Raw genomic sequence first — 120492 nt, 5'->3', positions numbered from 1 at the left:
AACAGTGTACTCTTAAATAACCCATGAGTCAAACAGGAGGTTTTAAGAGAAATAAAAAAATATATTCAATTGAATGAAAACAAAAATATAGCATGACAAAATCTGTGGGACACAGGTAAAGCAGTGCTGAAAGTGAAATTTATAGCACCAAATACATGCATTAGAAAAGGAGAAAAGTCTCACATCAATAATCTAAGCTCCCACATCAAAATCTAGAAAAATAAAGGAAAAATAAATTCAAAGCAAGCAGAAGAAAGAAAATAAAGAAAAAAGCAGAAAATCATGAAATTAGAAACAAAAATGATAGAGAAAATCCACAAAACAAAGAGCTGGTTCTTGGTAAAGATAATAAGGTTGACAAGACTCTAACAAGATCGAGAAAGAAAAAAAAAGTGAAAATACAAATTGCCAATATTAGGGGTGAAACAGAGGATATCACTACAGACCCTGCAGACATCAAAAAGACAATAAGGGAATACTACGAACACCTCTACACACATGCATTTGAAAACTTAGACAAAATGGACCACTCTCTCAAAGAACACAAACTACCAAACTCATTCCTAAAGGGTATTATGCTAAGTAAAATAAGTCAGACAGAGAAAGACAAACACCATATGATTCCACTCACATATGGAATCTAAAAAACAAAACAAATGAACAAACAAAACAAAACAGAAACAGATTCACAGATACAGGAAATAAACCGATGGTCACCATAGCAGGGAGAGGTTGGGGGCAGTTGAAATAGGTCAAGGGGATTAAGAGGTACAAATTTCCAGTTATAAAGTAAATGTCATGGGGATGTAACGTACAGCATAGAAAATATAGTCAATAATATGGTAATAACTTTGCATGGTGACAGATGGTCACTAGGACTTAGCATGAGGATCATTTTGTATCGTATATAAATATTGAATCACTATGATGTAAACCTGAAACTAATAGGATATTGTATGTCAATTGTACTTCAATACAAAACAAAATAAGAGCCAGCTCTGATAGTCTACTGCTTAAAGTTCGGCATGCTCCACTTCAGCGGCCCAGGTTCAGTTCCTGGGCGCAGAACCACACCATCTGTATGTCAGTAGCCATGCTGCAGCAGCAGCTAACACAGAAGAACTAGCAAGACCTCCAACTAGAATATACAACTATGTACTGGGGCTTTGGGGAGGAGGGAAAAACGAAGAAGAAGAATATTGGCAACAGATGTTGGCTCAGGGTGAATCTTTCCCAGCAAAAAAAAAAAAACCCAAAAACAATAAACCCTTTTAAAAAATAATAAAATAACAGTGACTTCAAAAAAAGTGCAAAATAGATAATTTGAATAAAACTATAACTATTAAGAAATTGAATTCATAATTTATAAACGCCCAAGAGGTACTCTCCAAGCCCACATGGTTTACTGGAGAATTCTACTAAATGTTTAAAGTAAAATTAACATGAATTCTACACAATCTTTTCCAGAAAATAGAAGAAAAGGGAAGACTTTCTGATTCATTTTATGAAGCTAGTATCACTCTGATAACAAAAACAAAGACAGTACAAAAAAAGAGAAAACTAAAGAACAATATTCCTCACGAATATGCATGTAAAAATTCTTAACAAAATATAAGTAAACAGAATTCAGCAATATATAAAACATATATATACTTATATATGCTTATGTGAGTACTATAAATATGTATAATATTATAATATAAATATATACAATATTATATATATTTATAAATATATATATATAAAATGAATCATTAATGTCAGGAGTGCAAGTGTGATTCAATACTTTAAAATCAAAATCACTCAATGTAATCCAACATATTAACAAGCTAAAGAAAAAAAAAATCACATAATCTTAACAATCTATGAAGAAAATGCGTTTGACCAACTTCAATACCTGTTTACCATAAAAGCTTTCAGAATATAGGAATAGAAAGAAACTCCCTCAACCTGATAAAGTGCTCCTACAGGAAACCTACAGCTAACATTATACTTAGGGTGAAAGACTGAATACTTTTCTGCTACAAGACAGGAATCTCCAATCTCACCACTCTTATTTGGTTCTGTGTCGGAAGTTGTAAACAGTACAATAAGGCAAGAAAATGAAATAAAAGGCATATAGTTTACAAAGAAAGAGATAAAACTAGCCCTATTCGCAGATGGCATGATTGTCTAAGTAGAAAATCCCAAGGATTCTACAAAAAACACCTCTTGGACCATCTATAAAAAGAATAATTGAGCTCAGCAAAGTCATAGGATAGAAAATAACTATTAAAAAACTCTCAGTGAACACATAGACAGTGAAATTAAAAATGCAATACCATTTACGATGCCCCCAAAATGAAATACTTAGGTATCAATCTAACCAAACATGTACAGGACTTGTATGCTGAAAAATACACAATGCTGATGAAAAAAATCAAACCTCTAAATAAATGGAGAAATAGACTTTGTTCATGAATTGGAAGATTCAGTATAATAAAGATGCCAATTCTCCTCAAATTGATATACAGGTTTAATGCACTGCCTGTCAAAACCCCAGCAAGATTTTTTTTATAGAAATAGACAAGAGTATTTGAAAATCTATATGGAAGTCAAAGGAGCTAGAAGTGCTACATAATTTTGAAAAAGAAGAATAAAATGGGAGAATTCAGTCCACTGTATTTCAAGACTTTTTATATAGTTATAGTAATCAAGACTATACCAAGATGGCATTGGTGGACAGACAGACACATAGATCAATGGAACAGAACAGAGAACCCCAAAATAAATCCCCACAAATAATGCCCAACTGATTTTTGACAAAGGTACAAAAGCAATTCAATGGAGGAAAGATACCTTTTCAACAAATGGTACTGGAACAACTGGACATCCATAGGCAAAAAAATAAGCCTTGACCGAAGTCTTTACCTTACACAAAAATTAACACAAAATGGATCACAGACTTAAATGCAAAACAGAAGTCTATAAACTCAAAAAAAATAAAATAAAATAAAATAAGAGAAACTCTTGGGGATCTGAGGCTAGGCAGAGTTCCTAGACTTGACACCAAAACATGGTCCATATAAGGAAAAATTTCTAAGTTGGATCTTATGAAAACATAAAAATTTTGCTCTGCAAAAGACTCTGTTTAGAGGATAAAAAGACAAGTGACAGACTGGAAGAAGATATTTGCAAACCACATAACTGACAAAGGGCTAATATCAAGCAAATAAAAAATATTCTCAGAACTTAGCAGTTAAAAAATAAAACCATCCAATTAGAAAATAGGCAAAAGATATGAGGAGATACTTCACCAAAGAGAATATATAGTTGGCATCATTAGCCGTTAGAGAAGTGCAAATATCACTAATACACCTATCAGAAGAGTCAAAATACGAAATAGTGAAATATCAAATGCTGGTGAGAATGCAGAGAATGAGGGATCACTTATTCATTGCTGGTGGGAATGTAAAATGATACAGTCACTCTGGAAAATAGATTGACAGTTAAAAAAAAAAAAACTAAACACGCAACCCAACAATTGCACTCCAGAGCATTTATCCCAGAGAAATGAAGACTTATGTCCACACAAAAACCTGTACATGAATGTTTATAGCAGCTTTATCTGTTATAGCCAAAGACTGGAAGTAACCCAGATGTTCTTCAGTGGGTGAATGGTTAAACAAACCAGCACCTCCATAAGCAACGAATGCTTCTCGGTAACAAAAGGAACAAACTACTGATAGACACACCATGCTCATGAATCTCTAAAGAGTCATGCTGAGTGAAAAAAGCCAATCCCCAAAGGTTACAAACTTTATTATTCCTTTTATATAACATTCCTAAAATAACAATACCAGAGAAAAGGAGAACATATTACCTGTTGCCAGGAGTTAAAGAGTGGGTGAGGACAGAAGGGAAATTGGAATAGCTAGAAAAGGGCAACCTGAGGGATCCTTTGGTGATGTTCTGTCTCATGACTGAATCAATGCCAACATCCTGGTTGTGATACTGTATTATAGTTTTGCAAGATGTTACCATTAAGAGAAACTCAGGCAAAGGGTATATGGGAGCTCCCTGTATTATTTCTTACTGTTACATGTGAATTTACATTTAACACAAAATAACAAATTTAATTACAACAAGTCAGGGGCTGGCTCCATGGCCGAGTGGTTAAGTTCACGCGCTCCACTGCAGCAGCCCAGGGTTCAGATCCCGGGCGCGGACATGGCACCGTTCGTCAGGCCACGTTGAGGCAGCATCCCACATCCCACAACTAGAAGGACCTGCAACTAAGATATACAACTATGTACCGGGTGGGTTTGGGAAATAAAGCAGAAAAAAAAAAAAAAGAAGGAAGATTGGCAACAGTTGTTAGCCTAGGTGCCAATCTTTAAAAAAAAAAAAAGAAAGTCAGTTCCATTTATAATAGTGCCAGAACACAAAGTGCTTAAGGGTAAATTTAATGAAAGATAGGAAAGACTTCTCCTCTGAAAACTACCAAATGTTACTTAGAGAAATTAAAGAATACCTAAATAAATGGAGAAATATATCATGTTCATGGACAGGAAGAGTTAATATTGTTAAGACATCAATTCTTCTGGTTGATTCATAAATTCAATGCAACCTCAATCAAAATACAAGCTGATTCTAAAATGTATATAGAAATTCAAAGAAACAGAATAGCCAAAACAATCTTGAAAATTAACAATCACGTTCCAGGACTGATTTTAAGACTAACTATAAAGCTCCTGTAATCAAGACAATGTACCATTAGAGCTAAAATGGATGTATAGAGTAATGAAACATAATAGCATGTCCAGAAATGGATCCACACATACATGGTCAATTGACTTCTGAAAAAGGTACCTGCATAATTTAATGGAAAGCGAGAGTATTTGGTGATGGAAAGATTCTACGTCTTGATTGTAGTGGTAATTACACGGGTACATAAATTTGTCAAAACCCATTAAACTGTACACTTAAAGTGCATGCGTCTGATTGTATGTAAAGCATTGTATGTCAATGAGCCTGGGCCCCTACCTCACACCATACACAACAATTAATTTGAAATGAATTATAGATCTAAATGTAAATGCCCAACTATAAAACTTCTAGAAAAAAAATAGCAGGAGAAAATCTTTACAACTTTGGCGTATGCAGGTATTCTGAGACACAAAAATCACTAACCATAAAAGAAAAAAAAAATTGATAAATTCGACTTTCCCTAAATAAACCTTTCTCCTCTTAATTTAGTGGTTTATAATGTTGGCAGCACATATGAATCATCTGGAGAGTGTTAAAACGAAACAAAACACCTATTCCAGATTAATTGAATCAGAATATGTTTTAGAGAAAACACTGATTTAAAGTCTGTCCTTGGCTCTATTTTCAAAGCACAAACATATCTCACATGCAGTTTATGTATCCTAACATTTGATATTCTTTTCTATTTGTATATGAATGCATAAATGGAGATAGTAAGTTGCATATACATAAATTAATTTATTCAATTTGCATCCTTTATTATGCATCAGGGACTGAGTTAGATGCTAGGTTACACAAAGAACTCAGACAATCCCTGACCAGAGTTACATGGGGAGTCAGTGTTCTAGGTGGGATAAAAGTTGTGTGAATACATGGAGTAAATTGAGGACACAAAGGGATAGATTCTGCCTGGTGTGAGTGCTGGGAAGAGGAGTCAGACAAGTCTTCAGCGAGGAAGACGGGGTTTCTTTTGAGTCAATTCTTGAAAGATGATTAAGTGTGATCTAGCTGTCCTGAGACAACTAGAGTGAGCACACCTCACACACACGCTTTTGTGTCCATATAGGCAGCATATAAATTTTTCAATATCCCAAGGAGCCATGCCTACCTTGTAGCCAGGAGCTTCAGGGAGAAAATCCACTGCACCTTCAGATCATTTCTGTCTCGTATTGGGAGGTCCAGGGAGGTAGGAAGAAGCTTTTCCAACTGCCTTCTTCACATTATTCCTCTATTCTCTTTTCCAGTAGGCGAACCCCAAAAGCCATGGGTCATCCAAAGCTAGAGAAGTCAGGACAGAATTTCTGATAAGTGGCCATTTAAGTTCTTCATTAACCTTTTCCTTTCAGTTCTAGCTCTTATCCTCTGACTTGTTTTTATCCTACAAGCTTCTATCCAGCTTATCATTCAGTTTAGTCAGAATACACTGTTGTAGACCGTGTGCCCTCCTTTTGCTTTTAGAGAATAGGAGTCTGTTATATAACTCTTCTGTCTCCACAGAAATACAGATGGGGGAAAGGGGTCATTTACTTTTTTGTGTTGCTATCAGCATCTTTGAAAACATATTCCATAAATAAACTAATTTCAGGACATTGGGGTATTTGATGGGAAGAAACTTTATCTAGACAAAGAGTGAATCTTATATAAATAGCATCTGTTCTGGGAAAAAGATGATATCCACAGATACTCATTTGTACGCCCAGGGTAATCTATATGTTTATCCACTGAATCAAGCAAACATACATATAGTACAAGGCTCCTTTTCCCGTCCTGCCCCTGAGGGGAAAGGACACGTCTGATTCATTTCTGCAGACTCCCGGTCACCCCCGAGAAGCACACTCACATTGTGTTTACATCTCACAGCCTTCCCGCTACTTCACCAAACGCCTCCTGGCTTTTGCTCAGTGAGCCAGTCGGGCTCCCAGAAAATCCTTCATTCTTTCCCAACTGTGCCTCCCAAGACAGATGTTCTACATCAAGAACACCAAGTCCTGTCCTGAGGTCTTAGCCAGCAAAGACTCACGAGTGGCCCTTGCCTTTGGGAGATGATGTAATGTGTTGCGAAGATGTGTACTACAATCTCCCCCGAAACTCGGAAGACAGCGTGGACTCGCAGGGGCTGGGGCGGGGGTATGGGGCGGGCCATGCCCCTCTCTTTACACAGCCTGTGAGTCAGCCTGGGAGAATGTCTCTTGTCCCAGGCATCTCCAGGAGTGGATGCTACAGCTCCTTGGCTAATGATCTGGTTCCCAACGCCCTCTGCTTGCAGGGCTTTCTTCTTCTTAGGATAATGCTGTAGTAGTGTAAGCCAGCATCCTCGGCTGTAGTAGCTATGCTCCCGACACAGTCCCACCATCTGTTCAGAGAGCAAGGTCTCATGTGTCTACAAGATCCTCCCATAAATTGGAAGACATGTGAGAACCCAGCAGTCTGGGGAAAGTGTTCTGAGCAGCATGAAGGGCAGTCCCAAAGCCAAGCACTCCATGTGACAGAGCAGGCCTCGGGGCCTCGCTTCCTCTGTGTCCACTGACACATTTATATACACTAACAACGCATCTATGGACACTAACAACACGTTAAATCTCTGATTTCTGAGCCCACAGCCAACAGAAGTAGTCAACTCTCAGGAGATCCTGGAGCCAGCAGGGACAGGCCTAGTGACATTGCCTAGCACATGGTAGATGCTCAAAGCATGTTTGTTGAACAGAAGAATGATCAAAAGCCATCAAAAAAGACACAGTTACCAGGAAGAGAGGGCCCCCAAAACCACCCAATCTAACATGGATGCTCCCATGCCTTGAGTCTCTTAGAACAAGGAAAAGAATAAATTGCAAACTGCCTGCTCAGTACTATGTACTTATTTATTATCTCAATCTCTTATGTAGCCATCCTGTGAGGGATTAAGAACACAGTTTTACAGACAAGGAAATGGAAGCACAGAGAAGTGGAGTGGTTTGCCCCAGGTCCTTCAGCCAGTAAGGGACAAGGTCTCAGTCCCAGCTCAGATCTGCCTCGAAGACCTGTGCTCTCAACCATATTTTACTATCTCGTTTTAGGTATTACCTCAAACTGAGCTCTCCCTCTTCTCCTCCCTCGGCCGGCTCAGAGCTCCACCTGTCTCTCTACATGGTTGTAACAAACCCCTGACTGGCTTCTCTGTTTCTAGTCTCTGCCCACCATGCCTGCATCATTTTTCAGGCTCCACCTGGGTAATCTTTATCAAAACAAATGCAGATCACGCCACTCCCTGTTAGAAACCTCAGATGCCCCTCGTCATGGCACCAAGGCCCTTCCTGGGCCAATGCACCCTCCCCGTGTCATCTCTGCCTCTTCCTACCACACTGCCCACGCCATGGCCCACTACCAATTTTCTAACTGTACCTTCTGCTTCCTTCATGCCACTTCATGGCTGAGAGGCTTCTCTCCCTCCTCTCAGCCCGATAACCAGCACCACACCATCCACCCCCACTGCCCCCACCACCACCTTTCTCCCTGACCACCAAGGACCGCTTCCAAAGTCATCTTATCCGTGATGCCTTCCTGGACTCGGGTAGAACAGCCCCTGCATTGACTTCCCAGAACACAGCATATTTATTGGACATAGTGAACTTAGTTGTTTAGGTATGTTTTTTCCTTCTAATCATAAAATTATTATCTGTTAGTGATTTTTTTAAATTTGTTCCCAATTCCTAGCATAGAGCCAGATACATAGACAATTCATAGTGACCAATAAATGATAGAAAACAATCAATGCTCATGGATGTGAGTAATTAGGTTAAATGGTGGTTAGAAACACTGTGTAAGAATGCAGAGTGTGCAAATTATTTAGAATGATTAATGTTCACAAACATTCACATTTGTAAAAAGTGTTGTGCTTAAAGAGGTAAATTTCAGTTATATGGAAATCTATAGAAGACCGCATTCCCGCTCAATTCCAGATGAATGGAGACATTATTTTAAACAATCATGTACAGTTTAAATAAACTCCAGGCCCTGGTCAACAGCATTAGTTCACAGGTGATCGCTAAAGAACCAGAGAGAGAGTTCACATGTGTATACACACACGCACATATGTAAACTCTATAGCATGTACCTTTTTGGTGGTCAAGTCAGCGAGCAATCTGGATTTATTGGGATGGCCCCACAGTGCAGTCAGGCAGGCTGAGGGACATATGTGACGTGGCCTGCCTGGTCCTTTGATGTACCACCTGCACATTGTGGCTTATGGCTGTTTCCTCAGCTATAGAAAGGACACAACATTGCTTATCAAACAGGATGGTTTTAAAGCAACACAGTTAAACCCTTCGGATTATGATCTCGTTAAATTTGAATATGGTTAGGATCTAGGGTGAAGTTTACCTTTGTGCTATTCATAAAAGAGAAGGCTTAGAAAACCAAGAACCCTGTAAACCACATTGCTGGGTGGAGGGATGTGAAAATATCTAAGCAAATAAACGGTCTGTAAGCTGCTTTGAACAGTAGAAAAGTGGTGATTTGCATATAGATGAATGACATGACTGCCTCTGCCTGGAACCATTTGTCACTTCCCCCTTTTTTCTAACTAACTTTTACTTACCCTTCAAGTCGGGCCTTAACTGTCACTCCCCACGGGAAGCCTCGCCTGACCCCCAGACTAAGTGGCTCACTGCTCCTCTATACTCTTAGACAACCCTATGTTCTCCATTATTCTAATTGCTAGTTTATGATCTGTCTTCCTTGTAGGCAGCAGATTCCACAGGAACAGCGGTGACAACATCCTTAGCGCCTGGCACGGTCCCTGGCACACTGCCAAAAAATACTTAAGCAACTGTATGAATGAGTAAATGGTGTGCTAATTACAAATCACAGGTTCCTCTAAGAAACTTTTTCTGAATAAGTCAGTAAGTGGATTGAACGGTCACTCCTTTAACCATTCTCTCTCCCTCTCTCTTTCTTTCTTTCAAAAACTCTTTTTTTTTAAAGATTGGCACCTGAGCTAACAACTGTTGCCAATCTTGTTTTTTTCATTCTTCTCTCCAAAGCCCCCCAGTACATAGTTGCACATTCTAGTTGTGATGTGCCTCTGGTTGTGCTGTGTGGGACACCACCTCAGCGTGGCCTGATGAGTGGTGCCATGTCTGCGCCCAGGATCCAAACTGGAGAAACCCTGGGCCACCGAAGCGGAGTGCAGGCACTTAACCACTCAGCCACGGGGCCGGCCCCTCAAAAACGCTTTATTAAATGCCTACTTTGCATCAGACTCTGTTAGATGAAGAAGTAAACACATTTCTCTACCCAAAGCAACTCACTACATTCTGTTTGTGCATTTACAGAACCCCATAATGCTTTGCAACACTTATCTATTAACATATTGATCTCCACAACTAGGCTGTGAGCTCCTAGAGCTCAGAGTCCGCCTCATCTTACATCACCAGAACCTGGCACAATGAGCGGCACAGAGTAAGTACTACAAAATTGTGCATGGAGTGGTGAATAAAATATTCCAAATGATACAGTCCTTTGGAAATCAACTCGGCAAAATGAATTGAGTACATAAAAATACTTATAGCCTGTAATTCCAATGTTGCCTAAGTAAATCATAATCATACAAATTTAAACAAAAAAACTATATAAAAATATCCACTGGGGCTGGCCCAGTGGCATGTGGTTAAGTTCGTGCACTCTGCTTTGGTGGCCTGGGGTTTGCAGGTTCCAATCCTAGGTGCAGACATAGCACTGCTCATCAAGCCACGCTGTGGCAGCGTCCCACATAAAACAGAGGAAGATTGGCATAGATGTTAGCTCAGGGCCAATCTTCCTCACCAAAAAAAAAATCATTATTTATAATAACAGCAAAGACTGGAAACCAGCTAAATGCCTATCTGCTGAGAGAAGGTTGGTCTATGGTACACATGTCTGTCTACATGTTGGGATAATGTCCAGTCTTTATAAATGATTCTAAGAAAGAGCATAGGAAAATGATGATGAAATAATGTTAAATTAAAAAGAAGTATTGAAATTATATATGTTAAAATTTTATATATTGTATAATTACATATATATATAATTGTATATATGTAAAATTTTAAATATTTTTTTTAATTAAAGCAAGCTAATCATAGGAAACACAATACCTGAAGGAAATATATCAAAATTTCATGTGTCTGGTGAATGATCAATGGGCATTTTTCTTTAATTTCCTTATGTTTAAGTAATTTCCAAATTTTCTTAAATAAATATTTTTTCATTTTATAGTACAATATCACTAAAGACTTCCATTTCCAGACATTATGGAATAACAGGTGCCAAATTTTCTCTCCTGCCTTAAACAACTAGAGAACTGGACAAAATATAGGAAACAACAGTTTTAGGTATTGGACAACAGGTAACGGAGGCGGGTAACCCCAAGAAAAGGGAAACCAACGAGGTGAGCCCTCTGATGCCCCAGCTCACCGCCTGGAGAGAGGTTCAAGGTCACAGCACAGGGAGGGGGAGCCCACACAGAGCCTGGAGGCCTCCCCGAGCTCAGGAAGCAGAGCCCAGAGTTTAGGAGGCCAGGATTCTCAGAGCTGAGCACCAGAGAGGAGGGAGCTGCACAGAGAGAAGGAGTTTCCGTGAACCGAGGAGGATTTCTGCTGAGTCTTCCATTGAGTCCTAATCTATGCATTTGCATAAGGAAACTAAGACTAAGGAAAGAACCACTGGCAGGGAGCCTGTGGAAGAACCACCACAGCGCAGACAAAGCCTGGAAGAGTTCGTTTTCTAGACGAGAGGAAAGGCCTCCTACACCTGGGCATTTGGCAGAGTCTTCAGAGGTGTGTCGCCTCAGTAGTGGGGCCAAATGAGCTTTAGACCGAAAGTTGTTCTGAACCCACGGTAGATGGCAAACTTTATTGGAAGTCTTGAAAGGACCAAATGATTCCCAAGTAACTTAACTGCATTCCAGAACAAAGCACAATAATTTTTAAAGGACTACATGCTTTTCCAACTTCACCCAACAATATAAGATTATTTGCTAGGAGGACTCACAGGATCCTGAAAAAATATACAAAGCAAAATCGGTGAAGGGAAACAGGCACAAGCTTCCGAGGGTCTTCTCCCAGCAAATTGCGACAACACACACGAGATACTGTCTACCAGGGAAGCTCATTAGAGACTCAGTGCACAAGGTTTCTGTTGGGGGCTGGTCCCAAAATTCACATTCCCAGAAGGAAAGCAGGTGTTTGGCATAAACCTCAATGTTTGTACAAACAGTATAGGCACAGTGAGCCACTCTTACCCATTCTGGGAATGGCGGGAACCCTCCTAAAGTCCAAACTCCCAGACACCAGCCAAGAGTCAAGCAGGCCTTTCTAAGGACAATAGTCTTGGGCCTGCCGTGTTGAGTCTTGTCAGCACACCCAATGGCTCTGGCCTCCACTGATGATCTTGGTTTAAATTAATTATTACAATGGTGGCTGAAAAATGACCTCCTAATTGTCATTCCTTCTACATTTATTAACTGCTATTCTCCTATAAGAAGAGCTCGCCCTGCCCTCTCCATACCAAATCATTCTTTTATTTTCTTCTTTTAATTCAACATGTAATGGCCCATTACTGCCATCATTCTTTTTTGATGCTCAAATTGTCCCACATTTGGCCAACGTGAGCCTCCTTAAGTTGGCCCCTGTGTCCTTTTGGCACATCTCAATGAGTCTATGGGTACCTCCTTACTTCTGGCACTGTAAGATGCTGCCTGTGAACAGGGAGCCTTTCCTCCACTGGATCTAGAGTCAGTTCTTTCCCCAACGAATTTTGGTTCCTTGTAGAAGGAAGTGGCATTTAGAAAACAAAAGTTATGTGTGCTTGTTGCTACTAGAGTGCCTTTGCTTCTAGGCCCACCCAGTAGACAGAGTTAGGAAACGTGATTTTAAAAATTCATTGTCATACTAATTCCAATCCAGTAGCGCGGGGTTCTTCCTCTCTTTCTCTCAAATTACACTTGTGTTAGATTGAATAATATAAAATTTCCTTTTTGGGGGTTAAAAAGTATAGAATATCAGCAATTTCATATGGTGCAACCTGATACATCACTTCTCGCACTCTGAGGATCTCGGTTCTCACGGGCGTCCATTGACGCGCTTCCTCTCGTTCTGTGTCTTTTGTCAGAGTGGTTATTTGGATTAATCCTTATTGTCTTCTGAATATTTTTATTATCAAGTTGATATAATTAGGTTCATTTTTTCTCTTTGTGTTCAATGTCCATATTTTCCCTACCCTTACTATTTAATTTTATTTTTGGATATATAAAACATGAATACGGTCAAAAGTCAAAACGTTATTTAGAAATTACACTCAGAGAAGTCTCATTCTCTTTCCTATCCCTTTCACTCCATTTCTTTTACCACTTGTGGGTTACAATTTCATCAGTTTCTAGTTTTTTTGTGTGTGTTTCTCCTTGCACAAAAAAGAAAAAGCATACTCATATATTTTTATAATATATATAAATATTGATATGTAATTCACATATCATAAAAGTCACCATTTAAAATTATACAATTCAGTGATTTTTAGTGTAATCACAGAGTTGTGCAACTCTCGTCACTAACTTGAGAAGATTTCCATCACACCGAAAGGAAACCGATATCATTGGCAGTCATTTCTCATTCCTCCCCATCCTCATCCCCTGGAAACCACTAATATACCTTGTCCTTCATATAAATGGAATCACAAAAGGTGTGGTCTTCTGTCACATGCTTCTTTCACTTAACATGTTTTTTTTTTTTTGAGTGCAAGGAAGATTGGCCCTGAGCTAATGTCTGTTTCAGTCTTCCTCTATATTGTATGCAGGACACCGCCACAGCACAGCGTGATGAGTGGTGTGTAGGTCTGCGCCCAGGGTCTGAACCCATGAACCCTAGGTCACTGAAGCAGAGCACAAAAATTTAACCACTACGCCTTTAGGCTGGCGCCAACAGGATATTTTTAAGGCTCATCCATGTTGTAGAATGTATCAATACTTCATTCCTTTTCAATGCCAAATAATATTCCACTGTATGAATATACCACATTTTGTTTATCCATTCATCAGTTTATGAACATTTCAGATGCTTCAACATTTTCACTATTATAAATAATGCCACTGTGAACATTCGAGTATGAGTTTCTGTGTGAACATGTTTTGAATTCTCTGAAATATATATCTAAGAGTGGAATTGCTGGGTCATACAGTAACTACATGTTTAACATTTTCAGGGAAAAGTTTTCCAAAGTGGCTACACCATTTTATACTACCAACAGCAAAGAATAAGGGCTCCAGTTTTCCCACATCCTCATGAATATTTGCTATTGTCTATGGTTTATTTTAGGCACCCTAGTGGGTGTGAAGTGCTGTCTCATTGTGGTTTGGGTTTGCATTTCCCTAATGGCTAATGATGTTGAGCATCTTTTCATGAGATTATGGCCATTTGTATATATTCTTTGGAGAAATGTCTGTTCAAATCCTTTGCTCATCTTTAAATTGGGGTTGTCTTTTTATTGCTGTTGTTGGCTAATTATTCTGGATAAAATTTCTTATCAGACATGCGATGTGCAATATTTCCTCTCGGTCTGTGGAGAGTTTTCCACTTTCTTTATGTTGTCCTTTGAAGTACAAAATTTTTTATTTTGATGAACTCCAATTTATCTGTTTCACTTTTTTCATCTGTGTGTTTGGCGTTACAATCCAAGGTCATAAGATATGTTCCTATGTATTCTTCTAAGGGTTTTATAGTTTCAGCAGTCATATTTAAGTCTATTTTCCTTCTTGAGTTAATTTTTGTATATGACATGAGGTAGAGGTCCAACTTCATTCTTTTGCACGTGGATATCTATTTGTTCCAGTGTCATTTGCTAAAAAGACTATTTTTTCTCAATAGAAGCTTCTTCCAATGTTTTTAAGAGAGATTAGAGATTTCTTCAATGACAGATGAGAACAGAACCAAAGAAATACAGTTATTTACTGCTAATGTAGTGTTGCTACACCATCATGTGCTGCATAACAGCATTTCTGTCAACAATGGACTACATATATGACTGTGGTCCCGTAAGATTATAATGGAGATTAGGTGTGTAGCACACTTTGCCTTCTAGGTTTTTGTAAGTACACTCTATGATGTCCACACGAGACAAAATTGCCTAAGGAGGCATTACTCAGAACATATCCTGGTCGTTACATGATGTATGACTATATTTAGAAAATAAAAATGCAGAGCATCCAGTTAAATTTGAATTTCAGATAAACAACAAACAGTTTTTTAGCATCAGTGTGTCCCAAATATCGCATGGGACATACTCTTATTAAAAAATTATTTGTTTGTTTTCTGGAATCCAAATATAACTGGATGTCCGGTAGTTTATCTGACAACTCTATGTAATGTGTCTCCATTTTATCTAGCAGGCTGCTGAGGCCTGAAGAAGTCAGTTATACATTGCACAGAAATAACTGGAAATGTCACTATCATTGGAATGTCACCCCAGCATCTTGCATCATGCATCCAATATTGTGTGACCTTGAATGTGCTTGTCTCTCCATACTTGAGTTTCTCCTATTGCAAGATAGAATTCGTACTTGAGATAAGGAGAGCCGTTAATTGTACGTAAGACCTCTTTACACAGTGTCATAAACTTGCTAATTAAAAAAAAAACTATACTGTGATTTTGAGGTTTCTTTACATTTCCTTGACAGTTTTAGCATCAGCTCTCCTCTTTCTTCTTCATTCCATTTTGTCTTTTTTTAAGGGGAGGAAATTGAAAACTAACCAGTAGGCTTAGAGGACTGATATATTCTGTATTTGACATTTCTGCTCAGGAGGAAAATCTTTCTTTGCCCTTCAAATCTGGCAAGAAATTTTTCGACAAGGTGACCAACATTCTCCCTTCTCCACTAAGGGAGGACAGAATACCTATCAGTCTTCAAGGAAACCTGCAGCCATGCTCCTCAGATCCGGTGTGGGCTGGTATCTAAACATAGTCTGTGAACCAGGTGGGAGAGGCTGCTAGGTAGACCAGGCAGCCACATTGTAGCAAGCCGTCAAAACTGCTCTTGACGTATCAGGTTCTGTGTCAGAATTGTGGTGGAGAACTTGACCTCTACAGGTTGAAACCAGAAAGGGTCCTGTGCCTTCTTTGTAAAATCCATTGATTTAATAGATAGCACCACTGTACATCCATGAATGGTCTACTATTCTCTCCATTAAACACACATGTTCAAAGATCCATAAATTGCTGCCTGACTCTCTGTAACAGATCTGTTTGATCCTTTTGGAGGGCAAAACTTAAGTGCTACAGAAATGAGACATTTATGATTTTCTAATAGAATCTTTAAATAACAACAGGTCTGAATGTCCTTCTTCTTTTGACCATTTCTGAGGATTTCAGAGCAGATCCTGTTGTACAGAAAAGGTCTGAACATGTATTCTCTCTTAGCACTTGTTAAAATTCTTTCTTCATTGCTGTTCCCACTGGAAAAATTTCAAGAAAAAATGATTTCTCTCTGGGTTTTTACCCGATCCATTCATGTAGCATCTAAGCATAATTGTGAGATATTTGCAGGGTCTCAGGTCTCCCTGGAAAAATCCTGATAATGATTATAATAAAACCTTAGTAAATTTTAATGAAAGAGGCCAAACTAAAAACAATCCTAAGAACTCAGAATTCACAAGCCTGGGATTATTCGAAGTTTCATACATGAACATCTATCTAGTCACCTAAAAAATAAGCATATTGTTTCTTTTGATTACCTCAAAAGCGTTATGGAAATGGCTAGACTTTTAAAACTCCTTTAGAGTTTGAGATTTTTTCAAAAGGAAAAGTTCTTATTTTCTTATTATTACAAAATGTAATTTTAAATATTGGCACAGTGCAGGTGTCTCTGGTGACTAATTCTCGTTTAAATTTTGAAATTATTTCTAAGTTTAATTGCCATAACACCTATTAGAGATGCTTCCATTTTTTAAAACATCAAGTGCATTGTTCTACAAAAATTGCTTCTTACAATGAACACCCCATCTATGAAATCATTGAGAAGCCAAAGTATCACAGAATAGTGTTACTATTCTCATTTTACAATGAGACTCTGAAAAACTGTGTCATTTTCAAGGACACACAGCTGATATTTTTACCAAGGTCTTCTGTTTTGAATGCAATCACACATAACACTAGATAAAACATTATTTGTAATCAATATTGGTTTAATGAGTGTATATGGCTTAAAGTAACGTTAGCAAGATTAACAACTTTGGCACTGACAGCTTTTGTGTGGTTGATGTTAACATCAATAATAAATAAGGAGAATGTTGATTTTGAAGGAAGCCTGAGACTTCAGAAAGCAATAAAGACTTTGACCATGAGGAAGGCTCCTTTATGAAGGACACATTTACAAGAGGCATGGCCGTTGGTTGATATTCTGAATCGTTGCCAGAACGATCACATACTCAGGGGTGTGTGGATGAGGATCCATTTCTCCCAGCAGCCAGGGCTCAGACACCGCAGACTGTGGTTATCTCTGTCCTTGATGTTATAGCCTCTGGGGTCAGGAGTCCAGCTTGGAAACAGCTCCTCAATTACCCATTTACAGGAGGCTCTGGGTGTAGCATTTTGACGTGCTCAGATTTCATGATATCGTCTCTTTGATCTATAACAGTGTTTGAGCTTTGTTAAAACACAGGATTCAGTGGGGATCTCTTCGGGTTACTATAAGCCAAGCTAATTAAGTCATTCAACCCTTGATAAAAATCACCCATGATGGTAATTTGCTCTCTTCATTTAGCCGAATAAAATCAAAAGGAATTCTGGCACAATTCAGGAGCTACATCCAACATCTAAATTAAGTGCTTACCATCTCTTTCTCTCTCTTTACTCCTACTTTTAAAATGTACCCTAGAGGTTGGCAAGCTTTCAGATCAAAGTACACCAAAAAACTACTATTTCTCACTGTAGATTCTGCTTCATGTGAGCTTGAAGGTGTACAACGAAATCCAGAGCAGGGGTGGGCCCCTTGTGCAGGCTGTGTCTGGAGAATTCTAACTCGTCCCTCTGGATTCTGGCTCTCCTTTTGCCTCATCACTTGGCCACTCTGTGCTCCATTTTCTTTCCCTGCCAAAGGAAGGAGTTGGATGAAATGATAGAACTCTAGATCATTTCCCACTTCCAAATTCTGTGATTTCCAATCATTAACAGGAAAATAGCTTCCCACTTTTACTGAAGCTCTCCTCCTGTCACCGACACCCAAGGGGAGGTGGGATGTGTTTGAGTTGGGGGGAGCAGAAGGTGAGGGAGGGGGCCAGGAAGGTGAGAATAAAGCTCAAGGTCAATCAAAGCCCAGGCTGTTGTTTCCTGTCTGTCCTGAAAATGGGGATTTCCCAAGCTTCAGAGCCAGAGTCTTACTTACCACTTGTTACCCTATTATGGATAACAATCAGCATAATTAACAATGGGTGTGCACCACACAATCAAACGACTTAATGTTATTTGGCAACAAAAAGTTTTATAAAGGAACTGTTGGCTCCCTTTTGTCTCTGGTTAGGTACAGATGAAAAATAGAAAAGTGAACTAAAATGATCCTAGAAACTCTCCATTATTTTAAAAAAAAAATGAAAATAATCCCAGGCTATGTAATGACTTTGATGACATTAACTGGTAGCTGTTAGTGTTCACACGATGTTTACTGAACACTGTGAGATGAGACGGTTGTTTTCAGAACTTCCTCCTTCCAGAGTTCTGTGACTACCTAAGCCCCTTGACTGTCCCCTATGTGCAAAGGATGTGTTTTGTTTTTTTTTTTTTTAAAGATTTTATTTTTTCCTTTTTCTCCCCAAAGCCCCCCAGTACATAGTTGTATATTCTTCGTTGTGGGTCCTTCTAGTTGTAGCATGTGGGACGCTGCCTCAGCGTGGTTTGATGAGCAGTGCCATGTCCGTGCCCAGGATTCGAACCAACGAAGCACTGGGCCGCCTGCAGCGGAGCGCACAGACTTAACCACTCAGCCACGGGGCCAGCCCCACAAAGGATGTGTTTTTTGAGCACACAAAAGAGAAGGCCCTCCAGTGTCTCCCATGAGGTACTGTGTGGGAGGGAAACTCAGTCGTAGCCAAATCACCACATGCAGCGCCTCACATGACCTGGTTGAGTCAAGTAGTGTCATACCCATAAGAACATTTCTGTATTCATAGCAGAAACCAGAGGATTGACAAGACAAGGCCTGGATCAGGAGCCAGGATACCGGGTATTAATGCTAAGTGCCCCAGAGGTGCCAGAATTATTCTAGGCCCTAGGGAATCAATGGAGGAACAAGGCCAGCAGGGTCCCAGCCCTTAATAGAGTTTAGAGTTTAGCAAAGGAGGCAGATTTCAAAGGAACGGGCCCAGGCTATGATTTCCTGGCTGTGCAGATATCAGGATTTCCCAAGTTTCAGGGATAGTCAGTCTTAAAATTATGACAAGTGCAATGAGGGAGAAGCACAAGGTTGCAAAGGAAGACAGGTCAGTCGATTTTCAGTGCCACAAGACCTCAAACGCCATCCATCCTCAGGACCTCAGAGGGGGCCTTAGAACACTCAGGGTTAATAACAGGAATAATAGACCCAATAATAGACCCTCAATGATATACTAGTGACCAGGTACTTCTCAGACATTAACACATTCAGAACAGGGGTCAGACTCTGAATTCTCCAATTTTGAAAGGTTGATGATCCATAAACAAGAGTGTGGGGATGGGCTTCTATTTAGAGTTTGGGTGCAAAACATACTTCATTTGCAAGAAAAGAATGAGACCCAGGATTTCAAGTTTGTCAATGCCTTATTAAATTCTGATAATATGCTATTATTCACATGCAAAGCTGTGGTCGCTGATGGAGCCTCAGTACCATTTAATGGTGGGGTTGTTTCACTAGAGGTGAGAATAAGTTTGGGTTCTCACAGGCTCTCAGCTAGGTGGGTGGCTGGAGGCCAAGAGGCAGTACAGTGTCATGCAGCACAGAATCACGGCCTGGCTGTGCCCTCACTCCACCCCACTACCCCTGCCCACACCCTGAGGTGGGGACACAGGCCACTGGTTTGCCTTAGTGTCAAGCTCAGAGTATGGCTCCATTCTCTCTGCCTCTCTCAGTACAGCTGCTTAGGCCAGACATTGAATCACTGGGGCTTGAGTGTGGGGACTGTGTAATTTTACTAATGTCAAGACAGTTGTATAAGCCACTGGGTAAAAAGTTAAGTGCAAGTACTCAAATCCTCACTAAATAGGAATTTTCCTGGACAACCAATGAAGCAGCTCAGTAGACTAAGCAAAGATTTAGTTTTAAGAGGTATAAAAATAGAGTGTGCCATCAGCATCTGTGTCCAGTAACACTGAGGATTAGTAATGAATTAAAAGGAGAAATTCATTTGTGGGGTATTTCTTAGTATCCATGCAATGCTATTCATTAGCACAAATCCCCCTTTCCCATTTTTCTTTCTTCAACACATTTTAATAATAGGAAAAATACAAAATTAGAAAAAATATAAAAATATTTCCGGCATACTTATATTTAACATTAAGTTCTAACCAAAATTTGACTGGAACAAAAGAGAATTGGGAAACCAGGTAATATTCCAACTGTGTAAATAAGGTAGAAAGTGGGAGGCAGATAGAATAAATGGTGAGAGGAAGCACATGATTCGTGTTATTGATAAAAATGGTTGACCTTTAAAGCAAAAATTTTCAATGTCTAAAATAAGTCGTTGTCTAAGGTCAAAATCTTTTCTTTGCCTTTTAAATTACCAACAGATATTTTGGACTTCTTTTGAAGTAGGTTTTATTTTCTTAATGATTTAAAAGTTTTCTTTGAATTCCTTCCCACATAACACTTAACTTTTTGACGTGTTCATTTAAAGGTCTTTTGGATTTTACTAAATACTGGCACTGGAGAGGTGGATAGTGGAAAGAACAAAGGTGGGTGTTTTCATCATTTTTGTGCCCTTAAATCTCTGGGCAGGTCCCACTGAGGTCCCTGAGGATGCCGACCCATTAGAGCCCGCTCTCCTGCCATCTTGTAATCTTTTGATCAGTCAGGCTTCCCCGCTACTTTCTTTTAAGCAAATGAGAGAGAAACACCAATATTTCGTGTGTGCTGAATTAGAGGTAGAGTTTGACAGATAGACATGTGGGGGAGGGCGGGGAGGAACGTGCATTTCTGGAAGGAAACAACGTGAAAATTTGTGGGCATGGGGTCAAGAGGAAGGAGCAGCTTACACAGCCCAGCTTGGCTAATGCAAAGTGAAACAATGGAAGAAAAGGAAGGGGAGGTAGGTTAGGGCAAATTGCTAAGATCTCTACCACAGTCAAATGGTATGATCTCAGGCATGTCTACAGGATTCACCTGATTCGTCCACAAACTGTGAATCTGGAATTCACCTCTATTTTTTTCCAACTCACATTTTCAAATGCCACATTACGGACCTGGATGTTGTTACCACAAAGAGCCTTGAGGGGCTTGAGATACAAATTTAAGAGTCATTCAAAGCAGTGGTTGGTGAATTTAACAAAGGATAATGTGAGAGAGAGAAGACAAGAAGAGTAAGTATAAAATTTAGGGTCACACCCATGATTAGAGGAAAGAAGAAAGAAGAGGAACCATTCAGAAGATGAAAGCATTACCGTATGGAGAGGAAGGAAGAGGATCAGGATAGGACCCCCCAACAGGTTCACCTACCACAACGAATCAAGGAAGACAGAAAATGCACAGAGGAAATGGGATTTGGCACTTAAGGTATGATTGCTGATCTTTAGGAGAACACAGAAATAAGCACGATTAAAGGAATTATCCCGCAGATCCTGGCCACACTAGGAATGGCGAGGTCAGATGAACTCCAGGGCCCCTGGTTCTCAGATAAAGCATTCCAGGTAATGTGCCTGATGTCTCAAAGTAGGTAAGGTTGAAGTAGGAAAGATGGAGAAATCCAAGAGAAAAGAACTGAAGCTCCTTAGAGGAACTGAAGCACCTTGCTCGCCATTTGGACTCCTTTCACGCCACTAGCGTTAGCAGGACCAAGGAGGTGTTGGACCACACTCATCTCATGATCCATTTGTTGCCTCTCACAGAGAAGAGTGTTCACAATGATGAGGCCTGATTTAGGAAAGGTCTGAGTGTGTCTCACCCAGTGGTCCCTGGTCTAGTCCTTTCTTCAGAAACAGGGGAAACAGAAAAATAATTAGGAACAAATTGAGGTGCCAGAGAGGGAGAAGAGGGGATTGAGGAAGAAAGAGAGTAGAGGCAGGCTCTTTGCAAGGACCCTGAATCCTTGGCTGGCCATTCCCCACAGAGGTGAAGTGATGGAGCTGTCCTGGGGAGCAAGGCCTCCTGGAAGGGACCAGTGCTTTCCTCCCCACATCGTTCCTACCTAATAATAAACACATACCGGATAACACATATGTGGAAGGCTGTGGGCTGCCGGAAGCAGAGCCAGGCCTTTGGGAATCCCCTGAACCCAGGCATGAAAAACATTCTCTTCCTTAGTACCTGTAACTCTCCCACTATGACTGTTTCTCCTAAAGCCATGGGCGTCTGTTTTCAAGTTTGCTCCTTGGAGACAGAAACAGGATTACGATATATGATGTTTTTTCTCATTTACTGCTATGTGCTGTTTTAAATTTCTGTGATGGCTCTTCTATTCTTTCTTCCAAATGGCGGATCTATGTATGGCTGCCCCCCACCCCGACTCTGTGTTAATGGCTGGAGCATAGACTTACAATGGGAATATTTAGGCAATGGAATGTTCTGTAACCAGTGTTGTTTCATCTGCTATTTTTGAAAACCATCTTTCTAGAGATTTCTAACCCACTTTGCTGGTGTAATAGAATGATCAAATAGAATCTCTCTTTGAAGATTTGGAATCACATTCAGCCTCAGAGTTATCATGTAGATCATGATTGGGGTCATCACTGATCTCAGAGCCGTGGGCCGTGGGACAAGCACTGAGGACTGGAGCCAGAAGATGTAGGTTTGAAGATTGGCTCTACTTAGGCACTGTGAGATTTGGGACAAGTTGCTTAAAAAACAAACCAAAGCTACAAGTTTTAGTTTCCTTTTCTGTAAGGGAGACAAAAGAAGCAAATCTACCTACTTCACAGGATTATGTGAAGATTATAAAAATCCTCCGTGAAACCATTTGCATTGACTTAAAACACTCTGAAGCTGTAAAGATTTTATAGAACTAGAGATGTATTTCTAGGGGCATCGAGATCAGGCTAAATCTTGACAGAGATGGGACAGGGGAGTTCAAAACATTGGCTTATAAAAGAAAACCCCAAATTGAGTTTGACTTCTTGTCATGTATCTCTCTGTCCTACAAGTGGGGTGCTAGAAAAAATAAACTCAAATTTTCAACTCAAGCAGCTTTTCAGTTAGCTGCCAGTGTCCCCATTTAACAGATCAGGAAACCAAGACTTAGAAAGTTCTTGTTAGTTTGTCTGTTTTTAAAAGTCCTGTCCCAAATCTTGCAGCTAGCAAATGTAAGCATCAGGATTCACACCTGAAATTAAGGCCTGCATAGATAGGCTGCTGGAGGGTCTATTTTCACAATGGCCTAAATTACAGAGTATGCAAAGAAGGGAAATTGAGGGAGCATCAGGATCAGTGCCCCATGGCGGGACCTAGACTCAGAGGTTAGGGCCACCTCACTAGCTCCTGCCTTCAAGATCTCGTTCTGACGGGAGAAACCTGAATTGGGACATCAGTAGGGAGGGATGCTTGTGGATGCCACATGGGGTGGGCGCACTCCAGCTGCCTTCTAATTCAACCCCTTCGGCAGCTTGGGCCAAGTCCTGGGCAGAGGAAGACTGTCATAACTCAGTTCCTGAGTCAACAGAGTGATAACGTGGAGCTCTGAGAAACGGACGGGGCAAGTCTGTAAAATACTCTATGGCTGGTGGGAGAAGATCCCTTCTTGGCTGACCAAGACAAGCTATCAAGACTACGCTGGTGACCCGGTCAGTGCTGGTGATGCCTGCATGGGGGCCATCACAAGACACTGCGTAGGAAGGGGGCACGTGGGGCCTCCATTGACGACGTGGCCCGTTACAACTGCTGTTACTGCACACACACCCTTCCACTGAAGGAAGGAAATGAGTTACACATTCCTTTGCTCCCATCAGTGCCTGTGTTTGAGTAGAAGGCTTAGAATCTAAACTTTGGGTCTCTTTTTCTCATTTTTCAGCCCCTATAAATGGGATCCCTGTTTTTTTCTATCTACACCCACCTGCCCTGAGAGGTCGCATCCTAATGCAGTGAGTGCGAGCAGAGGCTTTGCTGGCAGACAGAAGCAGCCCTGACTTTTCCCACCATTATGACTTTAGAAAGTTGTTCAGCACCCGGATCCTCATTGTTAGATGAGAATAGCAAGAATACAGATGCCATTGATTGACAGGATGAGGTGCAATAAACTCAGCCACAGTTTGTAACTGCACGGTAGCTGTTGTTATTAATAGAGGAAGACGTTTCAGTTAAAAACAGGACTGAAGATGACTGTCAACCAAATCTCAAGGGACTGTAATTTTTCTATGTAAATAATGCCTAATTGTGTAAGAATTGCCATATATAATCAGTTGTCCATTCTTTCTCTTTCTCTCTCTACCAAAGCACCCAAGATTTCTGCCTCACCCACATAAGACCGTCTGTTAGCTCTCCCAAAACTTTTTTCTTTAAATATGAATTTCACATCATTGTTTATCACCCCGCCCCTTTTAACACCTCCCAAAGCCTCCTCAAAATTTCCCTACCTTTGCAGTATCGTTACTTTTTGTTTTTTGGAGTTTTTTGCAGGGACATTCACATTTTCCTGTTAGGAAATCATGAACTTTGCCAGATACATAAGAACAGATCAGTTTCCCATTCATGTTCTGCTTTCCAGGAATGCCAGGAGAATTAGTTAGATGAAGTTTGCGAGACACAGCCTGCTCTTGGAGAAACATGATATGTTACTATCAAACTTAGAACACTATACTCATATAAGGCAAGTAACTGTAGGCATCCACTTGCTTCAGATCAGCCCAGCTCTGCCGTGGGGACGACTCTTACTGACTCGGTTACCTATAGCGACTTAACTCTTCCTTAGGCACACACATTTCCACTCAACAGGAGTCAAATTTCTGATTAGCAATGTTGCCAAATTAGTAGTATTCTTGCCCTAATTGTGAATCTAACAGGTTGCTCAGAAACTCACTCAAACTTCCCTCTCCACTTTGTTCCTGCTCGCCTTGTCTTCTCTCACCATCTGTGACAGGTAGCGATTTCCTGCTCCTCTGAGCAAAGAGACTGGCTCCGTGGTGGAAATTAGACCATCGTTGAACTTCTTCCCAGCTCTTGCAGTATTTTCCTAGGCCTGACTGCCGTTTTCTGCTAAAGAACCAAATGACCATATTTCCAAATGCATTCTATAAAAATGCAATTTTGCTGTAATGAGAAACTGGGTCATTTAGTGTCAGTGGCAATTGTTAATACCTGTGAAGGCTAAAAAATAAGTTCAACATTTGGATGTGACTAGTCTTTTGCCATTCTGTTAATGACATGTGTTCATAGAAAGTGCCATAGCATTGGCACGGTTATAATTACATAGTGCAATTTTTTTGTTCGTGTCTTCTCTCTCGGGTGCTACTGTACCTGCAACTCCAGGCTAGGAGGAAAGACCTTCTGGAAACTGGCAGTGCTCAGAACAGAGGAGAGCAAGTTGACATAGGCAGTCAAAAACCATCTTCTTGCCCTTTCCTTCTGACTTGAAAAAAAAAAGGCATAATTAGCTTGTCAAATCTATTGGAAGGAAAGCATTGCTGACTCTCAAAAGGCAGGTTCTGAGAAGCTGCTGCCAACCCCAGACTCGGCCGCACAGAGGCCCCACATCCCCCATAGTGGCTGGGCAGGGGCTTCCCCTCCCGGAAAATGAGGTTTCTGTTTAGGCCTTGAATGTTATATGTTACTCTCTTTCCTCCTCTTTCTTGCTTTTTCACTCCCTTCCTGGCATGGCAAGTGATACCAATATATCTTTTTTGTTTTTTTTTTATGTCCGTTTTGTTCTTCTGATGGAGGAGATGAGAAGGCCTGAGGGGCGTGAATGATGTCCTCATTTCGTGTATTCTCATAGGTGACAGTTCACAAGTCTGGGAAGCGAGCCATTCTCGGAATTGTTCCCAAGGAGCTCTGCTTTACTCTGTTTCCTCCCGTGAGCCTCCTAACTTACTGCGCTGTGGGGAAATTTGAACTCTTGATATTATGAATATACGGAAAACATTTCCTGTTTGCTTTGTTTTATTTTGTTTGTTTTTATTCTGGGGCTGCTGTAACATCTTTTAGCAGATCATTGCATTTTCATGAAGAAAACCCAAGCTGTAGTCTTGTGATCCTTCTCTCTGTTCCTGTGCAGAAAGGAGGGGCTGGATGGTTTCCTGGCACCATCAGGGGACATCACTGACCTGGCAACAGGTCACTGTGGTGGGTTCATGGGATAGTGGAAAGGCTGTGAGAGGAGGGGGCTGCCGAGCGTAAGCACTTGGGCCCGCCCTCAAGAAAGAATTCCAATAGGACCCTATATCTCCCAAAGTGATTAAGGTGCTGATTTTTTCGACTTCAAAGCATGACAGTTCTGGCCAAGCTTTACTCAATAAAGCCATCAGAACAAGCAGAAGAAATCCTATTCTCTTGATACAATTGGAAACGTGATTCCCAAGACTGTGTGGTGGAAGGAGAAACTTTTTCAAACTGCACGTGGCTCCACTACCCAGAATCAATGCCCTTGAGGGGAAATGCCACCCTTGGGAGTGTGATGCACACATGATGGTGAGGAGGTAAAAAAACAACTATCGGGAACCATTAGAATCTGCTGCAGTGTGTGTGTGTGTGTGTATGTGTGTGTGCTTGGCCCGTGAGAAAAATTATTCCCAGCCCTCAGACTTTCCTAAAGTATGAACAATGTTAAGAGTTCCAACTTTTGATTTGGACTTGAGATTTTAAATTTAATGTGACATATTAATGAAAGCAATGTGTGGTATTTACTCAAATCATAGTTTTCTTCAGAGTAGTGCAAGATTCAGTCATGGATGAATCATGAGCGTACTCAGGACTCTGAGAGAAAAGGGGACCAAAAATCAAAATGGGGGAGAAACAAAAGGACACAACTCAGAAAAGAATGATTTCAGTTTGTGAGGCAAATGATAGTATTTGGAGAAAGTCTCAAAAGCCCTGGAACATCATAAATTCTGTGACAGCAGAGCGGTTGCATGCACTCTGCTCACCTTCATGGCACTAGGGGACACGGCAATGTGTGGAGACGTCGCTGGGGCCCTCAGGAGCCGGGCCAGGAGAGCGCCCCGGGCCTGTGTACTTGGTCACCAAGACCAGTGCTCTCCTGGTGGCTGAATGTCAAGCCATCTCATGGCACAGTGGCACTTGACACACATTTGGATGTAGGTAAGTCGTATTTTTCACGAATGTTAATTCAAGCGAATTGAGAAACATGACAGACTGAGACTAATATTTAGCGAGGTTCAATAATGTTGGTTTGATTTTAGAAGGACACACATTCTTCTATTTAAAAATTTTCTCTGAGGGCTCTAAAGGGTCAAGTGCATTTTCAATAAGGGTAAGAGCATATTCCTGAGCAAAATCAAAAAAGTTGGGGCACAAATGTGAAATTTTCCCTGAAATCCAGGTACATGGAATTATGAGGATTCCTCAGAAGCTTCTTGGGAGCAACTATTTATTGAGGGCTTGCTATGTGCCAGACCAAGGGCCTTCCAAACATTGTTGGAGGAGTGAATGAACAGTCCCACAGGGTACTTACTAATTCTTTCATTTTACCACTGAGGGTTGGGAGGTTGGAAGAAGTCATCCCATCTGAGAAATGTTGGAAATAGAATTCCAACACAAATTTCTCTGACTCTAATTTATGTAATGGAGGAGAGATTCAAAACAGAGTGCTGGGAACAATGATATATCATAAAACCCCTCTGCCTTCCACCGGCTGAGGAAGATAGCTTTTATTTTCCTCTTTGAGTCCCTAACTTCCCCCCATCAGTGTCAATCTCCTCATTCATTTTCTCACATTACTCATCTCTTTTACCCACAAAATTCTGGTTGAAATTAGTGGAATCTTCATGCTTAAGAGCTTCTAATGACACAGAGAACTGGGAATACTAACCCAACGTTCTGATCTTTTTTAAAAGCCCAGACAGAAAAGAATACTCGCCCCAGCGGTCAAAACCCAGACAACTCCAGTTTTGATGGGACAGCTCCCAAAAAGTTCAGATGCTTCCCTGAACTCATCCAAACCTTGGGCGGTCTCCTGCTTTTCCGGAGGGAACATGCTTGGTGGATGATGCACCAAGTTTGAAACACATGGAGCATGCCCTCCGTAGGGACTCTTGGGTCTTATGTGAGGTTAAGTCCCAGTTGCACATCAGGCCGCCGTGGTATTTTCTCCTCTGGAGAAATACAGGCAGGCTTTGCTGTGTTGAAAACGAAATCTCAACCACACAGAAAGCACTGGAAGTTATACTAGGTGAGGTCATCAAACTGCTGTTTATCAAGCACCTATCACGTGCCAAATACTTTCCTCAATGCTTCATCTTTGTTGTATCATTTAATCTTTCCAACAAACCTGCAAAGTAGTCTTTATCCCCACTTAACAAGTGAGGAAACTGAGGCTTGGGTTGATTAAGTAATGCACCCAGAGTCATATGACTTGTAGGTGGCAGCTAGGATTTTAACTGACTCTATCCATCTCCAAAACTTGTGCACTTAACCACTCCATGATGTCCCCTGACCAGCCCAAAGGATGTGAGCAAAGATTACATTTGTGGGTGGATTTGTACCCTGGCTTTATTTCCATTTGACTGCAGCCTCCCCTGGTCCATTCCGGAAGCAGGGAGGGAAGCAGTGGAGTTGGCAGGCACCTCTGGTTCTCATGTAGCAAACATGGGTGATGTGGCCAGGCCGCTGGGCAGAGGTCACCGGCTTCAGGCCAAGTGACAGGAATTAATGAGCTCCAAGGAAAAGCAAGCCATCAACCGGCTGGAACCTTTCAGAAGACCATCAGAAAAAGTTTGACAAGATAGACTAAAAAATTCGCAGATGACTTTAGAAATCAGAAATAAATCAGAAAGAAAAAAATCTACGTGCAAGCCAATTCCATAAATACTAGAAGCTCGTAGAATCATTAAAAGTCCCCATAACTTGGGCTCCACTGAAACTGTGGTCCCTTCACTGTAGTAATTTAAACTCAACTATTTATTTTGGCTTCTGTCCTCAATGACTTGTTCTATCGAAATGCTTTGATGAGATGTACAAAAGGAATAAAAATATGATGGAGAAGCCAGAGAGTAATATCTCGGTTTAAAACAATTGTGAACACAAACTTTAATCTTCAGCTGTGTTATCAGGGATATCTTTGACTGACTAGGGCAAAGACTTTTAAAATCTTATTTGGAAAAGCACCTTTAGTTTTCGAGTGGGTGTAAATGTACCCTAATACCTTACAGGACATATTTCCACCAAAATGCCTCTTATCCTGCCAATGAATCAATACACATTTGACATCTAAAACTCCATTTCCTGGGGGCTTCTGTAACAATCCGCGGCTTACAAGAAGCTAAGGTAAACTTCCTGCTGAGTCGGACAATATTTGTGGAACTTGGACTCCTGCTTTTCCTACACGGGAGCCCACGTGTTTCCCTCCTGCTTTACGTGGAATACCTCTGTTATCTACATAAAATTCATCTCTTGGCACTGTGCTTACCTGGATTGGATATTATCATCTTGAAGCCAATAGCAACAACAAATAATACATTAATATTTATTAAAATATTACCATGTGTCATGTATCCTCCAGCAGAACTGGGTTGAAAGCTGGGACAAGTCACACGGCCACCTGTGATACCCCCGACAAGTTACTTATCTCCCAAATCATTCGTGTTCATATCTACAAAGTGGTGATAACAACACATTGACTTGTGCAGAGGGGTCGCTGAGGTGCATTAATTTGCTGGGGCTGCCATGACAAACACCTCAGGTAGCGTGGCTTAAACAACAGAAATTCATTTCCTCACGATTCTGGAAGCCAGAAGTCCTAGATCAAGGTGTCGGCAGGGTTGCGGTCTTCTGAGGCCTTTCTCCTTGGCTTGTCGATGGCTGTCTTCTCCTTGAGTCTTCACATGGTCGTCCCTTGTGCATCTGTGTCCTAATTTCTTCTTCTAATAAGGAGACCAGTGAGATTAGATTAGGACCCACCTTAATGACCTCATTTTAAATTATCTTTTTACTGACCCCATCTCCAAATAGAGTCACATTCTTAGGTACTAGAGGTTAGGATTTCAACATATGAGTTTTAGGGGGAAACAATTTAGCCTATAACATGTGAGAAATGCCTAGAACATGGAACACTTTCAACAAATGCTGGCTCCCTTCTCTCCCCAACTTCCAAGGTTTGGCACAAAGAAGACGCAGCATGCAGGACAGGCTCTTTGAGTGGTTTGTTTAGGTTCCTTGACACAGATACTAAAATGCAAGATAATCCCATAAAAATGAGATGTCCATTGCTGCTCATCTGAACTCCTTCAGTTTAAAAACAGAGGCAAACTAGACTTCACTTTACATCGCAAAAAGAGTACGTCAAGGTACAAAGAGGAGCTTTTTCACTCCAGAGCTCTCAGCTCCCTTTGATTTAACGTCGATCAAAGTCAATCAAAAACCTGCAACGACGATGACAATGACGATGATGTGACAGGGGTGGTGATAGCAGCTAACGTTTACTGAGGACATACACACATGGAGCCCTTCAAATGCACGCTCCCATTTGATTTCTCATAACAACTTCTACAAATGGATAGCTGTGTGTGGTCTTTCAAATGAACTGGTTTTTTTTTTTAAAAGAGAACACGGGGGCCAGCATGGTGGCACAGCGGTTAAGTGTGTACATTCCGCTTCAGCGGCCCGGGGTTCACCGGTTCAGATCCCTTGTGCAGACATGGCACTGCTTAGCACGCCATGCTGTGGTAGGCATCCCACATATAAAGTAGAGGAAGATGGGGATGGATGTTAGCCCAGGGCCAGCCTTCCTCAGCGAAAAGAGGAGGATTGGCAGCAGTTAGCTCAGGGCTAATCTTCCTCAGAAAAAAAATTTTTTAAAAAAATAAAGGAGAACACATTGGGAATTTCTACATGTAAGAAAGGATAAAATCAGTGTTGATTTCATGAGAGGACTCAGCAGCCCAGATGATCCTTGTCACTCTAAGTGTAGTTTTGCTGATATTAAAGGACAAATAAACTACATCTGGATTGACTAGAGAATACTGACATCCACTTTGGAACTGGAGCACCTTCTGGAGCACAGAGATTCCTCGATGGGTGTTGACTGACCTGGAGAGCTGGAGACAGCTTGCTTGCGAGGGCTTCTCTACCTCACACACTCCTCTGCGTGCCATGAAGAGAAACAGATATTTGTGGAAGGAATGATGCACCACCCCAGCGGGCTCCCAGTTACGTTATCCTTTCAGAATCTGCAGGGCTAACGGCTCCGATGGGCTCATTGGTCAAGCAGCTCTGTCTGTGCTCCTCTTATGGATACCCAAGAGACCCCCAAGAACACACTGCTGCAGAGGGAAGGGGATCACCACTTGGCCTTGGTAATTTACTCTCAAGTGCTTTGGAGGTTTTGAGCAAGAATCTTAGTCATGTGAACATATCTGTAAAACAATTGCTGGAAAAACAGAAAGACCAAACATTGAAATTCCAAAATTTTTACTTAATGGCCCTTCTACATGCACCTCCCAGGAGAGACGGATGTAGCGGCTGCCACTGACAGTGATGGAAACACACATTTTGAAATGTTTCAAGTCATAGAGACATCTAGGCCATGGTGAGGCCTGTTGGATTCTGCTTTGCCTACTGCTGTCAGAAGAGGCAGGCTACCTTCCTGCATTTAGCTCAATGGAACCACCATCAGCAAGAGTCAAGTGTACATTGCTTTCAGTGACTCTCCCAGGCTTGTACAAAGGCATAGTGGAGAGAGATGCATGCAGTGTGCACTCGGGGAACTGCTTTCCATCAGTTCACTCTCTGGACATGCTCAGGCCTGCGGGCAGGGCTTTGAGTTTCTGGCCTGCTGTCAACCCCATTGAGCAGCAGCCTTGGCTGGGTCATACACAGAATTTTTTCTGTCTGAAGGATGACCTGGTTAGCAAAGGACAAATAGTAGAGCTCCCAAAAAATAATTAAGTCTTTGGACCCTTTTCTGCAAACACAAATCTGTGTGAGGTTTTCTGGAGCGAATGCTGTGGACTGCATTCCAAAGGCCGAGAGGCAAAACATCACCCTGGTCAGTCACCCATGTTCTCTCCATAAATAGCTCCATGCCTTTCCGAAGCCACAAGACAGTGTTCGGCAGTCCCGTGTATGGTACTAGCCGGATGGCAGCTTTAACTGACAGATGTGAATATGACAAAGACAACAGGGATGGACAGAGGGCACATTCAGTCAAACCAGTCTGTTGGACGAGTCATTTAACTAGTCCAGGCCTCAGTTGGCTCCGCTCTAAAGTTAGGCTAATAACTCTGTTCCACAAGGTTATTCGTTTAACCAGAACACATCTGTCTGCCTCGTACCATGCCAAAGGCTGGTGGTGAGGAGCAAACAGCAGAATACACGAGGGCCCATCAGAGCAGCTGCCTCATAAAAAGCCCTCCGGAAACCTTGGTTGACTAGGGGGAGGGATTGGGGAAGGAGGGAGCCTTGGGCCTGCGATCTTTAAAAATGTGGATGTTTATTCAGATTCCTGAATTATTTATTAAAAGTATTAAAAATTGCTTTCTTCTGCGGGAATAATGATTAAGCACCAGAAACAGACAACCAAGACCCTGGGAAGAGAGAATTAACGCAGGAATGGTGAGCTCTGTTCCAGCTTAGGGGACCTTGACTGAGCTGGACGTATGTGAGTGAACTCTCAGGAGAATCTAGGGCTTCGAATCCAGGTTCAAATAGGTAAAGAGCGGAGGGGAAAGGTGCCAGTGGGTTGGGAGGAAAGTGATGAAAGGGGCAAATTAATATGTTACATGGAAAAGTATAGCAGAATTCCTGGGAAAAAACTAATAGACGTGTTTATCCCGTGAGAAGCCTTAGTGATTTCAGTGGTTGGCTGGAGGGAGGGGAAAACTGAGCTAGCATTAATCACGCTCCCAAGTTCAACTCCAACTTCTAACAAAATAGACAATAGCTGGTAACGCTGCTCCTGGTCCGCACAGGCCCCCAGGGGCAAGGCCTGGCTAGAATACCCAATAAGATTTCAGATCAGGCCTGGAAACTTGTGCATTTGAGCTTATTCTGGAACACACGCTACATGTAGAAATGGATTTTTCTCAATCTAATTTTAAGAGAATTCAAACTCAATAAGAGTAACTGGGTGCCTGAGATAATCCTCTACGTTTTTTCTCAAGAGAAGCATTTTGTGCAGAGACCAGACAATGCCACTGACCATCGCTATGTCAAGCCCAAGTTTGGAAAGTAGCTTTTTTTTCTGTAATAGAAAAGCAGAAGTCCTTTTAAACTGCCGTTTACCCTCCCGTTGCCTTTCCCTCATGTTTCGTGATTTCTTTCGGCTTTATCACGTTCCTCTAAAGGGTTAATAAAGACGACCTTAGGGATTAGCGCTTCAAAACACCTCCTGAGTGGGGACCACAGGTAACAGGTCAAAACGGACACCATGCTGCCCATACAATGCCTGGTGGGTGTGTGCCCCTTAGGAAACAAGGCCACCCACAGGAAAATAAGGAATTGGCTGAACTTGGGAAAAATCACAGATGCATTTTTTCTTCCAATGATAGATGCAGTAGAAATCAAGGGGGGGCGGGTTCACTATGGGGAGAGTAGGAGAGAAGGTGAGGTGCAGACAAGACAGCAGACAGGGGAAGTAACGGCAAGCCAGAGCATCCAGTGCACCCAATTTGCGAGGAGGAGCCCCTCCACATGCTGGAGAGTCTTCCACGCCAAAGACTGATGTTCAGGATAAGTCCAATTTTAGCCCAGGAGAAATAAACCAACTACAGGGCAAAAGGTTTGAGAAGAAAAAAAGTGTTGTTCCAAGTATGTGATGTCATCCACATCCAAAATTTCTAGGTCAAACACATTGAGGAACTAATGTGGGAGAAGGAAAGCAGCCTGACCTCTCAGCGCCCAGGGCGGGGCCAGCGGCTGCCCTCGTCCTCACCACTGATGTCCTGGCCCAGCTGGCGGGCAACGGGAGGGAAGCTGAGGCCTTGCACCTCTTGATTCTTGGGCCATACAGAGTGGGGAGTCTCTAACTCATATTCCCTTTAATTAAAGGGAATACAACCTTTCGTATGATGATGATGGTGACGAAACATCTCAAAAGAGAATGGGGGCATACACAGGTTTATATCTTACCCGAGCTCTGTGGAAGGCAAGAGGGCTTAGAAGAGTAAAATCTTGTTTGCTCACGCGGCTCTGAGTAACTTAAGGGGGAAAAAGCTCAGAAAGTAATTGATTAGATGCCAATTCACATAGCTCACTTAGTCTGCTTTTTATTATCAGTATTTCTTTAAAAGGCTAATAGATCCTGTTCTTGACAAGCACGAAGCCAGAGGTGGGCTCTTATCCAGTGTTTTCATTTTTCAGCCCTCAAGAGGCAATGATTAGATCTTAATATTGAATGCACAAACCACACTCACTGTGTGAACTCTCTAAGAGGGCTCTCCACCTAGGGATAAAAAAAAGTGAAGAAGTTTATTGGAAGGATTGTAAGAGGCAGGGGGAGGAACAGTTGGGTCTCTTTGGGCCAGCCGATCAGCGATGCGTTGATTTCCTCATGACCACTCTGAATCTGCTGTCCCGGGAGGGGGAAACCTGAGAAGGCTGGACTTCAGTGATTTCATTCCCAGTCTAAGAATAGCCAAACCTGGGGCAGAGAGGAGCAAGCAAAAGTCAACCAGTGAAAGAGCATTTGCAAATTGAGCTAAGTCCTATGAATCTTACATAATAGCTGTGAGCAGAGTTTCTTTCTTCCACATCTCATAAACTATAGCTGAACTTAGGAAAACATGCCAATCAATGGATGCTCTCCATAGATTACATGAGCTACAAGGAGCCAAACACGACTGAAATGTGCTTCCAGTCATAAGTTCCTGGCAACGCTTCTCAGAAGCATTACCCGATCCAACAAGCAATGGACGCATTTTCCTCTGTACAACATGGTCAAGATCAAGTTGCCACACATCGCACCTGTGTCCACCGGGGAACTGCCCTCTCCACATACCGAAGGTGCAGCCCTCTCTTCTTCGTAGTGGGGTTGATTAGTGAGTCTCTGGGTGTGCCCTCAGGGGTTAGCTGACCACATTGCTCACCAGCCCAGCAAGTCAAAAGGGAAAAGATCTTTTCTCCAAGGAAAAAGATGTGCAAGCGCACGGATGGCCTGAAGCCTCACCTCTGGGGTTAGCTCCTGAGATAACGCCAGCTCCTTCTGACGTCAGAATCTCCCTGAGGTGCTGGAGGGGCTGGCTGAGCTGGACCTCCTTTCCAATGTTTGGTTGGTTAGAGATACATACAATGTTTCAATGTTTACAGAACAGTATTCAGAACATAGCCTCCAGTATAACTAATGTGTAGAAGTGGCAACAGAGATGAGTCCAAATATTAGAAAGGCAATGCACAAATCAGTCTCATTACGTTAAGGGCACAGAGATGTTGCCCGTCATTGCCTTCTGCGCTGAGGGTGAGCCCATTCTGTGCTCCCAGGAGCCTCGACCAACAGGTGATAACACTCAACCCAGGGGATGGTGTCGCAGGTGAGGGGGTGGAGCGCAAACCCATCTTTTCCGTCCCGTTAGGAGGGAGACGCCATGAACAGCTTTTCCCCCAGAGTACCTTACAAATATATTAGTTTTTAAAGGGGGGGTAAATAAGTTTGAGCCTTGGCAAATTTGTTACTATAACCATAGCACAGTCACTGCGAAACCCAAATATCACTGGCTTTCTTATTCTGCTTTGTCTACTCTCTTTTTCCCACGGCTCTTAATTCAGAAGTGCTCAGCCAGGGTCTCACCCTTTGTGGCCCAATGGGATGCATATTTTTGAAGGCTGATACACAGTTTGGAAAGGTACCATCACACATTCGTGTGGAGTTTAAAGAGCTGGCAGCATCAAGCCAGCTGCTAGTACTCTATATTCAAAAGGCAATATTATTTTTTCTAATTTTTTGAATTAAAACTCTTTCATAGGATAGGGTTTGTTCACTGCCTCAGTGGTGTCTGTCGTCTCCTCAGACTCTGGGCTGACACCTTCACTGCTGGACACCTGGGCACACGTTCCCAGCTGGGTGGAGCAGCCTCTAAGAGCTGCCAGATTCACAGAAAGTTCGTCATTCACAGAAAAGGAGTTAAGATGCTCCAGTGTAGCTCCTCTGAGGGGCATAGAACCTCTCAAGTTCTCTCCTGCTAACTCCTCGGTGGGCATTGAATACCAGCAACAGCACCAAAAATGGAGTGATTTCTTATACGAATGTACGTATTTATTCTTAAGGCCAAATGAAAGTCCACTAATCTCTTTTTAGACATTTTGGTAGGATGGCGTTTTTGCATGTGTGTGTGAGAGAGTGACACACAAAGCGACGGAGAGACAGGGACCCACCCCAGAGGAAGCCAGACCTTGTCCTGGCCTAATGGGAAGTCCACAGATGCAGCAAGGATCCCTGAGAAGTCACCAGTCTCTTCCAATCTTTACCATTTCACAGTTACTTCAGAAGTGGCTTTACTAGGAGTATCTCATTTAAGCCCAGAAGGAAGTTAATACACCAAGAGAAGCATTCAAGACCTTGATGCTTTTTGTTTGTAATTTCCTTGTGCTTTTTATGACCCCCAGAGCAGATAAATAAGGAGTGTTCACTAATTAGAGTCAGAAAACTCTCAACCCAAAATGTCTGGAAAGTCCTGCGTTCTGTTAGTTCTAATATGTACACATCAGTCAAGAGGATGTCTAATAGTGCAAGACAATAAAACCCCTTCATGTTTTCTGTTTTCGGGAAATCCTGCATGGTTTGCACTAGGGTCATAAAAAATTACTAATGTGTTTTCTCATGGCGCTGGGCCATAACACAAGGCCCTGTGCAGTGGTACTGTGTGCAGCCTGTAATCACAAACAAATGTATTCCACCAGCAGATGAGATGTTATATGAGAAAGTGTGAGAGGTTAGAGCTTGAGCTGGGGTGTCAGCTATGAAGCAGGTCCCTCCACAGTCAAGACCCCTGAGGCCATGCAAATAAAAATGACAGTGCCTGGGAGGTGGGGGCGTGAGGGATGCCAAGAGGGATGAGGTCACCACAATGAGCATCCAGCTTCCCTCTGAATGGGAAATAAGAAAAGGCTTCAACTCTGGTGCTATCTGGACTAAGAAAGGAGATGGGATTTGTGGGTCAGGTGAGGGGAGAGGTGGGAATTCCCATGAGGCGGAGACAGGTGACATCAGTGGGTATCTCAGAGGGGGAGATAGCCAAACACCAGCAGTCCTGGAGCCAGCCTTGTATCAGCGAGTGAAATGGGTGTCCGCTTCTATCACCACTTACTTGACAGGTCCGATGTCAGGGTTATGTGAGAGGTGGTCAACGTAATGCCGAGGTTTGCCACCCGCTCCAGGTCTGGCTTGGAAGGACGTTCAGGGCTGCTTTCAGAGACCAAGTATCATTGCGATCATTCTGTCCAGATGAAAGGAAATTCTTATAAAGAAGTTGATGTGTTTTGCTTTAGTCTCCAAAGAGGATTTTTGAGCTGTGAACAGGGATATTTCTCCAAGGGAGTTCCTGTGACAAGTAGGAGTCTTTTCCAGAATTCTCTGAGGTGAAAAAAAATTCCATAGGGGCAATACAATCAGATTACTCAGAAACAATGCATCTCCCCAGAAACAGTAGTGTGCCCTGGAAATGCACAAGATAAAAATCGTGGCTCCACCACTCCCTAACTGATTTTGAGCAAGTTATTTATGCTCTCCAAACCTTTGTTCCCTCCTCTGAAAACAGGGAGACAAACATCTGCCTTAACGATTGTTGTAAAAATAAATCTCCCACTTTAGTCACTACCTTTCTGCCAACAACTTCCAGGTCCTTTTTGTCTGGCCCCAATTTCTCTTCTGGGTTTCGTATTCATATACTCTCTCTCATGTCCCACAGGCTCTTCAAAACCAAATGTTCCAAACTGAAATCACCATCTTTGCTACCTCTAACCCCAAAGACCAGTTTTCTACTCAAAGATGCCATCACGTGTCGTCAGAAACCTTGGAAGTCTCTCTAATTTCTTCCTCTCCATCACCACTCTCAGACCAAATATATCACCAAATCTTTTGATTCCAGCTCTTTTGAAACTTTCTGGCTATCTCCATTCCTAGTTTGGGTGGCACCATTTCAAACCCAGATCTTTGCAAGAGTCTCCTGGCTCTAATGTTGGCCCATTCTCCCAACCCATTCTCTATACTCCATCCAGAGATCTTTGGAGAGAGCAGGTCTGTTTGGTTCACTCCCTGCTTAAATGGCTTCCCATTGTCCTCATGGTATTTCTTACCCTGGCTTGCCAAGGTCTGGTCCTTTCTTACCACCCCAGTGTCCTCTTTAGTCTCCACAGTTCCTGACACTATAAGTTTTCTCTAGCCATACTGAATTTTGTTCACTTTCACTCATCTCTGGGCCTTCACAGACGTTGTTCTCTCTGCCTGGAATCCACTTCCCTCCCCCTTATCTGACTAATTGCTACTCATCCTTCAGATTCCCCACTTAGATAACATCTCTCACAGGAGACTTCCTCATGCCCCCAAGGCTAGATAGGTGCCCCTCTCGTGTGCTGCCATATTACCTTGCAATCTCCATAACATAGGGACATACATAGATTTCATCGTACTGGACTTTCCTGTTCCTGTCCATTCTCTCCACTAGATAGTAAACTCTTTGATGACATTGTATCTTCAGAGGTAGATATCAGACCACTCTATATGTACCTGTAAAGGAAGGAAGGGAGAAAGGGAGGGAGGGAAGGAAAATGAGAGGGAGGAAAGGAGGGAGGAAAAAAAGGAAGGAAGGCAGGGAGGGAAGGAATAATATGACATGATAAGCACTGAGCACAGAATCAGTCACATATCAAATGTTAGTCTCCACTCTATATTGATGAACCACATATATTTACTTTTCTTAACCAGGCTCTATAATTATTTTCCCACTCAGCAAAGTGAAGTCTCTTCACATCTAGATATGTTAAAGCTCTATAGTCAGCCAGTGTCCCCAAAACTCCGCAGGCTACATCAGTTTCAGAAGCCTCCAGATTGAAGGTTTCGTTTGTCTGACAAGGTCTTTATTCCCTGTCACTTCTTTTTTTAAATCAATAGACTTTATTTCCTAGAGCAGTGTTGGATTTACAGAAAGATTGAGTGGAAGTATAGAGTTCTCATCTACCCCCTCGCTCACCACCCACACACAGTTTGCCCTGTTGTAAACATCTTGCATTGGTGTGCTACATTTGTTACAATTGATGAACTAATATTGATACATTATTATTAACTCAAGTCCATAGTCTACATTAGGGTGCACTCTTTGTATTGCACAGATTTTGGGGGTTTTGACAAACGTACAATGACATGTATCTACCAGTATGGCATCATACAGAATACTGTCACTGTCCTAAAAATCTCCTGTGTTCTATTTATTTACTGTTCTCTCTTTCCCCCTGCCCCTCCTCCAAACCCCTGGCAACCATTGATCTTTTTATTGTCTCCATAGTTTTGCCTTTTCCAGAATGTCATACTGTTGGAATCATACAGCATGTAGCCTTTTCAGATTGGCTTCTTTCACTTATAATTAGCATTTAAGTTTCCTCTATGTCTTTTCATGGTGATAGCTCTTCGTGGTGATAGCTCATTTCTTTTTATGACTGGATAATATTCTATTGTATGGATCTACCACAATTTCTTTGTCCATTCACTTACTAAAGGGCATACTGGCTGCTTCCACTTTTTGGCAATTGTGAATAAACATTTACATGAAGGTTTCTGTGTAGACATAAGTTTTCAACTTACTTGGGTAAATCCCAAGGAGCACAATTGCTGGATCACATGGTAGACTAACTAGCTTTGTAAAAAACTGCCAAACTGTCTTCTAAGGTGGTGGTACTATTTTTTATTCTCACCAACAATGAATGAGAGTTCCTGTTGTTCCATATGCTTGTCATCATTTGGTGTCGTCGGTGTTCTGAATTTTCACCACTCTATAGATATGTAGTGGGGTCTCACTGTTGCTTCAATTTGCAGTTCTCTAGACTTGTTTGTTGAGCATCTTTCATATGCTTACTTGCCATCTGTCTATCATCTTTGGTGAGCTTCAGGTTTTGGCCCACTTTTTAATTGGGTTGTTTGTTTTCTTATCATTGAGTTTTAAGAGTTCTTTGTATATTTTGGCTACAAATCCTTTATCGGACATGTGTTTCGCAAATATTTTCTCCCAGGCTGTCATCTGTCTTTCATTCTCTTAATCCCCTTCACTTTTGAATGATAGTTTTGTAGAATATAGAACTCCACGTTGGTAGGTTTTTCTTTCAACGTTTTCAATATTTCACTCTGTAGGTAAGGTGCTTTATTTCTCTAGCTCCTTTTAGCATTTTATCTGTGTCTTTGATCTTCTGTAATTTGACTATCACATGCCAAGGTGTACACTTTTTGATATTTATCTTAACTTGGTGCTCTCTGAGCTTCCCGAATCTGTGGTTGGTGTCTGTTCTTGGCCATTATTACTTCAAATATTTTACCTACTCCATTCTCCCTTTCTTCTCCTTCTGGTGTTCCAATTATGCTTGTGTTCCATCTTTTGAGATTGTCCCACAGTTCTTGGATGTTCTGTTCTTTCATTTTGTTTCCATTTTTTCCCTCTTTGCATGTCAGGTTGTGAAGTTTCAATTGACATATCTTAAAGTTCTCTGGTTCTTTCCTCATTCACGTCCAGTCTGCTGATGACTCTATTGAACTAGAGCTTCATTTCTATTAAAACTTTTTTTGCATCTAGTCTTTCTTTTCTCTCTTCCTTAGAGTTTCCATCTCTTTGCTTACTTTACCCACTTGTTTTGCATGTTGTCTATTTTTTTCCATTGCAGCCCTATATATGTTAAACATAGTTATTTTAAATTCTCTGTCTCATAATTCCAGTATCTGTGTCATAACTAAGTCTGGTTCTGATGCTTGCTTTGTTTGTTCACACTGTGTTTTCTCTTGCCTTGTAATATTTTGTTGAAAGCCTGACATGATGTAATCGGCAGTCGGCCTTTAGTGTGAGGTTTTATGATAATCTGGCTAGCAGTTGGGTTTTGCTTAACGTTTGCTGTAGCTGTAGGTGCCAGAAGATTCAAATTCCTCTTCCATCCTTGTTTTGTCTCCTCTGTTAATGTTGGGCTTCCCTAAGCACTCCTCCTTAGAGAGAGTCTGTGTCTTGCAGCTCTCTCAGCTGTAGGCCACTCTCATTAGACTGAAGCCATGTTGGTGGCGGTGGTGGGGGTAAGCAGAGTGTGGGGAGTCAGAGGAAGCATTCTATAATCTTATTAAACCTCAGTCTTTTATAGGAGCTGTTAACATCACAGGTGTTTCTTAGCTATCTCACCTTCCCACTTAGGTGAGACAGGAAGGGCAGAGGGGGTGTGTGTTGTTCGGGGGGAGATGTCTATGAAAATTAAATGTTGGGCAAAATTGTTGGGGCCTTATTTTACATTGACTACACCTATAAGCAGTGATGGGGCCATAAGTGTTGAAAAGAGGGAGAAGGACAAGTCTCTCAGGAGCCCTAACTTTGATGAAAGGCTGAAGATACAAGGATTGTGTCAAACAGAATTCTGGAGCAGAAGCATAGCAACTGGGGTGATCCAAGGTAATGTTAACTGGCTCATGTTTCCTCAGTGGGTTAAGGAAACTGGGAGACAAAACGCAGCTGAAACTAGTAAGGAAGGCTTGGATGCTATAAGGATTGGGATAGAATGAATGAGTCAACTAGACAGAATCTACAAGTAATAAAAATTATGGTCAGGGAGCTAAGCTACATCAAGGAACTGTGAGTGACCATGTGCGTCAACATAACAGAAACTGGCGTGTGTGTGAGTGACCAGGAGAAAGCAGCCCACCAGAGAACATCAAGCTTAGACATTATAGATCTGTGCTGGCTATTTCACCACCGCGGACATTTGACATGAAGAGTGAGAAGGATAGAGGGGAGAACTTTCCCCAACGGCAGAACATACTAGATATTTTAAAAGTTTTTTTGAAGCACTTCATGATCCTAAATTAGCAACTAATATACCCAATTGACACCTTCAGTCCATCTGTGAGCCCCATTCAATTCCTACCCTAACTCAGTACGCTTCATTCTTCCCTTCTGATTAACCCAGACTTGGTGATAATATCACTACTGGCCAGCCCAGTTTGCTCAAGGTCAAAAGAGCAGAAAAACAAACCAAAACAAAACAAAAATCTGGTTCCATGATTTTTCAAATTATTTGTGTTTTACAATTAAAAAATTCTGCTTCAGTCTCACTACTTCATAGTTACCTCTGATATAGAGGCAAACTCTAATATTTTTTCACATTTTAGTAAGGTAGTTTTACTTTTTAAAAACTATGCCAGAGAAACCATATGACTGAGGGAGAACAGAACAGAGTAAATGGGAGGGGACAGCTGTCTCACAATACAAGGACATGATGGATAGATTGTGTATCATACAAGGACGTGATATATACATTATACATTGTGTGAGAGCATGATGTAACATTGTATATCATTCAAGGACATGATATATACATTATACATTGTACATGGGGATGATGTATAAGGCAGTCAAAATAAAATAAAGCAAAACAACACAGCTTCTTGTCTTTTTAGGACGGTGTAAGCAGATACATGGTCTTGGAGACAACTTCCTGAGAGCCTTGAGTTTGAGCTTTACTTGAGATTTGGTTCATCTTAGAGCTGTAGGGTAAGATGTGACCATTCATTCAAAAATATTTATGAAGTGCCTACTATGTGCCACACATTGTTGTAGGCACTAGGCATATAGCCATAAAGAAAATAGACAAAAAATTCCCTGTCCACGTGGAGCCTACATTTTGTGGGTGGGAGAGAGAACACTGATAAAAAACTAAACAGGACATCGAGTCGATGATATGTGTCATGGGAAAAATGAAACAGGAGAGGGGAAGAGGGTGCTGGGATGGAGGTGCGTTTTCAATTTTAAATTGGTTGAGGAGGCCTTCTCTGATTAGGGATGTTTGAGCAAAGACCTGAAGGAGGTGTGGGCGTGAGCCATGGGGCTCCACGGAGGGAGAGCATTGCAGGCAGAGGAAACAGTTAGTATAAAATCCCCAAGTCAGGAGCATTTCTGGAATGTCGGAGAAACAGAAAGCAGGCATGTGGCTGCAGAGGTGTTAGAAGGGGATGAGTAGAAAGAGACGAAATCAGAGAAGTTGTAGAGGACAGGTCATGGAAGGCTTCGTAAGTGATTGTGAAGATTTTGTCTTTTGCTGTGAGTGAGATGGGGGACCACTGGAGAGTTTTAGCACAGAGGTGACAAGAGATGACATTGTTTTAAAGGCTCACTGCTGTGTTATGGGTAGACTTTAGGGGTACCAAGGAGAAAGCTCTGGCTTATCATCCAGGAAGGAATCATGGTGGCTTGGCTAGGGTGGACGTAGTGGAGGTGGGAGAGGGTGTCACATTCTGGATACATTTCAAAGAGCCAACAGGATTTCCTGACAGACAGGGTGTGGAGTATGAGAGGAAAGAGGAGTCAAGATTTTAGTCTGAACATCTGGAAGAAAGAGTTGCCATTACTTGAGGTGGGAAAGACTGGATCGCAGCAGGTGTGGAGGAACTATCATGATCTTGGTTTGGCCTCCAAGGTTAGGAGGTTGGAAAGATAAGGAAGAGCTAGCGAAGGACAGTGGAAAGGAACAGCCAGTGAGGTAGGAGGAAAATGGAGAGAATGTGGTGCTCCGGAGATCAAGTAAAGAAAGTGCTCTAAGGAGGAGGGGTTGATCAACTATGTCAACTGTTCAGATAATTCCAGTAAAATGAGGACTGGGAACAGACCTGTGGATTTAGCCACAGAGGATACGGGTACCCTGACAATTCCAGTCCCCATGATCACATAGAGTAATACTTTAAGCAAGAAAAGAAAAATAAGCTGCATATAATTCCAGGTCGGGAAATGAGGAAATGGGGTCATTGTTAAAAGGTTGAAGCCTGTTTGGCAAGTTCTCTGAACAGTAATGGCATGACTTTGGCTGCATCTCGTCTCCTGGCTCAACCACCGCTTATGAATTATGGTTCAAGTTTGTTAGTGAGTTCAGGGATGGGGTCTATGGCCTCATCATATAACCTTGAACCAGTGCCCAAAATGACTTAGATTTTCTCACTATGAAAACAAATATAACGGTCAGCACTAAACTAAAATATCAAAGCCTGGGAATTGCTGGCCTGAGAGAACAATGCTGGCACTGGATTTTCTGAAAAGGAAAGCCACATTCCACAACTACCTTTAAGTCTGTGAAATGGAAACTTTAAAAAATGGAGAAAAGGAAAACTGTCCATCCAAATGCAAATGGTGGATTAAGTGGCTCCTGCATAATTAGTGAGGTTCTGATAAGAATGGACATACCTCACCAGCATACTCACCTGCTGCCATTTGGAATTCAGCAAGTGTTTTACAGTGAGTCAATCACTGAACTGAATCAGTGAATGGGATTCATCAGTCGCCATTCGGTAGCTCTCCCTGACTCCTCTAACCACATGCTGATCATTACTTCCTGTTTCCTTAGCCCTACCAACTCGACTCTAAGTTCCTTGAGGATATATCATGACATGTATTTCTTTATATTCCTTACCACACTTTGTTTAGTATTAAAGCTATTATTAATGTATTAGTCAGGGTTCTCCAGGGAAACAGAACCAACAGGATATATGTACATACATAAGAGGAGATTTATCAAAGAATTGGTTCACATGATTGTAAGGGCTGAGAAGTCACATGATTTGCCCTCAACAAACTGGAGAACCAGGAAACCCAGTGATGTAACTCAGAGTCCAAAGGCCTGAGAACCTGCGAACGATTGGTGTAAACCCTTTCCTGAGTCTGTAGGCCCAGAACCAGGAGCACGCGTGTCTGAGAGCAGAAAATCGCCGTCTCAGCCCAAGCAAAGAGAGAGAATTTGCCCTTTCCCTGCCTTTTTATTCTGTTCAGGCCGTCAGCTGATTGGATAGTGGCCACCCGCATTTGTGAGGGCAATCTTCTTTACTCAGTCTACAGAAATGCCAATTCTCTTCCAGACACACCCTTGCAGACACACCAGGTAATAATGTTTTACCAGCTATCTGGGCATCCCTCAGCCTAATCAAGTCAACATATAAAATTAACCAGCATAATATATACTAATTAACAGAGTCAAACATTTGTAAAAGAAATTGAACTAACTCAAGTCAAGGGAATAAATTTAATTTAAATCTTCAAGACAAAGAGATAAGAGAAACAATCCAAATAAACCTTACCAAGCTCAGATTATTATGGTTTGTAAGATTAAATAAATTGGAGCCATATTTGTCATACATCCCCCTGCTGTTTTGGTATCTAATACCCTTATCAGCAGGCTTCTAACCAGTGATCACAGACCACTATTTGCTGTTGCCCATCACTGGTTTCTGGTGTCCCCAGGGCTACAACTTTATCCTTCCAAGAGCCCTGTGTCACTTTTGGTTTTTGTGATGTTTTCTGCTAGGGAAGCTTGCCATTTTCCTCGTTGCACATACTTTGGGGTATCCCAATTAAATGACGTGATTATCCCCCACCCCTAAACAGACACACAACCTGACTCTGTATGCACCATCACAGGGATCTGATTTCACTTTCTTGCTTGCTTACCCCTAAATGAGCAAGTTTACATCACTGCTTATATCAGTAACAAAAAACAAACACAAATTTGAGAGGGTTGAGGGTGGTCGATCCTAGTCAAAGATTGTTCAGCTCATGTTACTTATTCACATTCAAGATATGAGTTTATTATACCTGGGGTCTTCAGCATTGGCACTGATAATAAAAAAGTTACTTTGGAAAAGCAAAATGTTGAATGCTAACCTAAGACATAATTTGTGATCTTCTCTCCTCTCCAAATTAGTAAAGCAAACACCATGAGCCTTAAAACAATAGAGATACGTATTCGGAAATAGCACGTTGTTCTTTTCTGTTTTCCTCACTGCTATGCTATTGGTAACATGATACTTGAGGTTGTAGCAGAACTTCCAAAATAAACTTGATCTTTAGAGTTTTACAACAATGACGGGTGAACCTCACAAAGTTCAGAGATTCTGTCCAAATGGAGAATTAATGTTCTTGTGCCAAATTTCTTTACCTCTGAGTTATTGAGGTGAAGTTTTCAAAACAATGGCAAGTTCTTGACTGTTTCATGCTAGCGATAGGAAATTACACAAAAAAAGAACAAGTTTTCTCAAAAGTCATTCATCCATTCAACAACAATTCATTGTTGTTTCTACTGTTTTGCCTGAGCCTAGATTAAAACATTAGAAATGGGGAAATATGGTGTTCAGATTTGCAGAGTGGGATATGAAAGCCCACTCTTTATAGATTTGCATCTCAACACACCCCGTCCTCTTTTGTCCCCCTGTCTTTGTTGGAGGCCATCCTCCAGAGACACTTACTCCTAGGTTGTCAGCTATGCTCAACAATGAGAAGGGCGGATTTCCCAGCCACGGCTTATCAAGTAACAAGAAGGAATTTCCTATTCTTATCCTTTGCAATTATAGAAAAAACAAAAAAACAGATGTCACTAAATGATGTTTTCGTAATAATGGAATCAAATTCTAAAACAAAATTCAAGAGGCCAAGCATATAAAGGACAGCAAGTACTCTTCTAGATATTGGGATACACTACTGACACCTCAGAGCAATGACAATAACAACTTACATTGTAGGACAATGTGTCCCCCACAATACACTCGCACGTCCACTGCTCACAGAGATGTCAGCTCCGTGAAAAGAATGGAGCGCCGTGAATGCCCACCGCACAGCTCTGAGGCTCAGTCTCCACGACCACACAGGCAGCGAAGTGCAGAGCCAAGGCTCGACTCATGATTTCCAGCTTGGAAATCCATGTCACTGCACTGTCTCTGGGGTGAAATCTTCAGTTATGTAGATAGCTTCTTTCTAGTTTACTAAATAGTTTGAAAGTTATTTTTGAATTGTAAAAGAATAATTTGTGCCTAGCTTAAATCCTGACACCTCCACATATCAGTGGTGCAATGACATCATCTCTAAGTATCAGTCTCCTTGGCTATAAAACGGGAGTAATAATAGCAGCTTTTTAGGGTCCTTATAAGAATTAAATAGAATAATTCATGCAAAGTGTAGAGCCTAATAAGTGCTCAACAGAATATGGTTTTAATTATTGATAGCAAAAATAAAATATGTCCATTGTAGAAAAATGCATCCAAGTATAAAACAGAAAATAACAAATCATCCATAAATCTACCATCCCGATATAACCACCAAAACATTGTGACATATTTCCTGGTTTTCCAGCTAATGCTACATAATGAATTTCTTTGTTATGAAAATTTTCATCCTGGCATCTCAATCCTAAATATTTTAATATGTATCTCCTATAAATAAGGACATTCTCCCACGTAATCATAACACCATTCTCACAGCAAAATATTAATGATTATTTCCTAATGTCATTTAATATCCAGTTCATATTCAAACTTCCTTCATTATTCCCCAAATGACTTTTTGATGGTTTTTTCCCAAACCAATTCATGCATTGTGTTTGGTTACGTGTCTTTTATTTTACAACAATCTCCTCGCCAAGTTTAAACTACTCGAAACACAGTCTTTCAAGGTGCGTCCGCTCGCTCTCGTGGAGGCAGCGACAGAACCACCCCCAGCCGTAGACATTCAAATTGTTTCTTTGTTTTCCTATTACAAATCATGCTAAGGTGAGCATCTTAGTTCACTAACTATTTTCACCTTTTCTGATTACTTCCAAATATTTGCTTTTCCTCAAAGACGTGGTCCTCTGCCTTGGGCGAGCTTCCCCGTTGTGCTTCCACAGCGCCTCCTTCCTTTCGATTAGTTAATTATCTGGCTCCTCCCACAGAAGAACAAGGAATCTCTACTTGAAAAGGCCACAATTTTTCTCTGAAACTGGGAGCTCAGTGAAGCGGATTGATTGTTGTTTGTATTGTGCTAATTTTCATAAACTTTTAACATAAAACTTCTGGCTCTTTAATTTTTGCCAACATGATACACATTAAATATTACCATATGTACATTAAATATTGTCAGTACTTTGAAGCCAATGAAAATTTATTTATAAAGGAATCCTTTGAAAACTCTTATTTTAAAATAAAATAACCCACACAATCAATATTATGTGAGTGGGTAAGCGTGACAAATCTGTACGATAGGACAATCTGTAGACATTAAAAATAGTATCCCTGAAGACTTTGTAATAGCATGGGGAAAATGTTTGTTAAATAGTGTGATAAAACAATTGTTAGAAATTCTGAATGCTCAATATAGGACAAAAAGACTAATAAGGTGATCAAAATTGCTTTTCTTAAATATTTTCTTTCTTCCTATCTAAAGCACAACAATGAAAGAAGGAGTTCTGGAAATACATTATTTAAGCACGCATAGTTTCTCTTTACCAAACTATAAAAGAGTTTTCACTCATGGTTATTTCTAAACTTTTCAATCTGATTTTTGTAGCAGAAATTTAATGTTAATATTACTTCAGTATATAAAGAATCTAGCAAAAATCAACCAACCAATTAATAAATCTTTTTAAATTCTCCATTTCCTTCTGAAGATTTTCAGCCATGTTCTTTACAACAGCATTTATAGTTATTCCATTTTTTATTGATAGGCCCCTTAACAATTCTGTTTAATCTGATGAAATGTGCATCAGTAGGCAAGTACACCATAAATGCCAGGTTACTTCACTGTGTTCATCTTAAGCAGTAATTAAAGAGCATTTACTAAGCATTGCTTGAACCCAACATTACACTTGGTGTCGTATAAAGCAGCTTGCACTGTAGACTTTGGCCCTGAGCTCTAGAACCTTACAGCTAACGACCTGTGATCAACAGACTCATCTTTCGTTGAACCACATGACAAACCTCCTGGATGGAAAGCCAAAGGAATTTACAGCTTTCCAGGGGAACATGATATTTGCTTTGACAGTTTCACATAACTTTATCCTGAAGCCAGACGAAGAGCTGAAGTTTCATCTTCACTTGCCTTTCCTGGGATCAAGGCCTTTGATGGAAGGAGATCACTGGGAATCCATCCCTAGGCCTGGAGGTGTTAGAGGCAGAAACCAGACATACAAACCCTGCTCTCTTTGGGCCTCTGGGAAAATACCTAGAGATTACTACCCCGATCTACTCGTCTCATGTTGCCCGTTGGCTCCAACGTCAGCACAAGTGCTGACTCCTAGCACCGCGTGGGTCTGGGAGGCGGGAGAGGAGAGCGGATAGGAGGGCAAGAGGCGTGGAGAAGAACCAGCTAGTGACACCTACCCAGAGCACTGGCAGATCTCATTAGGCTCTGTGCTCATTTTTGAAATATTCCACCACTGCTTCTGCCTGGCACCCAAACCCCTACCATTTTAAAGTTAACTTTTAACCTTCCATTCTTCCCCCCAATCCTGCAAGGTAGGATCTTTGCTTCTCTCACAGTTCCAACATCAACAATCCTTTTGAGCAAAACTTTTTACAAGCAATAGACAGTCCTAGTGCCAACATATCTTAGCCAGTTTCTGCAGTCAAAGTGAAACAAAGAAAGGAAACTTTATGAAAACTACTGCTACGGGATGAAAAGAGACACAATAAATAATAGCGAGTGTGCACATTTAATGACCTGAACACTTAGCATCCCAAAAGATTTCTTTAGGTGTCATACATAGATTTTTGAGAGGGAGGATGCATTTTCTAATTAGGAACCCACAGCTGCGGGACTTTCTGAAACTGACATAGTCAAATATAACAGTGAGATTGCCATAAAGCAAAATGGGAAGAAATATCTAGCTGTGCATCTAAAATACGCTCTCAGAGTGGAAACATGACTTGTAGGACATACACGAATACGAAGCAACCATGCATAGGCAACATGGCCATGTGTTGGAGCTCTTCCATCAGGGAACACGGTGGTGTTCAAAGTGGTTCAAAGTGGTTGGAATGGGGGAGGGGGAAGGAGCGGAGTGGTGAAGGTGGTTGTTGTGAAAGACAAGACAAAGAGGTAAGCAAGACAAGTTCATGAAAAGCCTCATAGGTCCTTCTGAAGAGTTGTAAGTCATTTCAGTGTTTACTCAGAGTCGTTGCATGATCTGATTCATGCTTCAGGAAAATGACTCTTATTGAGGCATGGAGAACGGATTGAAGGCAGCCAAAAGTAGAGGTAGAAAGGCCAGCAGCAATATCCAAGTGAAGGATGACAGTGGCCTAGATTGGGATAGTGGCCATAGAGGTTGAGAGACATACATGGGTTTGGGAGGTATTTAGGAGGTAGAATTGATAGGTCTTAGTGGTTGACAGAGGAATGGAGGTGAGGGGAACAATGAAAGAAAGAGAAGAGCCTAGAATGACTGCCAGATTCTGGCTGAGGCATCTGGCACGAATGGATGGTGGCACCAAGTCAATGAATGGGCCCAGGAGATGCACATTAAGGGTGATAATAATCAATTCAGGTTTTGGTGGGTTGAGTTAAAAACATGTTTGGAAAAACTCAGCAAAGATCTTTACTAGGCAGTTTGATATATAGCTCTGAAGATCTGCGTTCTACTTACAGAGTTGGGAGTGATCAGCGTACAGATTATAAATGAAGCCATAGGTGTATTGTGGGGATTGTCTAGTAAGAAGAGAGCGGGGGCACGTGTGTATTTGGATACTCTGTTCACTCTTGGCGGCTTAGTGTAAATTCATATGACAATCCTTCCCTAAGAGCAAGTTCTGGAGCAAGACAGCATGTCGCACTGGTCTTAAGGGGGTGGGTAGGAATTACCAAATGGGAAGGAAGAGAAATCATCCTAAGAGTGGCCTTCATTACTGAGCACTTTCTATGTGTTGACCCTGTGCTGAGCGCTTTATATACATTGCTCTTTTGAATTTCATTTAATTCTTACAAAAATCCTACATAAGGGAGATATTATTATCCCCATTTTCAAATAACAAGAGCAAAACTTGGAAAGGTTAAGTAACTCTGTATCTGTGCTGCCCGATATGGTAGCCGCTAGCTGCATGGGCTATTACGAACTGGAAATGTACCACTGAGATACTTAGTTTTTAATTTAATTTAATTTAATTTAATTTTCATGTAATTTTCATTAATTTTAATTTAAAAACTAATACTGAATTCAGTTATTGGAAAACATTTAAGCATGTTTGGAACAAATGTTTGGGTATCCGAACCAACTTTTCTAGCTGTGAGCTTCACGAAACCTAAATACAGATCAAGTATTTCCAATGGAAAAACGAGTCTCTAAATTGAGATGGGCTGTTAGTGTAAAATACATACCAGATTTCAAAGACAGTGTGACAAAAAGAATATGAAATATCTCACTATAATTTTTATATTGAGTACATGTTGAAATAATATTTTGGATATATTGGGTTAAATAATAATATTAAAATTAATTTCACCTGTTTTATCTTTTTACTTTTTCTTACGTGGCTATTAGAAAATTTTAAATCCCCTAAGCGGCTCACACAAGATTTCCCCCTAAAGCCTGACGCGGGGCGTACATCCAGGAAGCAACGCCCCAACGACTTCATTATTTGAGGGAGCTGGGGCTCCCACAAAGGCGCGGGCGCGCACATGCGCGTTTGCGCGGTCCCGCCGCGGTCGGATCAAATCTCGCCCGGTGCCCAAGACCAGCCGGCTTTTCTGTTTGCCTTTTTGAACTCTGTTTTCTCTGAGCCTTGAGGAGCCGGGGCCTGTGATGTCACTGTATAAACAGAGGGAAGGGTGGGGGCGACAGTTGCGCTGGGGAGCACCAGGCGAGGAGGACGGGAGGGGGGTGGGTACCGGGGCTTTTCAAAGGTGGCCGGGTCTGGAGTGCGTGGGAGCCGCGGGGTACTTTGCAGTGCCGATAAAGAAACATAATGGGACTGCCAGTCACCAAACGAGGGGCGGGGACCGGGACGTGGCTGCGAGAGAGGGGGGTTGGAAAAATATGGGACGCCTAGAGCTAATTCCCCTGATTAAAAATGCATTAGTTTGGAGGTGTCAGGGACACGCAGCTGTTTTTAAGGAAAGCCTGGCTCCAAGAGGTCCTCCCTGGCCGGGCCGCCTGGCGGCTCCATCTCGGGGTGGATGTCAGCGAGCCCCCGGCCCGCCGACGCTTGTCCTCTCGCTGACAGGGCCCTGGCCAATGTCCTGCTGCTGCGGGTCGTGGTAATTTACATCCTCTCTGTGTACATTAACTTATCTGCAGCCGCGCTGGCTGCGCTCCTTCAGTCAGCCTGTCTCCTGCGCAGCCTGGGAGACTTCCCCCACCGACGGCCGGCCGGGGGCTGCAGGGGGAGCCGGGCCGCCGAGTTCCTGTGCCCCGCGAACAACAACAAACGCCCCCGAGCAGGGGCCCGGCCGCCTGGCCCCGACCCGGGCCTGGAGCGCCGTGCGCGGCCTGGCGTGGGAGGCCGCGGGGACGGCCCGGCGGGGCAGGGGCGGGCAGCCCGCGGCTGGAGGCGAAACACTTAGTGGCTAATTCATGACTCATGACTCATGTGCAGGCTCCTCTTCAGTGACAGCCGGGACAGTTACTGGTTATTTGTAGCCCCCCGGCTTTCGTTTCGCTGTAATTAAGCAGTCATTTGAGGGTCATTTCATACCAGTTATAGGTTTCCCTGTTTTAATAATGCTTTAAGTTCTAGGGGGGCAACAGGGAGTGGAAGGGGAGGTTGGGAGGGAGGCGTGGAGGGCAAGAGGGTAATGGTCTCCGAGAACGTGTGCACTTTTCATAACTCTTTCCCTGACAGGCCCCAGTGTGGAGTTTCCTCTGATGCCGACGGCTGACGTTCCGTTTCCCAGAGCGCAGGCCAGAGCCTCTTCCGTGACACGAACGGTCTGCCCGAAGAAGAGGTCTGGCCGCGTTTGAGTCAGATGTTGGATTTTCTTCTTTCCCCTCTGGCACCACACTAATCATTCTCTTTAATCACTGTAGCTTTTTAATGAGGCCAAGTAGGTATTTATGGAGCCGTCTACTCTAAACGCTAATGCTTGATAAGTCGTTTATAACTTATCGGTGGGCTTTGCATAGGCCAAGCCCAGAAGAAAGGAAGTGAGAGTAAAATAGTCTGGAGTTGGCTAGGAAAAACGCAGCCTCTCTTCAGGTCCTCGACGGTACCAGCCCTGGTGGGAAATGCTTAACCCATCAGGCACAAGAATAAGGGACAACCAGTCTGTCCCAATTTTGTGAAAACTCCCTGGCTGTCAGTCTCGATTTGCTTCCTTCCCACCACTTTTTCCTTTGCTGGTTCATGCTTCTTTGGATAGCATTTGAAGCTTCCAGTCTAAGGCCAATTCAACAAAGTTTTTAAAAGGATCCTGGAGTTATTACATGTGGAGGGTACAGAGATGCCAAATGAGAGGACTGGAAAGAAATAGAGGACAGAAACCTGATTTTCTGTCCCTGACAAGTAGGTGACACAGGCTCCAAATTTCAGTGGATGTTGAAGTTAAAGCTGGAGCATGAAATAGTGGCCGGGGTGGGGTCACCTTCAAAAGACAAGAGGGGACCCCTCGGACTAGAAAAAAGGAATCGATCTGTCAACGTATGAGTATTTAATATGCATTAAGGAGACTTAAAAAGTTTTCAGCCATAAAGGAATGAAGTACTGCTACATGCTACCACGTGGATGAACCTTGAGAACATTGTGCTAAGTGATAGAGGCCAGTTACAAAAGGCCACATATTATGTGATTCCGTTTATATAAAGTGTCCAGAATAGGTGAATCTATAGAGACAGATGTAGATTAGTGGTGGCCTCGAAGGGTAGAAGGAGGGAGGAGTAACTGCTGAAGGGTGGCGAGTTTCTCTTTGGGACACTGAAAATGTTCTAGAATTGACTGCGGTGGTGGTGGTTGTACAGCTCTGAATATACTAAAAACATTGAATGATATGCTTTAAAAGGGTAGGTTGTATGGTATGTGAATTACATCTCAATAAAGCTGTTACCAAAATATTTTTTCAAAAAGGTTGAATAGAAACAGGCCACAACACACAAAAAAGTACTACCGAAAAATTATCTTGCTAAGTACACTGCTCCTTTCTCCATGACAATGCAGCCCGCAGGTAATGTCCATAAGGGCAGGGACTTTGGTTCCCCTCTTGGCCCCTGGTGCCTAGAACAATGCTGCCTGTTGATGGTACTTGACAAATATTTGCTGAAAGAGAAGAACCTGCAAATAACCAGACTGGCCTAGTTCAGAGTATACCACACTCACCCTCCCATTTCCTCTCTGCGTCTTCTGTCTAGCTTTCCAATATACTTATTATTACTAATAATACAGCTAGAAATAACAAGTAATAAATGAAATTTTGCTTATCTATTTTATGCCAGGCACTGTACATATATTTGTCTCTAATCCTTATAAAATCCAGCAATGTAACCCCACTGAACTCTGGTCTGTCTGGCTCCTAAAGCTTTAGTCTACTGTAAACACTGCCTCCTGAAAACACTAACCGCAAAGGCAAGGAGGAGCATAGATGAATATGCATAGATGCTCAGCCAGTCCCCTATAAAGGAAACCAATGTGGTTTCTGTTTAAATTGAAAGAAGCATCAAGAAGCATTATAAACATATCACTCAATCAATGATGGGTTTTTTATTTAAAATTATTATAATTTTGTAATAACTCTGGATTATATATCCAATAAATATGGAGTACTTACTATGTACATAGCCCCCGGTGAAGCACTGGGAAGAGGTATAAAGGCAATTAATGTAGGAGTTTATACTCACGCCTGCTATCAAAGTCATTGTCTCTTTAAAAAAAAACGCGTACTCAATGTGTTTGTGTAAGTAGTATACAAAAGGTTTAAACATACATAATCTGAAAAGTCCTGGTTTCCTGAAACCTCTTCCTAAACTTGAAACATTTTTGTGGAATGTGAAGGACAAGGCTCAGAGCTCTATGAAGAGCTGCCTAAATGACGGCTCGCCAAACGTGGTTGGAGAGGAACACCAGTCAGAAGATGTCCAAAGCATTTGAAAGCTACTGTGGTGTCTGCGTGGGCTCGAGCCGGCTGCCGGCTGTCCATTAAATGGTTAATATTTCTCATGTCAGTAATCCGAGATTCCAGAGCCACATCCCAGCTGAGGCTCAGACTCACCGACCTATCTCACACATTTTAGTTAGTATATTAAGATACCACCTGGAAAGACACAAAATCTAATTAAAGGTTCCACCTTCCCCTGTTTCACTGTAAGAATTTTGTTCTAAGGTTTATAGTAAATAGTCCACATTTTACATTTGGAAAAACCAAGTAACCTCTTAAACTACTTACTGAAATAGTCCCAAAGATCCATAACAGTATCAAGAAAAGATCCCAAGTGACTGACAGCAAGTTTTCTCCCTACCGTTAGGTACATCACGTGTCTTAACTGGTGAAATGTGCTCCTTCTGCTTTAAAAAAAAAAATCTAAACATATAAATTTTTCTTAGCTAAGCCTGAAAGGGAGGTCCAACCCAGCCTATAAATGTGGGGAAAACTCATAATTCCTCCTCTCTCCTCCAAAGAGGAGGTTCTAGAAGTGAAAGTCCAACCACTTAGGCTGATGAGCTTCAGGAAACCCTACTCAGGACTTTGGAATGTGCCTAGGTACCACCGTGTCTAAGAAATGGCCATCCATCCCTAAGCGTATGTGGTTGTCACCCTCTAGTGGATGATCTATGATAACAGTTGGCAGCCTCCTGTTGGGGACAAGAGAGAATGTCACTCAAAACTGACCTATCTTGAAGCGGTAGATGGCCGATAAGCCTGCGCCAGGACTCTTCAGTCTTGGACGCCTATCTCCCAGCAAAGTGCATGTCTGTGGACCATTTATTCAATCTACCATTTGTGTTTCCTACTGGTAGTGTGGCATTTTCAAGAACAATACTTATTTCCTTAAGGCAGACTTCTCCTACAATTGAGATAGTTCTAGGCAATTCCTTCCCAGAAGTTGACTGGCCTTGAAAGCTTTCTCTGTCTGCAGGCCTACTATGTGTGCCCAACTATTTAGCTGATAATGTAGAACCTGCCAGTTGAACACCAGTCCTGAGTCGAATGATCTGATCTGCCTAGGGAAGTTGTGGGCCAATAAATATTGCCCTGATATTCACTGTTGTCTAGGAGCCTAAATGTAGGAGCCTCAAAATATAACGCTCTAAAAATGAAGTCAGGCTTTGAATGCATTTGTATTATGAGATTCAAAATATAATAACATGATTTTCCTGTTTCCATTTTATCAGGTAACTGGAGAATTCCATTTCTAAATCTGGATGGGGATTGAATTTCTATATCATCGTTTCTAGGAGGGAGGGATTATGGGTACAGGAAATACTCCACATTCTCAAAAGCCTACATTGTTGGTGCTTGCATTCACTCTGTGAGAACTTACTGAAAGAAACCATTTATCTGGAAGACAAGGATAATTTCCTGAAGATCTGTTTATTTGTCAGCAGAGGAGTTGAATGTTTCAAGGCAAGGATGACCTTGGTTCTAAATCTGAGGTCAAATAATCAGAGCTTTGCAGAAATGAAATGCCCCTCGTCTCATCTTTGAAAGATGGAGAAACTGAGGTTTGGCGAGCTTAGGTGGTAAGCTAATTACAGAGCTGGTCCTCAGCAGGAGCCCACTCTCTGTCACCTGGGCTCCTGCTCTTCCCCCCACATCACTGTTGTCTCCTAGGTAGAATTTTCTGAGTGATTATGAGGAAATCAGTTTCATAGTCTTGTTCATAGTAGTATATATTCTGTTTGGTTAGAAAATTTTTTTTTATGGTGGCAAAATAGACATTACATAAAATGTACCATTTTAACCATTTTTAAGTGCACAATTCAGTGGCCTTATATACATTCACATTGCTGTGCAACCATCACTGCCATCCATCTCCAGAACTTTTTCATCTTCCCAAACAGATACTCTGCACCCTTTAAACACTAACTGCCCATTCCTCCCTCCCCTCCGCCCCTGGCAGACACCATTCTACTTTCCATCTCTATGAATGTGACTACTCCAGGAACCTCATATAAGTGGAATCATATGGCATCTGTCCTTTTGTGTTTGACTTATTTCACTTAGCATAATGTCCTCAAGTTTCATCCATGATATAGCATATACCAGAACTTTCTTCCTTCCTAAGGCTGAATAATATTCCACTGTAGGTATATACTACCTTTTCTTTATCCATCAATGGACCTTTGTGGAAAATATTTTTTAAATTCACAAGAAAAACAAAAATCTTCTTTAAGAAGTAAAAGCATGTCTGCAAGAGGCGTGAAGCTATATTTTTTAAAAGACTACTGGAGATTGCTAGAGTAGTTAAAGAATAATGTAGGGGCCGGCTCCATGGCCGAGTGGTTAAGTTCGCGCGCTCCGCTGCGGTGGCCCAGGGTTCGGATCCTGGGCGCGGACATGGCACCGCTCATCAGGCCATGTTGAGGCGGTGTCCCATATCCCACAACTAGAAGGACCTGCAACTAAGATATACAACTGTGTACAGGGGGGGTTTGGGGAAATAAAGCAGAAAAAAAAAAAAAGATTGGCAACAGTTGTTAGCCCAGGTGCCAATCTTTAAAAAAAACAAAAACAAACAAACAAACAAAAAGAATAATGTAATGATTCTATGTAGACTTGTTTTCAATTAAAGCTATGGAATTTGGTTCACTGATAGGCTCTGCCGCCACCTCCCATCCCATTCCAACATCAGCGTAGGGTCACTTGTGGTAGGTACTCAATAAATGTGTGCTAAATTTCCAAGGAAGGCACCGGGAAAACCAAATGCAGGCTGCATTATCGTGGGTTTTTCTTATTATTTCCATTGGTTATGCCAGAGGAGGATGCAAAGGTTCCTGGAAGAAATCTGGCAGAAACAATATTTTCTTGGAAGAACAATGTATCCCCCGAGGTTCTTAGTTTTGAGCAACTGAAACTGACTCTAAGGGAGCAAGCCCCAAAGGAGTTTATGACAAGAACATCATGTACTTCATGGAATTGCTGGATGGCTGGAGAACTAGGCTTAAGGCTTCCAGAAACAATGCCCCAAACCATGTCCAAAGCTAACCTGAGGAGGAAAACATGGCCAAAAGTTATGGCAACACCAAGCAGCGGGTATCCTGGTTGCACGGCTGCCAGGACTTAATTGCACCCAACTGCCACCACATCGTGCCATTTCTGCCCAGGATGCAAACCTTGCAACTACTTCTGACTCCCAAATCTGGATGCCTAGACCTCCACCTCAAGAGTAAAATGGATTCCAAAGAGCCCCTCCCTCAAATTATAAGGCAAGTCTCATGTAAAAACAGTCATTGAGTCATTGATGAGGTGCAGGTCCCTTGCCTGTGCCCAGCTACAAAGGTGGCTGGGAAGTAAGTTCTGTGTTTTCTACCTGATGGAGGTGGGGCCCATGAGGAAACTGATTCCCACACATAGAAAAGGTGTTCACAAGGCACTGGGCAGCATCTACTGAAGGGGGAGGTACTCTGTGCTCCCTGAGATCGTAGGGCAGAGGAGCAGAGAAAATCCAACCTAGAATAATGAGAACCAGCAATTGTTTTCAAATACCATTGACACCTGATGGAGAGAAAGCAGGATAAATTGGCAAGTTTTCAGCCAATTCGTTTCAGCCCATGCTGCCATTCTAAACTTACAAAGCTTCACTGCAGACTTTTCTCTCTAGAAATAACTTCAGTCTTGATAAGGAAAACCAGAGCTCGGTTAAGCAGTAATTGACAGCAGCTGAAATGTTTAAGGGAGGCGCTGTACCTTGTACTTAGATATTTGAATTATGATTCTTTCATTAATTCCTGTACATTTTATTCTATATTTTAACAGGGAAAAGTAAATAATCTACATTATTATTTTCAAAGTATAGTCACATTGGAAAAGCAAAAGATATTAAATCATATGTTAAATTTATATTATTCATGTTTTATTAATTGACCCCTTTTCCCTCAACCAAATACCACTAGGCAAAACAGACATAATGCCTGGAAGGAAATTGCCTTCAAAGGGCTGGCATTGATGGCTCTGACTTTTGGAGACAGCAAACAGGAGGGTAGTCACAGCCGTCACCATAGGAAAAGGCTTGGAATAAAGTGTCAGAGTAAGAAGAACCTAGTTTCATGTGACCATGGCTTTTCTCCCAAAATTACCTCAAATTTTGGGTCCCTAATTATCACAGATTGTCATGACTTAAAAAAAGAAAAAGAACTAACTTTTATGAAAACCTATACATCTAAATACCTTCAAGTAACTCCATTTCCGAGAAAGTCACACAGAGAAGGAAATCTAACTACTGAGAGAAATGTAGCAGCATTTCCCCCCAAGTGTGAGCCCTTGGATCCTTTAACTACACGTGATCCATGTCCAAGGAAAAGGATTTATTAAATATCCTAAAGTTGATGAAGAAAAAAAATTTAATCTATATTTCAAACATTCCTGGTGTAATGTCCCATAAAATGAACTGGTTTTGTTCACAAAAATACTATTTAGCAGAATTTTCCTTCCTTTAAATGGCCAAGGGTGCTATATACATGTTTACCTTGAAAAAGATCTACTGCATTCTAATAAATGCACTATTACAAAAAGAAAAGCATAGAGTCCAAAGTAGAAAATAAAAATTCTTGGCTAGAATGGAATAATGTTTAGCCTGAAATAAATCTTCCAAAGCATCTAACCTAGGGTTGACAAATACATAAGGTTAAAGATAGGCACTTTCCTAGTTCCTGTCCAAGGTAGACATAACTAATCAATCTCAGCAATTTCCAGCTGAGCTCAGACCTACATAGTCTCGCAATTCTTCTTATAGACCTCCCATAGCCTCTATCATTCATGTGGAGCTGGCATGCGTAAAGAGCTCTTCAATTTACATACATGTGGAGGCTGGAAGGCATACAGTGACCAATGTCTTGACCAATATCACCCTGGTGGCAAATGAAAGACTCGGCTTATAACCCTGATTGTCTGGGCGTGACTTGGATGAAATTCATAGAGTCAGACTACGTAGCGTTCAGCTGATTGCAATCAAGTCCCTGAATTCCTAAGTTTAGTAATTATCATGCCCCTGAAAGAGCTTATATTGCCAACTTTATCATCTCCATTGTGAAAGAAGCAAAATACGGGGGAGAAAAGAATCTTATGGCCTATGATTGAGTATGTATGAGTTCATTTGTTGTTTATAAAAAGTGGATTTTTTTTCCTCTTTACTCATGATTTAAATGAGAATGTTAAAGCTTTTACTGCACATGAAATTGTGATTACACTATGGCTGCAATTTAAATGCAATGCCCTTAGAAACAGAGAATAGATATATAGAGACTGGGACAAAAGAGCTCTTTGCATGACATCCTCTTTGTAACAACAACAACAAAACAATACAGCGCAACACCTGCCGTTTAAACAACTCTTTACCTTCACATAAAAGTGATGATGATCATCAGGGTCTTTTGGGTTTAACAATGTCTTGCCCTCCCCATAAGGCAGCATGGTTATTTCGTTTAAGTTTGGTATAGTATATCCATCCTTCTGTTCAACTCATGAGTGAAAACACAGAAATTAAGTGCTTGGAAGTAAACGTCTCTAAAAAGGAGGAAAAAAGAGAAACCACTCTTGATTGATAATCACTCACCTAAGGTCAGAGAAGTCTACATACCGACACACGCTGTTTTTAGATTTTTTTCTCAAACATAATTTTGTTGTTTTCCTCTTAAAAAATTTTTGTCTATATGACTCACACACATTGTTTCAAAAATCAAATTGTGCGACAAAGCTTTTAACAAAAACAAGCAGCAACTCCATTCTCCCTTCCTATACACACACACACAGACACACACTCACACACACACATCTCATACCCTAAAGGCAACTGCTTTTCAACATTTTTCGCTGTTTATTCTGGTATTAATTCTGTATTTCTAAAGAATACACTTACATCTCTTGATTTATCCATTTAGAGATTATCAGTTATGGTAGACAAAAATTTCAGTTCTCCTATCTGCCTCTTTTCCTTCCCTTTCCACTCCCTCAATTTTTGGTTGAGTCCCTAACCAGGGTTGATGTTATTATGACTGTAGAAATATCGTTTACTAGATTGCTAGATCTTCCAGCAAAGTAGTGTCCTATGATTCAATTTTCTTTCTTATAAAACTTTTTATTTTTCTTGGAGTTAATGGTTGCCTCATATTCTCATTTATTTAGTTTTCTTTGAAGCCCCGGCCAAATCTTCCAACAGCTTTGTAAAACGTCTCTCAATATAATTTTCCACAAAGTCAAACCTAGAATGTTCTCTGCCAGTTTCACCTTGCTTTTCCTGAAGCCATCGCTGCTCCACTGGCTCCAGGTTGCCTGGCTCCCACTCGGTCTCCCGCAGAGCTCTTGTCCTGGCGCTTCCCTTCGTAGCTCTGCAGCACCGGCTCCTCTCTTTCCAGGATTCCACGTCTTCCTCTTTCTTAGAATACTCCCTTATTTTGGTGTAGCGCATACTTCAAGAGCTTCCTGAGAAAGGATGCATGGAAGGTAACTTTTTCTGAGACCTTACGTGTCTGAAAATACCTTTATTCTACCCTCGTACTTGATTGATAGTTTCACTGGGTATCAAATTTAAGTGAAAAACTTATTTTCACTGATAACATTGAAGTCGTCACTCATTGTCATCCAATTTCCGGGGATGAAATTGGGAAGTTTATTTCCATTCTTGTTCCTGACCTTTTATAAATGTCCCTTTTCTCTATCTTTGGGATTTTTAGAATATTGCTTTAATCCCCTGTGTTCTAAAGTTCCACAATGATGTGCCACAGTGTGAGTCTTCTTTTAATTCACTGCTTTAGCTCTTGGAAGGCTCCTGTCATTCAGTTATGGGAAAATTTGTTTATAGAGACTAATGTTCCTCTCCTCTCTGTTTTTTTCTTTCTTTTCATAGTGCTTATTAGTAAGATATTCAGTTGATTCTTTAATTTCTTATCTTTTTCTCTTTTATTGGTCATCTTTGTGTGTTTTGACTCTACTTTCTGGATGAGTGCCTTCATTTTGTCCCTAGATCTTTTTCCTGAATATTTTATTTCTGCTATCATATTTTTAATTTGCAAGAACTCTTGTTCATTTTACACCATCCTAATCTGTTTCATGGATCCAATATCTGAGAACACTGATTACAGTTTGCTTTTATGAAGCCTTCTTCTCTTGGAATGTGTCTGTTTCCTCCAAGCTCCTTTGCCCTCCTGCTCATTTTGGACTCTGTCTTTCATGTTGCAGACTTTCCTCAAATGCCAAGTGTGCCTAGCCGTCCATTTCTACTAAGAGTGAGCGCTAACTGCCTGATGAGGGGCTCTGTGGGAAGCAACTTGTCACCGTAAAGTGACTGGGTGGCACCTGCTTCTTTCTCAGGTACTCCCAAATATCTGTACCTCCTCTAGTTGAGTTTGGGGACCCAGAGAAGGATCCTCCTGTCTCTTATCTGTGGGTTGCCTGGCTGCATTCTGAGCTTGAGTGGCAAAGAGGATTGGGGTGTGTATTTTTTCTTACATGGACTTTTAAGGGACCCCTTATTGTTAGCACCGCTCCTCCAACCTTTGGTAACACCTGCTCCACTCCAGTGCCATTCCTGGGTTCTTTGGGGTGAACCGTCTTGTCACTATGTGTAGCCCTCTGCAGATACTGATTTGCATTCCCTCTTCTCTCTTCTTTATTCTGTGGCTGAAGATTTCAGAGGTCTTCAGGTACCCTTAGAAATGGAGCTTGTGCATGTGTCTGGCTTTCTTCCTTGTTGGATGGCGATGTTCCAGCAAAGAAAGAATGAAAGACTTGTTACTTGGCCACCTTGAACGGGGATGTCTTGAGCACTTCTTGGAGTCGTCTCCAGGGCTGCTCAGGGGTTAGTCATTGAGCATCCTGTATTAGCCTGCTAGGGCTGCCACAACAAAGTACCACATTGGGTGGCTTCAACAACGAAAGTGTGTTGAAGTTCTGGAGCGAAGAGTCTGAGGCCAAGGTGTCAGCAGGGTTGGTTCCTTCTGAGGGCAGTGAGGGAGAACGTGTCCATGCCTCTCTCCTAGTTCCTGGTTGTTTGCTGGCAATCTTTGGGGTTCCTTTGCTTCTGCTGTAACACCCCAATTTCTGCCTTCATCATCACACGGCATTGTCCCTGTGTGCATCTGTGTCCGAAAGTCCCCTTTTTATCAAGACACCAGCCACATTGGATTAGAGCCCACTCTACTCCAGTCTGATCTCAACTAATTACATCTGCAACAGCCCTGTTTCCAAATAAGGTCACATGCTGAGGTACATGCTGAGATTAGGACTTTAACATATGAATTTTTGGAGGACAGAGTTCAACCCATAACACATCCTGTATTTTATATCTTCTGATTAGGGTGACCTAACACCCTGCTTCGTTTGGGAGAGTCTCAGTTTACGCACGTTGTCCCTGTTTAACGATTAATAGTGCCTCCTTCCACTCTCAATGGTGTCCAAGTCTGAGCAATCAATTCTGTGATTACACTACATATGGTCCTTTAGACTTGCATGAAATTATCAAAATAAAGGATTTTACTGTCATTCCCAGCAGATTCTGGACACAAATCTGGGGGATGGTATTTTCATGTTTTCCTATCTTTATTTCATGGAGAAAAGTATATATGTACATAGATGTGTATGTATATATGTATGATTTTTACAAAATCTTATGTAAAATATAAAAATATAATAAAGTATATAAAATATAAGATTACGTATATGTATATCTGTGACAAACTATACATATAGTTTTCAAACACACTGAAAGCTTATCGTGATAGAGTAGCACGGTGTACAAGCAGCATTTTGAGTCTTAAAAAAAACAAACATTTCTTTGAAAAAGAAACAAAACAGAGTTATATGTTGCTAACAATAAACAAACAAACTTCCAGCAGCTCAAGAAAATTGGAAACTCAGAACTCCCAGGGTTCACAAAGGCTCTGAATTTGGCCAAATCAACTGCTTTGAACCCATTTTTGTTATGGGATTGGGGACAGCTCAGTTCTTTCCATGGCAACCGACTGTGCTGTCATAAACACTCCAGGATGGTCTTTAAATGATCCAGCAGTTGCTGGACTATGAGAGAGATAAGATCTTATTAAAAATACAAAAGTTGGAGCTAACATACCAGAATATGGAGATGTATTGACAAGGGGATTTGCATTATATATAAACAGTCCTTTGACATTTGGCCTCATAAGAAAAAGGCCCTGTTTGGTGAAAACCAATATACATTAAGGCTGATCTTCCTTAGGTAGGTCTCACACAAATTACCTTCCCATGGACAAGGTTGTCAGGAGAGGGAAAAGCAAATACAGGCAGGGCCCGCTGAAGTATGGTTTCTGCCTTTCTCCAAAGACATCACCCCACTGCTAAGGGTATTGCTTGCTTAAGAACTATTTTTCTCTTGAAAAAATAAAACTTGTATTCTTTTCTAATTATAAAATACATTCTAATTTTATAAAATTAGAAATACACAAAACGTAGAAAATAAAAATCACACATAATTCCTCCACCCTCAGAATTTTTTAAACAACCAGAATCATGCTGAATATAGAATTTTATATCTTGCTTTCTTCCACATAACATTACATCGTGAGTTTTATCCCATGTCATGAAAAATGCTTCACAAACATGACATTTAGTGAATGTCTAATACTCTATTGTATGAATGAACCATAATTTATATACCATTTCCGTATTGTGGGGGTGAGGATGTTTTTAATGAACCTAATTTTTCAATATCATAAGTAATGCAATGATAAACATCTTATAAATAAATCTTTATCCATATTTCCTATTATTTCATTGAAATACATTGCTAGAAATGAAGTTATTAGGGAAAAGGTTATGAACATTTTTAAGGCACTCCCACTTTAAACAGGCTTGTCAGAACTTTTCTTTATTCTTACTTGTTTACATTCTCAGATGCACTTTGTTTAACATTTTCACATTCTAGAAAAAGTTCTTTACAATTTTTATTGGAATAATCTTAAAACCATAAATTCAAATTGGAAGAATTGACATTTTTACAATTTTCAAAAGCTTGATATGTATATCCGTTTATTCAAATCTTTTATAACTAAATAAACCTTTGTAGTGTTTTTCATATTGTTTCCACACATTCCTTGTATTTAAAATCTTTTATTGCTATTATAAATACAATCTTCTTGTCATTGTATTATTTAACCAGAGATTGCTGGGATAGAAAAAATAGTTTCTAATTTTAGAAAAATTTATCTTCTAACCAATTTATTTACTATCTTATTATTTACAACAAACTTATAGTTGGTTAGGTGTGTGTGGGGGTGTGTGTGTATGTGTGATGTGAATGTAATCATTCCAGCTGAAATTATTACATTTCAGCTTTGTTTTCCAGTAGGAACATCTTCTTTTGAGTTCTGGTCTCTGCTTTCAGAAAAGTTGCTAGTGAGGTGCTAGATGGCATCTTTGATTTGTTCCGAATAAAAATGACAATAACCTCTTACATATTACACTGCTAAATATCGTGTTGGTTGTGAAACTTAATACTGGGATAGGATATGTATATGCATGGCTAAGGGGTTACATAGGAAACGGGAATAGTGACGCAGGCCAGTTGGAAGACAGGCTTGGCGGAAACTGACACACTGAAGAGAACTGCTTCTAAAGGGAGCATGCAGCAGACGCTCAGCTTAAACCTAATACGTGCCATGCAAATGTGGACCTACTGTTAACAGATCTTCCATTTTTTCATGTTGGAAGTCCTAACCCTAATCTTCTTTTGCACACAAGAGAAAACTCCTGATTTTTATATGAAATCTCCCAATTATAAAATTTTTATAACTAAAATCATTTTCCGAATGCTGTACAAGTCAAAGCAAAAAAGTCCAAGGTGTCTAAGTCTCCAGCTGGTGCCAGGCCCATCAGGGAGGGGCCCCAGTGCCATCCAGGTGGGGTCCTCTGAATCCTGACTGTACTTCCTGCAGGCCGCAATCATCTCTCTTTCTTTTGAGACCCCAGATGATCTTGAGTAATTAAAATTCAGAGATCTCAAGCTTGACCAATTTCTACAAAGAGATCATACCTGCATGATCACCACCCAGCTTAGGATATATAATATTACCAGCATTCCAGAAGCCTCCCTCATGCCCTCATCCAGTCATTACTCCCAACATGCAACCACTGTTCTGACTTCTCTCACCATAGATTAGTTTTGTCTGCTTTTGAACTTATATAAATGAAATCACACATTGTGTACTCCCTTACGACTGGTTTTTTCACTCAACATTATATCTGTGAGTTCATCCATATGATAGTGTGCAGCAATAATTCATTTTCTTTTCATTATTTATAAGGTACCATGGTATGAATATTCCACAGTGTTTCCATTCTACCGTTGATGGACATGGGCGTTGTTTCTAGCTTAGGGCTATTACAAATAGTGTGGCACTGAGCATTCTTGCATGCATGTACATACACAGGTATTGCTGTAGTATATATTCCACTAGGAGTAGAATTGCTGGATCATTGGGTACACGCTGGTACATACTGTCAAACAGCTTTCCAAAGAGGTGCCCAGTGAACATTGCTGCTGTCAGTACATGAGAGTTCCTGCTGCTTGACACCCTCATCAAGCTTTAGCAGTGTCGGTTACCTATTTTTAAGCTAGTCATTGAGGTGCATGTGTAGTGGTTTCTCATTGTGGTTCTAATTTGCATTTCACTGATGACTAATAATATTGAGCACTTTTTATAGGATCTACTAGCCTGAATATCTTCTCTTGGAAAATGCCTATTCAAGACTTTACCCATTTTTTAATTGGGTTGGTGGGTTGTCCTCCTTTTTGCTATTGATGTATAAAAGTTCTTTATATAGACTCTAAAAACAAGTTTGCATTTGATATATGTGTCACAAAGACCTACAAATCTACTTGCTTTTTTACACCTTTAATGATGTTTTCTTTTTTTTTTTTTTTTTTTTAAATTTTGGCACCTGAGCTAACAACTGTTGCCAATCTTTTTTTTTTTTCTTTCTGCTTTATCTCCCCCAACCCCCGCCCCGTCCACGGTTGTATATCTTAGTTGCAGGTCCCTCTAGTTTTGGGATGTGGGACACCGCCTCAACGTAGCCTGATGAGCGGTGCCATGTCCGCGCCCAGTATCCGAACCCTGGGCCGCCGCAGCGGAGCGTGCAAACTTAACCACTCGGCCACGGAGCCGGCCCCTGATGTTTTCTGATAAAAAAAAAAAATTCCTCAGTTTTAATGAAGTCGATTTTAATCAATCTTTTCCTTTATGGTTAGTACTTTTTAGGAATCTTTGCCTACCCCCAGGTCCCATGTTTATTTCTAGAAGTTTTATTGCTTTACCTTTTACATTTTGGTCTACAATTCACCTGGAATTTTTTTGTGTGAGTGAAATGAGGAGGGAATCAAGTTTCACTTGCTTACAGCTATATATGCATTTGCTCTAGCAAAATTTATTGGAAAGAACAACCTTTTCCCCCAGTGCATTACTGCAACACATTTTTTGTGCATCTGGTGGCTGCAGTGCCACCTTTAGACATAGACAAGTGGACCCCTGCCCCCAGCCACATGCCTCAGGGGGCTCCAGCTGTTGGAGCGCCTTCCTCCCATCTTCCTCAGGCCCCTCGGGCTCGCAGTGCTGCCCAGGCGCCCTGAGCCAGGACGGAGACCTGCATGAGTCCTGTCCCAGTTCTCCCCTTTGAGTCAGGCGATTCTCTACCTCCAGATAAGTGGTCAATCACATGCCCTGAGGAGCACCTGGACTCTCACCTATAGGGTCATCCTGGGGCCCATGGATGGGTCCTGGCTCCGGAAGGGGGACCTGGTGAGGACATAACTCCAGCTGGTTGGAATGGCATTTCATTTGCAAGATTGTGCCACCAAAATGGTATTGACATGCTGACTTGGGGTGACACAGGACAAGTTCACGGCTTTAGGCTGCCGATAGTGTACCACTGACTGTCGGTCTTGGGTTGCGCGTGTGGGCCTTGGCGTTGGCTCCCACCCATCCATGATCTGACTATGGTGCTGCCTCTAGTCTACGGTTTCCAAGGGCAGCAAAGGAGGTAGGGGCAGGCATCCTCTGCCTGTCTGCCCCCAGGTCGTGGCACCAACACGCTCATCTCACCCCTTTCCTTTCATCATGCCACATGTCAGGCGGTCCCCAGGGGGTGACCTCAACTATCTCCTCTGGAGCTTTCAAAACGATTGCTCCTCACTGCAAATGGACCTTTCCAATTGGTAAAAGGGTCTTGCTTCTGATTAATGTGGCGATGTCAGGCTCCCCAAGGTTGGTCGTAAGCCACCTGGATGAGAGACAGACATTCCTTACACAAATGAGTATATTCTTCTTGCTCTGCCCATGGGACTCTCACCCCACTGACGGCAGGATATAGAAGGCAGGGGTACAGTCAGCAATGAAAGTGACCACATCCTATAAATGCATCATCTTGACCTCTACCACCTTAGTTCAAGTCCAACAGCCTCCTAACCAGTCTTTGTATTTCTACTCCTGACCACCACCCACTGTTCTGGCCTCAAACCATTCTCTCATAGTTGCTAGAGTGGTCAGTTACAAACATGAATTACGTAATATTACCCAAAGACCTTATAAAAATTCTTCAGTGACTTCCTATTGCACTTTGAATAAAATCCAAGATTCGTAACTTGGCCCTCAGGGCCCCACATCCTCTGGCCTGTGCCTACTTCACTCACAACCTCAATGCATGCCACCCCCTCCCAGCCTGTGTGCTCACTCCATAGACTTTACTTCAGTGCCTTGAATATACCAAGCTCTTTTCAGCCTCAGAGGCTTTGCACATGGTTTCCCTCTGTCTGAAATGCTCTTCTTCTGGTGGCACTTATGCCCAGCTCCTTCTCATCCTTTGGAAATGATTCCGAGTTCACTTTAAAGGTCACCTTTCCAGAAAGGCCTTCTTCAATCACCTAATCTAACTTAGATTCCACCCCTTCATTGCTTTTATTCTTATCCCAGCAACATGCTTGTCTCTCTTTGTAGTAATCATAATGATTTGTAATTGTTTGTTCGTTTACTTGTTTATACTAAGCTGTAACTCCACAAGGACAGGGCCAAGGTTCTCCTATTTACTTCTGTGTCCCCACTGCCAGACCCATGGTGCTCGGTCAATATTTGCTGAGTGAATGGTGCAGACCTCACGTGTGAGATGTTACAGAGACAGAAAATATAAGGTGTGAAAGGTAACAGCAAACTAACTTACATGTGTTATAGCTAAAATCAGACCCCAAGGTTACGAATGAGTTGAAAGAGTTTTAATGAATTAACCTAGTCCTACAGAGTAAGCATTTAAAAAGCATTGCTGAATTAAAGCAATTCAGCATAGTTAAGAGAGAAAGGCACTAAAAATTAAGGACCTCTATTTCTTATTTAGAGTTTAGACCATTTTTTTAGGAAAAGTTGGTCAAAATTTATGGCCCTAATAGACTCAACATGAAGAATTTCAGAAATGTATACGGTGACAAATAAAAAAATTTTTAATTAAATATAATATCACCTTCCAGCTATAATAATGGCTAACATTTTGGTGTATTTTTATTCTAAACTTTATTATTAAACATATAATATGTGGTTGCTAGATATATACATCTATACACAATATTCTGTTGTATTTTTTAGTCTTCTATATGTATAACGTATAAAATAAATAAGTATAAGTACATTTAAGTGTTATAAATGATATCTTTTTATAAAATATTTTACATAGTGTTTCATAATGTACTTTTTCCAGTTCACATTATATTCTGAACATTTTCTCCTATTAAATGCTTTTTAAAATATGTTTTAAAAATTTCTGCATAGTATTCTATCATACTAACATATCATAGATTGTTTAACTAGTGTTCTTTTTGAGTTATGTAGATTTATCCAATTTTTTCATGTTATAAATATTGCAACAAGAAAAATTCATGTACATAAATCTTTGTACAGATCTCTGATTAGTTCTTTTGGATAAATTCCTAGACGTGAAACAACTATACCCAAGGGTACAAATTTTTCAAGATTTGGATCTACATTGCCAAATTTTCCTTCAAACGTGCTGGCGTGCGTTCCCACCAACAAATCATGAGATTGTTCGTTCATTCTCACCTCAGCAATATTGAGTATTAAATTCTGCCAATTCAGTGGGGAAAATGTTTTTATTTACATTTCTTTGATTACAAGTAAAGTTGAAATATGTATTTTAATATATTTATTGGGATTTTTATATTTCTTTTTTGTGAATTATTTGCTTACACATTTTGCCAATATTTTATTGAGGTGTACATCTTTTTTATGATTTGCACTTTATATATATTAATGATATGATGTCTGTTAGTCATATATGTTTCAAATATTTATTTTCAGTTTATTCTTTGCTTTTCTGTCAATGTTAATTTATTTGACTAGAAACTAAAACTGTCATAAAGTCAAATATTTTCCATTGTTTGCTTCTTTCTCATTCATGTTTAGGAAAGCCTTTCCAACTCCAATATCAAATAAGAAAATCATCTGTTTTCTACTTCTTTTAAGATTATTTTTAAATTTAATATTATAATCCAGCTGAATATGTGTAATGAGGTGGAAGTAGGGATATAATTTTGTCTTTGCTTGGTTTGTCCTAAACATTTAACCAGTTGTCCTAGATTCATTTTCACATACTAATGTCCTTCCCATCATACGAATTTGGAAGCTTTCTTAAAGAAATCAAGTGCTAAGACTTGTAAATGCAGGATCTGTTTCAGAGCTTTCCTGCCTCACTGGTTTTGCCTGGTGTGACACTCTTCAAATTATTATCTCTATATAATGGGTTTTACTATGTGGCAGTGTAAATCCTTCCCATTTATTTTTGAGAATTTCCTGACCTATCAATAACTTGGTAAAGGTACAATCAACTTTTTTCTCTGTATGTTGTTTTACTCGTAAAATACTGTGTAAGTGAGAAAGGATTTATTTGGCAACAAAGTTAATTCTTTTGTACCATGCACTCCTTCTTCCTAGACCTAATTAATCATTAGAAAAATTAACGAATTTTGTGCAAGGTATTTAACTTCTTTGGCCTCAATATCTCCATCTTTAAAAGAAAAAGCCATCTCCTTTGATTTCCACTTTTAAAATACCTGAGGAATGTCTCTTCTCATGAATCACTCAAAACCATCAAAGAGCAAAAAACGGAATTTCAAATTCAATCATTACAAAACCAAGAAACATCTGAAATCTAAAACCACAGAAGAGAAGGAAGACCATCAGAGAGAACAAATACCACACAAGAATGTGGGAGAAGGGAGATGGGATAGAAGCAGCTAAATTTGTAATAGAATACATAGAAGTAGCTATATTTTCAAAAGTTAGCAGTCCTTTTTGAAGATCAGAAATGCACCCCGGTGTGTAAATCACAAAAGTGTTGTTCCCATCCATATGTATGTTGTGTGCCAGCTGGTGAAAGGCCCTTTCCTGGACCTGGCTTGGGTTCAGGAGACGCAGACGCGGAGAAGGCAAGACTGACGCAGGAATCACACTGACGAGCCACGGTCGCAGGCGGAAGTCTGTTGAGGAAGCAGGGACAGGGAAAGGAACCACCTTTTGAGCTGCCTTGGAGTGCTGATTTTGGTTGGTTTACAGGAATAAAGGCTGAAAGAACGCTTCACTCCCAGCTCTGCGTCATAAGCACCGCTGGTCTGGAACACGGTCCTCTCTGTGACCCGCATGAAGGTCCTACAGATGGTTGGCCTAGAGGAACTAAGGTCGTTGCTAGACCAACAACAACGAAAACAAGAAGTATAGAGTTTCGCTATTTAAAAACTGAAGAGGAAAATCACAGGTGAAGAAATTCACTAGAACAATGTTGCCAAAAAGCAGATGAACATTTCGAGCAAACATTTAATCACAAGTTTTAGAAACTTGGTGAGCAGAAAAATGTAAAGCTCTAGTGAGCAATATAAGCCCTGAATAAATGAAGGTATGTGTCACGTTCACAAATGATATAACACAGTAAAGTGTCATCTCTCACTACGTTAATCTACTACTTCAATGTAAACTAAACTTCCCCTTGGATTTTTTTCAGAACCCAACATACTTACTCTCAAATGTATATGGAAGATCAATGTCCTAGAACCCATGTAGCTAAGTTAAACATGGAAAAGAAAAGCAGAGAGGGTGGACTCCTTACCAGTTATCAAGATACACTGCAAACTTTAGTAAAAAAAAAGCAGTAAGGTTTTGGTTCATAGATACATAGATCAATAGAACAAAGAGAGAAGGAGCTCAAGAGTGGATCTATGTGTCTGTGACAAATTTTAATAATATAAAAAGAGAAAAACATATTCACTAAATAATGATGGTGGAAAATCTGGCTTTTTTATGGGGGGTAAAAATGCTGGACCTCTTCCTTATACCACAAACCAGAGAGGACTCTGGATGGAATCAAGACCCATATGTGAAAGAAAACACTATACATCCATAGAGGAAAATACGAGAGACTATTTTTGTTAAATAGGAATGGGTAAAATCTTCCTAGACAAGACCCCCCCCAAAAAAACCATTTACAATACCAAAATTAAGGATTTTTGTTTAATGAAAGTCACTATAAATAAAGAAAAAAGATGACTAACAAGGAGAAATTCAGAGTCACTGGTAACCAGAGGAAAACAAATGAAAACAACAGTGAGATACCACCTGACGTTCATAAGAATCAGAAGAAAGTGGAAAAGTAGATAATATCAAGCATTGACTAGGATGTGGGAAGGATGCAACTTGCATGCACTGTTAGTGAATGTGTAAACTGGTGTAGACATTCGGAAGAGCAATCTGGTAGAATTCAGAGAAATAGAGCATGTGCCTATCTTATGAGCCCAAAATTCCATTTCTGAGGTTATATCCCAGAGAACTGTTGAACTGGTTGGGACTTTTGAGCGAAAATATAAATTGCGGTGGTTTTGGTAGCAAATGTGGGGAGTTAGAGGCAACCTAGATATCATCAAATAGGAAATATACAAGTGAAGTGAGCTGCAGAGTGATGGAATATTTTGCTGTGGTTAGAATAAATGGACTAGATACCTGATAGTAACATGAATAGATATTAAAAGTATAGGATTGGGTCAATAAATAAAAGTAAGGACCAGTCCTCATCTCATCTCCCTCACCTTCTTACTTCCTTTCTTATCCAACTTAAATTCTGTGATCCATAATTATAACTACTCTTTTACATATACTTAGACTATTTCCTTCTCTCACTTTTTGGCCCTATGGGAACCAGAATTTTTAGAAAGAAAGAAAGGAGATACAGATTTAATATCAACAACGATTAGTAAAAACCCTGTTGTCCTGAATTTGAACTGGAAGTACTAGCATAAATTCATGATAAAATTAACTTTTGAAACACACATATATACACATTTCCCAGCTCTGTCAACTGAAAAGCTCTAAAAATGCTAGCCAACACAACAGCAATAAGCACCCTTAAGGTCCAGATGGTAGTCTCTAAAAATAATTTCCCTCTAAAAGTAACCAAGGCTTCTTGGAGAAATGTCCATTCCCAGATCTGGAACAGGAAATGTGCAAAATAAGCCCAGAATATCTTTTCATACCAGTAAGTAAAGAACTATCAGTGACTTTTATTATGTCTAAAGAACTCAGGAGCCAATTTCAATAGGTTCCTACTGGCCAAAGATAGAAGAATTTGAGCATCAATGAGGATAATCACTTCAATGGACTAAAACACATCAAATATGTTTAAAATCCATGTATTCGCAATGATACAAACCAAACAGAACAAATCGCACTGATCACCTTTGATAGATATTAAGAACCAACTTGTTGTTTCAAAAACTAATAAATAAAGGGGAAGAATCAAGTATGTATTTTGTCTTTCCCATATGAATGCACCTCAGATAATTACACCTCAGTCTACATACAGATGGTGGATGAGGGAAGCATCTCTATTTAGAAGTGCTCCATTTCATAAATGAAGAAAAATGATACAATTAGAATATCACCATGTTGCACGTCCCAAGGAATCAATAGATCCCGGAAATAATTATCATTGACTTTTAATATCACAAAAAGAAAATAATCAGATATTATTTAGTCTTCTCCCCCAAAAAACTTAAACCTGAATTTGATCACATCTCTGGATGTAACTACAAATTTATAGAAAATACAGAGGAATAAAGGAATATGATAACTCCATGGGGAACCAATCAGCAAATTCCAAAAGATGAGAACCTCCACAGAAGAAATGATCCAATTTCTTCAATGAAAATTTGCAACGTAAAAAAGAGCTGGAAGGTGAACCTATAGATTAAAAGAGACTTAAGAGACATATCGAATAATTGTGACATGTGGATTTTATTTGAATCCTAGTTCAAATAAATGAGCTGGAGGAAAACTTAAAGACAGTTAAGGAAATACGTACATTGACTGGATATTTGAAGATATTAGAAAATTATTGTGAAATATTTTAAGATACAAAGTCATATGGTTGTGCTTTTTTCAAGTTACTGTCTTTTAGATATATATACTTAAAATTTCTATAGGAAATGATATGAAGTCTTGGATCTGCTTCACAATAATCTAGGTTGGGGAGGGGGAGAGTTGGGAGTGAATGAAATGAAATTGGCCACGTTGAAAATTATCGAAGCTGGGTATGAGGAGTTTCATTATGGTTTCTCTCTCCTTTTGGCATGTTTGAAATTTTCTATAATAAAATGTCTTAAATAGTTATAACGGAAGAAAAGAATCTCTTCACCATGGGAACAAAAATATAAACCACCTAGAAAAACAGGTAACAGGTATATGAAAATAAAACTTTAAAACATTACTGAAAGACACAATAGAAGACTCTAACAAATGAAAAAACGTATCGTTGGGTAGTAAGCCTCATCATATATAGATGATTTTCCTAAACCTAACCTTTTACCAAAATGTAAGGAAAAAATGCAATTCCGGAAGCATTCTTTTACACCAGATAAACTGATTCACATGAAAAAAATAAGTATACAAGACAATCCAGAAAATCAGGAAGGCGCGATTATGGTAAAGGGACAAGCTCTAATAAATAGTACACCTTATTGAATGCAAGAATAAACAGATCAGTGAAAGAGAAAACAAAATTCAGAAGTAAATCTAGAAATATCAGGTAACATAGCATAGTAAATGGGTGGCATTTTAAATCTGTAAAGAAAAGATGGATTATTCAACAATGGCATTGCATTGTTGGGTAATCATCTAAAAACGTTAAACTTGGACCTATACCATTAGGATTCTCAGTGTGATACAAAACCCAAAAGCCATAAAAGAAAAGATTTATAAATCAGCCTATATAAATAGCAAATGCAAAACCAAAGCCAAAATCTCTTTTAAAAAAATCCAAAGTTAAAAGACAAACTGGGAAAAAATATTGCACCTCACATTACAATTTCCTTAATATATAAAGAGCTCTTGCAGTAAAAAAAGAATTCAGTAGGAAAACAGAGTATAGGATATAGATACAAATGGTCAGTGTGCAGAAAAGAAATTGCAAATGACTCTTAAATGTGTGAAAAGATGCTCAAGCTCACCAGTGAATGTTCACAACACACAGTGTTCACGGGCGAGAAGAAACAGAGACTCAGGTGTTCTGAGTGTGAGTGAAACTCACATAAGCTTTTTTAAGGGAAATTTAGCAATATTTCCAAATTTTAAAATGTACATACATTTCGACCCAGAAATGTTGGTGTAGAATTTATACTGTAGCTGTACTCACAATGTTGAAATGAGGTATGCACAAGTTTATTTACTGCAATATTTTTTGTCAGAGCAAAATACTGAAGACACCCTAAATGTTCATCAGCAGGGACTGGCTAAGAAAGTAGGGGACACCCAGACAGTTGAATACTGTACCACAGTTAAAAAGAATGAGGCAGGCCTTTATGTACGCGACACAAGGATCTTCTAATGTACTTAACACACTAAACATACTAGTATGTGAAAAAAGTCAAAGTGCAGACTAGCACACATACTATGCAGTCATTTAGTAAAAGAGAGAGGAAAAAAATAAAAGAAACTGTGAAATGTGGTTGCCCTTTCAGTTGAACATGTATTGACTATTCAAAAAGAAATCAAATTAAACTACCTTCAGATGGTTTGGTGAAGATTAATGTTTGTGAGATAATTTATGTGAAAGTCTTTGTCAACTTTAAAGATCTATGCAAATACAATTTCAGAAGCAGCTTGCTACTGGGTATTGGATCCTCAAGGGCTGGGTTCAAGAATGGATTCTTTCACTTTCTGTATAGTTCTGTGTAAGTTACCCAGCGTCTTAGAGTCTTGGTAACTGTGTCTCCGTTTCTTCATCTCTGAAATGGTAACAATAATCCTTTCCACCCTCACAGGAATTGCTGTGAGGAGCATTGAAGACAATAAATTTGAAACCGCTTTGTAAACTACAAAGTTTTCAAAACTGTATGTTGCCATGTTTATAGAGTTAAAAGTCAAAATATGTGGGGTAAACTCTGAGTGACACAGGATTACAAAGATGAGCAAGATCAGATAGACTACACCTGTGCTGCCAATACGGTAGCCACTCGAAAGATGGCAAGCCCAAATTGAAATGTGCTGTAAGTGTAAAATAGACATCACATTTTGAAGACCTGGTAAGAAAAGAATGTACAATATCTCATTGATTATAGGTTTAAATAGTATTTTTGATATATTGAATTAAATAAAACACCATTGAAACTAACTGCACCTGATTTTTTAAATATGCCTACTAGAAAGTTTAAAGTTACACATGCAGCTTGCATTATATTCTATTGGACAGCACCCAACAAGACAGTCCAGGAGTGACTTCCTCAAGGCAAGATTTGGATTTGATCTGGAAGGACGACTAGGACTTGGGGAGAAGAAGAAGAGGAGGGAAGAATTTCAGGCATTTCCGGCAACATATGCAAACATACAGGACAGTGCCGTGTGATGCTCAAATTCAAGCCCCAGGGAAGATTCTGCCTGCCTTTGTGGGAGGGACCCAAGCGAGAAGAGGCAGCGCTGGAGAAGCGTGTGAGTCCAGATACTGAAGGACCTGGGGGATCAGTCTGACGTTTGCACCTCACTGGGAGTGTCTGCAGAGCAGTGTTGAGTGGAGAGCCAGTCGGGGCAGGGAGGGATGCTCCACCAAGCAATATGTTAGCCACAGGCAATTCGTTATCCAGCTGCAGAATATATGTTCACTGCGTTTGCTCTCCTCCAAGATTGTCCGGATTTGGGGTGGTTCACTATTGATGGAGAAGAAGGAAATGGAGATGAGAAAGAGGAAAAAACGAGCTCATATTTATTGAAAGCCTAGAGCACTATGGATATGACATATGCTACTCCCCTTGTTCTTGTACAATCCTGTGAGAACCTTATTATTGTCTCCATTTCACATGACGTAGGATCATTCAGAAATAAGTTGCCAAAAGTCGCTCCAACTATTCCTTGCACTGGAGGCAAGTTGTGATTGACCAATTCTTACCATACAACACTACCTATTAAAATTTTAAAAAAAGGTGAAACACAAACCATAATATTGAACCTATCTTTTCACTTAGAGGCATACATAGTAAAAGATTGAAGGGAGGAAAAACATATGTTTTCAACAAAATATTGGTGGATTTGAATGATGAACATTCTACCTGTAGTTCTATGACTGTAAATAAGTAAGACTTAAACGTACTCATGCATTAATATCTCTGGAAAAGAAGGGCAAATTTCAATGGCGGCCTTTAACTAGATTAAAGGATTTGTTTTTTCAACTGACTACACATTTAACGAAAAATTTCGAGTGGTATGTCATCACAGTGGTTCAGATTGTGAATCTCTGAAGGAGAGATGGGGAAGGATGGGAGAAACAGAAAAGATGACATCAAGTAACTGTGGGAGGGAAGGAAGTGGTTTCTCTCTTTCTTATTCTTCACAAGGAGGCTGTAAGAAAGTGGGCAGCTTAATTCATAAAAAAACAAATGAGGTACAGATGAAGAACAGAGCCTGAGGTAGTAGGGGTGACGTGGGGAACTCGTCCACCTACTATTTCTTTCTCTTTTTCAGGGGAGGAGCATGATTTTCACGTTTATAAATTTCTAATCTAGGAGGTATCCATGCAAGACAAAGACCATAAGCTTATGGAACAACATAGTCTGCGAGGAAGAGATGTGTCTGGTCAAGCTGTCAGAAACCACCAGAAGTCTCTCAGCATGTGCCCCTTTGCTGTTCTGGAAGTTGTGTCAGTTCTTTGAAGCAAACTGTATTTTTTTGGGCAGCGCACCAAAGGGTGATGTAAGGCTCAAAGCCTGACAAGTTGGGTCCCAGTTCTATCTTTTTCTCAGAAAGCTTTGCTTTGTCTATTAGAACAACTTTTAGAGGATGCAGAGGGAGAGAATTTTATTGACTGGGACAATCATCAACAGCATTAGGAGGTTAGAGAAAACCTTGGTTGAGGAGAGTTCACTAGATGTCTGAAACGCTTTGATTATAATAATTTTCCCTAATATATTTTTATGATTCTGTATCATAAATACCTAGAATTAGATCTTGCAGGACTAAAATGCAAAGAGTTCTGGGCAAAACAGATTTCATGGAAAAGTCTGCTGATGTTTTCAACTACATCTGTATGTTTTTTGAAATGCCTCCCTTGTTCCTGGCACTAATGTTAAGGAGGTTATAAAGAAGAATAAAACAAGTCCCTGCTCACAAATAACATATAATTTAGTAAAATATATATATAATCAAATAACATTACAAGACAACAAAACAAGAGCATAAGGATAGTGTAAACAAGTAGATTACCACAGTATGTAAACTTGCGCATCATTTGGAGCAAAGAGAAAAGAGAAAGATGAGCCATCATTTGATTCCACATAAAATCCTATCTTGAACCAATGGAAGCTGGGGAAGGAGGGTCAGTTCTTGCTGCTTCTTTTGATGCCTTTGATGTTGGGACCAAGATCTATTATTTTAAAAAGCATGTTTTTATAGCTCTTCCAGAAAATTCTCTTAATAATACAGAAGATGGGTATCTCAGAATACTGTAAACTCAGAGGATAGGCCCCTCATTGTGATAAATAAAGATATTAAAACTAATGACAATTAATAATTGTTTCTTTTTATTAAATTTTCAGGAAGAACAAAAATAAATTAAACAAACTAAAACTTTGATGACAGCCCAGTCAGAGTATCTTATTTATCTGTTCCAAAACTATAATAGTTCAGATTATATTAAGCACCTTCACTTGGTAGGTTATATAGAATGCAGAGAAAATATTCCTGAGTTGTGCAAATGAACAGGTGAGCAATAAAGCGAAGCATCATCTTGTAAATCTGGCGTTGAACTTTCCATCAGGAAAAAAAAAATGTGATTTCAATTCCTAAGTGTTGTGAATCAAATTAGGCAGCTTTGCAACTTTGACTTATGTATTGACTTGGTTTATATAGTCATATAAACCACCCCTGATGCTAGGAAATCAAGACAGTAGAAACTATCAATATTTCAGTTATAATTCAACATGTGTGGGGTAAAACAAATGGATAAATATAATAAGTTGTTTCCTCAGAAGATATTCTGAAGCATTCTTTGACACAAAACGTTAAAAGGATTCCATGCCGTGATCAAGTGGCATTTATTCCAGGGATGTAGGGATGGCTCAACATCCGCAAATCAACTTATGTGATACACCACATTAAGAAAATAAAGGATAAAAATCACATATCACCTCAATAGCTGCCAAGAAACCATTTGACAAGATCCAATATTCATTTATGATAAAAACTCTCAATAAAATGGTAAAGAAGGAAAGCACCTCAAGATAATAAAGGCCATATATAACAAACCCATGGCCAACATCAAACTACAGCAAAGTTGCAGGATACAAAATCAACATACAAAAGTCAGTTGCATTTCTATATACTAATAACGAACTAGCAGAAAGTGAAGTCAAGAATACAATCCCACTCACAATTGCAACAAAAAGAATAAAATACTTAGGAATAAATTTAACCAAGGAGATGAACGACCTATACACTGAAAACTATAAAACATTGTTGAAAGAAATTACAGAAGACACAAAGAAATGGAAAGCTATACCAAGCCCATGGATTGGAAGAATTAACATAGTTAAAATGTCCATACTTCCTAAAGCAATCTATAGATTCAATGCAATCCCTATCAAAGTTCCACGGACATTTTTCACAGAAATAGACCAAAGAATCCTAAAGTTTAGATGGAACAAGAGACCCAAAATATCCAAAGGAATCCTGAGAAAAAAGAACAAAGCTGGAGGTATCACACTCCCTGATCTGTAAAGATATATGTCCATTGCAGCATTATTCACAATAGCTAAGATTTGGAAACAACCTAAGTGCCAATCAAGGGACAAATGGCTAAAGATGTGGTATATATATACAATAGAATACTACTCAGCCATAAAAAAAAAAGATGAAATCTTGCCACTTGCAACAACACGGATAGACCTTGATGGTATTATGCTAAGTGAAATGAGTCATCAGAGAAAGCCAAATACCATATGATCTCACTCTTAAATAGAAGACAAAAACAACAACAATGACAACCACAACAAACAAACATATAGATACAGAGATTAGATTGGTGGTTACCAGAGGGAAAGAGGAGAGGGAGGAAGGTGAGCACATGTGTATGGTGATGGATGGTAATTAGTCTTTGGGTGTTAAACATGATGTAGTTCACACAGAAATCAAAATATAATTATGTACATCTAAAATTCATATAATGTTGTAAACCAATGTTACCTAATTTTTTTTTAAAAGTGAAAAAGACATTATTGAAAGAAATTTGAAGAAAACATAAGTAAATGGAAAGATATTCCATGCTCATGGATTGGAAGAATAAACATAGTTAAAATGTCTGTATTACCTAAAGCAATTGACATATTCAGTGCAATCCCAATCAGAATCTCAATGACATTCTTCACAGAAATAGAGCAAAGAATCCTAAAATTTGTATGGATCAGCAAAAGACCCTAATAGCCAAAAAAAATCCTGAGGAAAAAAAGAACAGTGTTGGAGGTATCACACTCCCTAAATTCAAATTATACTACAAAGCTATAGTAATCAAAACAGCATGGTACTGGCACAAAAACAGACACACAGATCAATAGAACAGAATTGAGAGCCCAGAAATAAAACCACACATCTATGGACAGCTAATCTTTGGCAAAGGAGGCAAGAACATACAATGGAGAAAGTAGTCTTTTCATTAAATGGTGTTGGGAAAACTGGACAGCCACATGCAAAAGAACGAAAGTAGACCATTATGTTACATCATACACAAAAATTAATTCAAAATGGATTAAAGACTTGAAGGTAAGACCTGAAACCATAAAACTCTTAGAAGAAAATATAGGCAGTCCACTCTTTGACACTGGTCTTAGCAGTATCTTTTTGAATGCCATGTCTACTCAGGCAAGGGAAACAAAAGAAAAAATAAACAATTGGGACTACAACAGATTAAAAAAGCTTCTGCAAAGTAAAGGGAACCATGAACAAAACAAAAAGACAACCCACCAACTGGGAGAAAATATTTGCAAATCATATATCCAATAAGGGGTTAATTTCCAAAACATATAAAGAACTCATACAACTCAACAACAAAAAAATGAACAACCTGATCAAAAAATGGGCAGAGGATATGAACAGACATTTTTCCAAAGAAGATATACAGATGGCCAACAGGCACTTGAAAAGATGTTCAACATCACTAATTATTAGGGAAATGGAAATCAAAACTACAATGAGATATCACCTTTCACCCATTAGAATGGCTATAATTAACAAAACAAAAAATAACAAGTGTTGGAGAGGATGTGGAGAAAAGGGAACCTTCATACACTGCTGGTGGAAATGCAGACTGGTGCAGCCACTATGGAAAACAGCATGACGATTTCTCAAAAAACTGAAAATAGAAATATCATATGATCCAGCTATTCCATTGCTGGGTATTTATCCAAATGACATGAAATTAACAGTTCAAAAAGATTTATGCCCCTCTATGTTCATCACAGCATTATTCACAATAGCCAAGACATGGAAGTAACCCAAGTGCCCATCAATAGAAGAATGGATAAAGAAGGTGTGGTATATATATACAATGGAATACTACTCAGCCATAAAAAAGACAAGATCGTCCCATTTGCAACAACATAGGTGGACCTTGGGGGTATTATGCTAAGTAAAATAAGTCAGACAGAGAAAGACAAATACTGTATGATTTCACTTATATGTGGACAATAAACAAACAAACAGATAAGGAGAACACATTAGTGGTTACTAGAGGAAAGCGGGGTGGGGGAGAGCAAAAGGGTTAAAGGAGCACATGTGTATGATGATAGACAGAAACTAGACTATTGGTGGTGAACACGACACAGTCTATACAGAAACATAAACAATAATGTACCCTTGAAATTACACAATGTTATAAGCCAATATGACCTAAATAAAATAAAATAAATGTCAACAGAAATTGTTTAGGTGATGAGATTTGAGTAATTTGATTTTTTTTCTCTTTGCTTTTTTATATTTTCAAATTTTCCTTAATGAGTACATAAAACTCAAAAATCACACATTTTAAAAGTTCCAAAACAATCTTTTAACAAAACATTTTATAATTCTCCTCCTCACTTACCAAAATAAAATAAATTTTTGACCTCCCAATATTTATTATAAAATTTTTCCATCTATATTTTCCAGCATATGTAGTTAATTTCCTCCTTCTGACATACACAATTTGAAAAGTGCCTAAGGAGATGCTAAATGGAATCCTTGCTCTATACAGATAGAAGGGAAGATAGTCATTAATTCCTAGTTCCAGAGTATGGAGGAAAGAAATTCAATTACATAAAAATCTACATGCCACTGTTTACTTTAATAAATAACGGGTAATTACATATATAAATTATATATAAATAATGGATAATTATGCATTTTCCGCATAAGTTGGTATTCTTTGATATTTCCTAGCAATTTCATGCCCACAATAGGCCTGTGAAACGTCATCACTGGGCCCTTCAGAACACAATGTAATTGTCAATAAAGATCATTATTTTCCGAATAAATTATCTATTCACCCTCACCAAATACTCCAGAAATCTTCTCTGCTACTCTGACTTCTGCATTTTTTAAATATCAGATGTGTTTATATAGATGAAAGGGAAATAGAGCACAAGAGTCTGTCACTTTCTGGGGCTGGCCCTGTTGCCGAGTGATTAAGTTCATGTGCTCTGCTGCAGCGGCCCAAGGTTTTGCTGGGGCAAATCCTGGGCATGGACATGGCACTGCTCGTTAGACCATGTTGAGGCAGCGTCCCACATGCCACAACTAGAAGGACCTGCAACTAAGATATACAACTACGTACCAGGGGGATTTGGGGAGATAAAGCAAAAAAAAAAAAAGATTGGCAAGAGTTGTTAGCTCAGGTGCCAATCTTTAAAAAAAAAAAAAAACAGCCTGTCACTTTCAAACATCTTTCAAACCCATCCACTTCTTGTCACATCTCTCCATCCCCACTGCCACTCCTCTAATCCAGGCCACTGTCATCTCCAACCTGGACACAGCTACAATACCCTGTCTCCTTTCACCAATTAAATTTTTCAAAAACTTTATTAGTATATAGTTCATAGAAAATAGAATGCACCTACTTAGTTGTACATTTCAATGAGTTTTCACAAATTTTTACCTTAGTGCAAGCACGGCTACCAGAAAGATGTAGAACATTTCCATCACCCCCAAATTTCCCTTATTCCCCATTCTAGCAAATCCATTGTATGGAAATACCACAACTTGTTTGTCCATTCCCTTCTTGACGGACACTAGAGTTGTGTCCAGTTTTGTCTATTGTGAATAAATCTGCCATCTACATTTATGAACGAGTCTTTGTGCAGACCTGTGTTTTAATATCCTTTGGGTAAATATGTAGGATGAGATTGCTGAATTATATGACACATATGTATTTAACGTCATAAGAAACTGCCAAAATGTTTTCCAAAGTGGATGTACCATGTTGCATTCCCACCAGCAATGTATAAGAATTTCAGTTGCCAACATCTTTGCCAACACTAGGCATTGTCAATCTTTATAATTTCAGCTATTCTAAAGGGTGTATATTGATATCTTATTGTGATTTAAATTTGCATTTCCCTAATGATGTTGAGCATCTTTTTATGTGATTATCAGCTATTTGTATATAGTTTTGGTTAAGTGTCTATTCAAATATATTGACCATTTTTAAAAAATTATTTTATTGAGGACATATTGGTTTACAACATTGTGTAATTTCAGGTGTACATCATTATTTGTTAGTTTCTATATAGACGGCACTGTGCTCATCATCATACACATGTGCCCCTTTTCGGCTTTCACCCACCCCCCACCCTTTCCCCACTGGTAAGCACTAATCTGTTCTCTTCATCCATGTGTTTATCTTCCCCATATGAGTGAAATCATATACTTAAAATTGTCCATTCCTGGTATAGTAAAGTACAATTGCTTTTTGTTTAGTGACTTTGTATTCTGCAGCCTTGCTAAATTCATTTATTCATTCTAGTAGCTTTTTGTAGATTCTTTAAGCTTTTTCCAAACATTATCACATTATTTGCAAAGAAAAACAGAGTTCTTTCTTCTTTTCCCATTTATATGCCTTTTATTTCTCTTTCTTGCCTTTTTGCAGTGACAAGAACCTCTACTGTAAATGTTGAGTATAAATGGTAAGAGTGGGTATCTTTGTCCAAATTTAGTAAGAAACCACTCAGTTTTTCAGAATTAATCATGATGTTAACTATAGGTTTTTCACAGATAATGCTATCAGTATCGAGTTGAGAGAGTTTTCTTTTATTTCTAGTTTGCTGAGAGTTTTTTTCTCAAATGGCCATGACATCATTTTACATATTATTGAATTCTATGTGCTGATATATTGTAAGGATTTTTGCAATCATGTCTATGTGCCATACTGGTCTTTAGTTTTTCCTTTTTGTAATCCCTTTATCTGATTTGATAGAAGAGTAAACCTGGCCTCAAAAATTATTTATAAAGTGTTCCCTCCTCCTCTCTTTTCTGAATGAGTTTGTGTAGAATTGGTTTTATTTCTGCCACAGATTTGAAGAGAATACACCAGTAAAGCCATCTGGGTCAAGGTTTTGTGTGTGTTTGAAAGTTTTCAATTATTAATTCAGTTTCCTTAATACATATAAGGCTCTCAGATTTTCTATTTCTTCTTGAGTTAGTTTTGATAAACTGTCTGCCAAATAATTTTTCCTTTTCATCTAAGTTTTTTTATTTATTGACATGATATTTTTCAAACTATTTCCTTATCATTTTAAAGTATCTATAAGATCTGTAGTGATGCCCTTTTATCATAGTCTAGCTAGCATTTTAAAAATTTTCTTGATTTTTCAAAATACCAGCTTTTGATTTTATTCTTTTTCTCTGTTGTTTTTCTATTTTTCAGTTCTAGTGCTTTCTATTTCCTTTCTTCTACTTACTGCAGTCTTAATTTTAATTTCCATTTTTTTCTCACTATACCTTGTTTTCCTTTACACTCTGGACCATATTTATAATAATCATTTCAATGTCGTTGTCTGCTGATTCTACTATCTTTATTATTTCTATGTCTGTTTACATTTACTTATTTTTTTCCCAGATATGGGTCAAATTTTCCACTTCTCTGCATGTTCAGTAATTGCTTAATTGTTGCTGGACATTTTGAATTATTTGTGGTTGAGTGCTGGATTTTGCATTGTATTTAGGATTGTTGGACTTTTTTCTGGTAGAGTGTTATTTATATATTGGTTTTGATCTTTTGAGGCTTGTTTTTAAGTTCTTCTAGGGTGGATGTAAAGTAGCCTTTCTCTGGAGCACATTTAGCCCCATTTCTAAGGCATCACTCTTTTGGAGTCTCCATTAAATTCAGCGAGTATTTAATGAGGTCTTTCCTCTTGACTGAAGGGAACTAGGATGATTCACAGCTCTGCTTGAGTGTGGAAATTACTTGTATCACAGCTCCCCAGTAATTGTGCTTTTCTTAGGATCTATTCTTGCTTGGCCTCATGGGTTTCACCCTATGCATGTGTGTATCGATACTCAGACAAAAACTGAAGGGAACTTCTGTGCAGATTTCTTCCTCTGAATAACTCTCTCCTCTGGAGTACTCTACCCCCAAATTACAAATGCCTCAGCTTCCTAGAACTTTAATCGCTTTCTCCTCAACTCAGAAAGACTGCTGAACTCTGAGTTCCTGCTTCCTACACCTAAGACTAGAAATTACCTCCAGACAGAAAGCTTTATGATGGTAGGGCTTACATCAGCCGTTTCCCTTTTCTCAGTGATTATAATCCTGTGCTGCCTGTTGTGTTTAATATCTGCAAATAGTTGTTTCCTATATTTTGTCCAATTTTCTTATTTTTACAGGGGAAGGATAAGTCCAGACCCTATTTATTTCTCACGGTTGGGAACATAAGTGTCTTCCCTCCACTTTTGACATCTGCCATCTCTTCTCTACACTGTAGCCAGAATAATTTTCTCAACACAAATCTGATCATATCAGCCCCAAACTGCAATAAGGGCTGCAGGCCCTACATAGCCTCATCCCTACCTACCCTCCAACATTATTTTCCACCATTTCCCAATTTCTACTTCACGCTCCAGCTTTACTAAGTTATTTACAGTGTTCTTCAAATCTGCTGTGGTCTCTCTCACATACGGACCACTGCAAATATTCTTCTCTTGACTTAGGATATTCGCCCTGCACCCCACTTATCCACTATCCCTAGCCCATATATATTTGTCCTTCATAACTAATTTACATGTTCCTTTCTCAGAGACGTCTCCCATAAAAGTTAGACTTGGTTTTGCATCAGCCTGACACTCTCATAATGCCTTTATTTGCCTTACAATAACCCTCATCATTTCATTATAATTAATTGTTTAATGTTTTGCTCATTAGCCCGTTAAATCCAAGTAAAGGTTCAATATCTCTCTCACTAAATCTGCTCAATCTCCAGTGCCTTGCATAGCGGCTGGCAGAAAAGATCTCAACAAACATTTGATGAATAAATTAATGAAAACATAAGGTAATTAACCAAAGAACTGATAGGGGGCAGGAAGGGGCAAAAGGAGAGGGGAAAAAAACCCAAACAAACAAACCCTAATGTCCAAAAAACACAGAAGGATCTCAAGGACGGCACTTTTCCATTTTGTTGACTCCATGGGTCAAACTGTCCAGATGTCATTTAGTTCCTCACTTTGTTTTGCCTGTGTCGACAGAGGCACTAAGATCAGAATGGTGCATTTGATACCTTTCTCTCTGCCAACCGAGAAGACTCAGAGTAAATGCTTTTCCATAATGAAGTTTTCAGAAGCAATCACGGTGAACAAATTTTCACAATAATTGACTGCTGTATCTGATGATTCTACTACTCTGTCTTGGGTAATTCCATAGAAGACGGAGATCCATCATGCCTTAACCTGTTCTTTGTCACCACTGTTGTTTTAGTGTCAAGGTAAAAGAATGTCCACAGACCTGATATGATATTCATCATCCTAATCAAGTCATGTGAACAAACAAAATGAGACTGTGGCAATCAAAGATCTCAGAAAGAATGTTTAGAAGAACTGAGAGATTGCATGTCTCATGAAAGGAAACAATGCAGAGGTTGTAACATTTTAATTCAAAAGTTATAGATCCATTGCCTAAAATGTAGAAGTGGCAGGCTCATTTGTCATCATTCAGCCTTTATCATTTATCACTTTATCAAAAAATAAAGTGAAGTAGGGGCCGGCCTGGTGGCGCAGCGGTTAAGTGTGCACATTCCGCTTTGGTGGCCCAGGGTTCGCCAGTTCGGATCCTGGGTGCGGACACGGCACCGCTTGTCACGCCTGCTGTGGTAGGCCCCCCACATATAAAGTAGAGGAAGATGGGCACAGATGTTGGCTCAGGGCTAGTCTTCCTCGGCAAAAAGAGGAGGATTGGCAGCAGTTAGCTCAAGGTTAGTCTTCCTCAAAAAAATTAAAAATTAAAAAAATAAATAGAGTGAAGTAACATAAAATGTTTCCCCCAAAGGGGCATGCTTTAGTCCCATATTTAGAATGCCAAACAAAAGGAGGCATTTGCAAACTAAAGCTAAGATTCCGTTAGGAAACTTTCTTTGGGTGGTGAGGAAGTCATTTATTCACCAGAGATTCAGTGGCATCATACAAGACAGAGGTAAAAGTCTTACAGACCACTTGGTACAATCTCCTATTTTAGAATCACAAAGTGGTTTTTCAACAGCATCCCGTTTCCTTGAATATCATTTCTCCCTCTGCTGTTTGACCTCATTTGACCTCTGGCCCATTCATGCTTTTCTTCCTTTCTCATTCCCTCTGAGTCTCATTCACCCCCATCTGCCTGGACTCCCACAGCACGCATTTCAGCATGGCCCTAACCAGCAAACCAGGTCACCTTACAGTCCTGACCTGCCCTATCCCCCATCCCAACCCCCCAGCTCTGGGCCAGCCTCACGTCCTCAAAGACCTCTTGGAGATTTCTCAGGACATCTCCTCCCCAGCTAACATCTTCACTCTAACCCTTTCACCAACTGCCAGCAGCAAGTCACACAGCTCTGGGCACTCACTGCCCTCCAGGGCCATGCTATATGACCTCAGGGGGCTCCAGGGCCACTCACTGGTTCTTTAATTCACCTCGTACTGATGCTTGGTTGCAGTCCGCACTTACAGAATCTTCAAATCATGGCATTTTCTAAGTACTTAGAAACCCAGAGTCCAGCAAACCCAATCCTTTATTTTATAAATAAGAAAATGGAAGAAAGCTCAAGACAGGAAGTTACACAGTTAATGCTAAAGGTCTGACAATAATCCAGAAAAGGGAAACTCTAACTCCTCGTCCCACTTAAATGAACCTGTGCCCTGACCCCTCAAAGCCGTGGGTTTTCATTTCAACACCTATTGCACCAACAATAAATGAATCATCCAGTAAAAACTCCCCTAATTTTCCCAATCTCTAACCCAACATGGTGGAGCCAAAAGAATACAGCCTTGGTGCCAGAAAGACCTGGATCCAATCTCAGCTCTGTCCTTTACTATCCACGTGACTGTGGGGAAGTTACTAAACCCATTTCAGGCTAAATGTCTTCACCTGTTAAACAGCAACAATCGACTAGAAATCCACCCAGGAGGGTTCGTGTGATGGTGAGGATACAATGGCCAGAAGGTAGATGGTCAATGATGGCGGTTATTTTCACACGCCCCTCTCCGCCTCCTTAAGGTATCCTTATCTTCACCCACACCCTCCTCCTTCCCACCAGCATCCCTCAGCAGACAGGGTTTTCATCTTCTTTTCAAAGTGCATCCCTCTTCCTCAGATTATGAATCTGTGTTCTTCCCTGGGCTCCAAGCCATCAGCGGACAGTTCTCTCCAGCACCTTATACTCCTTCTCTGTGGACTGCTTCCCTTCTGGCTTCTCAGCTGCTCAAGAGTCCCCTGGCTTGAAAACGCCCTGGACGGAGAGGTTGCAGCAGAGTGGTTCCACCTGGGGAGCAGGGCGACAGTAAGCGACAGGTTCTGGGCATGATGGATCTTTAACACCACGAGGGAATTTTGACCTGCCTTCTTCCACCACATTGGAAAAAATTCACATTATTGAATAGCAAAGATCTAGCTCTCTTATTCCTTTTATTACCAATTTCTTGGAGAACAGTGGGGTGGGTAATACGCCTGTATATGACATTTTATCATTACTCATTCACTCTTTAACACCTAACTGGCTTGTTATAACACAGATTTTTGGGTTTCAGCCCTAAATTTTTGATTAAGTCTGGATTAGGGCTGAGAATTTTATTTCTAACAACTCTCCAGGTGATGTTGACGTCCTTGTCCAGGGACACTGTGAGAGCCACTGCTCCAGAGCCTTGCAACTCAAGGTATGGGCTGTGAACCAGCTGCTTCATTCTCATCGGGGAGTTGCCACAGATGCAGAACAGAGTCCCCATCCCAGACCTACTGACCCAGAGTCTGCACCGAACAAGACCAATGCAATGCCTGCGCACATTCAAGTTTGAGAAGCACTGCTCTAGTCAACGGTTCTCAATCCTGAATAAACGTTAAAGTCACTGGGAAGTTTTTTTAAAATACTAATTCCTGGACCCCACCCCTGAGACTCTGATTTAGTTGGACCGGAGTGGGGCCTCAAAGATCAGTATTTCTAAATACAGCGGAATCTTGTTAAAGCACAGACTTGGGTTGAGTAGGTCCGAGCTGGGGCTAAGGGTCTGCATTTCTAAGATCTCTCAGGTGATGCTGCTGTCATGGTCTGGGGATCACACATTATGTGGCCATCCATTCTAGAAAGGGCCCTTAATGCCCTCCTAGTCCCCAGATTCAACCATCTTTTTTCAATCCTCATCCATCTTCATCTCCCTACAGCTGTTATCCATTCTTCCTGCTTTGCAACACTGGTTCTCAGCCTTGACTGCAAATCGCTATCACCTGGCGAGCTTTACAGACTGCTGATTCTCGGGCCCCATGCCCAGGGATGCGGAGGAAATCAGTACGGGTGCAGCCCGGGAAGCCGAACGCCTGCATCTCCACAGATGACTCTAATGAGAGCAAAGTTTAAGAAGCACTGATTTAAAACCACTGCTTGCCACATTCCTGAGATACCTCACTCTTCTATATTTTCTCCTACTTCTTGATCACTTCTTGGCATCCGTCGCTTACTACTTTTTCTATCACTCTGCTGGTTTTATCCATCACTACTACAAACATGACTCTTGTATCTGTATCTGAAAGCTTGACATCTAACTAAGCTCCCCACCCGGCCTCTGTTGACTTCCAGGTTTGGATTAACGTGTCTGCTGCATGGCTTTTCAAGCCCATTTCCACTCACAGCTGCTTCCTGGCTTCCTGGGCTTTCACAGCTACTACAATAGCCTCCAAAATGTCTCTGCTTCTCACCTCTTTCCCCGACTCAGTTTACACACCTTGACAGTGGAGCCAATTCCTTACTCCCACTCCACGGCGTCTATTAACATGTCACTGAAGTAGCACTCTCAGGGGCCAACCACAGGAGTACTACAATGAACTATTTCATAAAATAATATCCACACATGCACATGCCCAGCCTGCTTTAGCTGGTACATTTCTTTTCTTTATAGTACTTCTCATCTTCTAACTTTATACAATTTATTATGTTTACTGTTAAGTATCTGTCACCCACCGTTAGAGTAGATGCTACATGAGCACAGAGATTTCTGTCTATTTTATTCTCTGATTTGTCTCAAGAGCCCAGAAGAGCACCTGGAACTCAATCATTATTGGTTGAATGAATTAATAAATTTCAACCATAGTCAGCCATGTAGATATCAGCTAATTATTCATAAATTAGGTAAGTCCTGCTACCAGAGTTAGGAGCGCCCTGGCAGGATTCCCTCAAGCCCTTCTCCTCCCTGGGGCCAGCTCTGGGCTTCAGGAGCCGGGAGGGCAAATAGAGTGGGAAGAAGAGGTCGGGGAGGAGAGGGGGTAGGGGCGGAGAACAGGCGTCAGACAAGACTGTCCCTGTGTTGAGTTTTGCAGGCCTTGGTTTGGTTTGTCCTGTCGCGTATGTTTAGAAGATGTGCGGATCCCTTGCCCGGTCACTGTTCAGCCCTGATGCAAACTGCTGAGAGTTACAAGCGACAAGGCTAATGCACTGGCTGAGGAGGAATCCACAGGCAAAAGCGACTTCTTCAGGGCCTCCCAGTACCAGGGACGCGGCAAGCCATCTTTCTTCTCTGAGATTAACCTGGCCCAGAGCCACAGTAAACACCCAATCTTCCTTACAGGGAGGAAAGATTAAATATCTGATTAAAATTTTTGGCTGCTAATTTATTGAACTTGGATGGATGAACCGTTTGGAAGTCACGTGACTTTCCCTGTGTGTCTGCTGTTATTCCACAGAAAGAGGTCAGCGGCTCCGTGTGGGCGTGAGGGGGCTGGGAGGCCAAGGGGTGCTCTCTCAGGCCATCTTTGGAAACGGGGGCCAGTTCTTTCCCAGTTAGCTCGGGAATGCCCACCGCGACTGCGGCAGTTTCTGTTTCCGCCTCTGACTCTGTTCTTGTTGCTTTGTAGACGGTTCATTTCAGCCCTCCCCCGTCTATTGTTCTGAGCCACCCAGCAAAATGATGTCATGGGCAGCTTAAAAGTATACAGGAAGTCTTCAAAACTGAATGACTTCAATATACTTTGTTCCGTGGACTCTTGCTGCCGGCTCTCCATGGAAACCACACCCAGCAGACCTCAGGGAGGCGGCCATAGGATCAAATCATAGGCTCAGAGCGTCTCTCCTCTCCTCACCTCCGCCATCCCATTCTCTCCCCCGCCCCCGGGCCAGCGCGCCCACCGCTCACCTCCAGCCCAGGGCCTTGGACAGAGGCCAGCGCCAGAGGAGGGAAGGGAAGCTCAGAGAAAGGAAAGCCAGAGGAATAGGAGGGCAGAGGGAGTTTCCTCAGAAATACAGGGGCGCAGGACTCTCAGGACAACCAAAGGTCACCCTTATTGGCCCTTCCCGACAGAGTCAGTCAGTTTGGCAGAGCTGCCAGTCATGGCAATGTCTCCAGAGAAGACGCACTGATAGAAACCATATGGGACTTGTCTCAACTTGCAAAGTGCAGCAAGAGAGCTTCATTGAGACTGCTGCCCAGTGACACACTCTGAGTAAAGTTAAGCAGGAGACAGTTTATAACAGGATCATAATAACAAATACATGTACAGGGCTTTACAGTTTACACAGCAGGCGTTTACAGTTTATATATATGCATATATTACCATGAGTCCATCTCAAAAAGCCCCATTTTACCAAGGGGGATCAAAAACCTAAAGCAGAGAACTTTTTGATTTACCCGGGGTCACCCAGCTGTCAAGGGTGGAATTGGGGCTCAAGTCCAAATCCCACATACTTCCCAGCATTCCACTCTGTGCTCAAATTGGAGTCCTAGCTTCCTTTCTTCATTCCTATTCTTTATAGAAATTGCCCCAAACTAGTCTTTGTCCAGCTATCTAGTTTGTATTATTATCCCATCTAATGGAACTACTGGAACTTTCCTTTGCCTCCCATAAATGACACAGAGTTTGTGGCTGGCCCCATGCCTGTGCCCGGCTGTGTCTGCTCAACCCTCCAAGGCTTTGGAGATAACTAATTTCACATGTCCACAGCCTGGCCCTTGCAATGGGGATGGGCATTGCCTTGTCATTATTGCATAAACCCAGGACACTGTAGCTCGGTGATCCTAGTATTGAGGTAAGAAAACGTACCCAGAACCAGGTGGATGACTTTCTAAAGGCATTTTCCACAAACACGGAAGGCAGGAAGTCTTAACCTGAGGCCCACAGACAGAATTTAGGGGGTCTATTGAAACAAGATGGGGGAAAATTACATCTTTATTTTCATTACCTTTAATTGATAATAAACATTTCCTCCAATTATGAATGTAGGCAACACACCACATTAGTATTACAGTATCTGTGACTTTGTCACCAATAGAAAGCACAAAATTTTTCAAATCACATTTCAGTTGTAGCACTTATCTCGAAATACCATTCATGCTCATCAGCGCTTGGAATTATGACAATTATTAGACTGCTGCTAAGTCTTATTATTTGTTGCATTATTAAAGAAGCACGTGTATTTTAATGTCACAAATTTATTTTTTAGACATTTTGATCATGCAGGCTCCTAACTACATGGAAGGAACCCAACTCCCTTTCAAGATCCTTATCTCTACCTGGCCCTAATTATTTCTTGAAGTCTCTGGGGATGTTTTACACACCCTTGTGAATCAGTCTAGATTGAGTCTTGACTACTTACCCTGCAGCCTGACACAGGGATCCAGGCCTCTCTTTACTGCAGACTTTGCTGCCCCATGCCACCATGGCTATAGCCGCTGCACATTCCTGCTGATCTCTGTGCCCCATGATTGAGGATCAACTCGTGGGGACGAGTATCAATCCTCTGGGCACTTGGCTACTCAGCCATTGGCTGTAAAATGAGAAGAGCACCCACCCACCCCAAGCTCTCACTGCTAGAGGACATCACAGGGCAGCCTGGGCTCAGAAATACCAGCAGGCTGGCTCATGAAGCAGCACCTTCTCTTAACACACATAGCATTTCCCACTCCAGCATGTGCAGAGCCCTCCAGAGCAGCGAGGTAGGGACAGGTTCAAGAAAAACCAAGCTGGCCATACTTAGAACTGCGCCTTCTCCAACTGCAGCTTAATCTGGCTCATCCCTGAGTCAGATTCACCATGCCTGACACTCCTTTCCTAATGCTCACTCCTCTCTTAGAAGGGTTCGAAGACACTCCCCTGCAATCTGAGCTCTGCTGCCCTGCCCTGCCCTGCCCTCCCCATTTTGTTCTCCAGGCAAACCTACAAACCTCAGGACCCCTTTCAAGGGCCCATTTTGACTTCTATTACTGGGAGCCTCCTCAGCCCCCAGAAAAAGCCAAGATACAGTTGACTGGAGGGTGGAGGGAAAAGGATTACCCTAACTACCCTCCTGACCTCTACATGTGGTAGAATTGGTCTCCTTCAGACACTCTTGAGGAAACCAAGTTGTGTCAGGCTGCGAGATCTCCTGCTCTAGCTTTCTGGACTCCCAGCACAATCTTGGCACTATGGTGAGATGGAAAGAACTTGGACTTTGAGGGTTAGCGTAACCTCCGCTCCAGCAGCAGCTTTGACTCTGACTAACTAACTCGGGTGAGATCTCTCTGAGCCTACTCTCTTATATGGAGATGGAAAATATCACACTCACGTTTAGGATTGTTTTGAGGCTCAAATGCCATACTTAATAGACAGCACCTAGTACAGTGCCTTGCACGTAGTTGGCAACTGATACATCTTAATTCTTATTTTAAATATTACTTTTTTAAAATTTATGCTTAGGTGTACCAGTTGGGTGTAAGAAGCATTGAGGAGAGGTTTCTAGCATTTCATAAGAAGCTTATTCCTTGGAAAAATATTTCTTTGCTATCCATTAAGTCCTAAAAAAAGAAGTATAAGCAATATGAAATTGCTAATATTATGAAATAACAACAGACATATTACTGACTAACCTGCTGGGTAAAATTAAATTATACTATTTGATAATAGTATATAGTAAAAAGAAAAAGGAAAAAGAGGCAGGGAAGAGAATTTACATTATTCATGTACCTATATGTGCCAAGCAATATGCCAACTTTTTTTGCTGTATTCTCTAATGATCACATTATAGTGAGGACACCGAGGGTCTCTAGATGAGATCTCTAGAAAATAATGTCATTCTTTCTTCTTATCTCACCTTCCTGTGTGTGTCCAAGACTCAGACTTAATTATCCATTTCCTACATAAATCCAGTTCCATGCCCCACAGTTCCATGCCTCACCAGCTTTATTCCAGACACGACTACCCCGGCTTCCTTGGAGAGATGAGTGTGGACTGTTCTTCCCTGGCTTCCCACCTAAGACCAGCAGAATCCCTGAGCCTGTGCCCAACTGAGAAGCAACACTGCTGTACACAAAGGCATGCAGAGACCTGCTGTCCTTATCACTTTTGCTTCCCTTCCAGTAATTTCCAAGGCAGCTTTCAATGTGACCTGCTTTGATTGGGAACCACTGGAAATTCTGAGTAACGTTCTACTTAAATCTAACAAAACCCCACTTCTAACAGAACTGAGAAGGAAGAGTGGGCAGGAGGACTGATGGAAAGGGGAATCTCCCTTCTGTAGCTCCAGATAATTTGATTCCGTGGCCTTCAGAGTCTGAAAAAGAAAATCGGGTTGATTCATAAACAACCAGGGACTAAAATACTTCTCGTTTCCTTTTATTGTACTTCTGGGAACCAACCAATTATGTTCAGAACTCTGGGCGATTGGAAGGGGGTTTGGATTTTGTTTTTTTCTTAAAGCTGATTCAGGAACCATAGCAAGTTTTCTGGGCTCTTCATTTTGTCATTTTTGTCTAATTTTTGTCACTCAGTCATAAAGGAATAGAAGAGGCTCATCTCAAAAGAAGGAAGCCAGTCAGGGACCAAGGCTGCCAGGTCAAACACAAAACACAAGCACAAGAGCTGAATTCCCACGGGTCACCACTGGATCCATTGCCGGAAGAGAACCCGCACAGCGAGAGGAAGGAGGGAGGCTGGAGACGCTGCTCCACTGCAAGGCTTAGTATTTCATCTCTAAGGGCTGAAGTGTGCCTTGTGCTTCAACTGAAAGGACCGTGACTTTGAGATATTAAACAAAGCAACCCTGAAATAAATAGAGAAGGGAACCAGCAGTTGGTGCAGTCTTAATACCTTACACCTCTATAACATTCCCAGTGTTCAAACATCTTCACAAACATTATATATTTTGATTGATTCCACATCATAATCCAAATAGGATTAGCCCCACTTCTAATGGTTTTGTGGCTGAAAATCTGCCAGCACTGATGTTCTTTTGAGAAAATAAAAAAGTAGATAGTCTGAAAACAATGAGGGAAAGACTTTGGACCACCCGTCCCATAAAAGAGAAACTTTCCCACTGCGTGCTACAGGTTCAGAAAAATGCTCTCTACCATCATCCTTCTACAGCACGTGCACACAAGTATTGGAGAGTACCTGTTTTCTTGAGGAAGATTAGCCCTGATTTAACTGCTGCCAATCCTCCTCTTTTTGCTGAAGAAGACTGGCCCTGAGCTAACATCCGTGCCCATCTTCCTCCACTTTATACGTGGGATGCCTACCACAGCATGGCTTGCCAAACGGTGCCATGTCCGCACCCAGAATCCAAACCGGCGAACCCCAGGCCGTCGAAGCGGAACGTGCGAACTTAACCACTGCGCCACCAGGCCAGCTGGGAAGTTTTTTTATTTGACCTTTTTTAAGTGTGCATTCAAACCCCAATTTTAGTGATCCTATCTGGAGAGAAAATGGGTTTGACTACATGCTCCATAGGTAGACTATTTTGGCATTGCCTAAGCCGCCATGTGTAACATCATCCCTGTGATAGAGTGTGCCTGGAAGTCTAGACAACCAACTTGCATATTTGTAAATTATTAAGAGTCGACATGGGTCTCTCCTGCGAGGCAAAAGACCAAGTATCTAGCCTTCCTGTGCTTGCAGCTTTACATGACGCAAATAACCTCTGGATAGTGCTCGTCACATAGGGAAGAAAAGCAACTTTCCTATTTGAAAACAAGGAATTGGATCGTTTTGCTTATAGTCCTTTTATTTCTTAAGATCTATGGCCCTTTCATCAAAGCATTTAACTCAAACAGTCTTGTAGGTGAACTCAAACTCAAACTGGAAAAATGTGTATAGCATTTTTTTGACAGTCAAACCTCCACATGGATTTCGCACTGACATTTGGGAGAACAGTGAAGTAAATCACAGTCTTTCTGTCTTGTTCTCATAAACTGTTGCTCATCCTAATAAAGTAACCCAAGCACCCACTGTGGGTGAGTCACAGAAGATGAAAGCTTGCTGCCTCCAGACTGATATAGAAAGAGGACTGGTCATTGATCTTATAGAAATGTTCATTTCTAAGTGCATTTTTTTTGATACTCCTCCTTTGCTTTGATGTTTCCTAGGTTACCACAAACTGAACCCACACGCGTTATTTGTACCTTCTTCATGCCTTGGATTGAAATGCTTTGCTATCGTAGATTCCTAAGTAGCCTCCTAGCTCCCTGAGATAAGCATCTGTTCCTTCCTCCTCCTTCTATCCTCTACAATACTCAACTAAAGCGCCTCGCCTGCAGCAGGGACATCAAAATGGTTGAACTAAATTGGCCTGATTTCTTCATTATTCGGCTGACTCTTTAGCTTTTGCTAAATGTTACTTAGTTCTAGTTGGGAGCCAAAGCACTGAGAAGATTTTACCGACAACTAAAAATAATACTAAAAGTAACGAGTCCTGGCCCAGAAGAGATTGTGTCTATGTCAAATTAAGAACAGATGAGAAATGTTAAAATGTCCATTAGAGTGCTGGAAAATGCTCCGATTCTTTATTTCCATCATGAACCACGGATCCCATTTGGAGTTCATCTGCAACTTGAAGTTTGCGTAAGAAAGGCTTTCACTGCAAAGCGTCACAGTCATTTTGCAAATTCAAAATATCCAGGCAAATTGTTTATTTGTATTTGTATTTGTAAATATTTTTTCCCAACTCACTTTTAATAACATAGTCTCATTCTTTTACTTATGTATTTTTCTTTTTTTTGAGGAAGATTAGCCCTGAGCTAATATCTGCCACCAATCCTCCTGTTTTTGCTGAGGAAGACTGGCCCTGAACTAACATTTGTGCCCGTCTTCCTCTATTTTATATGTGGAATGCCTGCCACAGCATGGCTTTACAAGCGGTGTGTAGGTCCACACCCAGGATCTGAGCCAGCAAACCCTGGGCCACCAAAGTGGAGCATGTGAACTTAACTGCTACACCACTGGGCTGGCCCCAGCATGGTCGCATTCTTAATAAAGCTTTGACTTGGGGATTTTTGGTGGTATAGATGGTGTAGGAAATAGAAGGTGTAGGAAAATAGAGAAAGTTGTAATTATCCCTGAAAATAAGAGAAATGATGCACATAGAGGATATGCAGCTTGTTTAATATCTCCAGGGTGCCTGTGAGGAGGCTCGACCGAGTGCTTAGGGAACTTTGGCTACAGGGTTTCAGCAGCTGGTTTTTCATCTAATACATTTTCAATAAAGGGATGCCTGCCAATCTGTCATCAAATCTCCCGAAATTTTGACAGGGTCTCCAGGATGATTTTGATGCCTCAGAGGAAAGCTCACTTGCCTTTTACAGAATCCACTCTCAGTGAAACGCTGTGAGAAAGCCACAAGCTCCACATATAAAACACGAGAGCTCCCTCTACAGCGGTGACCAGCAAAGGTGCCCTCTAGCCAGCTACCCCATTCTGAGACCAGATGGAAGGCAACAAACAAAATAAAAACAAAAACAAAACAGAAGGAAGCTCTGTCGGCTTCCTTTCATGAGTGCACAATAGGGTGGGAATGAGGAGGTGGAGCTCCACTGTTTGCCCAGCAGAGGAGAGGAGTGATGAAAGAGAAGTGATTGCGTAAGAGAATGTAATGCATATAAGCAGATTATTGCCTGTACTCTGTGTAAAGTTTTCCTGTAATAACAATGACCAATTTAGTTCATTTCAAGTTATTCAAATCCTTGTGTTCTTGTTTGTTTTTTGTTTTTAAGGTGGGAAAGGAACAGCAGAAGGGATGTCACAAAGAGGAGGAGGGAGAAAATTATAAACCAACATGCAGCAAGCTGGGCTTCCCAGCCCCACTGCAGAGGCACGCCCCACCACATTCCTCTGGGTGTGATCGACTGGCCAGATGAAGAGCTTCAAGGTCATCAAAGGAAGGAGAAATGAGGAGTTGCCTGAATCTGTGTTGATTGGTGCATTGCACAGAGCAGGGATGAAACATAAAACTCAAAGGAAAGGGCAAAGCAGATGAGGAATTATATTCCTGAAGGAACCGTGCAGCTCGAGAGCTGTGAAATGTCATTGGCAGGTAGCCCATTACCCTTAAGAAAATGTGAAGTATGTGCACTGCAGACAAAAGGGACCCACTGTAAACACGGCTCCATGACTCTTTCAAGCGCGTGTGTATTTACCCTTCAGAGACGACGGGTCACCCTCCTTACACTGAAAGAAGGAAATGTCTCTAACACCTTACAGTCTTGAGTGCATACCACATACCACCAAGCTCCAACACGGCTGCTAGCGGGCACAGCGGGCACTGAAAGGTAACCCACTCAGCAGAAGCATTCGTGTGGGTAATAAGTTCTGATGACTTCCAAAGGTTAATTTATGTCCTTTCCCCAAAAGTCAGAGTGTATTCTTCTATTTAAAAGGTAAATATATTATTAGAATCAGATTCTTTTTTTAACCTTCAAGTCAGAAATGAAAAGTGGGTGAGAACTTTCTACCCACCCCCCATACCTGCTCCCCATCTACACAGAGACAATCTGAAGTGCTAACAGTGTTTAAAGACTTTAACAGATTTTCCTAGAAAAATAAGGATTGGGCATGGACAGAGACAAGATTCTGGAATATGTTTGAGACAAGATAATCTTCTACAGCACTCTTTATTGGGAAAGAGAGAGAGGAGGGAGGAAGAAAGAAAAGTAACAGAGGATTAAAAAGCAAATGGGTGGCTGGTGACTAGATGCATGAGATCTGGTACACCCACACGGCTGAACGCTCTTCAGCAGCCTAAAGAGGAAGTAATACTCACGCACGCCACAGTGTGGATGGACCTCAGAAACATCGTGCCAAGCCAGAGAAGCTGGCACCAAACACCCACATAGTCTATGATTCCATTTAAATGAAATGTCCTGCGAAGGTAAACCTATAAAGACAGCAGAAGGGATGTCACAAAGAGGAGGAGGGAGAAAATTATAAACCAACATGCAGCAAGCTGGGCATGTAAAATCGTGTTGGCCTGAGGCTGGGGATTAACTGTAAATGGGAATGAAGGATCTTAGTGGGGTGATGAGAATGTTCTAAAATTAGATGATGGTGATGGTTCACAATTTGGTAAATTTACTAAAAATCATTGAATTGTATACTTTGAATGGGTGAATCTTATAGTATTTTAAATTATACTACAGTAAAATTGCCTCTTAAATGAAGTGAATGGATGATTTGGTGGAGGCAGCAAACAATTTAATTTTATAAGATTTTAAGGGAAGAAGATTTAAAAAAATGAAAATATGTGACTGCCCCCTTAAACTCCCGTGGCTAGGTCTGTACCTAATCCGACTAATAACAACACTTTTTTTTCTTGACTAAAGTACTTCACATGGCCCACTCCAAGTCGGAGTTATTTGTGTATGTATCTATCTCTCCCCTAAACTGGCAGATCTTGAAGAGAGCACTTCTTTTGTATTTATTTTCTACCATCCTCAGATTCATGCACAGTACCTTTCACAGAGTAGACAGTTAATGAATATTTCCTGATTTGAAGACATGATCTTTAGGAAAGGAAACAGAGCTTAAATGGGACAAGAGAAAAATGAAGTATCCAAAGTAGTTAGATATTATCCAGTAGATACATTTTCTCTAGAAAACCAGCTTCCAAATAAAGGCCTATTAAAAAGAGAGCATTTTTAGAGAGAACCTAAGTCCTTGAGGGAAGGAAGAGAAGTCTAGGTAAAAATGAAATACTAGAAACAAAAACTTCTCTGTTAATGTATCACAGTATTATCCTTCCATTTTTATAAAGATTTTTTTCGTTCTACCACCACCAGTTTCACACACACAGACTCACGTCGGAAACCACGTGTAGGAGCAGACGGCAATGGTACGCACTGAGAAGCGCTCTAAGTCATGAGGTCTGCTACAGAAGGCAGCTGTGAGGTGTTGGGGCTGGTAGTGATGGACTGATGGCGGAGGCCGCTTCAGCAAATCATGAGAACAGGACATTGTCAACAGATGTCTGCATGGGGGGACACAACTTCAATTGATCAATGTTTATCAATGAATAAAATACAGTCCTCAGTGCCTGGCATTTTACTGCAGAGACAGCTCAGCCAAGACATGACTCCTCTATGTCATAAAGGATGCCTCTGGAACCAAAGCCACCAACTAAAATGGTTAACCAAGAGTTTCTATTAGCCATGTGGTTGGTCTGATCTCTTGGACAAAGCTTGGTTAAGACTGTAAGAGTCAGGAGTTACTCCAAGGGGCAGAGTCCATGCATTCACCTGTGTCAGCAGCAGTACCTAGGACGAAGGCTCACATAGAGAAATAACCAAGTAAACAACTGTCAAATCTAAGTTTAAAAAGCAAATAAAGGAAGGAAGGAGGGATGGAAGAAAGGAAGAAGTGAGGGAAGGAGAGAGGGAAGGAAGGAAGGAGGGAAGGAGAGAAGGAAGGAAGGAAAGAAGGAAGGAAGGAAGGAAGGCAGGCAGGCAATAACCCTTGAAAGCAGAAAAATAATGATTAAAGGGGTAGAAAAATAGCATCAATTCAAGGAGTTACAGTTGGTTAACTGGTATGGGGGGCTGTGGAAGCTAAGAGATGACAACTGTTCTTATTATGAAGAAATGTTGAATAATTATTCTAATTATCTAAGAGCAGATAAACAAAGAAAATGCACTTCAATTGCAAAAAGAGGGACTTCAATTAGCCATAAGGCAGGCTTGCCAATAAGGGTAACTTAGCAGGTGCCCAAGAGAGCTCACAGGACCATTCACCCCTACAGATATCTGAGAAGGCAATTGTTACTAAGAAAAGTTGGGGTAAATAAAGACTGTCCAAGGCAAGAAGGTGAACCAAGAACTACTTCTGCTCCCTTCCTGATCTCCGATTTTATTCAATTTTCTATCGCTTATCCTCTAAATGTGCTTGTAATAACCTGCCCTCTTGCTAGCACCTTCTTGTAAATGAGATGCCTATCTGGGTTTATCCCAGCTAAATAAACTGAATTCAATAAAACCCATCCTGGGTTATCCTCCAGGAGAGTTATTACTCCACTAACATGCTACTGTTGCTACTGTTACCTAATGCTTTAACCTCTCCTTTAGGCTTGAGTTATGCTACGTTGTTGTATATCTAAGATAAGAGGCTGTCTGGAGTCTGTTCAATGTTATCGCATAACACACAGTGACTTTTTTATTGAAGGCACTCCATGAGTACCTCTACACTGATGCAGGCTTTATTGAAACTAATTCAGAGACTCTGTGTGAGTGTGTGTGTGTGTGTGTGTGCATATGTGTACACACTCATATATACGTATATATTTAAGAATATATATATGTGTACTTTTTAAAAGATAAATGCTGAGCTAAAAACAAAGTCATGCTGTTACTCTCCACGGTTAGCTGATAATCTGCATTAATCTGTCAGACCAATATACCCTGTGTTATATTAACCTAGCTTAAAGCTTAAGTGAGGACACTAGTCTCTTAAACATACACCAGCACAGTGAGAGCTTGCTGTCTCCCCAGGCTGACCAATCCAGCCTCTGCCCAATTTCCACCACTTCAGATCCTTGAAGATGCAGCACTTCCCAGCCATGAGGTGCCCAGACTGCTAGGCCTTCATAGGGGTAAAAATGCAGTGTTCTGACAGGGTATCGATGTTTCAAAAAGTCCAATGGAAATTTTTCATTTCCTACAAAGGCTGAAATGGGCAAGCAGTCTGCCTTGTTTAGTTTTCAATTTTATCAATTCCTTGAATAATCCTGGTTATCTCATGCTTATCGGAAGCTCTGGTTGACATCATACACGATTTTAATGAATCAATTATTGGAGGAAATTAATTATTCCTTGAAACTATGGTTTGATAGGAGAAAAATATTTCAAAATATGGAAGCCAAAAAAGAAAAAATACCTAAGTTCCCTGGTGGTAAAAAGGTTTGGGATTCCTACATGAAAACAACACAAAGGAACAAGAGAATGTTGACCTGGGAATCATCATTTGTTAAATGAAGGCAACCCCGGACATTTCATGAAACAAAGCCTAACTGAAAAAGAAAAAGTAAAAATACAGGTCATACTTCTTCCACTTCCTGCTCCATGATTCAGACCTCAGATTCACCAAGAATTTGTAAAATTCTACAACGATTTCTTTACCACATAGACCCAGATTTCTGAGAATATTCTACGTCTCTCTCTCCTGACCATCTTCTTACATCCATTCAGAGAAAACAACTTTTAGGGAAAAAATTGTGCAATAAAGAGGTGGAAGATTAGTGTTGGCATTTTTGTGCTTCCAACCAGAGGCAAAGATAGGAAAAATTTCTTAGCTTTTACTATGTGGGAACTCTGGTTTTAGTTATCCCATCAGTTCTGAGTACTAAGGAAACAAATAATTGATGTGGGAAAAGACGCCACCTAAATAAAGCAAAATTGTCATAGGAGAATGCCAGCTAGAAACTGAAATTGGACCAGTCACCCTCTGAAAAGTTGACTTCTAAGCTATAGATCAAATTTTAAAAATGTGACTATCACATGACATAAGGAGGTTGATTGAAAACAGGAAAATCCACACATTTTATGTGGTATATCCATAGAATGGAAGATTACTTGACCATTAAAAGGAATGAAATACCAACATGCTACAAAAGGGATGAATATTGGAAACATTGTGCTAAGTAAAAGAAACCAGGTGCAGAAGATCACATATTTATGATTCTACTTATATAAAGTATTCAGAAAAGGTAGATCTATAGAGACAGAAATTAGAATCATGGCTGCCTGGGGTTAGGGATGGGTGGGAATGGGGAGTGACTGCCAGTGGGCACAAGGGGTATTTCTGGGGTGATGCAAATGTTCTACCACTGGATTGTGGTAATGGTTGCAGAACTCTTTGAATTTACTGAAAATCAATGAGTTGTATATTTAAAACGGGTGAGTTTTATGGTATATAAGTTACACCTCAATGAAGCTGTTAAAAAAGTTTAAAAATCCTATGACATGTTCACTGCTGCATCCTCAGCACCCAGCACAGTTCCTGCCGCATAGTAGGTGCTGAATACATATTTACTAAAGAAGTGGATGAATAAGCGAATAGAGTAATAATCAAAGAGTTACCACAAAAACAATTTTGTGACTTACAGAAAGACCTGTGCATGCATGTTGAAAAGATTCATCATATTCCAGGCAAAGAAAACTTAGGAAGCCTAAACCTAGGCATTCTGGCTTTTAAAAAAAAGTAGTGTATTGAAGAAGCATTGCTATAAGAATTCAGGGAAAAGACAAACGTTTACAAAGGGTAGCCTAATATTTCTTCTATGCAACAGTAAATATCAGAAGAGAGTAGAAAAACATATATAAAATTTTAAAGGGAAAAGAGTGACCTCCAAACATTTTCTTCCTCAGCGGACTTGTCCTTCAGTTGGGAAAGATATTTTCAAATGTGTGAGGCTTTTAAAGATATGCATCAACTATATTCCCCTCTTGAAAATGTTATTTTTAATGTTATACCAGACAGGATAGGCTAACTGAAGTTACTAACAATCCCAAAACATCAGTAGCTTAAAACAATACAGGTTATTCTTTGATCACTCTTAGTACCTGTGGGTCAGGGAGGGGTGGGGATGATCTGCTGATTGCTGTTATTCACAGATCCAGGCTGACGGAGAAGCCCATCTTGAACTTCCCCACAGGGGAAGAGAGCTCGGGAGAGTTTTCACTGGCAAGCCCATTCACAACTCACTGGCTAGAGCTAGACACATGGCCTCACCCACCAAAAAGGGAGCTAGAAACTGCACCTCTACTGTGTGTCCAGAAGAACTCTGTTGGGGTGAAAAGAGGAAGATGGACTGGTTAAGGACCCCAGGACTGGAAGAACAACATCCAGGCAGAGCATCTTACAACCAATCCCTCTTCCACCCAACAAAAGAAGGCGACACAAATCCTGCATTTCCTGACTCACAAACTAAAATAGAAGGTAGTCCAGGTAGGTTCATTCCTCCCCCAGATGGAATAGGAGTCCCACAACTACAGCAAGCAAGGCTAACAGCTCGAGCAAGGGGTCCAGCAGGAGCCCTGCTGACAATAAGCAATCAAGGCAGTTCAATCCTTCCATACCATGCCTGAGACTCCCTTCTCCTACAAAGGGGCATTGGGCAGATGGGCAGCCAGCAAGGACGTCCTACCACAACAATGCTCAGTGGGAAACCTATTCATCTTCATGGGCCAGAGACTCCCTTCCCCGCCTTGAGGTGCCCAGCACTCAGCCTGTGGAAGCACCTTCTGCCTCTTTAGGCAACACCTGCAGGGACCAGTGGTAGCCCCAGTAACAACAGATCAACCAAGAAAACCAAAATAGTACCACAAAGCTCTGGAAATTACATTGTCATTGGAACCACAGCCCACAAAGTAGGCCAGGACCTGCTTGCTAAACCTAAAGAGGGTGACTCTCCAAATTAAAGATTTAAGTAAGACCCAGAGTTTCTTGATATAATAGCCAAAATGTCCAGGATGCAATAAAAAATCACCAGTCACACCAAGAACCAGGAGAAACACAAGTCGAATGAGAAAAGAAAACTATGCTAACACTAAGTTGAATAAGATGTTAGAATGATCTGACAAGGATTTGAAAGCATCCATCATAAAAATGCTTCTAAACATAATTACAAATTCTCTTGAAACAAATAAAAGAATAGAAAATCTCAACAAAGAAATTTTCTATTATAATAAAGAATCAAATGGGAATTATAGAACTGAAAAAAATACATAACTGAAATTAAAAACTTACTGGATGAGCTCAATAGTAGAGTAGAGACGACAGAGCATAAAGCTGGTGAACTTGAGGACAGATCAACAGAATGTACCGATCTGAACAAAAGAGAGAAAATAGACTGAAAAAAATGAACGACTCCAGAACTTGCAGGAACACAACAATAGACTCAGCTTTCCTATCACTGAGTTCCCAGAAAGAAAGCAGAAAGAGAGTGTGCTCAAAGGGTATTCAAAGAAATAATGGCTGAAAAATTCACAAATCTGGTGAAAGTCATATACCTACAGATTCAAGAAAACAAGCAAACTACAAATAGGATAAACCCAAAAAAAATCATACCAAAACACACCATAATTAAATGTCTGGAAACTAAAGACAAGGAAAAAACTCATGAAAGCAGCCAGAGAAACAACATCTTACCTATAGAGGGAAAAAAACATTTGCATAACAGTGAATTTCTCACCTGGAACCAAAGAAGCGAAAAGGAAGTGACACATTTTTCAAGTGCTGAAAGGAAAGAACTGCCAATCATGAATTCTATATTTCATTTCTTCAAGCATGAGGCAGAAATAAAGACATTCCCACATGAAGACCAACCAATAGAATCTGTCCTTAGCAGGCCCACCCTTGAAGAACGGATAAAGGACGTTCTTCAAACAGAAAGGAAATGATGAAAGAAGGAAACTTGGAGTATCATAAAAGAAGAAAGAGCAATAGAAATCTGAACAGAAATATGGATACATGCAGACTATCCTTCTCCTCGTGAGTTTTATAAATCACATTTGATGATTGAAACAGAAATTATAGTACCATATGATATTTAAGATAGTTAAAAGTGGACAAGGTAAAGGAACCCAAATGAACATAAGATTTCCACACTTCACCAGAAATAGTAAAATACTGACACTAGAATGTGCAAGCCACATATGTATATTGTAATACCCAGAGCAACCACTAAGAACATGAAACAAAGAGATATCCTAAAAACATTATAAATAAATCAAAATGGAATCCTAAAAAATTGTGTAAGTAACCGATAGAAAGGCAAAAAAAGAGAACAGAGGAACAAGAAACAAGGGAACAAACAGAAAACAGGTAACAAATGGCAGACTTAAGTCTTGGCATATGAATAATTACCTTAAACGTAAATGGTGTAAATACACCAACCAAAAGGTAAAGAGTGAATATAACTACACGTGCAGTTACCGTAGGACCCTCCAATTGCAGTCTTGGGCATTTATCCCAGAGAAGTGAAAACAGTTCACACAAAAACCTCCACAGATGTTCATAGGAGCTTTATTTGTAATAGCCAAAAACTGAAAACAACCCAGATGACATTTCAACGGGTGAATCATTCAGCAAACTGTCATGCATCTATACCGTGGACTACTACTCGGCAAAAAAGGGGAGCAAACTATTGATACATGCAACAACTTGGATGAATCTCAAGGGAGTTATACTGAGTGAAAAAACCTGATCCCAAAAGGCTACACACTGTATAATTTTATTTATATAACATTTCTGAAGTGACAAAATTATAGAAATGGGAAAATATACATGACTTTTATTAGATAACCAAACCTTTAAATACTGAGTGTTTGATAATATTAAGAAATTAATTTTTTAGTTGTGATAATGTCTTTAAGGGTTTTTTTTAAGTCCTGATATTTAGGAATACATATTGAAATATTTATGAATGAACTATGATACCTGAAATTTGCTTCGAAACAATATGGGGAGTGGATGGGAGAGTGGAATATGCCTAACTGGCCATGAATTCATGGTTGTTGGGGCTAGAAATGGAAACGTGGACCCCTGACTTTATCTTCAAAGCCAGTAATGCTGCATTTGTCTGACCATTTTTCTGTAGTCACAACTACTTCTCACACTGAACAAAGACAAAAATGTTTTTCTGCTTTTTAGGGACCCAAAGTAATTAGATTTTCCCCACCTGGATAATCTAAGAAAAGTTTCCCATCTCAAAGTTTTTACCTTTATCATGGTTTCAAAATCCCTTTGGTGATGTAAGGTAACATGTTTATAGGTACCCAGGATTAGGATGCGGACATCTGCGGGAGGGGGCATTATTCTGACGACCATAGCAGGATTCTTATTCATGTATAGACAGAGAAATGAAATATAATATCAAATATGGCATAAATATTATGGAAAGTCTAATAGTAGACTATAATGACAAAAGAGGTTAGTTAGTCTATTACAAATGCCATTTTGAATCAGTGGGGAAACAACTGCTTATTCAATACTTATTATGGCGATAACTGGATTATAACTGGAAATTAATTAAATTGGATACTAACCTCACATAGTACAATAAAATTAATTCCAGATGGATCAAAGATTTAAATGTAAAAAAAATGAAACCATAAAAAACTAATATAAACAATGGAGGAACTTTATATATTCTCTAAGTGAGGAAACCATAAAAGAATATATTGACAAATCCAACCACATAAAATTTTAAAAATCTGTGTGGTAACACAATACCATAAGAAAAATCAAAACACAAACCATGAACTATATTTTTTAAGATTGCAACTCATTTAATTGCATAAGGTTAATTTCCTTAATATATAAAGAGCCCCTGAAAATCAATAAAAAAGAACTACCCATCAGAAAAATCAACAAACGTTATGTATAAATAGTTCACAGAATAAAATTCAAATGTCTCTTAAACACATGAAAATATGTTCAACCTCACTCAAAAGCAGAGAAACGAAAAAGTGCTCTAAGATACCATTTTTTACCTAGCGGTAACAATGATAAACAAATCTCATAACACACTTTATTAACAGGGTCTGAGTACACAGTACTGGAGTAAATGTTAACTGTTAAAAACTCCATGAAGAGTAATTTGCAGCACCTACTAAAACTAAAAATGCACATACATTTTGATAAAGCAATTTTATTTCTACAACACTGCAAAGTACATGTGGACAAAATAGAATGTGTACAGGGATATTCATTCAGTATTATTTGTTAAAGCAAAATATTGCACAGAAACAAAATGTCCCCTAATAGGTCTGTGTTTGATAATGATAACCCTTACATTAAATACTCTGGAAAATCTCTTCACCCCTCAAAAAGAACACGGTAGCTTCTATGTACTGTTACAGATAGATCACCCGGATAAATGTTAACTTAAAAAATGCAGAATAGCATACATGGAATGCTAACATTTGTGTTAATTTACAGACCAGCTTTGAAGGCCAAGTAAGAATAATTTTTAAATTATATGTCTCTTTCTTTTTGCCTTAAATCACCAAAAGTTGGTTACAAATACATTTCTGATGCTAAATATTATTGTTATAAATCATCTTTTAGGCATGGTAATAGAATACCAAGTGTAAGCCAGCAGAATTTGTGTGGGTAGCTCCCCCTTTCCTTTCCACCTTTCCCTAGCAAATGTTCTGGGAAATGAGGCACTTTTTTCCCTGAATTAAGTGTGCTTCACTGTGACATCATTCTTTCTTCCTTCACCCGATACTCCCAACTTGACCCAGAACCCAAACTACATTCTTTTCCCATTGAAACTTAAAGTTTCAAGAAATTGATATTTTAGCACAAAAAGAGCCTTCAATCTAAAGGTTAATTTTCTTAAGTTCCCTACATGTTTTTGCAAAATCGTTTGGCAAAGTGTCTGGAACGGTTATAGGTTACCCTACCTGCCTTGGTTTTCAGAGACACTGTGTAGGATGTGTAACTGGAAAGAGAGACGGCCTCCTGCCGTTTATGGGCTTGTTTTCGAAACCTATTTTCCAGAATAATTGTTGACTTCTCGGTACTTATTCTTTTCCTTCGCTTATTAGATATCCTGCATTAGAATGTGACTCAGCAAAGTAATACAGCTACAGTCTGTCTCTCACCCCTGATCTGGTTCATCCTCAAATCCTCGTCTACCAGGAAATGTGACCGTTACAGTGAAAGTCCTGGAACACAGATAAGGAATGACACTCTTCCCGCAGGCGTAGGCTTTATACCAGGGCAACCCATGCATTTTGCTATTTGGCTTTATTTTCCATATCATTCACAACAGACACCAGTCTTTGTGACTGTTGAGCAAGTGACACACTTCTGCCCACTGCATCCTGGTATCAGAGTCACCAAGGAAAACCCAATGCAGTGAAGCACTGGGTGGAACATTTTACTCACATAGAGAAGTCATAGCAAGATCAGCTTCAGCAGTGGGTGTCAGTCTCCGATGGCCAGAAGGTCCCTCCCAGCAGCAATTGGCCTGCACATACCCTTGCCTCAGAATGAGGAACCTCATGTCCTCCCCACAGGGGACAGATATAATAGTGGGCCAGGTGCCACTGGACACACACACAGACAGAAGAAAGGAGTACACATTGAGTCTGAAAGAGAGATTCCCACATGTGGGCATGCCAGCTCAGCACAAGCTGTGAGGGCTCTTTTATCTCCTAACGTCAGGGAGTGTTCCAGGCCCAAGGCCCATTGTTACGTGGCTGTGTGGGGCTCAAAAGTCTACATCCACGAGACTGCCTTTCCCGACAGTGACCCTGTAACTCCTTCTCTGGAAAGGGCCCCGTACACAGACCACGTCAATTTCTAAGATTCTCCTCCTCTAGCCATAGGTGTGGGTTGATGGCTAACCCAGTCTGGACTAATCAGTCCTTACTCCAAATTTTTGTCCTCCTGCTACGTGGAGAAGCTCATTTGCGGTAGGCAAGAATTAAGGCAACAATGTGGAGACAAGCAGAAACAAGACGGGCGCGAGAGGCCTGGGGGCCTTGAAATCTGCTGAACTCTCGGCCTCCCTGTGTCTTTTTCTTTCCCATAGTCATGTAAAATATTCCAATAATCTTCCCCTAAATTACTCATTTTGCCTAAGCTAATAGGTGGAGTTGGGTTTCTCTGAGTTTCAACCAAATCAGCCCAGACTAGTGCACACTGCCCCCATGAACATATCCGCCTGCCCCAGCCTACCTTCTACCTAAATGTGAGCTCTGGGCAGGAATCCTTGGTGCCACCACTTACAAGCTGTGTGAACTTAGATAGCTGTTTAGCCACTTTTGACTCAATTTACTCATCTGTGTTGTGGAGGTAATAATAGAATTCACCTCAAAGGATTCTTATGAGCTGTCAGTGAGTGAATGAATGAAACTTGCTTATAACAGTGTCTGAAACCTAGTAAGTGCTCAAAAAAGTAACTATTATCATTACCATATATCATTACACTCATGTATATCATCACACGTAAAATAGAACCATATAATCTCATAACATGTTTAGAACAATGATGAAAGCAAAGCTTTCTGTGTGCTTGTTATATGCCAGACATAGTGCTGATTTATCTCATTTGATGCTTCACAAAACCTGTGAGGTGGGAAGTATTATTAACCCCACATTACTAAAAATGAAATTACATAATTTTCCCAAAGCCATACAGCCAGAAATTGGCAGGATCAGTAATTGGAGTCATGCCTTTTTGCTTCAAAACCTATGTTCCTCGTTTTTTCTTTAAATTTTTTTGGAGTGTGTCTATGAAGGTTTAAAATTTAAGGAAAATGTATGAAACCTAGATGTTCTGTTAAATGGATTTTCACAAAGTACGCATCCTGTAACCATCACCCAGGCAAAGAAACAGAACATTGCCAGCATGCCAGATGCCCCCTTAGTGCCTTCTCTCAGTCTGTCTCTTGCCCTCTTCCCCAAGGCAAGCCACTCGTGGTGACTTGTGCTATGTTAAGGTAGCTAAGCCAGAACTACACTTTCTAGGATTCTAGATTTGGGTTTGGTCACGAGAGAAATTTGCTCAGGATTTGGAAGGCAGGAATAAAACAGCAGCCATTCTGCTATGAAGGTCACTGGAAGGCACCAGGGGCTGTTCCACTGACACCAGTCTTTTGGCTCCTCTTGTTGGCATGGGACATCAGCCAGGCCTGCAGCTCCTTCAGCTCCCACCAACCTGCTCCTTCAGCCTCTCCTAGCCCTGGGTCGTGTGTGTGTGCAGCTCTGTGGCAAAGGGTGAGAGAAAGACACAGGCAACGATTTGTCCTGATGGGCTCCAGGTTGTCCTAGATGGTTCTAGTGTGTCTGCACAGGATTCAGTCTGTCCTTATTCTCCCCCACTTGTCATCCAGCTTTCCCTCCTGGCTGCAGGTCCTACAAACTTACAGCCACTCAGGCCCACCCCCTAATGCAGGGACAACATCCTCCCATTGATTCCCCCACCAGCCCTCGCAATCACAGAAGATCCAGTCCCTGTAATGAATCCCTTAATCCATGGCAGTCTGAGCAGTTCTGCTTCCCCAATTGGATCCTGGCTGGTACATCTCTCCTCGTTTCTATCATTACAGTTTGCTTTGCCTGTTTTTGAACTTTATATAGTGGGATCATACAATATGAATTCTTCTGTGTCTGGCTTTTTTAATTCGATAGAATGTCTAGGGGATTCATTCACGTTGTAACACGTAGCTGTAGTGTATTCCTTTTCACGACCCTTCCATACGTAGCATGAATATATCACAATTTATCCATCTTAGTGTTGACTGTCAGTTGGGATGTTTCTAGTTTGGGTTTATGGTGAATAATGCTACTAATAGGCAGTGTGTACGGCTAGCATTTCTGCTGAGTATGTAACTAGGAGTGGAATTGCTTGACCATAGGGTATTCATTCATTTAACTTTAACAAAAAATACTGTTTCCTAAAGTGTTTGTGCCTGCTTATGCTCCCACCTAAAACCTATCCATTTCAATTTGAATGTCTAAATTTTTATAGTATACACATACTCTCTTCTCTCTTTTTCTCATCCTCTCCCCCACTACCATTTAGTTTTTAATTTCTGTAGTTTTATACAAGACAAGACTTAGCCTTGGGTTACTTCTTGCTGAAGCTTTAACACTTTGTAAATAAAATCGGATTTTTTTTTTTAAGATTTTATTTTTTTCCTTTTTCTCCCCAAAGCCCCCCAGTACATATCCGTATGTTCTTCCTTGTGGATCCCTCCAGCCGCGGCATGTGGGACGCTGCCCCAGCGTGGCCCGACGAGCAGTGCCATGTCTGCGCCCAGGACCCGAACCAACGAAACACTGGGCCGCCCGCAGCGGAGCGCGCGAACTTAACCACTCGGCCACAGGGCCAGCCCCTAAAATCAGATTTTTTAAAAAAATATACTACCAATAGTGTATGTGTTTCAAATATCTTATCCCACTCAGTGGCTTGCCTTTGTGCTCTTGAGTACTCAGAAGTTCTTCGTTTTAAAGTAATTCAATTAATCAATCTTTCATCAACAGTTAGAACTTTGGTATTCTGTTTAATAAATCTTTCTCTAGCCTTGAGGACATGAAGAGATTGTCCTACATCGTATTCTGGAAGTGAATTGTTTTGCCTTTCACATAGAGATCTGTAAGTTACAAATTGATTTTCATGTCTAATATGAGGCAGGGATTCAATTTCAGTTATTCCAAATGGTTATCAAGTTGATCTAGCAGCATTTACTGAAGAGACCATCTTTTCAAAAACTATCATAAATGAATAAATCTGTTCCTTGTATCCTGCTCCATTTATTTATCTCTCTTGACGCCATTACCATGTTGTATAAATTACTCTGGCTTTGTAATATGTTTTGATATCCAGCACAATGAGTTCTCCTACTTGTTCATCGTCTTCAAGAGCAACTTGGCTGTTTTTGGTCTTTCCACCTACATTTGAAAAACAGCTGATCAATTTTCACCCAAAGAAAATCTGTAAGAATTTTTGACTAAGATTGGATTGAGAAAAAAATACCTTTAGAATACTGAGTTTTTTCATGCATTCTTTAAATTTTTCAATCATAGTTTATAATTTTCTGTGTGGATGCTTAGACATCATTTCTCCAATGGTCAAAAGTTTGAGGAGAATCGAAATATTTTCACAGTCTCAAAGTATCTTTCCCAAGATATTTGCCAATTACAAGAGGAAAAACAGGAATTTTATAGCCAGGAAACCTGGCAGACACCACCGTAACCAAGTGATCAAAGTCAGTGTCACCAGTAATAAGACACATCAACATCACACCTCTTGATAGAATGTAGTGAAAAGGACACATTTGTGATACTCTTGCCAAAAATGCATAACATCAATATAATCATGAGAAAAGATCAGACAAACTAAATTGACAGGCATTCTACAAAATGACTGATCACCACTCATCAGAAGCGTAAAGTTCATAAGGAAAGACTGAAGAGCTGTTACGGATTGGATGAGACTAAGGAGAGACAGCAATCAAACACAATATGGGACCCTAGATGGAATCCTGGAATTCAAAAAGAACATTAGGGGTAAAACTGATGAAATTTGAATAAGGATTGTGGCTTAGTTAACGGTATTGTCCAATGTTAATTTACTTGTTTTAATAATTGTACTATAGTTATACAAGCTTTTAACTTTAGGGAAAAGTGGATAAAAAGTATATGTGAACTTTCTGTACTATTCTGCAACTTTTCTGTAAGTCTAAAGCTATTTCAAAATAAAAAATAAAGGGAAAATAAACTTATATTGGCTCATGAAATAAACAATGTTCTTTATTCTTTTTATATTCTCTATAAGAATTGCATAAGATTAACATTCTTCTTTAATTTTTGGTAGAATTTATCAGCAAAGCCACCTCAATTAGAGTTTTCTTTATGAGACAGTTTTAAATTATAAATTCAATTTAATTACAGGGCAGTTACTATTTTCTAATTTTTCTTGAGGTTATTTTTAATTTATCTATGAACTTATCCATTTATCTATTTCACTTAATTTTCTAATTTTTTGGTATAAAGATTCTCTAATATCTTATTATCTTTTTACTGGCTATAGGGTCTGTAGTGATGTCATCTTTTTCATTTCTGATATTGGCTTATTCTCTCTGTTTCCTGATCAATCTTGCCCTGGCTTTACCAACTTTATTAGCCTTTTCAAATAGAGAAATTTTAACTTTTAGAAGCTCTTTATTTTATGTTTGTTTTCTCATTTACTAATTTATTTTTCTTATATTTATTATTTTATTCTTTCTACTTTCTTTGGTTTTAACTTATGGTTCTTTTACTAACTTCTAGAAATAGATTCCTAGCCATTGGTTTTCAGCCTTTCTTATTTTCTAGTATTCATTTAAGGCTATAAGTTCCCTCTCAGTAAGCTTTACCTGCAACTCTCAATATTTGATGTCATGTTTTCATCATCATTTGGCTCAAAAAGTGCTTTACTGCCTCAGAAACCTTCTGTGCTCACTTCTGCAGCATATTCCTTCACTTTTTCCCTTTTCTGAACATGGTTTCTTATTCACTAGAATCTATAAAGTGAAAGAATTTTGCTAGGCATAAAAGGACACAAAAAGATTTCTGACCTCAAGAACCTCATTGAAGAGGTATGATGTATAAACATGAATATAAAATCATGAATACACTTGAAATACACAGTTAATGACACATGAAAGGTACAGACAGTAAAAAGAAAAACTGTTGGAGAAAATTTCATGCAGAATGTGGATTTTGCCTGAACTTATAGGACGGAGACAGAGGCAGGGGAGGGATCAGAGAGACTAGGGTGAGCAAAGACGTAGTGGATGGAAAGTTCAAGGAGATATTTGGGGAAACAATGAGTAAATCAATTTGACTTACTGAAGAATTTGTGTGACGAAATGAGAGAATTAATGTTGAAAGAGGGGCCATCCCAGCGAGTGGTTAGGCTCGCATGCTCCGCTTCAGTAGCCCAGGATTTCACGGGTTCAGATCCTGGGTGCGGACATGGCACCGATTATCAGGCCATGCTGAGGTGGCGTCCCACATAGCACAACCAGAGGCACTCACAACGTACAACTATGTACTGGGGGGCTTTGGGGAGAAGAAGAAGAAGGAAAAAAGAAGATTGGCAACAGATGTTAGCTCAGGTGCCAGTCTTTTAAAAAAAAAAGTTGAAAGAAAAATAGGTTCATCTTATGTATCATTTTGAATATTGGGTAAATGAATTTGATATTATCTTGTAGAGAACAAAGAATCATTTAAAAAATTTTAGACTGGTAATTGAAACAAAGAATAAGTATTGTAGGAATAGTTATCAGTACCTTTGAGCAGGGTAAATTGAAAGGAAAAGAAGCTAAAAGCAAAAAACAGGAATGTGTACTAAGGTCTTTATTGGGGTGATAATAGCAGGAATAAGCAGGTCTATAGGAGAACTTGCCTGGGGATGTCTCATTGACCCTCATTGTCACTTTAACTCTAGTGAATGAGGACAGAAGTATTTCTCTTATCACGTCAAAGAAACTATGCATTTGATTTCAGCCGAGAAGAAAATTAGATGTAACAATATAGGTATCTTTTAGCATGTGTTTAAATGCTTTTTCCCACTGTTTCTTTTTTTGGAGAAAGAACTTCCTGGTATTTTGGGTGTTATTTCTATTGTTTCGACATGTATGTGTGGAACTGTTGCAATTTTCTCTTTGTCAATTACATTGGCCAAGAGGTACTGTATTGCATTTCAACCTGATGGCTTCCACATTTGTATAGATCCCAAACCTCATAGTTCAGCAATGAGCCAAAAATATGCCACATCTGTGTGATGCTAAAGGTCATTCCCTTGAAATGCATCATACTAAATGGAATTTTATTTCTTGCCAAAAACTATGTGGGCGTCTGTCACATTTATCTTCCTTCCACCAACAGCAGCAGCGGCAACAGCATCGTAATACTTCAGGGTCAACCTTGGATGGCATCAGAGATTCTCCAGCATGTTTCTGTGGGTTTTCACCACATGCCTGGAACCTCAGAGCCACTGTTCCCACATTCTCCATTTCCTCATCATTACAGATCAAGATTCACTTTCTTCTCAATATTTGCCTGGTTAACTCAGCCCACTAGCAAAATCACTGACTTCACTCTCACTACAATAAAATTTTATATTTTTAAATGTGTATTTCTCTAGCACTGGTTGGTTTCTATCTTCTCCATTAGGATATAAACTCTTTATGAGCTGTGATGCTCAAAAAATGTCTCACAACTGACCAACCGCCATTCTTTGATGATATGTGAATTTTATAGGACTCTATATGAATTTATCTTGTTCTTCATGACTTTATTCTCTTTCTCCCAAACCCACATATGTATCACTTTCATGGGCTAATGTAATCAGAACATCCCCTGGTATTTTGAAAACACTAGAAAACACTAATAATGCTAAGAAAATGAATATCCTTTAAACATTTATGTTCTCTGTTAATGCTATGGTCCCCAAAGCTGCCTGAAAAGGCCACAATGTTCTTACTGCTGACAGTGTCAATCATGAAAACGCTGGTGTCTATGTCGACAGAACTTGTTAAGAGGAAGGAACACACCTTCCCCACTCCCCTGGTTTCTCTGAAGAAGGATTTTTCCCTAAGTTCTTCTGGCTTCTTGGTCCACCTCTTGCTTTTCACTACGGAAATAGAGTAAGTTATCTGATTTAAGAGTCTGAGAGGAATTGAACATGTATAACTCAGCATCTCCTTATCATCCTCTTCCTCTTGGGAGCCAGCCATTCTCCTCTGTGCCAGGAGTTTTACAGGGCAAGTCCCATAGCAGGCAGCCTGCAGAGGATCAGCGCCACCTGAGGCTGAGTGAGTCAGTCTCATTCCAAGAATTAAGTATTAGTATTAAGCTGTCCATTTTTGCTGCATACTTAAGCTTCTAACAGCTGGACTCTTGGTTTCCATCTGACTTACCCTTTGTCTTATGCTATAAAATTAGTCAGGAAAATAGTGTGTTTATCGGGTCCCCCACAGACCTTGACCGTGCTGCCAGACATTTGGCTGGTATTGGTAGAAGTTGGTAAAATCCCAAGGCAATGCTACTCTCTGTGAATGTAGGCATGGCAGACATCTATTTCCTCCTTGAAAGACTATGCTAAATGTAGCACTCACAATGGCCACTGTGGTCTCCTACACTTCTGTCTCTGATAAACTGCCAGGCTCCTCTTATTCTACTGTCCTGTGGCCTAAAGCCACAAACCAAACTCAAGGAACAGATGGCATCCCACAGCACTCAGTCAATGCCTTCCTTCATCAGGGCTGAGCCATTTCCCAGCCTGCCTGATTCTAGAAGCTCTTATTGAATGACCACTCTGCACATATTATGATCCTACAGTGGTACTTATCTCTTACTTTGCAAAAGCATTAAGGACATTCTAATTTATGTCCGTTTCTATTAAAGTGTATTTTTGTAGTCTCTTTCTTTTAAGAAGCTCCTGGTAAGTGGGATTATCACAGTGGAGGGCTTTTTACACCTCAAAGGAAAGGAGTCTTCTAGTCCTGTCTATAAAAGCACACTCTAGAATTACTCTGGATTTTGACAATGTCTCTAGCAATCTAGGGCTCAGGAACCTAAAGACCCTTTTCTAATAAACTAGCTTAATTTAAGTCAAATGAGAGTGTGGCCAAAGTCAATCTCAACATGAAACATTCCAGCCTCAGTGCCTTACTTCCAAATGACCCAGAGAGCCTCAAAGACAAGGGGGAAAAGTACACACAAGTGAAACTTCCCTTCACTAGTTCTTACCTCCCACTTTCCACCCATACCCATCTAGTTTCCAGGTCTTTCTAATTCTTCTTCTATGCCAAGATCTGGCTAATGTATATGGAAATAGAATCTCCCAACTTTCTCACTCTGAGACCAACTGAGCTTATTATATAATCTCAGCTCTGGTTCCAAGAAAACCAAGATCAATCTCAAAAAGCAGTCTTCTGAACTTGGCAGACACTTGTGTGGGAAAGTCTTTAAACAAAAACAAATTTGTTGACGTACTGGGACAAGAAACTCCGAGAACAGATAAAATGTTCCATAAGCCAACTCTGCCCTCAGCTTCAGCACTCACAATTTTCTCAGCCAACAGTCCTTGTTCCACTCTAGAGATGAAGCCAACTCATCAGCTTGTCGTGATTAGGTCAAATGCCTTTACCAAAGGACCAAAAGAACACCAAAACAATCATCGAGAAAATCCCTAGCTACAGAAACCTCAGACTGTGGTGCATAAAGAAGACATCTGACCAAGAAAGGGAATGAAGAACCATATTAATAACAGACGATACATTGAGATGGCTTTTATACTTCCAGCTTACGTCAACTGATTAATTTCCTCACTCCCCTCCTCTTCAAGGCTACATAGAGAGGGGACCCTCTGTCTTTGTTACAGTGAGTGACAACATGACAAAACTTACTGAGTTCTGTTCCAAGACAGAAATTCAAATAAAGATTAGGGTTCCCCAAGGAAGGAAGTTGCTTTTCCTTTCCCAAGAACCAAGTGAAAGAGACAGGGAGAAGAGGGTTCTGGGAAATATCAAAACAGCTGCAGCTCTTTAGGAAAGGGAAAACTATATTGCTTAGGGGTAGTATCATGCCAGAGAAAGAGATGCTATTAAGAAAACTGGTCTTATAAAGGACCAAGGTATCTAGCAAGCAGAGTGAATCTCTTTAAACCCAGTGGAAAACACTGGAGGCTCATGGTGACCCAATGGATTGATCTATTATTCAAAAGGTAACCCAGACCTCTGGGGTTGCGCCTATGCCCACCTCTTCCTCCTCTGTGGTTTCTCAGAGAACAAAGGCTTAAAAATAGCACACAGGAGCCAGAACAGAAGATGCAAGAGTGTCATATAACTCCCAAGCACAGTGCTGCACATTTTTGGTGCTGTGGATTTTCTTGGGCTGTTTTTCTCAAGAGTTAATAAGAATGGAACTAACAGAACAGCCACTGAGACTCTCAGCCTTGCTTGCTTACCTACACTACGTTCTAAGCAAGGCAATACTTTTCTTCCTAAGAAACCACTGTCTCCATTGCTAGAAATCAACAATAAGAATTAATATCAAGTCCAGCGGCACTCCATCCAAGCAGAAACATTTATTTCCCAGGGAAACAAAGTTCTTCCCAAACACCAATCCTGTGACTCACAATTCTGATCAGTGTGTAGCTAATAGGTTAAATTTATTTTTGAAATATTGACATCTAGGTTCACATCAAGAATGAGTCAAACCAGCAGTGGAGGGATTAGAACATACAAGTCAGTGTCCAGGGCCATCATGTCAGTGCTACTAAAGATGGTGCTAATTAGGTGACCACCATTAACACAAGTCATAATATGATGTCATTGTCCGTGTTGTTGTCCTAATGATCCATACCATTTCTCTGAGCCTGGACCCAAAGCTGTT

The 120492-nt window shown here is 40.5% G+C and overlaps 1 long non-coding RNA gene across 1 annotated transcript; it reads right to left on the bottom strand.

Annotated features, from left to right (window-relative positions):
• Positions 1–35952: 35952 nt before the first annotated feature.
• LOC139084814 (uncharacterized) lies at positions 35953–110722 on the bottom strand. The gene is made up of 3 exons (XR_011542592.1): positions 110485–110722; positions 38606–38747; positions 35953–37595 (listed from the first exon to the last, which is right to left on the bottom strand). It is a non-coding gene; the product is annotated as an uncharacterized lncRNA (long non-coding RNA).
• Positions 110723–120492: the final 9770 nt, after the last annotated feature.

This window comes from Equus przewalskii, chromosome 7 (assembly GCF_037783145.1).
Source record: "Equus przewalskii isolate Varuska chromosome 7, EquPr2, whole genome shotgun sequence".
In the NCBI taxonomy this organism is placed as follows: Eukaryota; Metazoa; Chordata; class Mammalia; order Perissodactyla; family Equidae; genus Equus; species Equus przewalskii.
The sequence above is the reverse complement of the archived record's forward strand: the minus strand, read 5'-3'. Positions and strand labels throughout refer to the sequence as shown.